We start from the raw sequence: 115,482 nt of genomic DNA on the forward strand, positions 1-115,482 counted from the left end.
AGAGAGAGGCAGGGCCACGCAATACGTGCTTTCTACTGGCGGAACAGGCTCCTGTCCAGGGTGGAGTCAGGCCTTGGGATCAGCTTCCCGATTCATTGCAGGATTCTCCCACCAACCTGATGGCAACACTAAGTTAGAGCACTGTCCCTTGCAGGAAAACAGGATGTACCCAAGTTCTACACCTTGACGGCTGAGTGGCAGCTTGAGCAGACAGGACCTTAAGTGCATAGAGAGCAACTCCTGCTCCAACTTGGTTAGGTAGCAGGAAAGAAGTCAAAGTCTCATACTCTTCCCTCCATACTCCCTTCCTTACCACTGCGCTCACTTGATCCCTCTGTCCTGACAAACCAGCAAACGAGACAATTTGCCCAAGGTAGAAGGTACAAATTAAATACAAGCTTTCCATGCTTATCTTCTAAAGTTCCAATAGCAGACGCGTAAGCAACATTTGCTCCCGACAATGCCTGAAGCTGAGACACTGCAGCCCATTGTAAAGGGACATGGGATTTTCCCCACCCAAACTGAACAAAAAAATACCCATAGGGAATTTACCAAATCCCTGTGTTAATGCAAGGTAAAATGAGCAAGGAAGAAGTTTAAAATACTGTATTTTTAAATTAATAACATCCCTCTAAAACAAGGATAGGGAAAATAGGATTTTTCCATTCACAGGCACATGCTGTCCCAGGTGTCCTGGGATTTAACAGTTAATCAGGAACAGGAGCAGTGTGTACAATGGGTGGATACTGTGGCTAATCCCCATTTCCAGGAACTGGAGCTAAGCCACAGTAATTTTATATATAAAGGTGATGCATCACTTTTACCAAGCACTGTGTCGGTATGTTCCTGGGGCAACAAGGGTGAGGATGGTGAAGATCATACAAGCCAAAAGCAAAGCAGCAAAGACAGTAACCCTATTTACCAGTACGCTACCACATGATGTGTAAGGCCATGACATTTTGCTCCTTCAACTCAAAAATTTAGCAGCTTCTCGCAGGGCAAACACTTCCCTGGTTACTTCAAGATAGTTAGGACAAGGTACGTGCATCTAAGAAGCCAACTCTTCTTGCTGAAACCAATCCCACGGAACACCATCCAGACCTCCCTGGTGAAGAACCTTACAACCACAATGCCTTTGTGACTGGATCACCTACCTCAGATGAACGTGGCTTCCTGCAAAATGAGAGTGCTGTTAACAGCAACCAGGATGTTCTGACCTGCTGTAGATAATGGCGGGGGCAGAGGTATATGTACTTTTGGATTTTCTTTTCCCTGTTACCAGAACTTAAAATAATCTTCAAAACCTAGGTTCAGGAATAAGCTATGGTGTCCTCTAGCACTGCTGTCAATGTAACCAGCTTTCCCTCGCAGCAACAGGCAACTGTGGTGGGTTGAGAAGACTTTTTAAATGCTATTTACTCCCAGCCACAAGGAAGGAGCCCTTCTTTGTGGGCCTGCTAAAGCCCATTAGGATACAACAGCAGACTCTTGCTGTATGAAGCTAGGAAGACAACCTCTGAGATGGCAGCTAACCAGGATTCAAGTACCAACGTACCTAGTGTGCCTGGAAAGGTAACCTGGGATTGCCCCACTGGCACTAGGCATTTACTACCTGTGGCATTTTTTTCTCTTGACATTTTCAGATACCTGAACCACTTCCAGATTAGATCTCAAAGTAGAGATATGACCTAAGGAACTTAAGCTTTAGCGCAGAACCACCTTAACTGAAAAAGCTTTGAGACACACAGCTTATTCAGAAGAGCAGGGCCACAAATTTGGTACCAGTTCTGATGTCTCAAGTAAATGGGGCTAACTCATAGTTAACACAGGGCTGGTTAACTGAAAGTCCCTTCCTTCAAGCTTTCTGGGCTCTGCTAACCACTGCCCACTCTCCAAGGCTCTTCTACAACCTAACACCAGGAGCTGTTCTGGCACCAGAACAAAGCTGAAAGGGTTGTTTTGGTGGTGGTGCAGTCCCAGCTTCTAGAAACATGGCATGATCAAGTGGGCTGCACAGGTAGAGAAGGAAGAAGGAGACACAAGTGATCTTCAGGAATGGACTCCTGTGGAGACGGTTCTGAAACGGGGGCAGAGGGCATTCCTACACGTTGGACTTCTCAGCCTTCAGTGCTCTATCAATTCCCAATGAACTGTTATTGCACAGCTAAGTTGTCACACAGGCCATCTCATTTGAGGCGCTCCTGGACATCACAAGCTGCCCCTTAACTGGGATCCCTCCCAAGCCCAGCTTCAGTCCCAGTGAGGCGTTCTGTCCTGCCCTATCACAAAGAGGATGCTGGAAGAAGAGCCTATGTAACATATATATGTATATATAAATCGTCTGCACCCAGTGAGCAAGCGGCTTTAGCTACTGCTCTCTGGGCAGCGGAGGGGCTAGAGAGGCTAATAAGCTGCAACAAGCCAGTGTGAGGAGGAGAAAGGCACAAGAAAAGAGCAGCTCTTCAGAGACTGCTGTCAAACATCTGGCTGGGGAAGAGGAGAGGAGAGCTCAAATCCACTCTGTTCCTTGAGCCCCTGATGCTGATGGAATGGGGAAGCCAGCACTGCACCAACTCCACTGGTGCATCCAGGAGGCAACCTGGCGACATCCTTTGGATCTTCAGCTGAGGGGCGTCTCTGCGTGGAGGTATCCAGGGCACAGCTCACAAGGACGGGGAAGGCTGCACAGAGTGCTTCTGTCCTGAAGGCAGGGGGAAGGGAAGAGGAAGAAATCCAAGAGGAGAAGGCTAGACAAACACAGCAGGCCTCATGCTTCCTTCAATAAGGGAATATCTGAATGGTGGGGAGAGAAAAAAGAAAAAGTAGTCAAACTTCTGCTGTTCAATGTCAACAGAAAAACTACTGTTGCAAGCAAGACAAGCTCGTGGTAACGCAGTCTTCCTATCATCATACCACAGCAGAAGGGACCTCTGGAGGACTGCCTCAACCTGCCCCTGCCAGCTCCGGCCTTGAAATATCTCAAAGGACAGCAAACTCCATCATGTCTCTGGGTGCCCATCTGAGTCCTGCACTACTCTCCTAGCACAAAATGTTTTCCTAAAGCCCAACTGAATCTGTCAAACTACAGCTTGTGGCCACTGTCCCATGTTACATCAACTGGTGGAGAAGAGTTTGGCTCCAGAGTCTTTTCACCCCCCTGAAAAGTAACTGTTGGCTTGGCCCTTAGCTGCTTCTTCACCAGAGCAAAGGAGCCCACCTCCTTCAGTCACTCCTCACAAGCCCCTATCTATCTTGGCAGGCCTCCAACAGAGCCTGCCTAGTTTCTCCACATCTCTCTTGAACTGGGGGTCCCACAGCAATATGCAGTATTCCCAGTAGAGCCTCACCAGTGTTGTTTAGAGGAAGGTAATAATTTCCCTTGGGAATGACAGTTTCTTTCTTTCCCATAACCTCAAAAATCTTTTCAGTTCCTAAAAATGTCCAAGGCATGTTTCTTACTGTGACAGCGATGGCTGGAAATACAAAAATCACACTTGCCTTTATCTACCTTGAAAAAAATACAACCTAATCCAGTAGATGCATCTTCTTCATCCTTGAGCCATAAGCACAAGCCTTACAGTCTCCTGCTGCAAGGGGCAATCTGCTGCTCTACAACAAGCCTTAGATGCAATACATGTTTTCAGGCAGTGATAAAAATGACAGTGCAGAGGCAACATCCTCTAATTTCTACACTATGGACTTGTTTTGTTAAGCTTCATTCCTGGATTTCTGCTGTTTAAGCACTTGAGGTTTAATGCCTGGCTCAGGACATGTTGCTATTCAACCTTTAGCAGAAATCCCCTTTAACTGTTTTTACTGCAAGGGTTCTGCATGGCATTACTATGGCTGTAGGGCTTGACACTATGGAAAGGAGAAGCTCTGCCCTGAGCTACCTACAAGCTAGTTAGACTTCTTGCCAAGACAAGCAATCTCTGTAGAAGCAACCTTAAGCTGCAGCTTCACGTCAGCTCTGGCACTGTAAAGCCACTCCTTCAGGGCAGAACAGAAGTGGAGAATGCGAGATGCACTGGCTGTTTAACAGACTTGCCCCTCTGCCCTTACAGCACATTCAAGCACATCCCTTTTGGATCTTCTCACATGCCATGGCTGCAGTGCTGTATGCACCATGGCAGTAAGCCGTTTACTTAAACAGTCTAAAAATGAAGAAGCCCAAACATCACAAAGGGTGTGTATTCCAAGCATAACCTCCCACTCCCACCAACTTGTTTTGCACAAACACAGCTATTTTACTGCATTTGCACTGTGATGTTGGCATTTCTCCACAAATTCTTTGCTAAGGCAACGGGAGTGAATAAAAGAACCCCAACAGTCTTTCCATGCTGCCCTGGGCTTCCAGTCTGAGTACCACATACTTCAAAAGAAGGTATCAAAACACTGCTTGCACATATAAGTTGTGAAACATGCCATGGAGACTGGGACATCTCTTTTCAAAAGCTCCTCCTTTGCCTGACATACATAAGGGCATTCCTTGCCATTTTCATTCTGGGTAGTCAACTGCAGGACCTACTCTTACAAGGGTCTCATTCGGTGCTCGCTGCCCAAGTTACATACCATCTGTGTATTCCTCAGAGGAAGTGAGTGATAAAAGACTCTGTATGTCACTGCTTTCTGAATCTTGGACTTCTTTGCGTACAGGTCTACTGCTAGCCATGCCAGCTACCCAGGAAGAGGTAGCAGCCTGATGCACAAGAACAGTTTCAGAGCGCTGAGAGCCACTGGCTTCACACAGTCCAGAATGTCCAGGGGCTTCATCTTCTCTTTCAAAGCTATTGCGAGCCCCTTGGTCCTGCTGTTGCGTTTCTCTGGTTCCATTCTGACCAGCTCCCTCCGAGAGCACAATCTGCACTCGGGAGTCCGAGGGTGGAATGCAGTTCCCTGTGCTGCCATACACAGCTTCTTCATAGGATGGCAAGGCCACTTGGACACCATCCACCATGATGGAGACCTGATCTCCAGACACACCTTGGTCTCGCCTTAAAAAAAGAAACAAAAGGGGGGAGGAGGAAGAGGAGAAATCAAGTGGAGTATTTATATTTTAATATGTTACCATGAACTCCAGGAACCTCCCACAGCAGAACTCTAATGCTCACCACTGACTTATTTACGGGAGGACAAAAACATGAATGGTGGTTTAACAAAGTCAAGCAAGCATAGCCTTGCAGCCCTACTATGAATTGCCATAAAGATGAACAGGGGCTGTAATTCAGAGTGCCTGATGGATTTAGCAGCGAGAGCTGAAACAGGTTACAGCGCTTCCCACCTCACCTGCGTCCAGCTAAATTTGACACAGATCATGATTCAGAGCCCTCTGCTGTCAGCAGATAAAAAACAAGCTCTGACCACTGCTGATTTCAGCTTGTTACACTGATATACTCTGCAACACCCAGCACTGCCTTTTCTGCCACCTCTGCTGCTGGTGACACAACCTCTGGTGGGGCAGCTCTTAAACTGGCACAGTGTGAACAACCTCAGCTCACAAATAACCTAGGCCAGAGTCCTAAGACTGAATATTTCTTTTCCAGTGGTTTGAACTTCCTCAGAAAAGCACAGGCTCCACGTCTCAACCTCCCCACTGCTGGACAGCCATATCTGCTCTTCTTTAAGGCGCACTAGTAGCTGGTTCAGAAGAGAGAGTCCACAGTGGCTTTGCTGACCTCAGCCAGTAGCAGTGTTATGGCTGGGACCCTCCTCCCATCCACAAACCCAGGGCAGGAGGTTTCTTTTCCCACAGTGGGGAACAATGGCAGATTTGCATGCTAATCAGCAGTACTGCCTGCACTCATGTCCATAGGATCTCACGAAGAGACTGGGGGAGATGCACATATATACCCAGACACATACTGTGGTAGCTATCCAAGCCTACAAGGCACAGGAGATTACCTATAGCCAGGTATGGCATCATCAGATGCATGTCTGAATGGGGCCTGCAGCTGGGTATCACAGATCACCATTTCAGACTACTGCTGGGCCATGGGACAGAGGTGCCACTGAGAGTAGGTAAGTTGCTCCAAAATGGATGTCGAAACCAAGTAAGTACCTTAATGCGTTTCTGTGGCAAAGAAACAGGATGCCTCTGAGTACCTCCAAACCCCAGCTACACTTACCTGCTATGATGGAATGACTTCAGCTTTGGCTGCAGCAAAACAAACAGCACAACCAAGAGCAGAATCAGGGCGACAGAGCTTGCTGTGGAGGCTACTATGGACAGCGTGGGTACTCCAATTGTTGGGGGAGAGTCCTTTTCTACAAAACCAAGAGGAACAGAAGGTAAAATGATCCACTCCTTTAAATCACTGTGACAAAAAAGACAAAACATCCACATTGCCTGGTCTCAGGAATTACACTTGGGCACATATATGAGGAACCCAAGTTCCCACACGGTCAGGGCATACCAGCTCTCTCATACAGGACAGTTCAGAGCCCAAGCTGACATCTCTACAACAGCTATACAGGGAATCTAAAATAGAACATGCACATAGAAGCGTCCTTTGGAAAAAAACACAAGACAAACAGAAAAGCAGTGCAAGCAGGCCATGGGCACTGATAGATGGTGGTAAGGGTCATGTAACATACAGATCTGGCTGAGCAAAAGCTAAAAAATGCCCTATGTCACCAGCAAGGCCAATAATTGTCTATCACAATAAGCAGGGTATTTTAGGCCAAACAATAGAAAAAGTTCCAAATAATGGGTTTTCTTGGCTGAAGGAACAGCGTCCCAAAGGAAGGGGTGGAAGTCACCTGGGTGGGTACATATAGGACACAGCAAGTATTCAGTTCCTCTCTCACACAAACATTCCAGGAACAGAGAGAGAAGACAGCTGTTGCTTCAGGATGCAGAGTTTTCAGTGTTAGACACATGTGCCCTGTTCACATCACTCCTAACTTTCCTTAGCTGAGCCCTGTGACTGTATGGGAACCAATCTGGCTTTTAAAGGGCCATTGCAAGACAGGAATACATTGGGTGTGGAGAGAGAAAGGCCTGCAGCTGGTATTGCTGAACACTGCATATTATGCCTAGAATGCAACACTAGTTCTTTCACCTCCCTAGAGCAAATAGCTGCCTGTATATGAGTTGCCTCTGTTGCTAATTTACATCTTTGGTAGAGATCTGAAAAACCTCACCTCTCCATTGGCAAATACTATTGTGTATTTCACTTTAGAGATATTCCCATATATGCAATTCCTTTTTGCTATATTCAACACATTCTTCGGGAGCATAGGTCTCAAACTGCAGGACAGGGGATGCAGGACACATATGCAGGTAGGGATGAGGGAAAGAGCAGCATGCAAGCAGAACAAAAAAGCTGGAAGACCATTGGTTTTAAGCCTCCAGCCTGAAATCTTTGCCCAAAACAGGCATGCAAGCTGGAGGTCAAACCTACGGTTATTTTGAACTTGTTTTCCTGAAATTTTTCAGAAGTAGCTTGACCTCTTAGCAGGTTAAAAATCCAAACCAAACCAATCACAACAAAAACACAAACAAAATCACACAAAACAAAACAAGCAAACAAAGCCAACACAAAACCAAAAAAAACCACAATATCTGGTACATTTTTCTCTATGGCAAATAAGTTTGAGTAAGGATCTCCATTTTCAGCATTACTAAGGGCTCTCTGAATATGCTGACAGGAAAGAGGGTGGGAAAAAAAGAGTGCTCCATTTTCAGCACCAGTACATGATGCTGTAAAACTGCTCGCTATCCAGGGTACACTCCAGCACATTCACCATCTCATGTTCCAACAGGATGCTAACTCGTACAATAAACTGTCAAAAGGCCATGGGGCTGACAGGCTCAGAGCTACACAAAACATCTGGTAACTGCTAGGAATTTCATTTACTCTACAAAGAGCAGGTGGGACCTTACCCATTACCAACCATGTCTTTCTCATTACTGTCTCCTAATCTCATCCTCCTTCTAGCCCTGTGAAAGACACCAGCTAGTTAAACATCGGCTGACCAGCTGTTCAGAGCCTGTGCTGTGAAAGCAATGGCTTTTTCCCTGGGTCAGACTTCTGAGGCTCTGTATGTTTGATAAGGCCACTGACTCTTCAGAATGCTAAAGAAATCTGAGAGATTTCTGCTCATCACAACACAGACCCTTCAGCTTTGATGTAGGCCAAGTGCCACCAGGCAGAAATGCCACCCAGAGAACACTACCTGCAATAACAGAGCTTTGCTCTCCAGCCTGGGTATAGCAAGAGGGAAGGAACCACCGTGGAAAGCAAGCTTATGCCGATTTGAAAAACCTCTTCAGGATCTGGTCGCTGCCAGGTAAACTCCCAATTCCCTTCCTTATACATCATAGGAAGGAGCTATAGGAGTGGCTGTGACAGAGACACCGAGAAGACAGTGTCTTTGGGACAGGACAGGATGTTCCACAGATCGTAGGTACGCCGTGAGCTCCATAAAGAGCTTTAAGACGGTACTTTCCTGTTTCCTTCTGATTAAGCTAACACATTTTGCTTTATGGATTACTGGACTTCATCCTGGAGTGTACACTTTGCTGGTTCAGGATGACTGAGCAGTAAGACTCCACCAACAAGCCAGACTTGAAGAGGGAAGGCAGATCTCTCTTTATGCAGTACGCGTACTTTTAAAACCAGAAAAGCTGTAGACAAACTAAGAGCTGTATGATGAACATTTTCCTGCAAACATTTTTACTTTCCTGCTTTGATGGAGGAACTCCTGTTCAGCTGGGAGACACACACAAAACAAAGCTGTCCACTTCCATTTGGAGAGAAGTAGAAACCATGTCAGCAGTGTTCTTTCCTGACAGTACAGTGAAAAGCAGCACCATCGAGCTCTTTACCAAAGGAGGGCAACAGTTACTTAACCTGTCTGGATGGAAAACTGGCTCTACATAATCACACATGCACTTGCACACGTGGACATACAGGTACGCCACGGAGGGAAATGCGCTGTCATCAGAAGCAAAACCAGACAGCAGGGACAATGCTTCAGTCTGGACCCCTACCACTTCTGGGATGTCAAAATAAGAGGCTCCACCTAAGTAACAAGTTGCCTCCTTTACACTCCTTTCCATGGGTTATCTCCTTGTGTTAGGGACTCTGCACCTGCACCTCATGGGCTCTTACAGAAGAGACGTTTTTAATGAAGAGCTGTGATTATGAGCCCCATGTATACAATTGCTGGAGTAATGAGAGGCAGCTGTATGGACTTCCTCAGCATCACACTGTCACAGTGTTTAAGGGTAATCTGAAAAGCCAATGCAAGGGCAGTTCTAACTGTTTCACTGGAGTCAGGGAGCACTCACCTGGACTGAGCCTGCAGCTGACTTCCATGGCTGGGTTCCACTCTCCATTCTTGCAGGTCAAGTATTTATAATCTCCTTTCAGCATGTAGCCTTTGACGCAAAGATACTCAATGACACTGCCTGATGTCAGAGGGTTGTTGCAGGGGCTAGGGTGGCACTTATAGCCTCCATTCTCAGGCTGTGGTGGCTGGGGACAATCTAGAGAAAAGAGAAAGCATCATGGAGGATATCTCAGAGAAAGACATCTGATGTACAATAGATAAGGCACATAGGCAGACTTCCACCTATGAACACCCACTAAATCAAGAAGCTACCAAAACCAAGAGGAAAGACTGTTACACGATGGCACAGAACACTGCTGAGTTTCACCTCTGATGTCTTCTGTGATTGCTAAATACTGCTTGTTACCCCAGTAGTACAATCTAGTTGGCAGTCATCAAACTGGCGATATTGTTGAACAGAGACACAACAGAGATTCCACATGAAAGAGGTGCAGAAAATCTTTGGCAGTATCTTTTCCCCACAGGGAAACACAATCAGGCTTTCCTATTAGCCTGACAAGGTAAAAAGTGTGAGATTTCTTACTGAAACAACTGAAGAAAGCAAACATTCCACTATACTACGGGTACAACATCAAGGTACAGACATTGCCATAAGGCACCCTGGAAGCCACACTGATTTCAGCTATTTTACATAGCTATACCACCAACAGTATGGGAAACAAAGCTCTGCTGCAGTAGGAATAAATATTCTAGTCTATTTTAACAAGGACCTAGTTATACGACAAAGGCATTTCTAAAAGCCCCTCTGTTTACCTATGTGAAGTTTGGAATGCTGAAGGCACTTTACAATTCTCCTTGCATCTCCCCTATGCTGACTAATGGTATAGACACAGCACATGCCAGAAATTTTCCTGTAGAATTTTTGATAGCCATTCAAATAAAAACAACAAACCACAACTGACGAAACTGCACTAAACCCAAGATAGTCATATTGCGTAGAAGTTCCCCTCCTCTGGCAGGTCACAGTGACCTGGCAGAACAGCCCCAACACTGTATCTGCTGGGGCTGAATGAGGGAGAAATCCGTATTTTTTTCCCTTTAAATCCACATCAGCTTCTCAAACTTCACAAAAGAAAATACTGCAAAGATTTCTCATGAACGATCTTGCAGCACAGAAAACCAGCTAACCTACCCACACCCTATTCCATCAGAGCGTGGTGATCCAGGCCTGCCCGTAAACCCTAGAGCACGCATTCCCACCTTCTGCCTCTAAGTGTCCCACTTACTGTGGGACAAACAGCAAGAAACAGCTGGGCGAAGTTCAAGTAACTGGATTTTGGGAAAGGTCTAAGCTTCATTCCACTGTGGAAAATTTTGCTACACTGCTGCAGTGGAGGTGACCCTTGAACCTAATCACATGTGCGAATGCATCATAGGTACTGCCTTGTAAATGCCAGTAAATCCCAAGATGAAATGCTGAGCAAAGCCAAAAACCCTCTGGTATGAGGACTGCCAGCTTTATAACAGCAATTCAATTTACTTCTTGAGAGAAGAGGTTAACAGGGGTCTAAGCGCCAGCTCTTCAAGATGACTTTGTTCTTGAGGAGATTTATTCTTCAATAAGCTTCAGAGAAGCCACTGTTCCATGCCTCCCGAGTATTAACTGTTGCCTCTTCTGTTTCTTTATTTTTCCTTTCTGCAATAATTTCCCATTTTGTAACCAGTATTTTAACCCTTTGCCTTGTGAAGCTAAAACTTGCTTTCACTTTAAGCCTGTCCAACACTTAGGGTCGGCTGGGATCAGCTGAAGAGACAGATTCAAGGCACATTTCACTTTCAGGCACATAGACATATACCCTGCTTCATCTGCAGCCCAGGAGAAGGGTTTCTTGCTAAATAGCAAGAGCACCAGAAATCTTCTCAGCAACTTAACGTGTACCTGTCTAGGCAATGGTGGACAGCCTTGGGGGAAAGCTATTTCTGCCACAGCAGCGGACAAAACTTCAGGTGCAGAGAGGACAACCTTCTTACACCTTTTTATGCCAAACGAGATGCCTGGAATTGCTTGTGAGCCACACACAGCATCTTTCTAACTGACTGCAGCAAACAGAGTTTGTTCCTGCGTTCCCCCTTCTCCTGACCATGACCACTGTGCCAGGAGCTCTTTTGGACCAGGCAGCAGCTCACAGTTTGGTTCCTCTTCTGTTGCAAAGTGCCATCTACACTGATGAGTTATAAATACCACATCAGTCACTTACAGAACCCTGGCTTGGCCTCCTCACTCAAGGGCTTGCAGCTACCCAACTGCAGACTGGCTTTTTCCTCAGCTGCACTTGGCACACAAAAGGAGAGAAGCAGCTGGTAAGTGTGTTCAGTCAGTTGTCCCTGATTCATCCTCTTCACAGGGAAGAGATTGCAGAATTAGTCACCTCCCCCTTTCCCCTCCCCTCTCCCCCCCCCCCCCCCTTAGCTCATTTGTCTTCACAGCATCCAAGAGACTCACAAGTATTTTAAAACATCACCTTCACTGTGATGGAAGAACACCGTTCATGTGATGAGGGAAAGATCTGGATCAGGCAGCCAGAACACCAATGCCCTCCACTCTCAACCTGACTGAATACCTCTGGGCAACCCCAGCTTCCTTGGAAGACTATGTGAACTGTCCTTTGCAAGGCACTCTGAGGGGAACAGAGCATCTCAGAGCCTGCAGCTTTGGAGAGGGCTATTAGACACTGCTGATGGCTTTAAAGACTGTTGGAGATGGCCCAGGCAAGGGCAATTAGGTAGGTAAAAGATGAACTGGTGGTGCCTGAAAACCTGAGGAAGTCAAATACCTCTGCTTGCTGCTGGACCAAGCTCCCCTTCCCTGGTATCTCTGACAGAGCTCAGCACCTCTGCAAACCAAGTCCCATCTCACTGTAACACAGGCACCCAGGAAGCTCAGAACAGACAATGCAGCATTTCACAGCAGTGACCGGTTCCTAAGTTTTCAGCACCTTCAGCTTTCACATACTCCATAATGAGTTTCTTCAATTGCCTCCATACACGTCATCTAAAATGGGGCTAACAGAAGAAAAGGTAGTCTGATTCTGCACTACCATTTATCTCATAAAACACCAGCAAAGCTTATGCCCCAAGTCTGCAGCTTGGGGCATTAAGTTTTGCTGATGTTTCATGAGATTGTAACAATCAACCCCCTTCCCAATAGCCTCAGCCCAGACTCACAATGGCACTGGGTTATATCTGAAATACAAAGAAACATGCAGGAATTTCATCAACTCCCTCCCTGAAACACATGCTCTTGGAAGCATCCCAGCGCTTATGAGACATCTTGAAACAAACATTCATGCCAGGTAGGGAAGAGAAAGAGAGCCAAGTTATGGAAGTTATCAACTTCCTAGGGGGTTGCCAACATCCTACACTTGCATTTTGAACCATCACGCTTTGAGGACGCACCAAAACAGTGGTTTTGAATACTGCAGCACTGTGCACAACAGGAGAAAAACTCTACTCCCAAAGGCCCCATTTCTAACGTACTGATGTTCATGACTGCTCCTGCGAGAGCTGGTTCTCTGCCAGCATACACTGCTGGAAAACAGGAAGGAGATAACAATTGATGAGAAGTCCAAACATTTTGAACTCTGTTCAGAGGTAAGGAAACTGTCATTTCCAGATTGACAGGCAGAAATAAAGCTATGCACTGGGGTTTCTGCAAGTGTCATTCCAAAATACTAGGTATTTAATACATAGACTGTTTTTATACACAAATGAGAAACTTTTAAGTCAGTATATACCTACAGGTAGTTTCCTATCATAGCATTCTGTGTCTATGTCACATAAGAAAATACTGTCCACTTGCTTTCTCTTCTACCAGATTCACAGACAGCTGTGAGGGGTTGGAACATGGCTTCTTTTAGAAATGAAAAGAGATGTCAGTTGGCCAAACTGATTAACCTAATCACCAAAGGATGAAATGGACCTTCCACGTGCTTGCTGAGCTGAAGCTGAGCTGTGGTCCTGAACACTGACCTGAGGAAGAGCTACAAAACATTTCTGTCATAATGTAAAAATGACACAAACCCAAGCCATGGTTACAGATAATACCACAGATGGAAGCATGTGGTATATTGTCTGCTGACATAAAAGCGAGGGGTTTATATACTCAGAACACAAAACACAGGAGCACAGCTGAACCTTGATCTCCGAGAGCGAAATTCCCATACAAGCAGATGACTTCCAAAGCCCAAGCAGGTTGTACCTGTTGTGGCAAGAACCAAGTACAACACACTTCACTTACACATACAATGTAAGATTAAAACAGTCTGACTGGATAATGGCTACAGAACTACAAAAACTCCCTAGTAGTGACCTATGCATGAGCGCAACACCCTACAAGAGGTGACCGACATGCACCTCTCCACAGTCTTGTTTTGCTTGGTAGTGTGTTTCTTTTTTTCAACTAGTAAGACTCCCAGATCCTAGCAGGAGCCTCACACCCCTTTTTCCTGCACCAAGCACCTGACCTGTGTTTCACTCACCTCTTTTGCTGGTTAGTCTGACCACACAGAAATGAAAACCAAATCCTCCTTAACTGAATGCATTCTTATAATGAAAAGAAAAAACCCAAAAGGCAACAAAAAAACACCCAGAACAAGACAACAAGAACAGACAAGATCATTGTTGCTAGAGTGAGTAATTTGTAACTGGGGAGCACAAACCATTGCATTGCTCACCTCTAGTGGGCAGACAGATGGGTACAATATTGCTTAACAAAGGGATGTTTTGCACTTATCGTCCAGAACCATTTATTCTACTTCTCCACAGCAAGGTGCAAAGGTCACTATAGCTAGAATGAGAACAGTTCTGACAAATCAGAGTTGCTGTTTATATGAGTCAGGCCCAAATCCCAGCAACTACAAGAGGAAGCTGGACTGAGCCTCAGGTAAATTCCTCACTGACTATACGAGTGCTCTAGCATGTTTGACCATCCTCAGAGCAGCGCCAGAGGAATCCTACATGTCAGTGCTGAAACATTCTGAAGGCAGTCCTGGTAAACAATGTCTGTTCTACTGGATCCCCCAAACATGTGCCCTGTTTGGATATGTTAACATCTCCTGACTTTTTAGACAACTGCAACTTTTGTGGGATGTGAAGACTGGAAATGGAAGATCCTCAGCTCTTTCCTCATCTACAAGACATAGTGCATGTAACTGATGTTATCCAGGCTCACAGAGGAAAAACATCCTACAAACAAAACCCACCCTCCTGATCTAACAAGGCAAACATTCCCCTGGCCAGTCTAGTTAAACCTGTCATGATTGTCTCATGCCAGCCTGAGACATGCTTACCATGTCCGGCCTGGTAAGCAAACATCTTTGTGAACACAAAGCAACTGGTTAAATTGTCCTAGGACTAGAGGCCATACTATTTCCTTCATGGAAAATAGTAAGCAACTGAATGAATTTTGCTAGCAAGAGCTCTGGCCACCTTTGCTAAGAGAAAAAGAGACATGGTTTTTTCTCTTTGCAGTTTCAGCTCTTGCCAGCAGGGCACTACCCAACCTCTCCACTAACCTGGTCATTTAATAAACCAATAAGGAAGCAATTTACCCCTCCCTTGGCCCAGTTCTTGGATCCCTTCTATTTACTGTATATACTCCCAACCTCTGTCACCAGTAGGCAGGGAAGCATGAATGTGACCCAATCAGATAATGGTGCCACTACCATCCTTAGCCACAGCATCAGGGTAACCAGCCAAAGTTGCCAAGCTGACTTAGCAGCTTCTTGAGCAACAACAAAGACAACACACTAGGCTCCCAGTGCTGCAGATAGATGGCAGTGCCGCAGCTTACACCTAGCAGAATACAATGTCCAAATTTCTGTCCAAGTAATTTATTGGGGGGGGGAGGAGAGGGGCAGTTTTAAACATAGCTTTTCCTCCTAGAGAAACAGTCATCTCAAACCCCATCACATTTGTTAGGGAAGGACAGATCCCTACCTAGCATATGATGAACTTCAAACCCCACTATATACCTACTGCAAGAAAAAAAACAGAAAAGCAGCACTGAAACTAAAAGCATGCATACAACTGGCATACACACCATTTCCAAGAGCAAGAACTTGTTTTATAGACCCCTCCCAACTAACAGACAGGAAATACACTGTCCAAGTTAGCCTCTTTTCTGCAGTGACATCCTGACTGCAGAACAAAAACAATACCTTTGGGTTTTGCAAACCTTTGTTTGCAAAAACAAGCTCCTTTTTGGGTCAGGATTTTTTTCCTCTTAAACCAGGGTCTTGAGTCACACATAACACTTCCTTCTGCCTGAGGCAGAACTGGCATTTGGCTCCAGGCATCTGCTGCAAAGCAGGAGATGACTTGGGGGGAGAAGACTAGGTAGCTTCCCTTCCAGTGCGAAATCTAGACAGGCAACATCCTTGTTTCTCCTCTCTTCCCTGTGCCCACAAGCTAGCCTATATCCAGCAAAAGCCCCTTTTGGAAGCCCCTCCTCCCTCAGCAGCAGTTTGGTTTTAGTAAGAAGCAAGTCTGTTACCATTTCATGCCCTTTTTAGACTAGCTACATCAGCTAAACACCATCTTCTTCCAAAGCAAAAATCACTTCCCAGACAGCTGGTCTGCACACAAAAAGAACTAGATAGGCTCTGATCAACAGAACTGCCTCTTCCTCACCCACACCTTCCTTCCTCCCTGTTGACAAAGCAATGACAAGGGGGATGCACTGTAGTGACAGAAGCACAAGTGGTAAATGCAAAAGCAGTCACCTCCATCTGCATGCCCCAACTAGTAAGAATGCCAGCTTCATTTCTGAGTGCTAAATACCTTCAGGTTTCCAACCAGTGATGTTTGCCTGGGTGAGCTCAACAGCTTTCAGCACAGCAGCTTCCCACTATGCACCCTCTGCTTCTGTATTGTTCTCCCCAGCCGAGCATTTGGATTAATTCCAGTGTCAGGCTAGGAAATGGCTCATCAAGTATTCCACAGATAAATGTCACTGCGTGTAGCAGCAGGTCTGTGCTGAGCCACGTGCTTTAGACTGGGGTTTCTCTTGGCAGGCTGGCTCTGAAAAGCACAGTAATGGCCTGCTCTGGGAATTCTATTTGAGATTCTACCCTTTCCCAGTACCCTTAGGGACATCCGGGGGGACATTTTTTAGCTCACATAACTAAATTCCAATGTCTCCCACAGACATTATAAAGCCTTCTCTCTAGAGGGAAGGTAGATCTTTCCCAGTGGAGGTGAAGCATGCTCTGCTTCCTTTCCAGATAGGTCGAGGTGTTAGTGGGTTTTTGCCTATTGCCCACAAGTGTGCTAACCCATGTGTTTTAACTATGCAAATAAGAGTAGCTGCAGATACAACATCTGAAAAGGGACCCAGACTGAAACTACCCTCTGCCAGCTGGAAGGAGTTGAGAATTCAGTATGTTTCTAGCCGGAGATAGCATTCACACCATAGAAGACAGATTACCAGATGCCCAGGTTTTCCACTGGTCTATAATTTCTGGGGTGGAGATGGGGACTGGAACCAGGGAAGAGATTTTGAACCTTCTCCTTTACAGCACTCTGGCTTTCTCTAGCCCATGAGCAGATGGGTGATTTCCCACAGGGACAAACCCAAGACGGCAGCTGCTGCCGGGGCCCAGGCACAACAGCTGAGGCTAAAGGACCTCTTTGTATTTTACTCAGAGGAGGCAGAAGTCAACAAAAGGCCTCCATTGTGAGCACACACATTTCTCGTGGACCCTGCCCCTAAAATATTTTAAGCCTTCCTGGAAAACACACTGCAAAACATAACCCTCTTTTGGGTTCTGTGTATTAACCAGGGGCCAAAGTCCCCCGAAAAATAAGCTCTCTGTCTTTTCTGGCTCCAGATGCTGCTTACTCTGAAGTCACTGACAGAAGAACAAATTGAGCAGGACTGGAGCCTTTATGACGAAATTACGGTTTCCCTAGCAAGGACATACCCTGAAGAGGAGGCTTATTTTTCTTTATGCCATAATGTGGGTAAATGAGAAGAAACCAAAGCAGAGAGATTTGTATATATATAATCATATAGCAGTGCATTTATATAATTAGACACAAGCACACTGTGTACAGTAACAGGCACCCCTCACACAGCCATCCCCTACACACCAAAGCTGCCTCATTTTATTTTTTTTTTCCTTAAGGGCAGGAGGAAGAAAAAGCAAGAAAGAAAAGACTCTAATTGCAGCCTTCCACCAATGCAGTCGCCATCTGGTAACTCAAGAGACACATGGAGCCGAATTATCTTAATTAACATGTTACAACAGTATTTAAAAAAACTCTATGCTTATTAACACTCAGCTGTGATTAGCCAACCATGGAGGAAGCCTGCTAGTGCAACATTAATTATGGGTCTTGTCTATCTTTCTATTAGAAATAAGCTTTTTTTCCCCCCTAGTGGCTTATCTCCTAAAAAGAAAACCATTAGCATCAAAGCCTGCTCTAAAATGCAAATTTTATTTACATTCTACAACAGTCAAAATGTTTAGGCTATATGAAGCTGCCAGGGGTGCTTCTAGAGTGCTACAGATTATCTCAATATCAAATGTACTTCCCTCAATTTGCCCCTTGGAAAGCTTTGCTTCAGTTGGACAACTCCCTTTCCCACTGAAATTGCAGGAAAAAAACCCACAACATTTCGTGCCTTCAAGTTCCTTTTTGACTCCAAAACAGGAGCACAGACTACTGCATGCTAGGGAGGGACAACCAAGACACGGGGCTAACAAAAACCCACATTGGCGACAGGAAGATTTCCGTAATGGAAAGCAGCAACCAAAACACGACTGCACTCCAGCAGCAGATTTGCCTCCCTAGAAGAGTGCTACTCACTATGACAACTGTATTATTTTCCCTGCTATAGGCCTACCTGTAATGCGCTCCCCTCAGATACATTCCCAAATGATTCAGCCTGACAAACTCCAAGGCTGAAAACTCCAAGACTGCCAAATTCCTCAGACTTGGCTCTGCATTATGTTTGCACAGGGCTGACTGCAGCAGAGCTCTCATCCGCACCGGGCATTCTGGACATCAGGATAACACCAGATCATAAGACAACAACCTGGTGCTTTTAAACAAAGCCAGGATGGCTAAATTAATTCCGGAAACATTTACGAGGAGGTGGAAACAAACCACGAACAACTGCAGAACTGTTTTTAAGATCTCCTGATAAAGCAATCTTATTGTTGCACACACACACACACACACACACAAACACAAATCAATAATTGCTGTTGGTGATGTGTGTGGAAGCTCATGCAGCTTGCTCAGGTCCAGTAAGGACAAAAACCAGCTGACCAGTTTAATACAGAAACCTGCTCTCCCGTGGGCATAGCACAGCTTTCCAAGTGGCACATGTTTCATTTGCTTTTGTTTCCAAAGGCTGCTTCTGGCCTCTCCGTGCCTTCTTCCAACCACCCCATAATTACTTCCATGTGTTTGGAAAAGGAAATTAAGCAAGTGTGTAACAACACTTTGTATAATTGGCAGAGTCCTGGATTCTGGTTTTGAAACCCAGAACCCACAGTCATAAGTCGCACCCAGACAGTTCTGTGGGTTCCCCCCCCCCCCCCGGAAAAATATTAAGAGGGTTCCCCTAAGGAAGTTGCATATGGGTTTTAGTTTGAAATTCTGATTAAGAAATTTAAAGAGTCCAAATCTTCCTTTATATTGCAACAAGGAGATTAGTTAAAAATGTAACAAGAACTTGTCAAAATAATTTGATATTCTTACCAAAAAAAAAAAAAAAAAGAGGCATCTGCACAGAAACTTACAGCACCTACTGTGTAGAGGCAGGTTAGTAAAAAAGTTATTAACGTGGCATTTGAATTCAGATTTAACATCCACTGTCCTCAATTACTGCTGCTAATTTTAAACTTCACTCTTCACACAGCTTTGACTGCTCATCTTGTCCCTACTCACCTCTTTCCAGAAACCTACAAAACTAAAAACTGGTCTCAATTCAGAGGTAACCTGCGCATTCACCCTGCTGTTTCCACCCTAGGTGGGTTTTCAATTTGGAGATGGTAATGCCCAAACCGGTCATTTAGGGTAAAAGCCTGACACACACTCTGGGTTCTGGTCTCAGGAAAAGCATTTGACTCTTCAACAAAAACAGTAAGACACAATAGGAAAAAGCATAACTATCAGATGCTCATGCTGATTTTGGACACGAGGTTTTGATAGGGCAGGGATGACTGATTTGTGCTGACTGGTCTGTTAAGTCCTGACTGAAATAAAAGTGTCCCTCTGCTGACACTAGGTGAGGTCACAAGGGAAATACACCTTCAGAATATGGCAGAGCAAAACTCATCTCTACCAGCAAGTGACAAGAAGCCTACAGTTTAGCAGTGCCTCAGATTTACAGATGACTACAAAACATTTCTACTCCCTAAACTTCATCTTAGTAGAGTAATCAAGGTCCTTTTCTGGTAAGGCCTTAAAAGTTTTTCTTATGGCAGTTTCCCAAAATACATCTCCGTTGCAGGCTCCAGCACAGCCACTCAAGCTCTGGTAACACTAGCAGCAGTAGGAGTCCATTGCTCTCCTTCTACTGTGAGGTGGAACTCCGGCAGACACCACAAACCCGCACAAACAACTGGCTCCTCCTTACCTAAGAGGCCAGCTTGTGCCTACCCTCTAACCCCAGTTCTGCCATGGTTTATTCCGAGACTTAATGCAAATTATTGCAGAGTCATGTATCTACTCAAGAGGCAGGGAGTAGGGATGGGACATGGGAATCTCCAGAGTAAGAATTTTAGAGTTTAGAAAGGAGCCCTGTCTTCTTACTGTGCATGGTGACTGAAGTGACTAGACAAGTCACTTTAAAGCTCTGCCCTGGTTGGCCTCCTTCATTCACTAATGAGCCTCTCGCAGCTGATTAATTTTTCATCCTTCCAGCAGCAGCAGCTGTTGCCTTTGACTCAGCCTATCCAAACAGTACTAATTTGGAAGTTTGGCCAAGGCTGATCTAGTAATGGTATGCACACAGGAGATGGCTTTGTGCTAAACATTGTTCCACTTTCATCTACGTGGAAACTGAGAGGGGAAGCTCATAGCCCTAGGTTACTGAAGTTTCCCTCTGCGGTACGTCTACAGACAGTTTTGCTAAGGAAAGGTGGGTAAGGACAGCAATCCTGAAACCTTAATCTGCTACATCAACATGCACTGGAAAACACTTTTACATCATGTAATGACATTTTTCTTCTGACCTTTGGCTCTGTTTAGGACCACTGAATATATCTAATATCTGGGCAGATTTGTTTATCCTTTAAGAATGACTCATCTCTGTCATGGGACCTGTCAGAACAAGCACTCAAATAATTTACCACTGGCTGGGCAGAACTGCAAAGAATTATTAGTCCTGTCTCGCTGGAAAGCCTCTCAAGCACACTTCATATTTTCACTCCAGATGTAGTTAGGTTAGCCATAAATATTAAATCGTCTTTCCTACTGGCTTTACAGTATCTCAGCATCACAAACAACTTCTCTGCAAAGTCCGGCAGGAAAACAAAAATAACCCCACTTGAACACTCCTCAAGCCATCCTATTCAAAGCGGGAGGCTCCTTACACTACAGAGTGACAGAAGTACTCCACATGGCAAACCTAGCTCTCCCAGAGATCACAAAGTCTTAGAGACTCCTAGTTATGCTGCAAGTGCAGCTATTCTCAACTACATTTTCTTGAACTGATTAGTTGATACAGACTCAATCCAGACTCCAATAATTTAAAAGCTCCAAGATACACAGAATGAAGCTGAAGAACTAAGCTTCAAAACGAAGTAAGAAGTTTCTTGTACTGAGAAGAACTAGCTAGCTATGATACACTTTTCTAACACGCCTAACACTTCAACAGCGTTAGGCAATTTAAAAGCTGGTGAGGCAATAGTAGGAAAGGTGGCGTCTAAGGTGGACCCTGCAAAACCTTAACTCAGTATGTGGTCTTCTTACTTACTGGCAGTGCCACTGGGAGTGTTTTTTAGAAAGAAGGGAGGTAAGCCAGTGAAACTATCAGTAAGCTTGCCTCGTGACTAGCAAGACGCACAAAGTCCTGGTGGGATGTTGCTGCAACCTTGATTTACCAGTCACAGAAGACAACATCAGTTCTGGCAGAACAGGCTGAGTCCCACACATTCCACCCACTCAGACTCTGCAACAGATCAAACGGCACACGGGAAGGAAATGGCAACTTAGTATAATCTTTACAAATACAGTGTATAAAAGAATTCAGATTTTCAGCCACCTTCGAGGAGATTGTCTTGCTACACAGATGTAATAGCTTCAAAGTATTTGTTTTATACTTCCACTTTCCCAGTACCTACCAACAGCTCTAAGCAACTCAATGGCTATGAAGTAGCAATTGTCAAAAGCATACCTAGCAACAAACATGAAAATTTCCTTTCTTTCTAGCTGCTCATCCCAAACACCCACAAGGAAAACAAAGCTGAACTGTAACAGGCGAGGATTGGGAAAAACTGTTCAAAAACGAGCTCCCTCCACAGCTGGCAAGAAACTGTTCAGAAAAGATGTGTAGAAGGAGTTCTTGCCCTTTGAAATACTACTTGCCCTTTGATGATTTCACTATAGTCACTGGAATGAAAGCACATGCGAGTCAAAATATCCAGCTGAAAAAGCACATATTACAAAAAAGTTAGAGGTAGCAACTGCCAAGACAAGACCCATTTGTAGCCCTAGATGCATGACAAAAACTTAAGAGGAGATGAAATACCATTCCTTCCATTCGACATAAAAAGAGATTATAAAATATATAACCCATAATCCCACAGTGCAACTACTTCAAACCAAAACTCTTCAGGAAAGAAACCGTATCTCCTCTAGGACTGTGAATCTTCAGTCCTTCTTATCTGCACTTTGCTGCTTTTTAGCAACAAGAAATACAAGACTGTACACATTCTTTGCTTCTTATTTATATTCCCTGGTAACCTAGACACATTCTTTGCTCTGTAATGATTAATACGCCAAGTTAAGGCTTAAGAAAAACCAAAGAAAGCAAATGTTCTCATAACACTTTATTATGGAGTTGCTTTTGCTCCTTTCCTGGTGTTTTTGGAGCACAGCTGGCCTGACATGCTCAAGAGCCTTGCAGACACGCAACTCCAGCTCCCGCGTACTGTCACAGAGCCAATCCAAAAAGTATCCTATCACCAACTCGGAGGTTATGGATCCTTACAATAGAGGCTGAAATTGTGAAGTGGGAGACACTGCAGCTTAGTGGCTGGAATTAAGGCCTAGGCACAAGGACCCAAGGCCTAAAGACGTGCTTCACTGCTAAACAGCTAACCTGAGGTTTTGCCTCCCTGCCTCAGCTTCCATCTTTAGGGAGCTTTCCTGCTTGCCTTTGGGCTCTCCAAACCTGAAACTATATATTCACAATGATTAAATATGATGATTTAACAGTTCTTGTCACCAGTGTAATTAATTTCAGTGACAAAGATTTACAGATTAATTTCTCTGCTTTAATATTTGTGGCTCCTTTTTCTAGACAAAGCAAGCCAACTCAGATGCAAGATTTCACAGCTCTGTAGATCCTCTGTGCAGCTATCTCTGGCCTGGAATTTACTTCAACCTTTATTGCCATAAACAGGACAACGACACAGCTAGGGACACACATGCAATATTACCAGCTTGCAGGGCTACTGTCTGATTTTAACTCAACAAGCCTCCTTTTGTGCTAGCTGTTTTTTTTTTATATTATTTATAACATTTCCTTGAGTTTCATTTCTTGTTTTGAGGCACTTACTTGCTCAGCTACCTCAAGTGGTAGCTTCCTTCAGCTACATCTTACCTACACAGTATCATCAGTCATGCCAGAGCAGTTCTTACTAAACCAGCAAGGGTATTTCTCAGGGCAACATACACTTAATAGGGTAACAACAGTGTGAAAATGCTTCACTGAGTTTTGGTTGCATAAAGTACCCAGAATCACACCTTGATGACAGCATTTTACCTGGATCACTCTTGACTTCGACAGGCCAAGCCTGAATAATAATAATATAGTTTCCTGTCAACCAGAACTTGGGGTCCAGGATACCACCTTATTGAGAATAAGAGACTGTTGCAGGCCAGGTTCTTCCTTTCAACTCTGCTGATTTACAGATGCTGTTACAAAACCTTGTTTTGATTCTTATGGTATTCAAGGAAACAACATGAAACCATTTTCATTGCTTCTTGTTCTGTGCATTTCCCAGCCAGCATTTACAGCATTAGGTTGGAGATATTTCAAGTCACTCTTCAGCTTCTTACACTTCTGCCTCCTTCTTCCTAAAGTCCTGCTGGTCCTCCTCACAGCTACCTTCCATCAAACATGCATGAGAAAACTGCTCAGCTCCAGTATTCCTTCACATCAGACAACAATCTTCTACTACCTAGCTCCATAAAAGAGATGGTGTGGTTAGCTGGGGTTTTGTTGTTGTTTTTGTCTTTTGGTGGGTTTATTTGTTCGGGTTTACCTGCAAGGACAGTTTTCACACATTTCAGTGATACTTAAGTAAAACCAGCAGTGGATAACAACAGTAGCCACTACATCAGCACTTGCTCCTTCTTGTCTCAATTGTTGTCCATCAAGACAACCTTTTAAATTTTATCTCAACTGCTGCGGAACCTTGTCTTCACTGGGAGACAGAAGACCACATAAGAATGAAATGCTAACTTTACATTATAAAACACGGTTATAATAGCTCAGTTCTATGAAATACTGACAAACAGGATGAGGTGGGAGGGTCAGATTATTCCAAAAGACAAGTAACTGTTTAAAGGATTGACGGATTTATGTATAGTTCACAATTCCCTAGAACATTAAAATCCTTTCCACTACTCTGGTCAACACAGAATACATATGTGTAGACACTGATTTCACAACCACCTTCTTCTGACTCAGACTTTGGAAGGGAAACATTAAGCAAGAGTAACCAAGACAGTAGGAGAAGTTATAGCACATCAGCTAAAAAAACACAATGTAATCTTTCCCAAACCATGCAAGAACAAAGCAGTTTCAAGAAGTTCCTTACATGGAGAACGAGCATTTCAGAAGCTCCTGAGGGAAGAATGCAGCAAAGGAAGCTGTAGCAGCATGCCTGAATGCCACATGAAGTGCTCCACTGAGCACAAATGGAGGAAAATTCATGAGCATTCCCATCTTCTGCAGAGCTGAAGCCAGACTTCAGAGGAATGCTGAGAAGACCCTGGGGAGCCCTCACGCTAGCACAGCTGGACCCAGACCTGCCTCCCACATCATCACATGGATTCATGTCGTAGGAAGCAAGTATCCAAATCCCAGGCTCTTCCCCAGTATCAGTGCTCCTATCTAATACTGCCCTAACCTAGCAGAAAAAACAACCACCCCCACCCCCACCCCCCCAAAGAAAAAAACAAAAAAAACCATCAAAACAAACAAACAAGCAAACCCCTTGAAAAAGCATCTGGGTTTTTTTCCCCAGTAAGAGTGCTTACATTATCAAAAGCCTAAACTAAAGGAGGGCAGAGGTTATGCTGCTCTTTTCCTCTGTGTTCTCTCAGCAGAGGCCTCCGTGTTACTACTGCTGCTGGGGCAAAGTTTCTGCAGCTGGATCTCCCTTCCTGTACAGATCCAACTGCTGCCTTACACACACCTTTGCAGGCCCCACTAAGCTTCTGCCAAAGTAGCCTGGCTTCGGGTAGTCATCTACAGGGCCTGGACACTGATTCAGCCAGCCCTGTTTCTGTGAAGAGGCAGCTCACAAACAGGTCATCTGGGCCTTTCAAGAAAAAAGATTCCCCAACACGCAGGACACCCCATATCCTAAAAACTGACCCATGCATGTTCCCAAGTCACTTTTTCACAGAGCTGAAGAAACACCTCTTACATTGGGCTCTCCAGACAAAGGGGTCAATCAGGGCTCAGTTAGTTCTGAGGCACTAGACATCCACACAAAGCTGGCAGGTATGGCACAAAGCCTTCAGGTGCCCTGTGCCCTTCCAGAAAGGCAGCTAAAGGTCAAGCCAGATGTGCAAGCCACTGACTCCAGCCCACTCTCAGTCACTGTGTCTACCTCTGAACACTTCCTATGCTAATTCAACATCCCACTGCATCCCCACCCTTGCCCCCATGTCCCCGGTAGAATTCAGGGTCTCTCTATGCTCCATGAATTCCCTGAACTGCAAAGTCTCCCTCCTCATTTAAACAGATGATTCAGAAGTTAATGCATTTTTCTCTCTCTGTAGCAGATGTTCATATTTCTCCCACTGCACCCTCTGGGTTGTAGTTCAAGTAGAGAGGCAATAAACCACCAAGTGTTACGGCTAGATGGCATTTACCAGTTAACACAAATGAAGACCCCAGACACAGTGAAAATGAACAGTACACAGATAGTCTGCCTTCACCAACCATTTCCAAGATGTAGTAACTCTATACTAGGCTAAATCATGGTGTCTTTTCAGCTACTCAGGGGAGCCCAGCCTACCAGACGCCTTGGTAAAAATGCCCAATAGCACTTACTGGTTTCCTGGTAGCAGAGTGAAAGCTTCCCATGTATCTTTGAGATCCATTTACTGTATGGTTCAACCTCTTGCCAGTTAGTGAAGTTTCTCACACAAAGGACATGGAAAACCCAAAGAAATCATGCTAAAAATAGCAGAAATGCTGCCCTCCAGGGAGACACACTTGGGAACTCTCTCAGCTGTGTATGCAGACTCCTTAAATAACAGATATGGATGTCTTACTTCTGAGAACTAGTAGGGGAAAACAGCATGGAAGGAAATTAGTTTGGTGCTGATAAATTAGTGTCCAAACTGTAAAACAGAGTCCCAGAAGAAAACTGTTTACTAAAACTATCAGTTACTGTTCTGTAACCAATCTCTTCTTCACACCAATATGGAGAATTTCACATAACAGCAACACACATTTAATCAGGAAGAAGAAGCATTACAGGGGTAACAACATAAACAGAAGCTGAAGAGCTCCAGACCAAGACTTGATCACTTGAGTCAAGTTTGCAAGGAACACATGGTATCTTGAACATACACTGTTTAGGAAGCCTATGGACCTACAGCAGGTATTACAAAGCCATTCTCGTACTAAACACAGAAACATATCCTTTACTCAGAGCTTTCCTGGTTTTGTTTGCATGTTTCCCCATCTCCTCTATATGACTGGGGAAAATGGGATTTGAAGTCTTTTAAGGAAAGGGAATAACAGAAAAAACACTATCTTAGTGGTAAGGCAACAGACACTGCAGAGCTACATTTAGCAGGCAGCAAATTGCTACCAGGGCAAGAGGCAGTATAACAATACCTCAAATCCTTCTTTGAAACTTTTGGAAGTTTTCCATTCTTTCAATCTTTTCCACCTCCATACAGTTTGCTCAGCATACAGCAGTTACTCCCTCTCACCAGATACATCCCATCAAGCACAGACACCATCAGAACTTTCTTCCCATTCCCAGCACAATTATAGTCAAAGGCTGTTCAAAGGTGGTTGCTGCATTCATTTTCAGAGTGTTGATGGTGTCAGCCTGCAGTGCCATCCTTTATTCTGCCCCTTATCTACCCGTCTTTTCTATTCCCTTTTTAGAAAAAACTACTTTAACCACACTAAGTATCTAGGATACTACTCATAATAGCTACATCTAGTAGTTCATATGGAGAACAGAGGATAACAGTCTTGGGAAACAGCTCAGCCTCAGTGGAAAGTAACTCAAGTTTGGGAAAGAATGAAGTATCTACTTCCCAGCTGAACTTCCTCGTAGTAATTTGTATCTTTCATCAGGGTATTAATGAAATACTGAACAACAGCACAATCTAAACTAATCACTCCTCTGTGTCCCCTCCTCCCAAATCTCTTCTCACTGGTCAGAGCACTCAGCTGGAGTCTGACCACACATCCTTCAGCTAACACCACATTCCCTCTGTGCATGCAAGCAAGAGCCTTTTAAAACCTCACAAGAGGATTTTATGTGTGGATCAAAGTATAAAAAGTGCTTTCCTGAAATCTCTGGATCTTTTCACCAAGTACCCAGGGATTTCAAAGTCACTCTTTCAAAAATTCATGTTCAAGACCTAGCACTGCCAGGAAATAGATTTTCATTCTCCCAAAGGGTTACCCAGCAACAAACCTTAAAATAGGTTCTCAGTTCTTAAACTGATGCTACAATTTTGCAAAAGGCCATTTTGTGCCTAAACACCATTATACTGTGTCAACTCCCATCAAACATAAAGGTGACTCCCCAAGAAGCAGAAACAGAATTTAGTGTTTAGAAAACTAGGATGTTCATAAAAAAAAACAGAACAGACCCACTGCTCATTTCTGTTCTTTTTTTCTTTGTACCTTGCCTGAGGACAAAGAGGGCAAAGGCCTCCCAAGCACTGGGAAAAGTCACCTGGATTATGAAAGTGGACTTTTTCCTCCCCATTTTCTTCCCAGTTGGTATAGCTTCATTAGTAAGGTGCATGGAGGTGCCTGTCGTATTAAATGCCATGATCTACTTTCATAGCCCTACCCCCACAAGCATCAGAACCTAAAGCCATGAAGGCAAATCATAGCAACGTAGTTACTGCACATCAAAGCTGTCGCTGTCACTCTTATTCTCAGGGTGGAAGAGACAATCAGACAGTTGACATTTACTCTTTAGCTCACAGGGTAAACAGAAACCAAGTCACAATACCTCTTCTGCTGCTCTGGAAGGATGCTGAACCCACACTATCCTGCAACAACCACAGTGCCAGGCCTAGTGTCCCTTCTGCAGTACCCTTCTGCAGGGAAGAACGAGCTACACAACTGCACCTGCGTTTTCTTCTCAATAGCTGCACTTTCTGAAGTTATCCCTTCCCGCTCCTCTTCAGCTCCACAATGGCAAGGAATATCACCCCAGTGCGTAGAACACACTCCAACAAGAGCATTCCTCCATAACAGAAGCTGTTTGTGTCATATAACTTCTTATTCAGAGGCACAGACCTTTGACAATTACGGGAACTGCTTGCACTGGAAAGCAAAACCACATTTAAAGCAGGTTGAAAGTAAGAAGCTGTCATCATGTTGCAGGCAGAACTACATGTACTATTACTACACGTTCTGAAGACTACTCCTTTGAAACTTCTAATCCCACCCTAACACATTTACTGGCAACAGATTTCCAGTCTAGACTCTGCAAAAAGCTCCCAGAAAAGTAGTTTTTCTGTAATGCTCCATTCTGAGAGGAGGTCAGGCAAATATAGGTACAAAATTAGGGACCTGGCACCCCTCAGAAAAAATGGTTAAAACATTTAAAAACAAGGTTCACACCAACAGGAACATGGAAAGCCTACTGAGCAATCACAGCCTACTAGACTGAAGTAAGCTGTCTGGAAGCACAAAAAACCTGTACAGACAGAACTATGTTGCAGTCAAGATCTCCGGGGCTGCAGGACTCCACATAACAGGAAGGATGGTTTTGCAAGAGCTGCTTCAAGGACAAGAATAAACAGCTACTTCTGTCCTATACCATCTGTACTGGCTCCAGTCAGGGGACATGCTTGTTCCATATTTGAGCACCTGAGAAGACTGACCAAAATACATGCATGTAGCTTTCAAACACTCTGCTTGATGACTTGACAAAAAATATCTCCAAGAAAACCACAAACTGTCTCACCATTGCTGCATAAAATTACTTTATTCAGCATACTGGCTTCTAATAAATTACGGCCTGGGGAGTCCTCACAGTAGGGCTCATACCAATGCTGAAGATAACAGAAAAGCCTGTTGATAATGGGCAAACCGGGAACACAGAAGCATCTTTTCAGGTAGAATTGCATCTGGAGAATTAAGCTTCCCTCCATCAGTATTCAGGGCCCAGACAACTCTGACAATGTGTCTGTCCTCATCACAGAACTGGACGAGCTGGAAATAGGAAGCTCTGTTGTACTGGTGGTAGACTTTTTATTACAGATAATTACTATTGTCTGGGGGTACATAGCCACCAAGAGGAAATGAAAAAGCATATGGCTCTACCCTGCCTTCCTGAAGCAACTCTGTTCATCAATTTCCAGATGTTATTCAGTTGCTCTGTCACTCAGAGTAGTCTTGGATTACTCAAGTCACCACTGGAATTTTGCAGCTCTCCTTCAGCACTGCACTGCCTGCAAATTTAAGCAGCAGGATACTAAATCCCTCTTTCAGATTGTTAAACACACTGGGCAGTGCTCACATGACTTGAGACATTCTCTCCCAACCAGTGATTACCAGTAGGACGCAAGCACTTTGGAAAATTTCATTTAATGGTAAATATATCTGACACCAAAGCCATCCCACCAGATATCTTCCCTGATTTAAAGAAGATGCAATGCAATTTTTCTTTGCTATTTACTTACTTAGCCACCGTATCACTTTATAAAGACCAGTTTAAGCTGACAAAAGAGCAAACAATTAAATGGAAACTAAACTATACCATTAAGAAGGGAGGGATTTCTGATACAAGCTTCTTTTATACAAAATTCCTTTTTTGGCATTCTGCCCCATCTCCTTTCTCTTGCCTCCTGCACTCTTGCTGCTTGTTACACAGAATCCCATTACTCTGCTCAGCCATTTCCTTGCCATATTTGTCTCTATTTCATGCTGACAGGAACAAAAGAACGAACAACTTTATTACAAGGATCTATTTGAAAGTTGGTAACTCACTTGCTTCCCTGCATTTAGAATTGTGTCTTCTTGCCCTGGTTTCTTCCCTCCCAGTACATCAGAGGCATATTAATTTAGTTCTCTTAACATCTACTGACAGAAAGCACTTGCAATGGGGGATACAGCAGTTAAGTTCTTATGTGTTCAATTATTTTTACTGAATTGCCTCTTCTTTTAAAATTTGCTGTCTTGTTAAAAGCACATTTGGAAAAGCCCACAAGTTTGCTACTAGCTATTTCCAAGTAATTAAATTCATTAAACCAAATAGGGAGCAAGGGAAATAAAACTACTTTCTCCTTCATGCTTTTTTCCCCTCCTCTTGCTCCATAATTATAAATGCTCTTATACCACTAAACACTATGACCAGCACTTACTAATTCTGATTTTTGCAGCCCTTATCTTTCTCTTGCAAGCCTTAAAACAATAATTGCCACGAGACTGGAAAGAATGACAGAGGGTGTCCCCTTGCCAAGTAAACCCAAATTTTGATCAGCCCCTCAGAATCAAGGCTGTTTGTTGTTTTGTGCATTCTTTAGTTCTCAGGTTTTCCATTCACAGCGTTCAGATTTACAGTTTTCTCTCCAGCCTGCTTCCACCATAATTCTGAATATTTAATTCCTAACATCACTACCAGAAAAGGTGCTTTGAAAAGAGGATGCAGGAACTCACACATTCCAAAACCAGCCACACAAAGATGCACAGCAGCTTAGTTTAAATGCAAATTCAAAAGCCTGTGCTACTAGAATTGGTGGCACAGCGACTCAGTGACTAACTTCCCAAGGAGACAGCCAGCAGATTTGCATAGCTGTGCCTGCTGGTGCATCTGCAGAACCAGAAAAAGGGACAGGACAAGACAGTGACCATAGAGACTTGCATCTCTGCTGCTTTGTGCTTCCTGTCCAGCTCATCTGAGGCACAGGGCACCCAAAAGCCCCACCATCCTTGCTGACATCTTACTGTGTAGACACAGACTCCATCCTTGTTGAAGCTTATGGACAGATGTGTGCTCTACAGAAATAAACAGCTTAGAACAGGCCTGGAGACTGGCAGAGTTAGAAATACACTGAATCAACACACACATCAGCAGCCACCACACTCCTGGAAGGCCTTCCACAGTTCCTGTTTTCACATGGAAAAGTTAAATGCCTCCCTTCCTCAGCACACCAAGTACCTGGTACTGTGTTTACAGAGAAAACTGTACTTCTCCTCCTCCCTGATGCTCTGAGGGACAGCTTATCTATGGCCCAGGCCTGCCACCTCTCTCAAAACCTATGCAGCTCTTCCAGCTGATGTCTGGCTGTTTGTCTCTGCACAGGAGCCAGGACTCACTTCGGGAGTCCCAGCCCAAGGCTGCTCCCAGCAACACCCAGAGCAAGGGAAGGCCCCGACTCAAACCAGCACTGCTTTGCAAAACCACTTAGTAAGCTATGCCCTACATGAACATGCAAGTCCTTAATGGGCACATGCAAAGATTAAGGCATATGAAGACTTTAACCTAAGCATCTAATAACATCTCTTCAAAACACTCCTTTCCCTTCTTATTCAGCACTTCAGTACACACAGCACAAGCAATACTACTCAGGTCAAGGCTCCAGGCAACCACCACCATTTTCTGCTACATGCCCTCCAACCATGGGCACACAGTCAAGCCAAGGATCTCCTAATTTGGATACTATGGGTCAGCTACTAATTTTAGGACCCACATATGGTTGAAAAGGTTGCACAAAGTATTCTTGCCTATCTCTGGTAGGCAAACAAGACAATTGCCTTTGTTCCCTTCCCCCAGGGACTAGATGCCCAACCTGCCTGGCCTGACCCACCATTTCTACAGCTAATGGAACTGGAGAGGAGATAGCAGCTATGGGGATTTTCCACTAGGGCCCAGTGTACACAGGGACTTAATGCAAATTTCCAGCACAAGCAACATCAGAAAGAAAAAGTGAACTCACTGAAAAATGAAGATCAGCTGGACATTGATCTGAGGTGACAGTAATGCACCAGAGTTGCAAGCATCAGGAGTTTAGTTTCACTAAAGGAATTTTTGTTTGTAAAGGCCACCTTATAAAAACACCATCTTTTTCCCAAGGAACCACCATAAAACCATATGCATGAGCAGAGAAAGCGCTTTTTTGGTATCACGAGAGGTGTGGAAGGCAGGCAATGAATAAGACGTGTGCTGCCCATTTCCTTTGGCTGAAATATACGAGACAAACTACCTTAACTTCTTCCTATAAGCATGACTTCAGGATACTTCATCATACACTTGTGACCCCAACATACAGCGTTTAATTTAACTTTTCCATTAGGAAATTCTCAAGACAGTTTCTTCAAATCAGCAAGAAAGTGCTGTCAACTGTGACAGCAAGAATGTGACAACTTCACATCTACCAGCCACATTTAGGCCAACAAACAGCAGCAAGAATCCAGGATTAACATGGTGTAACCACCTTCGCCAACCCTTCAGGAACCACATGCAAGAAAAATAAAAGGAGAGATGGCCAGAAAGCAGCTTGTCAAGTAACAGCCAAAATATCCTCCCCTCAGAACCAGAGGGCTGTGGTAATCCCCTTTTTGAAATGCTAATGTCATTACAACCATAGCACCAGAAGACAAGTGGTGAGGTGAGGCCTGCATGACAGAGCCTCTGCTGTGCCCTTACATAGACAATTTAAGCTGGGTCTTTTGTAACTCTCCTCCCTAAAGCTCCCTGCCCGGCATCATGCTTGACAGGAGCCGCAGCTGCCATCCGACCCTCCCGAGGAGCCGGGGTGGAAAGATCAAGCTGATGAATTGATGCGTGGGGCAGGGGCCCGGGGCACAGCAGCCGTACACCATGGCCTTGTGCTCTCCAAACACACCAGAACAAAGACAGGCTCGGGGAAGACTTGAAAAAAGGCAAAGCAGAAGGTCCCCAACTGCGCTCTTGCTACTGCTGAACAACTGTACAGCAGTAAGAATTGCTACAGCTGGTCATTAAACTGGGCACAACAGATACTGGGACAGGGGAGCTCAAAGAAACTGATCAACACACATACATCTATCCTCACAACCCCATGAACCAGCTTAGCCCTGGGGAGGAATCTCTCCCATGGAGAAAGTTACTCCATAGGGACGGAGAGCCATCAACTTCCCTGCAAAAGCAACTCAAACTAGTTGCTGTGGGGAGGTCAGAGATAGGATCAGGCACCACAGGTTTCATCCTGCCACCACACAATATATAACAACTGACAGGGAGACCATCACCACAATGTTCGAGAAGTAAATAAGCTAAGTTTTACATTCAGTGAAATACAGCTTAACTGGAAAATCAAGCTTAAGACTGAAACAACATTTGCGTTCCACTAACACTGCTGCGTTTACAGTGATTCCCACTTTACTATGTGGATGAAGCTACTTTAACACTACAGAAATAATACATGAGAGCCCAAACCCTTCTGCTAGAAAAGAAACAGGAACTTCTTTTCTTGTCACCTTGGAAGTTCAGTCATCCCACTGCTGCTTAGGTGTTTGAACTTCTACCTATAGAGAAGTATCTGCATTTAATGAAGAGGTCAACCTCTATTCTCACAGAAAGAAGAAAGGTGACAGACTGCTCTGGGAAGGGAGATGCATTTGGTGTCTTCTGTGCAGGGTGCACACAGGTAAGCAGCTTTGAAATGCTGCCACCAAATCCAAATAATTTTTAAATTAAAGCTACAAAAGCTTCAGTTCTGCAGGCACTCTCCCTTGGTGCTAGTAACCAACCAATGTGAGGAGAAAAATGTTCTCCACTTCAAGAAACTAATTAAGAGTTCAACGAATGGAAGCAGACATAGCAATAGATGCTTCCCTGCTGGGATAGGATGCAGAACAGACATTCATTTTCATCCTCTTAAGTCTCTCCACAGCACCTGACACAGCCAAGCGCGAAATACTCCCGACCTGCCTCAAACAAGTGGGAAGTGGCCAGAGGTATGCAGTAAAATAGTCAAACCTTTGCTCACCTGACTGCAGTCAAGAGAATGAATCTCCTCACAACACCCCTAATTAGCAGCTTCTACCAGTCTGTCTTCGTTTTACTGACAGCAAGAATCAAGGATGCCAAGAGCAGCCCTACCTGCACACCAGATGGCAGGTTGCAACATCCCCTTTCCCTCATGCCACTCCCCCCCAGTACCCATTCAAACTCAACTCTTACATGGAATCAGCTCATGACTGCAAAGAGCTGGTTAAAGTGGGACCAAACATGACCAAGGAAACACTGACAGCTCACCTCTCCCAGCACTGTACATCTCTCCCAACTATTCCAAAAGTGGAGTCTAGCTTACTAAATGCCATGGAGGAAACAGCCACTACCAAAGTGAAAACCATCAACTTAAAGCTAACATTCAAGTATTTGAGAAGTAAATACAAATAAAGAAATTCAAACCAGAAAGGCCCGAAGGTTAAAATTACAGTAGCTCAAGGACATCATACTTCTACATTGCAGCAAGACTAACTTCTCCTTTGGGCTGCTGACCACAACATTTGCAACAAAACTAGCTTGTTGGGAAAGACAAAGAAATGGTGGACTGAAAGTATACAACTGGAAAAACAAACTTGCCATTTTAATGAATTTCACTATGAGTTGCACTCAAAGGCAAACTCATTGCAGCTTGTGACTATGTTCAGGCTTTTCAGCTTACACAGAAAACAATGAATAATATCCTCATTTGAGATAAAGTCACAGTCAAACCTAATTACTCAAATGACAAAACCTTTATCTTTTCTTAGTATCATACAACCTAAGTTAATTATGCCAAAAAAAGTGTTTACAATGAAACCTGAAGGCTGATCTCCAGGAGGATTCAGAAGTTACTTTTTCTAGGGAAAGAAAACCACCAACAGAATGGAAGAAGTGCTAGCTTTAGGATAATACAGAGCATTACAGTTATGATCCTTTGCCCGTGCTAAAGAGAAGTAAAAATGTGCTGCAGCATAACACATGGCTCAGCTCAACTCTGACAGTACTGGCTCTTCCCAAAAAGCATGTCAGCAGGTCTAAACCTTCAGCTACTGGAGACTGGTTACTCAGGTACATCCCCAGGACTCTGAGTTTCAAAGTGAGCTGATCTGAAGATAGGGGTGGAATGGGCCAGAGGAAACAATGTTAAAAAAAAAACACTTCTCTTCCAGCAAGGATAAACCAACAGCTGTGAGCTTTGTGTGACACAAAGGAAGCATGCTCCTAAAGGTGTCCACAGCATCAGGTAAGTCTCCTGGATATCAATTTCCAGGATGCTGGAGGTCCAGAAAAGAAGCATCACCAGAAGTCCCTAACCTACCCTGATATAACTTCATTTCATGCATAGGGTGACACACAGGACCCACCAGGAAAACATCACATGAGCAGCGACCAATAAATACCTTGGTGCTGACAAGGATCCAGGGTCTAGCAGCTTTAACAGGTTTATCTTGTTTACAAGGAAGGGTTCCTCTACAGCGGGTATAGCAGCCAAATAAATGCAGGATGATGGGGGAGAGCAAAGCAGCTTTTAACTCTTTAATTTGAACACAAACTAAGAAAAGCAGAACTTTCTGAGAAAGTAACAGATATTTCTCTAAACATAGCAGCAACCTCCACTTGAAATTCCTCCCCATGTCTTGTTTCATATATGGTTGCTATATGGTCTTTTGCAGTTTCTCTCCCTACCAGATCCCCAGCCATGATGTGAAAGCACTTGTATGCAGACACAGCCAGTGCTTCAGTAACTGTCATCTTTGCTCTCCTCTGCTTCTGCCTTGAGGAGATTCATGCCTTGAAGCTTCAGTCCCTGGAGGGCACACACGCTTCATAACCCTCAAATTCTTAAACTCTCTGTCAGTGTCCCTTTAGCGAGTCCTGCTGCATATGGAAAAGCCTTGAAAGCCTGATATTGCGAAGACATATCCTGCATCCTGATGTATTAAGAAAAAAAAAAAAACAACAAAAACCCAAAAATAAAAAAAAAAAAAAACAACAAAAACAAACACACCCATATATACTTCTACTAGAGTTTTTCCTCCCAAGGCCATACTCTTCTCAACCATTCTGAATTGCTTGCATAGTAAAAATACTACCTTCTTTCAGGGCTGACACTGCACTTACCCATCAAACAACTAATTGTTTTTTTTAAATCACCAAGATCTTTTTCACAACTCCACCTGTGGAAGCCTTCACCTCCCTGCTTTGCTGTACCGCTCTGTTCCCCTCTTCTTCTTCCTAGGATCTTATTCTCCCCTGACCCTTACTCACCTTCAATCTATTCTACCACCTTCCTAAAAATCTCCACTCACTTCTAGTCCTTTTCTGTGCCTTAAGAGTCTCCAGGTACCTCCACTGTCTTCAAGATGTTCTAGTTCTACCTAAACCAGAACAACTTCACCTGTTGTCTCAGCAGCTGATACCTCTGCTGAAAAAGAAGCAAAAGAGAATGCAAAGTTGGCTTAACAACAAAATTGATAGGATCACAAAACAGTTTTATTTTCTGATGGACAATTTTATGGACACCTAAGGGTATGTCTGACACAAAACTCATTACACACCATGTTGAGCTTTTCCTCAGGACATAGAAAATGTTCCTTCAAGCCAGAAAAGCAGCAGCAGCCTCTGCCTGGCTCTGCATGCATCAGGCCTACCATGCCTGTTCCCTACCTGAGAGCTGAAAATTCAAGATGTTCATCCACCAGAAATGCTTATCTCTACAGTATTTTTCAAATCAGACATGCTTCTCCCTTTACTGACAAAGTGAAAGATATATCTCAAAAGCATTATTCATGTTTCTTTCTGATCTCAAACAAGAAAAATTTTACCCATAGAATTAAGATGACTGGCTAGATCTAAAATGCTGAGCCTGTAAGATATAAAGATGCTCTTTTGGTACCCTACAGTTCAGTTCTTTGGCTTCTGCTTCCCCTGAAATGCTTCCTTTAACACCAAGTAGATAAATGCACTTATCCTTGCATTCACAACATTGGCCCTACAGAGAAGGGACACAGGAGGCACCTCCAGCAAGCACCAGCCAGGCCAAGGTACACAGCAGTGTGAGAGCATCCCATCACCTCTTGAGATCTGGCAGTCTTCTCAGCACAGGAACTCCAGTTGTTCTCTTCCCCATTCTATAATAAAAGGATCACTGTACTAGGTTGAGCCAAAAAGCTCATTTTATTCTTCAACAAGCCCAATCCACCTAGCACATCCTGTAACTCACCTAAGCAGCCCCATACCTAAGGAGTTACTTCAAATCCCTTCCACTGCATCTGGAACCAAGCAATTCAGCAGTCCTCCAACTCCAGTACAATGCTCTGAAAAGCAGAGCCCCAGGGGAATTTCTGCTTGCAGAGGAAGATGAACACTCCCCAGAAGTTTCAGTTCATTAGAAAGAAAATGAATTTTAGATGCAGATCAGTGCACACAGATAAGCAGGTACAACTTCTTGAGACAATGCCATGCTCCTGTCACTGAGTTTCAACTACTCTCACAAAGGTACAAGCACTTTTGAGCTTGCTACTCAAGTGCCTTCAGCTCCCTACAATCACTCCTGACTACAGCTTGTTACAAGCTGTGTCTGTCTCATTCTAGCTCAAGCTGCAGCTTATTTTCCTGCTAACAGATACAGAAGCCAAATACGCTTCCCAATTCCTCCCACATTTATATTGATAACATGCCCACTGGAAAGACTTCAGACTTTTTCCAAGCACAGGAAATGGAAAGCAGGAAGCAGGAGTGTCCAATGGAATATATCCAGAGTCATGCTCTGTGATAAGATGTTCATCTTTCTTGATTAAAGGGAACAAAGAGGGTTTTGCCTCAGCTTGCCCTCTCTCTCCTCTCAATCCTCTCTGGCAGCCTCTCAAAATTCTCACAAGCAGCATCTCTTTGTGTGCTTTAATCAAATATTTATTCTATTTGTGTTTTCTTGAGTAATTTGAAGTTAAATGCTCTAGAAGGCACAGGAATCCCTTCAAGCAGAGTGAAACATACAAACTTGACCTTCCTCTCTCAAACTGAGGGCAGTCATCTTTCCCAAATACAATGGCCAACAATGAAAACAGAGAGAGATCTTAGCCTATCCAACACAACAGAAGTGTGATGGGAATCCTAGCTCATAGCCAGTTACATTAACCAATAAAACATCACACTCATTTCTCATATTACAGCACTGAATGTAAGTCTACTCACATGCAGGTCCTTTGGATTTGCTGAGCCAACCTACGACAGACAAAGTGAAAATTCAGGATTACTATTATGCTGCTGTGGTTTAATCCAGCAGGTAGGTAAACACCACACAGCTTTAATTCATACTTCAACCATTAGAACTGGTTAAAAATAAACAAGTTGTGTGGCTTCTTGAAACACCTATTAATCGCTTCAAAACAGTTGCTTAAATATCACTGCCTGGATCAGTGTAGTAACAATAAGAGTATTACAATCTGAATATTGTAGTTCTGGGCCTGTCTGCAACCACTTCCCAGACACCTTTGCAGCCTGGCCATTATTCCACAGTTCTTCACCATGCTCTTCTGTACCTCTCCACCCTTACTGAAGTCTCCAAAGGGACTGAGAGGAGGAATTGCACCTGAAAGTGCTTCCCCTTCTCTCCATAGAATAGTTAAGGTTGGAAAGGACCTTAAGATCATCTAGTTCCAACCCCCCTGCCATGGGCAGGGACACCTCACACTAAACCATGTCACCCAAGGCCTCGTCCAACCTGGCCTTGAACACTGCCAGGGATGGAGCATTCACAACTTCCCTGGGCAACTCATTCCAGTGCCTGCCCACCCTTACAGTAAAGAACTTCTTCCTTATATCCAATCTAAACTTCCCCTGTTTAAGTTTTAACCCATTACCCCTTGTCTTATCACTACAGTCCCTAATGAAGAGTCCCTCCCCAGCATCCCTATAGGCCCCCTTCAGATACTGGAAGGCTGCTATGAGGTCTCCACGCAACCTTCTCTTCTCCAGGCTCAACAGCCCCAACTTTCTCAGCCTATCTTCACACAGGAGATGCTCCAGTCCCCTGATCATCCTTGTGGCCCTCCTCTGGACTTGTTCCAACAGTTCCATGTCCTTTTCATGTTGAGGACACCAGAACTGCACACAATAGTCCAGGTGAAGTCTCACAAGAGCAGAGTAAAGGGGCAGGATCACCTCCTTCGACCTGCTGGTCACGCTCCTTTTGAGGCAGCCCAGGATACGGTTGGCTTTCTGGGCTGCGAGCGCACACTGAAGCCAGCTCATGTTCATTTTCTCATCGACCAGCACCCCCAAGTCCTTCTCCGCAAGGCTGCTCTAAATCTCTTCTCTGCTCATGTAGTTCTTCCATGCAGAACTACACCCTCTTTTGAGCTGACCCTGTAATTTCTCCAAATCAACAATCAAATGAAGCTTGGAAGTTAGAATCAAGATCTGATCCTCTGTTCATGCATGACACCTCCCCACATTTCTGTCTGGCCATCCGATGTTACAGTGTCCTTGTTTGCATGACCACTGAATTCATCCATAGCTGCACAAACGCCTTCCTTACAGCTGCACAATCAGAGACAAAGGAAACCTCTGCTTTGCACAGATTCCCAAAGAGCAGGAACAAGTCTGAACATGCTCAGTGACTGGAGTGTGCTCTAACAAGCTGTTCTATGCAATGCAAACAAATACCAGTGGTATCGAAGAGCTGTGCAGAATAACCTTGGCACTGAAAAGACCTTAGAACAGCAAGTGGCAGATTGGCTGCATTTGCGTCAGAGACAACACACAGGAATGAAGTTGTTTCAGTTTATTCAAGCTTAATTTTCACTTTAATGGCAATCCCAAAAATTAAAGAGCTAGCTTTATAGCATTTCACATGTGATCAGCCAACAAATTAGGCTGCAGCTAAAATCTAAGTGGACTTAGATTCACTCAGCCTGCATTAATAATAATTTTTAAAGGTTAATATTTAAACTCTTTCCTTTATGGGTATCAATATTTGCTTAATTTGGGATGTTTAATACTTCTATCAACACCCTTACTTGCATTTCCAAGGACCAGGTGACACTATTATCAATAATGAAAGGCCCAACCTATTTTTTGATATGCTTCTGACAGCTGGTTATGAATCCAACACAGATTACATCATTTGGAACACAAATGATAGGAAGCTTTCAGAGTACTTTAGAGACTACATGTTAAAATTTAATGAGCAACTTATTCTGATCCATTGTTATCCTTCCAAAAATAGCCTGGCCAGATAGGAGAACTATTGTGAATGAGATATAAACACAAGGCCTCCGAGAGCTTGGGAATAACCTTAAGGGCTAGAGAACGGAGGAAGACAGTAAGAAAGAAATAACGGAGAAGCATTATCTGTAGAAAAGTAATATGGGTGTTATTGCTCCTCTCCAACATGTCAAAAATTCCCCATCTCTATCCACTACGCATCCCGGCTCTTTCATGAGGATACATCCCAAATGAACCCTCAAAAGAAAACAGAAGACACAATGAAGAGCTAAGCATCAGTATTTTAGGTCCCTGCTTTCCAAGCCTCTTTGCCTCCATATTCCTTCATTACTTCCCCCAACTAATCCTGGAGAACTTCCCAGACAGGGGAAGAAAAGGCAAAACAGCAATAAAGGCTCGAAATACATTTCTGAACAGCACTGAAGTTTTCATATATCCTCCTCTTCTGACACAGCCTTATTGCTTGCCCATCACCAAATGCTGCACTTGTTTTGTGTTAAAATATGTGCAGCAGTTATTTTTGGATTCATGAATATCTTCCTGTGAATAAGGAGCAGTTTCTCCAAATTCTACAGTGTTTAGTGACTAAGCAACTTATCATACTCATCTCATGGCACTCCAGGATATCTGGATAGATTGCTTGAGACAACACACTGAAGATTTTTCTTTAAATCCATGCATAAATAAAAATCAATTTATTACCAGAGGACAGACCAGATGCTTGCTGACTGGAAATGAGTCTGCCCTCTGCATTAAACACGTGGCAAAGAGAACACATTCCTGTGCGCAAAATGAATATATCTAAGCCTCCTGGAACTCAAGCAATACAATTTCTAAACAGCAAAATTATTGCAATACAATATACATCATATGGCTTTAAACATATGAATCACAAGCTCTGCTTTCTCACTGAAAGCTGAGCCAGCCATTGTCTCCATGCTTGTCTGTCTTTTTATGAGAACATTCTTCAGCTTTTGTAGCAATCATGAGCGTGTCACGCTGGCCCCTTATTCACGATAAGCATTACCACCAAGAGATTTAATACAATCTGTTGCTTCATGTTAACGTTGCTTTGCTCTGCCTCCTCTGAAAGATTTTGCTGTGTAAAGTAATGAAGCGAAGATGGTGGGGGACAAAGATGAGGGAAAGATGATTTTCCAAGTGCCTCGCTAGTGTTCTTTGTTTCTCCATCTGGCTCTCTCCTCCGTGGCTGACTTGCTCATTAGTGTTACTCATGGCTGGCGTGCTGCTGCAGGTGCAGCTCTCTGGGCCCATGACACATTGCTGAGCACCCCCATCCCTCCCAGCAACTAGCAGCTGGGTTGATACCTCCCACTCTCACAAAACCTGTGCATAGAAGCTCTCCCCAGCAAGACATTCCCTAGGATGTTTCCCCCCTTCATGACTTGCCCTCTGCTATGATCTTGGGCTTCCCTTCACATGCACTCACTTTCTCAATTCCCCTTCAGGAAATGGTTCATGCCCAGCCACTATAATCCTATTTAGCTGATGATCTGCCTTGATCAGTTTTCCACAGCTGGTTTCAGGTCCTGAAGCAAAAGTAACACAGAAAGGGAAACAATGCAGAAAAGAGTCTTCTGACATGCTTAACGCTTAACTAGTGCTTTCGTTAATGTGACCTGATGACTCAAAAAATGATACTAAGAAGGCTTGCCAGTCTTGTGGCTGCCTTTCCCCACGCAGCAGCCCCATGCAGCACAAGGCATTTGCATACTGATTACAGACTCAATTGAATGTGCTGCAGAATGTAATAGGCGTTTCAGATAGGGATGGTGCACTCCAGCCCCAGGCTGGAAGGCATATCTGACAGACATATCTGAAATGAGGCAGTGACGTTATCACCAACAACAGCAAGACTGGAAAAAAACAAGGACAGACCAGATCCAAAAGGACCTTGTCCCACTCTGACTACGTGTTCTTGACAGTTAGAATCATAGAATAGTTAGGGTTGGAAAGGACCTTAAGATCATCTAGTTCCAACCCCCCTGCCATGAGCAGGGGCACCTCACGCTAAACCGTATCACCCAAGGCTACATCCAACTTGGTCTTGAACACTGCCAGGGATGGAGCATTCACAACTTCCCTGGGCAACTCATTCCAGTGCCTGCCCACCCTTACAGTAAAGAACTTCTTCCTCACATCCAATCTAAACTTCCCCTGTTTAAGTTTTAACCCGTTACCCCTTGTCTTGTCACTACAGTCCCTAATGAAGAGTCCCTCCCCAGCACCCTTATAGGCCCCCTTCAGATACTGGAAGGCTGCTATGAGGTCTCCACACAGCCTTCTCTTACCCAGAGTTTGCCACTCTCTTGTGTGTACTCCCCACCTCTCAGTACCTACAAAGCCAAAATCAGGCCAGAAAGATGTACAAGTCTGGGATATCAATTTCAGCAGCCTCTCCCTTCCAACTTGAAGAGCCAGAAATACTAAAAGGAGATCAGCTCTTCCTCCTGCTTTCAGGACCAGCAGACTTTTCCATGTAGGATAACCTTGGCTTTGAGTGCATGTGGCAACTAGCATTTATTCTGCTCTACCACGGAGAGGCCAATTCAAGCTTCACTGGTGCTGAGGAGTGGTGGTCATGGGACATTTTCAGGTGCCACGATACGTCAAATAAATAAGACTTTTTAGAGTATGTCAAGAACTCAAGTTTCCTTTCAAAGGCAAGCTAATGTTCTGCATTGCAACAGATGCTGAAGTCAAACACACATGCCTTTTCGGAACTAACCTCCTTCAAAGTTCTGTGCAAGAGCACACAAAGTTATTTCTTCCACCCCATGCCACTTATGATTAGGCACCTCTTTACAGACAAAAGCTACATCAAGGTTGGTCTGAGAGAAAACACATTTCAGGGCATACTGGGTAAACAAGCATGTACTTTACATCATGAGCCACCTTGTGAGCATCCAGTATACTTTTTTCTTCCTTTCATTTCTAAAAGGCAGATCCCCTCATCTCTGCTGACATTTACATATCATCCCATCATGCTGCTATTTACATTATTCACAACACTTGCCCATTAAATAAATATCAAAAAGTTAGAAAGGGGAGAGGGGAAAAGCTGAAGCTGCAAAAGAGGATCTAACAGAGGGGTGCAGTTAGCAGGTGCTGAGGTGTCAGAAGATAGCACACAAGAGAACACTGAACAGATTAATCAGCTCTGGAAAGAGCTGAAGACAGTCAGTGCTTTCAAAATTATTTCACATGAACAGTTGCTGCAGGGTATACAGGTAAGATTGTCTACATGAAAATCTCACTCAGCTAAAATGTGGTCCTTGCTCTTGAGATGGTCCAAGTGCTCCCAACTGCAGTGAAATGAGAAAAGTGGAGGGGACAAAAATTACAGAGTAAAGGAAAACCACTTATTTACTAATATATAAAACTTTCAGTTCAAACACTGCCATCTGCTTAACAAGCAGCAATGGAATTTTTCCTGCGAGTACCAAAAGATGGGTATAAATGCATTAACCATCACCAGCTTCCCCATAAAAATATAAGGCCACCTCCATACTTCTGTATCTCCTCCTCCCTGCAGTGTTTGCAAAGGTTTCACTTACCTGTGGCCTGTGCTTCCAAGATAAAGGTACCAAAGATAACTAGCAGAAGACATAACCCATGTCTAGTCAAGGCAAGAGACGATCCTGTGTTGCTCTTTGGTGCTACCATTCCATGGCACATCTTTTACCCACCAAAGTCTCTTTTCTGAAAATTCCTGAAAGATCTGGTTGATCAGGAGCACCTCAGTCTATAAAAACAAAGACAAGAAACAGTAAGTGTTGAGCCAAACACCTACAGCATCTGGGGAGGGGAAGGAAAAGGGAAATTCAGAAACAAAACAAGAGCAACCTTTTGCATATTCTGTCATTTAGGAGTCTACCAAGTATTCACAGTTCCCAAGCTAACAGGAGCAGAAAAGGCAACCTTCCACATACGAAATACTAAAACTTGTTGCATTCTAGAGAGATCATTACTTTTCACTCGCCCTCTAATATTTCAGGTGTGAAGACTGCCTAAGCTTACAATTAATTTCAGCTTTTCCTTTCAAGACAACCCCAGAGGATATAGCATCTGGAGAATTTACTTCAAAATAACTTCAAGAGTGCCAACCTTCCTACACCCCACCACCTTTCAGAAGGTCTCCAAGACGCAGCAGGCTGTACTAGACAGCTAGGATATATAAATCAAATGCTTCTTCAGCCACCTGGAGAGGCACAGCAATCCTGACAGCCAGGAAGCAGGCAGGCTTATGAGGAGGAATGTAAACCAGCTCCCAAACCTCAGGTATATAATGTTCTGATGGTACAGAGCATAGCAATTAAAACTGCAGGATGTGACACTGCTCATACCTGAGGACTGAGGGATACAGTCACAGCCTATCAGGCACTGTCACAACAAAACTAGACTTGTACACACACACAAAGCACAGCTGGGAAATCAAGAAAGCACAAAGTTGAACTCCAACCCTTAATGAAGGGAAAAGACTCAGCAGAACACATGTCCTAAAAGTTAGTACGGTTTTAGTCTGCAAGACCTCCAATGGTAATTTTGGACCTGGATCAGTAACTGCCATGTGTAACTCCAGTGCTCACAAATGAAAGTTGACATTAAAAATCTGTGTGTACTGGTTTTGCAAAGAAGGAAGGAGAAAAGTGAGATAAAAACAACTGGGTGAGTGATTGGAGTAAAAAATAAAAATAAAAATCCCCCCCTTACCCCCCAAAAAACAACCCTCCCACAAAAAAAAAAAAAAAACCCTCCCAAAACTAAAATTCAAAACAGACCCACCCCCAAAACCACATGGAGACACATTTCAACACTTCTATTACGCTATTCCTTACACAAAGATCTAAAGCTCTCAGGGGACAAAACCAAAACAAAACAAACCAGCAACGCAGAAAATAATGGATTTTTTACGCTTGACCAAGGGAATACTTTTAATTGAGGGAAATCCCGTTCAGATACAGCTTCTTCACTTAAATGTATATTCATATTGTAAATTTGGGGTTTGGGGTGGTTTTGTTTTCAGCCAGCTTTCCCACAGAAATTCAGAACTGCTGGATACCTCCAAACATATTTGAGCAGTGCAGAGGTGGATATTATACTCTTTCCTAACTGCGAGAACAGATTGGAGACCTGCACTAATACTCCTACTACTAGGTAAAGCTGTATGACTTACAGATCCTTAAGTACTTCTGAGATGAACTCAACACACCAGCAATGACGAGAGAAACACACAACTCAAAACAGCTACAACTCACGTTTCCAATTACTCAGGGGAAAGAAAGAAGCTGCATTATGGGAGCGAATATGCAATTTGTCATTAAACCTGGAAGTCATGCTAGTGACAAGAGGGTTTCCTTAGATCCGTGTCACTGCTGTGCACATATTCACTTCACAAAAGGGCTTTCAAGTCAATTAGTCTCTACCGAAGAAGGATTCTTTGTCTGCGTACACCCCTGCCTTGAAATATCATTTCAAGATGACATTTAAACTGCCATGTGGCAAGTCTGTAGCTGATGCTACAATAAACTCTGTCTGCTCCTTTTGTTTCTTGCTTCATTTGAAGGGGGAAGGGAAGAAATGAAGCTATCCCACTACGCCTGTAGCACATATTACAGATTTATCATACCTTCCACAGACAAGGAGCCAAGGCTTTGTTCACCAAACTCCTACCATGCAGAAAGGGGTGAGAATGCTGCCACTCACCTGCTAGAATTCCTTCAGCAATAATTAGACCAAAAAACAAAAGTCCTTTGTAAAGAAAGCCAAGTCTGTACATCTGCCCTCTCCTCTCAAAGTCGGATCTCCCACATGGATTTAAAGTTCATATTCAATGGAAAGAGGCCGGCATCTAACCTATACTCCAGGCCAACAAGCTGGCTGCTTTCTTCTTAAGAGCCTGCTGCTCTACACAGAATTACAGCTCTGACAAAGCAATACACCATCTTCAACAAATGGCCCTTCTGATTAGATCAAGACAGGTCTGTCTTCCCCATTTTAATTTAATTAAGCCTCATTAGTATAACAAACTTCCGCAAGTCTCACCAAGGTATCTTTTAAAGGTGGCCTTCCCTGCCCTTGCTGGGTGACACAGCACCAGGCAGGAAGGTATAGAAGAGGGCATGCAATCATCACAGAATTTGCTGAGCTGCCTGAGGTGTGATACCTTGCCCCAGAGCTGTTTTCCTCTCCCAAAGGTTGCACCTGGAAACCAACAGTCCAGTTCTGGTCTCTGGACAACAAGTTAGAGATACCTAAACCAATAATATCTTCGGAGGGGAGGGGATATCAACTATTGCTTGTCCTCAGTTCACTAATAGATTGCTCCAAAGCATAGCACTGTTTCTTGCCTGTCTTCTAAAGTCAGGCACAGTTTCTCATCTCTTTCCAGCTACCAAGTCACTCAAGTCCCATGTTATCATGTGTTTTTCAGAGGCACAGGGCTGCCCCATAAGGAATGCTGTAAATTGCTGTTGTTATGCCTACACTAACATCCCACTAAGCTGAGTTCAGTGTGGGATGTGAAGGAGATACAAAGACAGCAAAACCATTCAGGGAAAGATGGCATCGATAACCCTCTCAGAATTGTTAGGATACAATGGGCACAGGTATCACCTGCGAGGTGAGGATCCTCCCTCAGGCTTCAGCCAAGTTACAAAACTTGTTCCCAGCCCTGACTTTTCTGTAGCAAAATTAGAAGATAAAAGAGATTCTGGCTAGATAAGAAGGTATTCTTTCTTCCCAAAGGGGAGTTGGGAAGCTATTTAGACAGACATTCAGTTCTCTGAAAGCTGACTCTTGTTTTAGCACATTCCTTATACCTACAGCTCAGGGGGAAGCAGCTTTCATAACAACTCCTCAGGCCTCCACCTCCAAAAGTTAACTGGAGTGCATTGCAGAACACACATATTTGTCAGAGACATACTCTCAGGGAGACAGCTTAACAATTCACAGGTTCATGTGAATCAAAAGTGACTCCCCCTGTTTACACACAGCATTAAGGAATGAGCTGGCTTCTTTAATGGGTCCTAGAAACAAGGAGGCAGAAGCCAGCAGTAGCATGAGCATATGGAGTGAGGACATTTCAGATCCATTTTCACATGCCACAGCCTAGGCTGAAAGGTTATGGGAGGATTAAGTTTAAATAGAGATGTTTTCAAAGATAATATTTATTATAGCCAGTAGTTCCCACAAACATAGCAAGTGGGGGAGAGGATATTCTTCTCTGTTAACAGTACATATGTCAACAGGGGTTGGGTTTTTTTTGCTTTCTTTTTAATGTGCCCTTTGAAAAATACCTATAAATACTGATAAAAAAATAAACTGTCCTCTAAGGCCACAAAGTCAACAGCCACACACCCTCCTAGGGAATGCTATGAACAAAGCAAAGAGGACTTATTCCCCCAGGTTACAGCCATCCCCGACTCTCTTGAAGACTTCTCATCAAGGAGCGTTCCCAGCAATACATCAGCATGAGCTCCCCCACTGCACATGGCCAGCCCTGTTCGCACCATCACTTCTACATGAGCTTTCCAAAGCAGACATCAGCTTCCACTGAAACCATGCAGGCCATACTTCCTACTCACTCTTAAACCACAATCAGCTGTTTCCAAAGACGGTGCATTCACACATGGCAGGACTTTTTCCTAAGCTCTTTGGGGATCTCTGCCCGTTTATTTTCTAGACCTTCAGAAGCTGCCAACTTACATCACTTGATCCAAGTTCCCTTTGAAAGCATCATACATTTTCCAAGGATTATGATTCATTTTCTGATTTTCCCCTGCTTTGTGACAGCAGGACTCCTAGGTCCCCATGGAAAAGTCATCTTTGGAAGGTCATATGCTCAAGACATGAAAGAAAACCAGATTTGAGTAGTTCTGGTGCACCAAGGATGTGAGATATCGGGGGCAGACAGACAGTCTGAGGCTCTCCAGTTGCTCAAGATGCTTGGCACGGTTATGTCCTGTGTCACCCTTGCAGGAAACCAGGTCTGCAACGTAGATACTTCACAGTTTATTTAGGGAAGTGTTCAAGATGTTTGGAATGCTTCTGGCTTGCTTCTAAACACCACACTTGACACTTGCCAAAATGATATTCTGGCAATCCTCATGTATATCAGAAGTCTTTGTTTTATCCATATAGTTCCCTCTTCACAGAACAATACTCAGAAATTGTTTGCTCTCTCTTCAACGCACATAGCCAAGATCTTGGCAGCAGGATGAGTGATGGGTGTGCACAGCATTCTTTCTGAAGGTGAAGCACAAGTATTGTTCTTGCCTCATGGTCACACTGCAGGTGGGACCTAATGTGAGCACTGTGGTTCGCCTTCACCCTTCATTGCTGGTTTTGTTTATCCTTATTTTGTCTACTTTCAATAAGCAGTCAAGCTTTAAAACAAGTCATCCTCTTGGCCACTTGATAAGAAAAATTACCGAAAGACCAAGTCTAGGTGCCAGCAAAGGAAAGAAATCCTTAATTCTACTTACTTTGACTAGCTACACCAGTTGCATTGAAAGCTTTTAGAAACAGAATTATATTTTTAACATTTTGGGATAACTTCACAATTCAATTAAACTGCTCAGTTAAACTGGCCACAAAGCTAAAAAACAAAACAAACAAACAAACAAACAAACAAAAACAAAACAAAAACACCCCCCCCCCCCCCAAAAAAAAAAAAAAACAAAACAAAACAAAACAAAAACACATTCAAAGTTACCTGCAGGAAGTTTAGAAAAATCTTAATTCATCTGACTTTTTAGCACAGCCAACTCAATTGTCCAGGATAATTGGAAAAGGTGGAAAAGGAAGAGAGGAAATCAGAAAAGCCAAACAACCCATGTAACACTCTACCCTCTCCCCCAGTAACCAGATGATTTAGAACATCTGTGTTTGGTAGCTTCCTTTCACACTTTCATCTTTGAATTCCAAAGAGGTAGATTTCTGCACAGGCACAGCATAAAGCAGAGGGCTGAACTGCACATAGCCCCTGCTACAGGAAGGAATCACTAGGGCAGACCGAGCTGCTAATTCCAGAAACTGGAATCAGCACGTACCTTCCTGCAAACCAAGACTCAACTGCAACCAGTGGGACCTGAATTTTTGGGTTTCCTTTCTCATTCCTCAATTGTGAAATAGGGTTTGGCCTGTGACTTGAAAATTCAGCTGTTACTTTCACATAAATATCTCGGTTTAGCTTTCACCTCCTCTCTCCCATGAAGGTTTCTAACACCAATGCAATTGTTGGTGATGCAGGAATCCCATTTTCAAGAGGGAACATTAGAGTTTGCTCAGCTAGAAGCTTGGTGGGCAGGCTAAATTCTGAAACACATTTTAACCTCTGATACACAGTATGTGCTTAACTCTCTTCAGCCCTACTAAGACACACTAAAGCTTTAAGCCAGGAAACTGGATTTTTCACTACTGGATAACCAGTCCCTTACAACTGGGAAAGTCATACCAACATTCCTACCCCAAGTGAATAAACCTGCAAGATTCACCAATTTGCATAGCTTATTCCCCAGCCTCTTCCTCTCTATCCTTCCTATTAGTCTGAAATTCTGTTCGTATCTAGATCATGCTTTCTCATCACTCCCTTGCTTGCCTCCTTATCCTACTTGATGTTCCTCAAGAAGTCATCCTGAGGTTAGCTGAGCATATTCCGCTGTGGGCTAAAAGCAGGGAGTGCTTCCTTTCTCCGTCTGTTTCCCTTCCATGCTAGCAGTTGGGTGCAAGTCTTTGCATACAAGCTGCTTCCCTTCTGCAGCCCAAACAGAAATGCACAGCAGGCTCAAAAGGTATTCACATGACTCCAATGCATGGCAGATTTCCGTGCTATTACAAAAATACTTACAGCAGTGACATAACGTCACCAGTGAATGAAGAGAAACCAATTATTACAAAAATAAGTGCTGGATCTGCTTTAAGGGATTTTTGCTGTTTTTTTAATTGGTTTGTTTTGTTTTTTTTGAAGCATACCAGCATATATGCAATTTATGGGAGAAAACAGAGACTGGGGGATAGTGGAGAATACATCTCACAGTCTTTCCCAGTTCAGTTGTTGGTTTATTTTGGGGTGGGTTTTTGTTGATTTTGGTGCTCTTTTTCCTTTTCAGAAAGTATTGTTTCAGCATTTTCCCCTGCCACACTGCATCAGAAAGGCTAGGTTTCATACTTCCAGCTTTAATCAGTGTAACAGCACATTTACAGAGGACCATATGCACAAAATGTTCCAGAATGCTTTCCAAAAATAATAAGTCCTAAAAAAGGAAAACTCACAGTAAACTGAAATGGCTTCAGGGAAAGAGAATAAAGGAAAGCTGTGCAAAGGCAAAACCTCTTGAAACCACATACAAGCTGGAAATGTTACTTTCATTAAGAACAGGGTTGCTGAAGCAGCACTGGCTTGGTAAGGTCACTTGTATACCCAGGATGCTTTTCTCATTTATGCAGCTGTGTTAAGCTGTTTCAGGGAATCCATCACAAGGCCCATGTACAGTAACGGCTTATTTTATAATCCCCCACTACTAGAATGTGCTTCTCCTCATCCTTACCACTTGTGCTTTCATTTCAACTGATGTGGCTAAGAGCAGCAGTCTGCTATACACACAGCTGCAGTACCACCAGGCAGCACAAGTATTGAGGACACCCATATGGGAAATCTTTCTCCTGTCAAATCCCTCCCTCTATAAACTTCAGTGAACCAGTATAACATCTAAATAAGGAGCTACACTAAAAAATAGAGGCAGTCTTACATTTATTCCTAAAGCACAGCTGTGAGACACAACTAAAGTTTAGAATGACCAAGTTTCCCAGATATGAAAACATCCACTCACCTGCTTCCAAGGAATGATGACAATTGCTGTGCAGTACTTGCTACATGAATCACAGTTTATAGAGAAAGTTCTCCACAACAGACATGTTGAAATATCGGAACCTTCCAGGCTAACAAATCCTTGATGTTTGGATGACTGTCAGCACAAAGGTCTTTTCAAAGATAAACACACACAGACACACAAAACCTCTGAGAAACAGCACTGCCCCTTAAGTCCTCTGAAAACTTCCATCTTTCACCAGCCTAGCATCACTGACCAAACTGAGAAAGTAAAAAGCACAGTTGCTGTCTTTAAGACTGCTTTTGGGACTTCAACACAGCTGAGAATGACTTAAGGATGGGGGGGGAAAGCAGACCTTCAAAAGGCCTCAGAACCATGGCTCAGTTTTGTATCTGCTAGCTCACTATTTCCCTTTACTATTCTTTTTTAGTAGCAGCAAAGTCAGAAGTTTCTTGTTGCTTTTCCTATTTAGGATGCACTATGCTAACACACCAGATGCACATGTATTGCTGCAAACCTCACTGTGGCCGAGACCAATCACAGTGCCATAGGCATATTTCACTCCGCAGAGCCCAGCCATAGCGCTCTTGCCAGCTTACCACTGAAAAAGGACACATCAGATTTTGCATCACCATTCAAACCCCTTGCAACTAAAGCTGCAGGGCCAGCACACAGAGCCGCTCTCCTGTGAGGCCACAGTCAAGGGCAGCTGCAGAAGGTGGGCCAGGCAGGCTTCCCAGCTGGGCACCTTCACCAGCAGCAGGCACACCAGCATTCACCTCAATACTCAACCTGAGGCTTTAGGACTCTAGGCAAGGAGTCAACAATTAATCTCAAAAGTCAATACTCAAGGGCTGAGAGAAGGAAATCGGAGTCCTAACAGCTTCCTTCCTTTTAAATCGCTCTCACAAATACCAGCTCTCAGAGAGCACACATCATTATGCACAAGACCCTCACAGCCTTTTCTCTCTCACTGGCATCCCTCAACAGGCTGTACTTAATTTGATTGTCTAACAAGGGATCAGCTGTAATTATATTTCAATTTGAGCAGCACAAGCTAGCAGTATCAAGCTAGGGAGGCACTCCAAGGACTGCTGCTCATAACATGTCATGAGGGGACATACCCACACACCATGAGGATATGAAGTGCTCAAAGCAGAATGCTCAGGACAAGGTCCCTTTCTAATAGAGCGGCAAACTGACTTCCTGAGACCTACAACCATTTAAAGGTTGTGCAGTAAGGATTTCCACTATTAAGTATGGGTGAGAGAGAAGCATGCCAGAAAACAGAAAAGTTAAGAGCCCACAGAATAAAACCTGTCATATATAAAACCTGTGCTGTATCTCAATAGAAAGTCAGTTTGAAGCTTCAACTTCTCCCCCACTTAATCCAGTGACATTTAGACTTTACAAAGCTGTTAGTGAAAAAAATACTTTAAACAAACCTATATAGACACTGCTGGAACCAGAACAGCTCAGAGGTGGCCCCCTGGATGCTCTGACACCCACAGCCTCCTGCACCCATCCCACAGCACCCACCCTGCAAGTGTCACAGGGGTTACCATCCCTCACCTCCCTGAGGAAGGGGCTCTGCCTAGCCACTACCAAACAGAAAAACAAAGAAAACATCAAGCAAAGGGCCTTGAGGTAGCCAAGATCCACTGCCTGGTACTAACTGTTCATTCTGCAGCTCTCAACACCATGTTTATATAGCAGCAATGATTCCTCAGACTTTACTGCCCCATAGTCTATTGTGCCCTTTTACATCAGTGCTGCCCCTTCTCAAAGCCATCTGGGGTTGAGCGCCTCCACGACCCGAGCACCTGCAAGCCTGCACTGAAGGAGTTATCCTTCAGCCAAGGGTGACTCCTAGCTCCTGATGACTAGACACCTCCATGCTGCTACTCCTACACCTGCTGGCCAGCTAACCATTCCATCCACAATGCTGATGCAACCTTCAGGAGCTTGTGGAGGGAAACTGGGTCCTTACACCAGCACAGCTCTGAGGCCAGTTGAAGCAGCAGCTAAGGAGAGGCAAGAAACTCCCACCTCAGCTTTGCTGCAGAAGTCTATAGTGTGCGGAAGCAGTCTCTGACTCAAGTAAGCAGCCTGTACAACATGGTGGGCCAAGTAATTGCACAGGCTTCTTGCTCCTAAAACTAGTTCCATTTTCAAACCACATTAAAGTGTGGCAGAAATAATTTACTAAGCATAAAGATGCTCTAGATTTAAACCCTCCCCCTGAATCAGGGCTCCAAGTATCCTGGCTTCCATGCAGATTAAAAGCCAGAAAGCTGGGTGAGAACGCTCCACAATAGCCAAAGGCAACACAGGCCTGCCTAGTTAGAGGAAGTCAAATGAAACTGAAGCTGAATGAGGGGAAAAAGTTGTGCAATGCAGGACAGTAAGAGTCAGCAACTTGCTTTGGCAGCAAATCTTGTAGGTTTTTTTTGCAACAGTGAGAAAGACTATCAAGTGCTGCTGCTCACAGGCAAGAATCACACACATGCCAATGCTAGGTCAGAAGGAGATACACCCAGAAATCAGAGGATACAAGCTATTTAACCTTCTGCCTCACACCTTGACTTTTTCACTAGACCACCCAGGACAGCAAAAGTACAGCTAGGCTTTGTCCAGTCTGCCTCAAAACTCCAAGGAAAACCCTCCCAAAGATCAGATTCCATCCTGATACTTACATGTGCAAAGACAAATCCTGCAGACAATGCCTCTTTACCACTGGGACAAGAAGCTACTAGAGAAGAAGCATCCTGCCATGACCTGGGCCGTTGCCTCCCTGAAATCGGCACATACTGCCTGCTGTGCCTCAGCCAGGCACACTGCTCCCAGGTGCTGCCTTCCTTCTGGCACTAGTCACAGTCCTCCATTCCCTCAATGGGTCAGCTACCAAGCAAGCATCCATGAAACACAAGCAAGAAGAGAGTATAGAGTCTTCACTGGATTTTTGAATTTTGTTACTTCTCCAGCATGCTATATTCAAATGGCAACAGGCTGGACACATGAGAATACCACACAAGGATACCTCCCATACTGCTGCAGACCCCTCTTCCCCACACAGAGGTGAGAAGTGGAAGATCTTTCCCCATTCCCCTGAAAAAAAGGCATTTTAGAGCAGGCATATTTAACTCTTTTCTACCTGCAGGGTACGAAGCAACTCTGTCAAGCCACCAGCAGCTAAATGAATAGTACATCCACTCAGGAAACAGGCTGCTCTGCTTTGCTTGGGGTGTCAATACATCTCCAGGCATCTCCTGTGTGAGAACACTCAAGTCAAACTATTTGACAAGAAAAAAAACAAACATTCCCCAGCCTCATGGGAAAAGCACAGCAACTCCAGCTTCAACTGCCTTTAAAGGAAGACCAATATACACCACCCCACCACCCCCTCCGACATTTCTCAAATAAATATGAAGGTCCTGCCACAGCCACTAATCCTCAAGCAATTTCCTGTCTCTGGAAACAAGGCTCGCTTAGAGTGAATTGATTAAATAAAGGTTATTAGAATTAGTATAAATATCATCCGTTTCATGTTTTTACCTGTAACATAGTGCTCCAAGAAGCAGCACAAAGATCAGCTACAAGGGTTTAAAAGACAGAGAAATTATTATGCAAACCCACCAAACTGCAAGAGGAAGATTTAAAATTATTTTCAACAGCAGAGGACTTCCATGTTTCTACAATCTATTTTCAAGTGAGTTCCTCCAAGGGAACACAGCCAGTCCCTTTCTTACTGTACTCTTAAGATGAAATTTGTTTTCCCCATTTTGTCAATCTGACATGCAATTTAGTCTTTTGAGAGTCAGCAGTTTTCCTCACCAAAGCTGTTGTTTTACCTTTGCAGTCTAAGACTCTGCAGAAGAACAACAGGCTAAAGCCATTGGCTCCAACTTCAGCGTCACCAATTTCCTTTTCCTCTAAGGCCAATCATTTAAAATAAAAACCATACTGAGACAAGTGTTAGTTCCTACAAATGCTGCACGTGTGTGGAAGGAAACAGACAGCCTGACATCAGTATCCGAAACCTGATTAACAATTCCGTAACATCTCTTTGAACAGAAAATAGGAAGCAACAATAAAATAACAGCACTATAGCAACAGCTTAAAAGAAACAGAGCAACCACTTAAACTAAGGCATGCTTTACAAATAGGAAAACCTGCATCTTTCAGAAAGGTCTAAACAGCAATGGTCTGGCAACTGTCTTATGTGCTCAGGTTAACTAACCGAGCTTCTCATTCTTATCCATAAGAAAAGAATACAACGCGCACAGTTTCCAGAAAGGGCCACCAACACAGGAACAGAAACTTTTTTTAAGCTAACTGCACTTCTCTGCATGCAGAGAAACAACCGGTGGGGGGACGGGGACGGAGGAGACAGGACACCAGAAAAAAACAAACCCAACACAACAAAAAACACAGATGTCTGCTGTAGCGCCACCTATAAAGTTCAAGGAAAGATTTCATTGTTAATGCCCTGTACAGCAGCGGCATCCAGAGGACTGTGGTCTGTCATTTGCAATTGTCTCAGCTTCCATCACCCACTTATAAGCTTCCCTCAATGAAAAGGTTAGCCTTCATCTGCTTATACACACATTCTAGCTCACCTAAAACTGCTTTTCTGGGAGAACTGAACATGACATTTAACAGATGTAAGCAACAGCTGGCTCTGGATAGCAAACTGTCTTCTTTGTCACCCTTTGCTCTTCAAGATCTACTGTCCTCATGAAGCAGAGTCACTGTTTCAACTGCAAAGGGAAGCTGGGGGTGGACTGACTGAGGGACACAAAGAGAAGCCTGCATTGTGGAAAATAAAGAGCTCCATTAAGGCTCCACAGGATGCTGTAAGGCACATTTTGAGGAAACCACCCTCCTTACAGCATACTACAGAGCACAACAGCTATCAAATGCTCTTTCTCCAACAGCCACATCCCCTTTCCTGGCCTCTAGCAGCAGTCCAGCAGCCTCCCACTTCAGTCTCCTCACCAACACCAAATAACAATCCTCACAAGAGTATAGTGTTGGGAAGAACAGCAAAGGCCACTTCACACCACCCCGGAAATCGAAAGAAATCCCAGTGTAACACTATTACTGGCCCTTTCGAAAGGGGTTTGCCGATGAGGACAGAGTCCAACAACTTACTTCGGAGAGACCAAGATGCAGTTTCATCTTCTCTGCCAAGCATGGCCATGCTTTATTTACATCAAAGCCATCGATAGTCTGCACGAGTTCCTTGCAAACAAACCAAATCTGAAGCAGCTAATTACATTCAGGCTACATTTGCTATGAAACAAGTGTAATAGGGCAGAGTTTCAGTCCATCGAGGAAGCATGCCCATTCAGAAATCTTTATTTCTGACCAAAGTTGTTGTTTTTTTTCACAAGACAAACAGCAAGTTCAATCTCTGAACTCTGCATCACATGATATAAGAAATTCCTCTTCTTAAGAGGTGAAGGCCAGCTGGAGGGAGGCTGCTATAGAACTGTTGGGTATGCCCCCAACAGCACCATCATCAAGGGAACACTAAACTATTCCTTGCAAAAACTGCTCTTCTCCTTGCAGGTGCAAGCACCTGCAGAGCAGGTGATGGCCTGCAGTGTCAGCAGTTACGAAATGCCCAACCCCAAAGTTTTGCTTGCTTTCTTTCTTAGGGAGATATGCATGACCATTGGACTTCCTAAATGCAAAATCTCCTGATCTGATGAGAACGAAGAAATTCAGCAAAACGAAAGAACCAGCCTCAGGAGGGCTATGTCATTTCAGAGCATGGTAATGCTCAAAACAAACTGCACATTCTTGAGAGCAGGCCATAGAGCTCACCTACAAAGCAATTATCAACAGATCACAATGTTCACCCAGGCTTACGCACAAAACGCAAAAGGTTTGAGACTGGCAAATTAAGACCTATGCTAGTAACGTGAACGATACTGCAACAAAAGATGCATGATGTACAATGAGACCCTCAGACTTTGCAGAAGCTCCAAAAAAGCTGAGGAGGAGACTGGACTGGAGACATGCCTTAGTATTATCAATATTGGAAGGATCCAGCCTATGGAATTAGCCAATGTTAAGGACTGGAATTATTCTTTCGATATTAATATTAACCTAAGGTCTGCAAACACCTTCATTTCAAGAGGCAAAAAGGAATCCTCTGCTGCTTTAAGACAATAAATGCTTAAATCCCTACTCCCTAGATGGATTTTTTTTTTCCTCCAGTACTGTAGGCCAGGAAAACAGCATGAAGGAAAAGGGGTATCAGGGTAATGAACCATCTTGAAGAATTTCAGAGAAGTAATTAACATAATCAACACTTCTTTTTAAAACCACACCTGAACTTCAGGCTGCTTTGTATAGGTGACTTGATAAGAAATCATTTACCAGTCAAACCAAACTCTAGAAGCCTTCTGGAAGGGTTTTGGCTTACCATCAGCTGGGTAATAAAATTATGTTGACTTGAGAAATGTCAGCCCTATCCCCAGCAATGTTTGGCTCCTCACAAGTAGCCAGTAGACTATAAACAAGTCTGCTATTCCACTAGAATCACTTTGGAGAAGACTAGCTTTTAAATAGCATAAATGTGGGCAAGAGAGGCTGTAGTTACCACAAGTCTATCTGGTCTGTTTTCTTCTGTTTGAATGCTGAGACACATTTTCCAAAATAAATGACAGCCACATGCTTCCTTGCAGCAGGCTCTCCTTGCCTTACATGGAAAGTGTTTCTTGTAAGACACACAGGAAGAAAAGGTTAGATCAGTTTTTAGCTGTGGGATCTTTTAATGCTGTGCAGTAAGAAGGCTACTAATCTCATGCTGCTTCTTCCTCCACTGCTCACACTTCCCTCATCCCCTCACCCAGTGAAAGCCTCTTGGCTGAAACATGATTTCTTACTCTCTTTTCTTAAACACATGCTTTTTAACATCCTTTCTCACACCTAACAGCTAGCTGCTGTGACTCGCTAAGGAAAGCAAGGCAAGGGAAGAGATGAAGACAGGAAGCCTGGGGCACAATGCCAAAGGATAAACTTTTGCTTCAGACAGGTATGTAATTAGGCAAAAAAAAGCCCTTCACAAGCACTTCTTCCCGCATTAGCACCTGCAGGGCAAAAAGGGGGCAGAAACTGGAGCCTAGAAATCCAGCACACTGTGCTAGATGCTGTACAAACACAGAACAAAAGAGACTGCTGCTACAAAGATATCATAAACTACTATCACGCGGAGAGATACCACTTCTTTAATCTCATAAGAGAGTTCAGATTAAAGAACCGGTTCCCTGTGATCTTACTCTAGCAGCAGGTTCTTGCTATTTAACACCCAAAAGAAATCGAGAGCCATTTGGTCTACTGCAAACGTGCAACAAAATCTGCACCACGCCTGTTCTTAATGCTTTCTTTGTTCATTACAGTGGATTCAGAATACTGAAAAGGAAATTAAAAGGTCACTCAGATGCATGAGCTATTTCTGGTCCAGAAAATGCCAATAGTTTGGCTCAGAAGCAAGAGTTACAGAGCAAGACTGCTTGGAAATGGGCTTGCCTCAAATTCTTATCAGTAAATATTTAACTCCCTTTTTATTTTTTTATAGCTAGTCACTGCCATGAGCTTGATACTTCATAAATTTATAAAACCAGATTTATGAAAGGAACAAAGACTAAGACTTTCCTTGCCAATGGCTCCCCTCTCCAGTTCCCATCTCTTTCCCTCCTCTCCAAATCTTAACACAGCCCTGCCTCCGCTTTCGTTTCTCCCTTTTAAGATTACCACCACACCTCCTTACACTCTGCACACACTCCAGTTCAAGCTTCACACGCAAGGGCGAGCCCTCCCTCTCCCACGGTTGCTTGTGCTATTTCCTCAGCTGAACTCATTACCAATGTCTCCGGGACTTCCCACGCCTGCAGAAACCGCCCCTGGGCATACAGGAATGAGTTTGCAGGGTTTTGAGGGCAGTTACTTTGTGCATTTTGCAAAGGTCCGGTGCGGCTGCAGCATGAGCAGTCTAACAAGACTTGCACAGGCACACCACCCCCTCCACAAGGGCTGAGCTGTAGGAGCATGTTTTGGAGCTCAGTGCAGAGGTGAGCTGCACACTGGTAATGGAGGCTATGTTCCTTCATGCAAGGGAATATCACCACGCCACAGCTAACCTGCATCAAGCTTCCTAGAACACTGTAACTGGGAACACAGGGATCTGCTTCGGGGAAAAGGGAGCAAATGGCTCCTCTCCCATGCCAGATGTACTTGCAGAAAGTGTGTGGCTTTTGTGGCCATGGTTTGGGTTTGCTTTTTTGGGGGGTGTGGAATGGGGGGACCTTTGGGGGATATTTTTTTTTCTTTTTTCTGAAACAGCTCCCCAGTTTAGTCATAGAATTATAGAAAAGTTAGGGTTGGAAATGCTTCCTTGAGTGACAGAACCTATGCATCCCTCCTTGACTGAGATCAAGAGCTGCAGTAGGGCATACCTTCCAAAGCCTGATACTAGGCCAAAGCATGCCTGCCTGCAGCATGGACTACAGCAGCAGTAGGGAGGATACCAAGATCAGTAGGACAGAGAACACTGGTTCACTACATAACATCTCCAGTCATCTAGAACACTGACCTTGTCCATCAGAGCTTATGCTTCTTTTTTTTGCCCACCCCCTCATTTTTTGCTGTTTAAGGGATGTACGTTCTGGCAGCACCAGTAAGACTGTAGTAACTTCTGTAATACAAACAAGAGCCTTAAGAAGAGATCCCTGCCTCTTCTTGAAGTCTTAGCATTTATCTGGCCTTTCCTTGCATTTTACCACCCCCAGTGCAGCTGTTCACTCTTCTGATTAAGGACAAAGATGAAATTGCTGCCTCCTTGCATCCTTGTAACTGGCCCCAGTGGTATTCTCAGGACAGAACCCCTTCTCTAGAGGCTCACATTTTCCTGGAAGGGGAATTGAGCCATGCCCTGCTATAAGCCTTCCAGAGTAAAGCAAGAGGCAACACATCAACAGATTGCTCACAAGACCTGTGCTACTGCCTCCTCACAGTATCGCATTAACCAGTGAGCACAATCAGCCACACACACTTTGAACTGCTTCACAGACCTTTTGTATGCGCAGAAAGTTGGTACTTGCAGTCTCTCAAGAAGGAAGGACAAAGCTAATATTTGTTTTACCTTAATCAATCCCATCACTGTATACTCACTGAACTATGGGAAAATTTTTCTTGTTAAATCAAGGCAGTTTCCTTGATACTAACAACAAATCCTCCACTCCATTCCACAAACCATAAATTCTACCACCACATTCTTTGCTTGACACCCTCCTTAATAAATACATCAATACTGACACCCACTTATCTTTACACAGAACACCAGTACACAGGGTCGCTGGGCAGGGGAAAAAAAAAGAAACGTTGACCATAACAAGATTTACAGGCACAGAAGAAGCAGCTGCCTTCATCTACACCCAGACAAGAAGCCCTCAGAAGGGCTCAGTTCATAACCTCGCCTGTTCCAGCTGTATGTGCAATGAAGAACACACAAGTCAGCATAGAAGCGCAGGCTCGGCTGGCCTTTCATACTACGTTAGGACAGCAGACCTCCAGTGGCAGAGCAATGTGCCCCTTCCCACATGATGATTCCTTAGGAATACATGAAATTATATTTATGAAGAACTGAGTCATTTTCAACAGCAAGGACTGAAGTTTCTCTTAGTGTTGTGTCAAGTGCTTCATACCCCATGCAAAAATACAACAGGGAAAAACTGTGGGTGCAACCCTCCAATGCCTACATCCAGGCTGTGAGATGTCATGGTCTACCTGGCACTCAGGCATTTGCCTGCCTCAGTCCACCACTGCTAAACTGGAACACAACTCACAAGTACACAAGAGGTCAAACAACTACTCTGTCAGGGAGAATATAGAAAACAAATCACTTATGTGCAAAAAATATCCCCATTTTCTCTCACTAAAACAACACCGCTCTGGGACACAAACTGATGCAGATTTGCAAAGCAATTGCATTCGCTAGCAAAACCAAACCAAATTACCACAAAGAAGGTGGGGTGGAACATCCTGTTTTATGTTGAAGAACAAAGTGCAGAGAACATAACTAAGAGCGAAACAGATGGAGAAACTATTCAGCTGAGCATACTGATCCAGAACACAGGATTCAGTCACCACCTATGTACACACACACAGATCCACAACCCAAGCAACATTTCATGCAGACCCTGTGTTATTTGTAAATACACATTTAGAAATTCAGGGAAATAACCTGAAACACTGGAGCTGAAAAATTACAGTCCATTACAGACAGGATTAAAAACAAAAGAGAATTTGTGTAACAAAGCAAAACACAGCTAGAGAGGAACATCTGCTACTTTTACCAGGAATACCATATGGTTGGTAGCTGAAGTAGGGAGAATGAGTTCATTCATATTTAAAAGCAAAAGTAATAGGTCACTCCTTCCAAGATTAGAGGGGAAAATGCCTGTTCCCCTTCGCCTGTTCCAGCCCCATCACTCCCAGTCCAGATTTGGCTTTCTGAAGAGCCAGTGCTGCCAATATTCTGGCCCAGACAGTCAAGCTCAGATGACAGGATGTCAAGCTTTCATGATAGGATGCTAGAACAAGGAGGATGAGAACATTCCTGTAGAAGTTTTGCTTAGCCCTAACAAGAGACTGGTTTATCCACAGTCCAGTCAGAGCTTCAATACTGGAAGACCAGTTTTGTCACCACCAGATTACTGTAATGCTCTGGAGCTGTGAGGCATTTGGCAGCAGTAAGCATGGTTAGCACAGTAAACCTGAACTGCAATTGAGAAGCCATCCTCAGCTCCTGCAAACACTGCACAGAACTGCAACTAAGAAAGCTGGTTCAGATCAGAGCACCCAAGAACACATCCTTCTTCAGCAAATGTGAGGCAGGCACATGGCAGCAATGCCTTACAGTATTTCTCAGAACACAGGCACAGCAGCTGAGAAAGCTTCTAATTCAGCAGTCCTACCCCACATATGGGTCTGCCACACAGCAGTTATAAGGCAAGAAGGACAATCTGAACACATCCATGTTATCTCTTAAAAAAAAAAAAAACAGATCAATAAGGTCTTTTTCCATTTGAGCACCTGGTGCTCAAATGGTGAGTATCATTTAATTGTGAAAGTCTTGTGCAGGCAGATAAGACCCCTGGTACTAGCAAACTCACTCAACAGCTGTCAAAATATAGCACACAAGTTAATTCACTTATTGTAAGAGTTCCTCAGTCCCAACAAGGGACTGCCATATTTGCTGGTCTTTTTCATCCCAAATCTGAATCCACATTTGCTCTCTGAAATTCAAGCATTCACTTTATCGATTGAGTTTTCGTTGCAAGAGACTGATAGCAAAAAGGATTAGAAGGATTTTACAGCAATGCTGAGCAGCCTAAGCCACAAAGAGAATACTGTATAAAAGCCTACTCTGACAATCCAGTGCCAGAAATAAATGAAATGGAAAATGACAGGCCAGATTAACCAGTGCCAGCATTGTTTCCCAGATCCATCCTGGTCACAACATGTCCCTGTCTATCCCCTCCATCCTTTCAAAACACTCTGGTCCCAGCTTAGGTATGTTACTGCCCCCCGACCCACACATCTTGCTTTGCATTCACTTTCTACCCATGGAAGGGAATTCAGGCAAGAAACCCAGAGATGAGCACTCCTACACACAGAGCAATCCAGAAGTGTCTCCAGCAGAGCCAAGCATTTGCTTACAGGGAGACAAAAAGGCAGAGTCTCCTGGGTACCTGGTGTATAGTTCTTATGTGGAGTTCAAGTCCCCTGCTAAGACAGCAAGGCTTTTTCAGCTTCCTCACAAGCAATAAGAAGAAAAGGAGTGCACCACTGAAGAGATACAGACAACAACTGCCTCACAGGCAGAAAGTGCTAGAAGGAAAAAAAATGCAGTATCTGAATTTTACCTATTGCCAGGCTAAGTATTTACTGAAAGAGGAGCCTAGCAGTCTCATCTTAGGACCAGGAGCTTCATCTTTATGCTTATAAAGGCAGCTTTTGATGGTAAGTTTGTAGAATGGACATTTTCTCCCATGTTTTACCCTCCTTAGTTATTTCAGTTACTGATGATCCTCCTATGAATGATACATTTCACACCAGACAGCAGTAGAAACAGTGCACTCATGTGGTGTAGCAATCTTGTATGGAAGCTGAAAGCTGGATGCAGGCTTCTGTATTTAAAGCCTTCTGCAACTCAGGCTTCTGCACACATTCTTCTGCACACACCTCATGTTCTTATTTAAAATTCTCAATGCCACCAGAAGTTACTCCCAATCAATTTCTAGCAAGATCTATGGTCTACATTTCTTCCAAGTGAAAAGGAAGACCTATCGCCAGCAAAAGCATCACATAATTAAATGAATTTTCAGACATGGGGCAATCAATAGTCTTGGAAATCAGAAAGGTTGTAGCATAGCTTTAACCAAGCCAAAGGCTACTGGGAGAGATTAAATATGGACTTCCCTATGAACATTTCTAGGCTCCTTTTTTTGTCTAGTATCATTAATTCTGCTTGTGCCTAACAGAGATGAAACCACCTTCTTACTGTTTTCAGGAAAGGCAGATTTTTGTGGAGACAAAATCCATTTGTTTTTCAAGAGTGGAACTTGGGACTGCCTATCCATTTTAGGATGACCTGAACACAGAGCTGGAGATGGGTCCCCTTTGCTCTGTAGGGCACAAAGCAGTGGGAGCCTGAAAAGAAACCAGCAGTTGTGTGGGTGACCCCAAAGCAAGCACACAGGACTGCAGGGAGTGGCAGTGGCCAAAATGACTCTGCATGTCCTCTGCCAAGGGTAAAGAGGCCGCGGGCAAAAGGCTGGTATTTCACAGGGCTGACAAAAAGAAAATATAAGTCTTTTATGTTGTCTTTTCCCAAGTCTGCCTTCTCAGCTTTTTAGGCACAACATTAAACTTCATTAGCAAGGAGAGCTATGATTACTTCCAGCTTACATGCAGTTAAGCTTTGCCTCAAAAATCTCTCTTTGAATCTCATATTTGTCATCTATCCAGTAATTAAAGGATTTATTTTTTTTTATTCTGTAAATTAAAAGGAGCTTCAGGTATTAAGAGATGGCCCCAAGCTGCTCTGCCATGGTCTGAACTTTAGACTCATGATAGCTCGGTTGCTCATTACCTCACACAATACAGAGAAGAAAAACAGGGGCATAGCAAAGCCTTCAAACCTGAAAGGACCAGATTTATCCTGTGAGATATCAAAATGACCACACCTACATCAACACTATGATCTGAACAGAGAAAGTAACATTTCACCCTCCAATCTTACATGCACAGATGTAGAGAAATTTTTCAGACGAAGGCAGGATTTCCCAGTTGAGCGAGTCACTTTAAGTAATCATTGCTCATCAGACACTCACAAAACCCAGAACAACAGCATTTTTTTTGTGTTGTTTTCTAAGCACCAAGTATTTTCCTACACAACATCCTTGTGTCTAAACTGGAGAGACATCAATTTGATGGACGGACAACCCGATGGATAAAGAACTGGCTGGATGGCCACACTCAGAGTTGCAGTCAATGGTTCAATGTCCAACTGGAGACCCGCAATGAGTGGTGTCCCTCAGGGATCAGTGCTGGGACTGGTCTTGTTTAACATCTTTGTCAGTGACCTGGACAGTGCAATCAAGTGTGCCCTCAGCAAGTTTGCTGATGACACCAAGCTGTGTGGTTCAGTTGATACGCTGGAGGGAAGGAATGCCATCCAGAGGGACCTTGACACGCTTGTGAGGTGTGCAGTTCTGGTGTCCTCAACATAAAAAGGACATGGAACTGTTGGAACAAGCCCAGAGGAGAGCCACGACTGGAGCACCTCCCGTATGAAGACAGGCTGAGGAAGTTGGAGCTGTTCAGCCTGGAGAAGAGAAGGCTGCATGGAGACCTCATTGCAGCCTTCCAGTATGTGAAGAGGGCCTATAGGGATGCTGGGGAGGGACTCTTCATTAGGGACTGTAGTAACAAGACAAGGGGTAACGAGTTAAAACTTAAACAGGGGAAGTTTAGATTGGATATAAGGAAGAAATTCTTTACTGTTAGGGTGGTGAGGCACTGGAATGAGTTGCCCAGGGAAGTTGTGAATGCTCCATCCCTGGCAGTGTTCAAGGCCAGGCTGGACAGAGCCTTGGATAACATGGTTTAGTGTGAGGTGCCCCTGCCCATGGCAGGGGGATTGGAGCTTCATGATCTTAAGGTCCTTTCCAACCCAAACCATTCTATGATTCTATTTCAGTTCTCCTGTCCAATGAAGTACTTCCATTTGATGATGCAAAAGCAGGTAAGGCTCAGCTCAAGTGCTACTACTTAAGAGATGCTCAAATTCACCCTCCTGCAGAACAAAAACAAATACCTCAAACTTAGGTATTTGGTATCTCAAGACAAAAAACAAAACAAAACAACAAACAAACAAAAAAACCCAACAACAACAAAAAACACACACACAAAAAAAAAACCAAAAAACACACACAACACCCACAGGACAAAGTATCTTGAGTTGCTGTTCAAGAGATCTTCCTCTGTGGCATACCTATCGCTCCATGCCTGCATTCTAGATAAACTGTTTTATTCGATGCTTACTACAGCAAAATGTGCTCTTCCACAACCTGCAACACCATGAGGAGCAAGGCACCCCAGAAGCCACCACTGGTTCAGCAGCAGCAGAGACCCCTCTCTCTTCTTTCTACCTTGTTCCACCCATGAACAGCATTTCTGCATTAAGACTGTTTTTCTTTCCAGGCCATGTAGCAGCCCTGTATTCCCAAGTTTGGCAACTACCTGAGACTGAATGACTAAGCGAATAAAGACTCCTGTGTCCAGCTACAGGAATGCCAATGCCTGCACCCCACCCCATGCTGTACATAAACTCTGGTCCTCCCCACACATGTAGAAGGTCACCACCTCCTCATGTGCCAGGCATGCCTGGCACAACCCTGCACCACCAGCTGAAAGCTTGGCAACCTTACAGCCACACATTGGGAAAACCACAACATAATGAAGTCACACACCACAGTACCAAGGCATGTGGCAGCCATGCATTATGCCCTATTACACTGAAAACGGTCATTAAATGTGGAAGTAAATCCACATACCATTTTTACTCAATGAGTTTTTGCTTCTATACTTTAGCTCTTCTTGTTCCGTAAGACATCAAAGAAGCTCATCCTGTGTTACAGAGGGCTACCTATAAAATACAGCCAAGTGCAAGTCTCACCCCAGCAACATCATCTTCACAGAAATACCAAAGAAAAATAATGGGGTTGAAGCTTTTAATACCAAGGCAAACTTGACTGAATTTACTTAAAACTTCTTTTGCCAAATACAGCCTAAAGGCAAAAACCTATGGCCAAATAATAACACTCATATCCCCAGGGTGTACAATCAACAAACAGCATGAGAGACTGCAGTGGTGTTTGAAAACAATGTTTATACGGATGGAAATGTTTTATCTGTTCTCAGACATGGATGTCCTGAATACATGCTTTCATCAGAGGATGAAGGAGTGAGAACAAAGGGAGAGAAGGTGGCACATCCAGATATGCAAAGAGATGTTTCTACTTGATACAGGACAAGAACTCAAAGCAAGAGATCTTCCTTCTCCCTGTGTGAAACACAACAGCTTCTCTTGAGAGGACACCTACAACCTCTTACCATTTCTTCCTGGATCTATATTCTACAGAGATGGAAATAATAGCAAAGAGCCTCACAGCCCAGACCCCAGCAGGCAGCTGAATATCCCATAAACATGTGGATTTCACAGAAGTCTTCCTATTCCTCTTCTGAGTCTTCTGTTGTTCTCTGGCCAGTAGCAGTGATTTCACTCATTGAGAACCAAGCTCAGCATTTCTCTTGAGGGAAGATCTCATGAGGGACACTCAACGTACTACATATAGCCTAAATCATCATGAAAGACACCCAGACTCCCCACTTGTATCCGGATCTACACAACCTGAATATCTGCTCCAAGCAGGAAGTTGGGTCTCTAGTAGCTCCAGAGAACCAATTCTGTCTTTTTACAACCAAAACTATTCTTTCTCAGCAGGAAGCTAAGTGACATTGTCTCTTCCAAGAAGCAATTCCTGGACATGAGGAGACCAGTGGACTGTTGCAAGGTCTGTCTTCCCAAGTGTACTCAGATCATCATCAGAAACTAAGGGCAGCTTCACGTAAAAGAAACAGGCTAGTTCAGTTTTAATGAGTTAAATTTTTACATACATTTTATTTCCTACCTTTCTCCATTGCATGTTACTGGCCTTTAACCGTGATTTGTTAATCACGGTTAGAGAGCATTGGCTAGCACACTGTAGGTTACATTTTGATTACAGACAAACAGTGACCGAATTGATCTACCCTCAAAAATTGTAAGCATACTGGTATGCAAAAATTCACATGCAAAATAAGCTCATCTAGCTTGCTGCTCCATTTCCTGCAGATGCTAGAGGCTTTGATAGGCAGGAAGCAGGTAGAGAAGCCCAGGCAACAACTACACCCCGTTCATAGCACTATGCAAAGCTAGCATTAACACTGCCTGCGCTAATCACCTCTTAACCTCACTTGTTTTGCTTCTGAGAAGCTAGCAGAGCCTCAGCCACTGGAACTGTCAGTCTCTTCTCACTAGCAAGGTAACTTAAATACCTTTCTCAGCTTCCCATTCCTTGGTAGTGGGCACAATGTCATACTCACAAAGGGATTCCACATACCCTGTTTGCAATATTCTTATTTTCCTTCCCTTCCCAAAAAAGGGGAGAAGATCTCTGCAGCAGTCTTTCAAACACCAGGTTCAGAGGTTGTTGCAGCAATCACTGTCACAGTGCAAGTCTGAAATAACTCTGAATTCATGAGCTCATTCCACTGTAACTAATGAGTTAAGCCAGCTTCAAAGAGGCTGCTTAAAATACCTTACCTGCTCCTCCTTAACCTCCTGTATGTCCAAAAATTTGCTTCAACTTGAAAAACAGGCTGCCTTCTACACTTACAGCAAATTCTACCATCACCAGTACAGTATTTTTGGCTTCATTGACAAAAAAGCAGACAGAAGAACTCAAAGACAAGGAAGGCTAAGATAATCATGAGTTCTAGAAGAATAAAAAAACACAAATGTCTAGGTAGAAGACACTGATTTTACATCTAACATTGATCTTCACAGCCTGGAAGATTAAAAAAAATAAAATGCTCTGCACTCTTTACTATATCAGTCCTACAAAATCCACCACTTGTGGGAATTAATCAAATTGAGCATCCAGCACAAGGCACTGAAAGGGAAGAAAACATTGCCTCGAACTTCTCTGAGCACCTGGTGAGTGCCCACTATATCTTTACAGAACTTAGGATACGCACATGCCCTTGTTAAGACTTGCCTAAGCTGAATAATCTCTCTCATCAGTTCCAAGTACTACTTTAAGAAGAAAGAGGGTGCAAAATTCCCCTGAGTATTGGGAATCTGTTAAAAAGTTGGCATAAAGAAGAAAAGAAAAAACAAAACAAAACAAAACAATGTATGCTTGAAAACAGCCGGAGTCAGTTATGCAGCAATTAAATGCACAGTGCAGGAGGACTATAAAATTCCAGCTTGCTTTAGCAAATATGGTTGCATGCCACCAAGTACTTCAGGGGGAAAAAATAAAAACCTTATCACATATCTCAAACTCAGCAAGGCTTGTCTTGAACAAAGCTTGGAGAGGTTGCAGCATGTGCACCATTCCGAAAACAGCAGTATTTCTGACTCAAGTCCTCTTCAGTCAGCAACAACCAATGCACTAGTATACTCACCGCTGGAGGCAGTGGAAAAGACCAGTCACAGGTACACAGATCAACCAAGGCAACAGAGATCAACTTGCAAGGAGCAACCATAACTATTTTCACAACCATGCTTCCAGAGTTCAGAAGCATGTAAGTGCCAACTGTTAACATTCAGTGTCTCAAATACGTCAACTCCTTCCAACTTTAGTGCTCAGGCCCTTTCAAAAGCCTTGCAAGTACAATACACATCTCCTTTCCCACCTCCTTCTGCTGCCTCACACTTTCTGCAGCACAGCTTGGTTTTAGTTAATGAACAAATAAATACCACCAACAAAAACACACCTACATTCTTCTGAAGAAACTAGGTGTTTCTTGTGAATCACTTAAAACATAGAACAGAGGCACTGACAGAATTCAACCTATTCCGCAACAGGTCTATCTTCAGGTGACATACCTCTCAAACAGGAGATGTGCTGTAGCCAGCTTTTTACTTCACTGAGTATTTCATATTGATGAGTTCACCCCAGGCTTTTACTGCCATAAAACTGTCCCTCTACCAATATAGAGGCAAGTCCTTGCCCCAAAAGTAAGCTACATATCAATAGCTCTGATGCCTATTACAAATAGCTGTCCTTTTTGGGGATTCTTGGATTCTTGCAACAGATTTGCTGAACTGCTGGAGAAAACTGCTTTCTCTTAGGAACTGCAGAGCCCTTCCTGTTGGAAAGGTAAAAACAGTAATTCAGCAAGTGAGACAGTAGACCAGCTATACTGCCGATTTCCTGCAAGAGCCACACTAAGGACATTAGCAACACCCATTCCCCCATGCACACTTTCTTTTCACCTAAGAACCCATCCTCATACAGAAGTACCTCAATCGATACATTTCATGTGAGGACACTCTGCCTCACTGCAGCTCCCACTTAAGGAGCATAAGGTCAGAGCCTGATCCACTACTATAGTCAGAGGGGAAATCGCACCCAGAGGTAGTGCTGCATTCCAACCTGCCACTCCAAGGTTAGGCAAGATACCTGATCACCAGCTAGTTTGACACAAGCACTCCCCAAGGTGCTAAGCTCTACCTGTAAACACAACTGGCTTTTAAGGCAACAGAGCTGGAGAGGAATCAGCCAGGGAGCACAGGGTTATGCAAGGTAATCTTCCCATTCTCATATGCAGCAAGTTGTTTGTCACATCAAAAGTTAAAAAGCCTTTTTGTAATCTGTTCGTTGATGACTAAAATATGCTAATTTAAAAAATAGCTTCATATGGGATAAATACAGATGAAAAATCACAAAACATTGGGGGAAAGCGAGGAGAAGGTGGGAAGAAGCAACTGTCATAGGTCAAATGGAACAAAACACTGTCTCCATGATGTGGTGGCTCCTAAAACCAGTCTCCCTTTCTCCCAACCGGAGATTAAATCAGAGAATCACAAGGGTTAAGCTGTCCCTCAAGTTACCTTAAGATAAACACCAAAAACCCCACTAAAAATCTAGCATGCTCTTATCTAGAATCCAAACTCTCAATTCATACATGAACAGGCAGAAGAAGTCCCCTCTGGCTTCCTATCGGTAAAGCAGAAAGAAAAGACTTGGGTAGAGAAAAAACATACCGATTTTGAATATTCTGTACTGTTTCCTTAATTTTTAATACCAAGAAATTCCCGTATGCCCCTGGAGTTTCATGCTACATTACCACTTGGAAAGGAGAGAGTAATCTCAGGAAAAAAAGTCAAAATATATACAAAGAAGAAACCCTGACATGTATGAAAGAATGCAGGTGAGCACTAACAGACCCCAGAGTGGACACCACTCTTAAAAGCACTTGGACTTTAGGCTTTCCATGTTACAAACGGTTCAAGCAGACAAGGGGGAACAGACAAGAAAGTAGAGGTTAGACAGCTTTAAAGGCCTTACGGGAAGCTTTGCACAGGAGCTGTTCAGAAATGCTTCTGCCATCTTCCTCTGTTCCCACTTCACAGGATCAAAATAATGGGGGAGCAGAATCCTGTGTTCTGTACTGCAGCTTGGCTACGGTCTCCCTCTCACAAACACCATTTCACGGTAACTGTTTCATAAGCCGTAAGCAGGATACTTGAAAGTGATAGAATATGAGTAACTAAGTAAAGGGCAGTCATTTGCCGGGAATGCCCTGCATATGCCAACTGAGAGTAAAGATAAAATCAACAACACACACACACCTTCCGGTTTTTATGTTCAGGTCATAAAAGCAATCACCATCCTGAAAACGAGCATTTCCAGGGATTTAACAACTGTTGGGTTAATAGTGCTAGGCAAAAGCGGTTATGCCTAGCCCATAATTTTACTCACATAAAATGTGTCACAATGCATCTGTTAGTAATGTCTCTTCAGGATACTGTCAACAGAACCGACCTTAAAAAAACAACTGCTGTTTGGAAGCGCTGATAAACCCGTTCACACAGTTACTGCTTCCATGCAGGTCTGCATCAAGGAGCTGCTGGACTACATTTGTGCTGTGGTCTGCACAGTCACTAACAAAAAAGCATCTGAAATTACTCTCTTCAGATGGGCATCTTCTGCTGGACCTTTTCTCCCTCTGCCCCAATACCTTTTTGCAGACATTTTCAAGCTCACCTTATATAGACATTATGTCTACATAGCCAAAAATTGTGTCGTTTTCAAAAAGGTCAGATTTTTATATCATCACCCTAGGCCTTTTTCAATTTCACATAAGGAAAAAGCATTCTCCATCAAAATGAAACACTACAAGAGCATTGCTCTGATATGCAGATGCTAGCTGCATGGATGCACTCAGACAATCTCTGTCTTCCAGGGAAGATCTTTAACTTGTCTAAATCCCTTCTATCCCTCTATTCTGTACTGACACTAAACAGGGTCTCCAGCCACCCTGCCCAGAGAAACAGTGCCTAGTGAAAGACTGTAAACTCGCTTACAAATACACCAGAAGGCCAGCTCAGCCAGACTCAGGACAGATTATCCATGGAAGATTGCCACAATCTATCCTCAGAGAGCCCGCTCTCACAAACTAAATGCCTGTACTAGAAGACCTGATTTTAGAAGCACAAGGATGAGCTTCTCATCAGCTTTGTACTGCCAAGGAAAGGATAAAGAGGCTAACTCAGTACATTTCTCCTCTTCCTTTTCTGATCTGCAAGACATTATTAACAGCTTTTTCTGATGCAATCATTTCACGTCAGACATAACCTATATCTTCACCACCACCCCTTCTCCACAACCACAAGTTTACAGTTTTAATGGGCTTTTTTTGTGTGTGCGTATTATATTACACGCAAAGTCGTATTTCCCTATGTACCTAGGCTTCAAGCGCCTCTCTCTACTGCTGTGCAGTTCACTGTTAGACTGGGAGCAGATCATTGGCATAAAACAAAACAATATACAGGTTACATATACATTCATCCTAGAGAGCTTCCAGAGCTCTTTGGACTACTGATCAGAAGTTAGTCTCTTTTAAGAGTATTTAAAAGCATTGGAGAAGCCATATTTGTCTGCTTTAGCTAAGGAAGGAGGAAAGAAAAGACAGAAGGAAAAATTCCTCTTAAGTCGCAGCTACCTGCTGACTTGAATTCTTTCAAACGCATGTCCCAACATGTAACAAAAGATACCAGTATATTCAAGTCCAGTGTGTCTTGCAGCAACAAAAGTATTTTATTTAATACAAAAAAAAAAATACAGACACATTCACTGAAATAGTTAAGATACCTATTTAACTGAAGCATACAAGTATCACTCAGAAGCACTCAAAAAATCTCGAAAGATTTAAATGGGCACTCCTAACAAGACACTCTCAAAACTCAAACCTGTGTACTCTAAGTAGCAGTTGCAGGAAACAAGGACAACAGGCCAGCACAGCAAGAGTGGTAGCAAAGGAGCTTAATGCCTTATGGCTGCTAGAGGGATCTGAGGGGAAGAGGGCATAGTCAGAAGAATTATCCCTATCCTGATTAGCATCAGAACAAAAGCTCACATTAGTTCGTCAGCACTAGGACTCCCCTAGAGCACTGGATAATAACCTTGTTGAAAGCATTAGAGGGATTTCCTCCCCGCCCCCAATCTACGTCCCTTCTTTAAAGGGGGATAAAAGGACGAGGACCAAAAAACAGGTTTAGCTCTTTGGAAGACATATCCAGGTAGTTTCTTACCACTAAAGCAAAATATACAAGCAAGATAGGCTTTCAAAGGTAACATTTGGGAGCAGGTAGGGTGTTGGGAGAGGGAGAAATCAAAACAAAACCATCTTCTGTTCAAGAGTAAAGTTCAGACAGTGCAAATGGCTTATCCCACACACTCAACTCTGGAAGGCAAGAGCGCAAGTTTCTACAGCAAAATCAGGGAGTGGTAAGGGAGCAAAGACCACCAGGTAAAAAACAGCTTGCGGTATCTGAACCCCACAGAAAAACAGGTTAACAGAGGTGCCAGAAAAAAATGCTTAGGCATGGCTACAAAAGAGTCAGACCCTAACAACATTTTAGAACACCAGCTTTCAAAACAGGAAGCAATGATAACAGTAAGTGGCTGTCTCCCTGCAGAAGGAGAACATGGAAGGCAGCAACATATTCTGACTTTAGTCTACAGAAAAGTCACAGCATTTGAATGAAATGTGGGTTTAAAGCAAAGCATCAGGAGAAGTATTAGCTTTCATCTTACCCGTTTGAGACAAGCTGGCATACAATGGTTGTCAAGTTAGTATGATTAAAGTGATGATTCAGTGACGGTAAGTTGATTCACACACCTAGGAAAACACACAAAAAAAATCACATATTAGCTATGAATACACAGGGGATAAGAATGGCACTCTGTTACATGAAAGAGCTGAAAGGTAGAAGCAGCTCCACAATGTTTTTAGGACACAGCTATGCTTCAGATACAGACATTACCACAAAATTCAGATGTGGGTTTGAGATATACTGCACAAGTTCCTACAAAACAAAGAATATTCAAAACTACTCAAGTATAAGAACAGGTCACAGTTTCAAACACAGCAGAGTGTTATTGAAAACACTGAAAACTCAAACTTTGTAAATTCTTTTTTTCAATGGGATAGAAACTTCTCAGATGCGACCCAAGATAATGCAGTTCTAATCTGTGTAAGTCCAGCCATCAGATACACACATGCACTTCTACAAATAAAGATCTAGTGATCACAAAAAACAAATACTGCATACTTTCAAGCACAAGAGAATGGAAATTTACTTCCATAGTGACTTCTCTAGACATATCAAGGATGAGGGGGTCATTAAGAGCAGCCAACATGGCTTTACCAAGGGGAAGTCATGTTTGACCAACCTTATAGCCTTCTATGAGCAAGTAACTAGGTGGATGGATGATGGTAGAGCGGTAGATGTGGTTTTTCTTGATTTCAGTAAGGCATTTGATACTGTCTCCCACAGCATCCTCATAGATAAGCTAAGGAAGTGTGGGCTTGATGATCAGGTAGCAAGGTGGATCAAGAACTGGTTGGAAGGAAGAAGGCAGAGAGTTGGGGTCAATGGGGCAGAATCTAGCTGGAGGTCTGTGACTAGTGGAGTCCCTCAGGGGTCGGTGCTGGGACCAGCGCTGTTTAATATTTTCATCAACGACCTGGATGAGGGAACTGAGTGTACCCTCAGCAAGTTTGCTGATGATACTAAACTGGGAGGAGTGGCTGACACATCAGAAGGCTGTGTTGCCATTCAGTGAGACCTGGACAGGCTGGAGAGTTGGGAGGGGAGAAACTTGATGAAATTCAACAAGGGCAAGTGTAGAGTCTTGCATCTGGGGAAGAACAACGCCATGTACCAGTACAGGTTGGGGGCTGACCTGCTGGACAGTAGTGAAGGGGAAAGGGGCCATGGGGGTCCTGGTGGATAGGAGGATGACCATGAGCCAGCAATGTGCCCTTGTGGCCAAGAAGGCCAATGGCATCCTAGGGTGCATTAGAAAGGGTGTTGGTAGTAGGTCAAGAGAGGTTCTCCTCCCCCTCTACTCTGCCTTGGTGAGGCCGCATCTGGAATATTGTGTCCAGTTCTGGGCCCCACAGTTCAAGAAGGACAGGGAATTGCTTGAAAGAGCCCAGCGCAGAGCCACAGAGATGATTAAGGGAGTGGAACGTCTCCCTTATGAGGAGAGGCTGAGGGAGCTGGGACTCTTTATCTTGGAGAAGAGGAGACTGAGGGGTGACCTCATCAGTGTTTACAAATATGTGAAGGGTGAGTGTCAGGATGATGGAGCTAGGTTTTTTTCAGTGATGTCCAGTGGTAGGACAAGGGGCAATGGGTGTAAACTGGAGCACAGGAGGTTCCATGTGAACACCAGGAAAAATTTCTTTACTGTGAGAGTGACAGATCACTGGAACAGGTTGCCCAAGGGGGTTGTGGAGTCTCCTACGTTGGAGATATTCAAGGCCCACCTGGACAAGTTCCTGTGTGATGTACTCTAGGTTACCCTGCTCTTGCAGGAGGGTTGGACTAGATGATCTTTTGAGGTCCCTTCCAACCCTTAGGATTCTGTGATAGTGCCAAAAGAACCATGAGCATGTTTTATTGTATCTTATCGCCACACAGCCTTTTTATTCAGCATTAATATTAAAAATTCCAAGACTTAATAAGAAAATAATGTTATTAATAAGGTAATCTTCCCTACTTTGGAAAGCACAGAAACAGAGAACTGAGCAAACTGGTCATCCAAAAGTGAAAGTAAAAGCTGTGCAGCTGAAAAGAATTTTTGTCTAGCCTGCTTAAACATCTCCTTTGTTGTTAAACATTTCATTGTCACATTTAAATGACAGCTTTTTCAGTCTCAGAATTGTGCAAGCCCTGCAAGACAGCACACCAGAAACAGACCTGAGATGGACGTTCTCACAGCTAATTAAATTAGAAGTAAACCTAGCAACTCCTCTTTGTGTCTCTCATTCGACTTAAATAATCATAAAGTAAACTAAAGAGACAACCCCTGATCATACAACCCTGCTCCCCAGACCCATGAGGTGGGTTTTAATAGCAGGTTTGTGTTGTTTTAGATTCTGCTCACAAAGCCGGGGCAAAGCCTGCGATGAGTCTCCGGCATATTTTTGTTGCACACCACAGAACCAGTTTGCAGCATTTCAGGATCACATAGCTCTTTACATTAATGCTTTAGTTTTATAAAGACGTATTACTAGATTTTCTTATGGGGAAAACAGGAGCCTCCCTCTCCTGAAGCAAACAGCATGCCCAGCATGCCCTTTTTGGACTTTCAAAAGGAGTGAGGGGCCCTCAGAGAGGAGTTGGGTTTAAAGCCTTTCAGGATGAACCCACATGTGGCCACTGGGTTGCCTGTGGCATATGTGGTGGCAGATGGAGAAGTGAAGCTTTCATACCCTCTGAACAATGCTCTGCAATTTTGACACTTCTCTTGAAAAGCAGAGATGTCATCACCCTTCCAGGCTGGTGTTTTGGCACAGAACTGATCCTCCTCAGGCTGTGTACCAGTACCGAAGGATAATGTACACAGGCTATTCTGGAGGCAGTTGCTGCCTTAACTTTCAAATATAATGAATGCCCACAGAGCAGAGAATCGTGCATTACTGGTAAGTCTCCTTCACTGCACATCAACTTCCTTTTGCCTTTTGGCTCATAAAAGAGCAACACATACCCAGTATGCATCTTCACCTTCCTCCCACCCCTCATTTAAAGGGGTTTCAATTAACATTAGAGCACCTTACTAGGTCTAACAAATAAAATGCCTTGTGAGAGTAACTGGCACAACAGGGCTCCAATAAACAAAGCAGATCTGGCACATCCCACAATGTAATTGTATTAGTGTGGGCTGCTTCAGTCCTACTTCTTGAAGACTTTCCAGAAGTTATTTACCAAGAAGAAAAAAAATACCCAACAACCAAAAACAACCCAAACATGTTAAATAGGTCAGAGACAGTCAAGTATTTCAATCATCTGTGTATTTAAAACTACACATACAAACTAAAGCTCTTTTCAAAGCAAGGTGCCTTTAAGAACTAATGTTGAAAAAACAAGTTGCAAGTTTAGCTATTGAAAGATCCATATTTTTATGCAGCAGCAGAACATCACTCTCAAGCTCACTTACAGAAATTGGGGGGTGCATTTTTATTTGTTCTGGGTTTTTTTTACAGATTTTCTTTTCTTTTTTTAAGAATGATGTATCAAGAGGATTTCCCTCTTAAAATTTGTGCTCCCTTAAGAGTCCTGCAGAATGAGATCCAATACTCCAGCATAACTTTTGATCTATCTTTGTCTTCAAACAAGATGCAAACTTGGTTTTAATCAGACATTCTTTCAATTCCCACTCATTTTACTACAAAACCCTATTAAACCAATACAAGGAAAAACAAGGAAAGCAGCAAACCACAGCAACATTTAATTACAGGGCAGGAGGAAAAGGAGCTGAGGGAAAATGTGAACAGCTTTAAGGTTTTCAAAATGGTTCTGGAGCTTTTCAAGTGTAAGCTAAGGAAGCTATTAACAGACATGCATATTACTGATTCAATTCTGAGCATGAAGTTGAAATGGTACACATTTCAGCCTAGTAAAGTTAAGGGATCTACAAGGAAGTCATTCCTATGGCTCCTCCTCCTCCTAAGCAAGTTTATGCTGCTGGAATGGAAGGCATTCTAGTCTATAGTGAAATACAATGCAGGGTTTCATTCTCAACATAAAAGCGCCTCCAGAAGCTTCTACCCTGCTCTACCAGCTCCAAAAGCTGGACTCTACCTTGCCTACAAAGTTACTGCTGCAGAGGTGATGACCAACCCATTCCACTTAACACTCACCTATACCAGGATGCACATTTACTACTGGGTGGGGTAGCTGCCAGGATACCAGTTCCTCTCAGGGAATCACCAGAGCAACATGATACATCAGCCCTCTGCACAGTGGAGAAGAGTCTCAGAATACACTCCACTTTCACAGCCTGCCCACCACTCAGTGCACAGGTGAAGAAAGAGAAAGCTGGGGCAAAAAGACAACTGAAGCAGTGGGAAAGAGGCTGGGGTTTCGTGCCTCTAACTTCTGGTCCTGCAGCTCTTTGACAGTGTGAACTTCTTCAATACAGTGTCTTGAATTATCACAGTTTAAAATAAATTAATAAGTAAGCAAACAACAGGCCAGGCTTCCTCTAGTCTCTTATAGCATCACTAGGCTGAGTCTGAAAATACCCTGTTTACAGACTGCATCACAAAGTAAGCCATGGAAGAATACTAGGCTTTCTGTGAGAGCACTAACTGCCACTACCCAATAACAAAACTAAAGCATGTGAATGGTGGGTGAAAATATTTCTTGCTACATACAAAAGTTTGCTTCCTGAAATTTATAGAAGCATTTCCACTTCCTGCTGGCAAAGTCAAGGAAAATACTGTCTGCATAACTATGGAAGAGCAAAACCAGGTAAATTACACAGAACAACTTGCAAAGACATCAGTGTCATCTACCTGCCCCTAACTACTACCCTCTGTGCTAGGAGTTAAATTGTTACATCTGAAGTAATTCAATTTGTACCCAGGATAGCTTCTTTGGAGAGATTAAACATGTATGATGGCATTTCTAAAGACATCACGCTTGTCATGACAACTAGATAAATGTAATTACAGACTACTGTACTTCTGGCAAGAGGAATCTACTGTAACCAATACCACATTATGAGCAAGCATCTTTGCTACACATGGGTTAAGTTTTCCCTTTTCCTGTTTTAGGAAACGCCTTCATGTTTCTATTTACACACTCCTAAAGCAGAATTCAATCCCTGATGCATCCTCCCCACCCCTGGAGCCCAGCCCTGCCAGTGAAAGATTGCTTCTCACCCAGCTAAGCCTGATCAGCTGGGATCAGCTGGTTATAGCAGCCAACAAGTGGCTCAGAGGGTAGGGGAGCTGTGGGGAGTCCTTGTACCAAGCAGAGCACACAACAGGGTGCATACTGGGAAGTGCAGGACCAAGGCTTCCAAGCTACTGACCTTTCAAGCAGGTATCAGCAGGCAATGAGCTTCTCTGGGAGGATCTCAAGTTAGCAGGAAGAGATGCAACTTTTAAAGGAAGAGTAGAAAACAGCAGTAGCCTGACAGACTCTGGGTGCATCATCAAACCTTCCTGAACTGACAGCTGCCAGCAGCCTACATCTGTTTTCTTATGAATGCAAAATAAGCAAAAGACGTATTTAGGCGGTATTGCAGTAGATGGCTGTGGTGAGAGCAAGCAGTGCTGATAAAAAGCAGAAGTGATGCAACAGGAACAGCCACAGACACAGAAACCCAAGTCTCCAGCTAAAAGGCTGCACAGCTGAGGAGCTGAGATTAAGACCACTGAGACTGCTCTTCCTGAGAGCTGAAACAATTCTCCAGGCAGGAATAAAATAGCTGAAAACAACCACGATCACAGGACAGAACTAATACCATCAAAAATCACTATACCACAGGCAGGACACACATTTAATGACTTCAGTAACCACTACTTGCTGACTCCCCAGGCAGCCCATGAGCTCAAGCAGCCATTTCAGCGCACCTCCACATGTTGCACTAAATATAAACTCTGCTGACAACTGTCTGGAAACTGTTGTTTCAGTACACTGAACAACTCAAGGACATCAGGCCCTCCTCACAGACCACGTGTGGTCAATTTGCATGACAAGCGGAGAAAAGGTGACAGAACCAAAGTCTGTGCTACAGTAATATTGCGGCTGAGAAATTACAGCCTCCAGGTCAGTACTTCCCCATACACAGACCTCACTGAAGCATGTGCGTATAAAAAAAGACTTTCAAACAGGAACATGAGGGCATCTGCCTTTTTATGACTAGTTGTCTAAGAGCAGGTTATGGCATCATTGTCATGTGCTACTCTGCTCTACAATGAGATGCAACACCATAAAGTGATAACAGTTATCTTTCATTTTAAAAGCTTGATTAGGTTACAGGTCTTTCAGGCACACTTCCTTCATCCCAGTGGCCCCTTTAAGAAACATACTACTACATACTACTTTCAGACTGTACTCTCTTCTCCAGTGGTCCATAAAACAGTCATTTATGTAACAGGATAAGCAAATTTAAGTGAGCAGATGAAACTCCAAACAAGAAAAAAAAAGTTCCTTTCTTCTCCAAGTTTTGCTTACAGAATCACTACCAGAAACAACATTCCAGTTATAAAAAGACAGAAGTGACAGCTGTAGAACTGCCAGTGCCACAACTGACCACCAGATTACAATACTGGAAAGAATTATTCTCTCTGCATAGAAGTATGCCCCTAGAAATAGCGTGGCATGAAAAGAAGAAAAGGAGGCAGACTTACAAAGAGATTTAGAACAGACACCTGAAGGCAGTGGATGAAATAAACGACAAACTGCAGACACAAAAGCACTGATCCTTACTGCACTGGTATTTAATATGCAAATTCTCCCTCTGCTCAGGCATTTTGCCTCCCTTTGATGTATACAGACAAGTTCTAACTGGAGATGCAGGATGGGAGAGTCCCCTTTTCCCATTATCTCAAGTATTTTTATCTAAGCAACAGTTAAGTACTCTGAAAAGAACTACCTCACTTCTGCTTCTGTTTGGGGGGGGGGGGGGGGGGGGGGGGAACCCGCATAAAAAAGAAGTATAAAAATTGTTATTACAGGAAAGAGGCAATGTCTTCCCAACTCTGATGCAGGCAAGCTGGTGCCTGATACCTATAGGGCAGTCTAGGAGAAGAGAAAGACAAGCTGAACAGAGGACAGTAAAGATACTCTGGATCAGATCCAGATGTCATGAGCTTAGTCCTACTGAATGAAAAATTAAAGAGGTTAAAACCTCCTATTAAGAACTCTTCTTTCCATTATTCTGACGACTCTCCCGGACAAGCTGCACTGCTCCAGAAACCTCAGGAATTACGGTGACAATAGATTCCTGCCAAGAGGAGCACCATTACATAATAGCATTTATGGGAATACACACAAAAAGCCACTAGGAAGTGCAACCTGACAAGTGCAAAATCCTCTGTGCCCATCAGCTCAGTTTAGCTCTGGACCATTCCAAAGGCAGCTTCAGGATATTTTTAGTTCACATGTTTACTTCCTCTCACCTCCTTCCACCCAACAAAACCTGTTACGGTAACTACACCGAGATCCAAGTCCATTCCCAACGATGTAACCCCCTTGAGAATAAACCCACTTGAAACTACTGTATTTGCATTAATCTGCTTAAAAGAATGCTACAAAGATGAAACAAAAAAAAAACAAAACACCAAACCCAACGTGTCACTGCTTGCATTAAGTACATTTAGAAATAAGAACTACTTATTACGGTATTCTTTCATCTTTTACTCCTTTTCTTTTACTCAATTATAGGGGTACTTACAACAGTTACTGCTTTTCAGTTCTCAAAAGCCCGGCGCGGCTATTTTTGAGTTCCAGGTCCTCCGAGGGATTTAGGATAGATTCGTTACACACATACAAGCTCAGCCTAGGCACTGCACATGTGTGAAGGCAGCTGCTAGGGGAGGTCTGACCTCCATGCGCTGTCAGAGCACCATAAATAAGAAAGCAAAGATGAAGCCCTCACGAACACAAAGTTTCCCACGTCAGACCATCTGCAGCAGTGCCTTCACCCGTACCTTGCTCCCGGACACTTCGCGTCTCTCCAAGAACCCGTAAGCCGTCCTAAAGGTAACACAGAGCAGGGAACACTTCCCGGCTGTTACTCCCGGGGGTTTTAAACCCCAGCGGTTCTCCCCACACCAAGGGGGGATCCACACGCCTAACTACACGCCTTAAAGCCCGCAGCCCTCGGAGGAAGCCCAACGCTGCCGTGACGAGGGCGAGAAGCCGCTACCGCCGGTGACGTTACGCAACAGCCCCGGCGGGACAGCCCCGCCGCGGCCCCGAGGGAAGCGGGCGCCGTCCCCCGGCCACGCGGGCAGGGGCCGGCCGCCGGGCGGGTCTCTCCCTCTCCCGGAGGGGGCCGCTCCCCCCCGCGCCCGGGTTAAGCGTCGGAAACACCTTCCGCCTCACTCGGCGCCCGAGACGCGCTCCTCCGCTCCCACCCACGCCGGAGCCAGGACGCTTCCGCTGCCCGCTCCCCCGCCGGCTCCTCAGCGGCGCAGCCCGCGGTGCGAGCCCCACCACCCTCCCCTCGCGGCAGCTCACCGGGCAGCTCGGCGGCGGTTCGCGGGGCGAGGCGAGGCACGGCGCCGGGTGCAGGGGCGGCGGGGCAGCGCTGCCGCAGCGGTGGGGCTGAAGGTCGGCGGCCGCGCGCCCCGGCCGCCCCGGCGTCTCACCCGCCCAACGCCCCGGCCGCCGCCGCCCGCCAGGCCCCGCCCCGCGCACCGCCGGCCGGGCTCCCGGGACGGGGCGGGGCGGGCCTTAAAGGGGCCGCGTGGCGGCCGGTCGCGGTGCGGCCGGTGGGGGGCGCTGCGGGGCGCTGCCGTTCCGCCTGCTGCGAGCGGCGCGGGAGACGAGATCACAGAACCACCGAACGGTTAGGGCTGGAAAGGACCTTGAGATCATCCAGTGCCACCCCCCTGCCATGGGCAGGGACACCTCACACTGAGCCGTGTCACCCAAAGCTCTGTCCAACCACGAAGCATCTCTTTGCTTTCCTTTCTCTTCCTTGAATTAACACCTTCTAGAGATCTGCTATATTACTCACATTTCACTATGGAGAGTGACCTGTTCTCCTTCTTGGGGGAGGCAAACGTAGATCCTACTGGAAAGGTGGAGGGAAGTTTACTTTTCCTATTTTTCTGCAAAAGCACACTGGTCGTTCCGAGTAAAAGCCCATAATAGGCTATAGAATTGGCTTACCACCACTTGATCGGATGTAGGAGATGAATATGGTACATGACAAAAACATTTCCTATAAACACTCCTCTTGCAAAGCACTTCAAAAACAAAAAGCAGGAAAAACCTACATGGTCACCCGGAAAACATGCCTGGAGGCAGGAAGGGAGAGAGCGGGAGTCAGAGCTGCACACAGACTTACCAATTCACACAGCTGCTCTCTTTGTGAAACCTCGGACACGAGCCAGTATTTTCACTGTCCTTTGCATTTTGCTCTGGTTTGACCCATTGGTGCAGCTCTCCTGGACCTGGAGAGAAGTTCAGAAACCCACGTACCTCTGAAAGGAGGCTGCCACGCTGCTCCCTCTGCTCATGGCGTTAATGCGCGCAGAAAACTGCAACTCCTGGCAAATCCTCACTAAACTGGTCTCTCACGGGGGCTGGTTCACATTTTTGGGTTCAACTACTTAAAGTTTTTAAATATTTAGAGGTACTTTTTAATTTCTATGTTATATCTCATTTCCCTAATTCTTATTTATATATACCTCTCTTTATAACTGGATTAGGACACTTTGAGGCCTCAGATACACTAGTGTATCTGGCTTGCTTTTTTGTTTATCGTGGAATCATAAATATCAGAATTTACAGATTATATGTCCAAAGTATCATACAGACATAAAGTAATGCTTTTCACATTGGATTTGCTATACTGCACCAGACCACTGATCTGTCTAATCCAATATTCTGTTTCCGGCATTAGCCAACAGACGATGTTTCAGATGAAGTAAATGCAACTGACAGGTACTTCTCTCTTCACAGTCCAGAACCTGTGACCTACTGGTTCCACTCTTTTCAGGCTCCAGCTTCTGAACGGGGATGTGAAATATTTTCCTTTTATTACATGTCAATAAAGGAAGATCAGGAGGTGCCAGCACCAGCGTGCCTCTCCCTCAGGCAAAAAAGTTTATGGTCTCAATGCAGGTATTTTGGCACAATTTTCCTGATAGTCAAAGTCTTTCAGGTTGCTTGAACAGATATGGAAAGAAATAATGAACTGAAACTTTCAATTTTGGGTAGCATAAATTTTAAAGCATGAATGCTGCCAAACTTCATCGGAAGGTCAAAGCATGCTTATTTTGTGCAGCCCCATCTGATTAAACAATTAATTTCTTATTGTTTATGGATGTTGCTTTTATTCCACAGGAGGAGTATTACTATTGCATGACTCTTAGCCCATTAATATATTCCTTTCTGGCAGAGATGCCAATAGGCATTGTGTCAGTCTGCAGCTTGTGGCAGGGGGCTGGGGGAAGACAGCAGCTCATACATGGGATAGTGGGGTGCCCCACATCCATTTCACCCCAGCCCCCTTGGCAAACCCACAGCAGTAGGGTGGTAGGGGAGTCTGGGCTGGAGAAGCTCTGTTTTACAGCAATACAAAGCAACTCTTCTAGCGCAGCAAACATGGGCTGTTCTGCATGCCTTGATAGATCCCCATAGGGACAGTTGCTGTCATCCAGACCTGCCACTGGATTATTCAGATAAAAGCAACATCTTTTTAATCTCAGCCATGAAATTCTTATCTTCTCCTTCAAACTGCCAAAAGCCCTTCAAATACTTCTGAAAAAAAATGGTACCTTTCACCCTCACATACATACCAGCCCATCTCTTCCATCCCATGATGGACTCCACGGGTTATCGATGTTTGCACAGGTGCCACATACCTAACATGACCCTCATTTCCAGTTAATTTCACTTTTGAGAGAAGCCACAGATAAAATGTAATTCCTGATGGTAGTGCTCAGCTGGAAAAGGTCTCATGACAGTTGAAGCACTATCAGAGAAAAGAATAGCTTAAGAGATAATGTTACTTCAGGCTGTGACACAATCAATCTTTGCCCATAAGCCCTGGTAACGTCACCATCCGGTGCAATGTCCTCCTCCCCAGCATTCTGTGCTCCTGCAGACGAGGAGAGAACGCTGTACCTGTTCCATGCCACTTGCTCCCTCCTCTGCAGAGCTGCCCAGCTGGTATGCTGAAAGACTGAGACAGCTTCACTCCAGCAACAAGCTGCTACAGAGACCCTTCAGGACCCAGCTTGGTCACCAAAGATGTTTTGGCTTCAGAGGGCTCCCTCGCAATCCTTCATAGTGAGACAGCTCTGAAACTCTTACTACTAAGATGCAAGAGTGCTACTCACCTTGAGTTGCTTCCATCAACCCCCCATGTCCAGATTCCAGTGGAAAAGCGGATAGCTGGCATCACACCAGAGGCACCTTTTGTTCCTTGGAGCTGGCAGCATGCAAGGCATGATTCTGGCAAACAGCACCTCCCACTTGCGCATACATGACAGCTATGCACACTCTTGCTCCTTTGCCTTCTTGCTGATAACACCTATGTGACCTATTCATTGGCAACTTGTTTGAAGTGGGATTTGTGCAGCAGCAAATCAGTTTGCTCCTGAAATCCCCACAGCCCATAGTGTCCTGTACAGTTCACCTCTCCTGTTTTGCTTTGTTTTCTCCCACTTCCGTTTGCACACATCTCCTATTCTTGTCAGCCTTGGTTACACTTCCGGGACCATGCACTGGAATGTGCACACATTTTTCATGTTTAGCAGGGCATTACTCATTTATTAACATTCAGAGTAGATGTAAATAGAGAAGCTCACCTCCAAAGCACTACTGAAGCAACATGGGAAAGATAGAAATCTCGGCACACCATACATCCTCCTGCCTTGCTGGGGCACTTCAGAAGCAAAGGGGATGATGCTGAACCTCTTGTCTCTAAATCCCTTTAGCCCTCCGCACAGTTCATAACCTGCTGATGAAGGACAGGTGAGGCTAAATCAGACCATAAGCATCATCTCTCTCGTGGCATTTCCCTTCTTGGAGTACTGTCAGTATTCACTCTGCTAAGATAATTTTCCTTGCTGTGACTTCAAATGCAGTGTGCAGTTGTGGAGCAACCGCTGGGGCTGCAACACCGCCATAGGAGTCAGAAAGCCCAGCTCGCAGCCTGGAGCTTACAGGGATTAGGGACTGGAAGCTGTACAACATCTGCTCTGTACATGTAGGCCTGTACCAAGGAAGCTCAGGGAAAAAAAAAACATCTCCTGGAAACTACCCAGAGCTTTTCTCTCTGAGGGAAACAAACGAGGCCTTAATTAATTTTCTTTCAAATACAGCAAATTGACTTCTGCTCCAGTTGTGCTAGATTCAAGCCACACAGCACAATGGTATTAATTCCACTTCACTTAAGGGCTAAATGTTCAGAGCAAGGAAAAGGGAGTTTCCTGTAGGTCTTGCTCATGTTGAAGTCAACAACCAAACCACCATGGCTTTCACAGGGGCAGTTTCTTCAGAGCCTGCATTTCTGAGGTTGGTTCTGACATGCCCCCGGGTTAGCACAGCAAAATGTAGAACATACGGCTAAGCAAATTGCCTGGTTCCTTGTGTATTTTTAAAGGTCTGCAACATCCTGCCTCAAACTTCATTTTACAGTCTCAGAGATGGAAGCCCTTTCAGTGTCCTGTTCCTAAGGCTGGCGTACAGGTCTGCTGATCATCCTAACTAGCCCTGCTGTCTCAAACGTAATTAACACCAGAGTCCTGTCTGCAGGATTTCCTGACACTGGAATAACACACAGCATTCTGGTGGGGTCTCCTTGGTCCCTCGCAAACTGGTGTTGCACTCCCTTATCTCTACTTGAGACACTTTGCCCAACAGACCAGAAGATCGCATCAGCCTTCTTAGCTTTTGCTTCCTAGGGGTAGCTAGGTAGCCACCCTGAAATCAGCCTCTACACTTGTTCAAGTGAACTGCACCCAAATCCCAGCCGAACGACTCACCTGGGCACAGCACCACTCTGCAGACACCATCCTGCCCAGGTATCTCACCTATGTGGTGTTCTACAGTGCCATGGACCTGTATCAGCTTGTTCAGCACCATCTCATGAATCTCATCCTATGCTGTGCTAAAAAGCAAGGGAGTTGGAGGAAAAAAAAGGTGCAACAAAACCCAAATCACTGAGTCCAGTGAGACTTTGTGTGAGCAGAAAACTGCAGAATCTGACCTATATAGACACACATATGAAACACCAGTTCTACAAAACCATTAGGGGAAAATATCCATCCTGCCCCCTTTAGTACCTGCTCAACAATACACTAGCTGTATCATTGCCTACGTGCTACAATAAAGAGGTACAGGGGACCCCCTCTTGCCTGTTTGTGGGATTGTTTCAAAGAGGCTGAAGGACAAAATCACCTTCACTGTAAAATCCTGCTGTTAATTTAAATTACCTTCCAACCATCTTGAGATCCTGCTGCTGCCAAATTTATCTAATATATGTAATATACAGCTTCATTATCACATTGGCTATGCAGTGCTTAGGGAAGGTGCTATTATTCCACTTCACAGACAGAAGAGGGAGACCCAGATCCCAAAGATACTCAGAGCATTTATTTAGGTTAAAAAGTGTCAAAGCAAAGAACTGAACCTATTCCTGTCTAACACCCACTGTCCTCAACCCTTCTTTCTTTCCAACAAGTACTTCATGTTCCAGGATTTCCTGTGAAAAGCAGCTGATTGACTCTCAGCTTCTCCTTTCATTGTCAATTTTGAAAATTGAATTCAGAAAGTCATTTCTTGATTTATTCTTCAAAATTAAAGGTTGTAAAAGTCTTTCTACTACACAGTAGGTTTTTGCTACAGGACATTTGTTAACTTCTTGGATTCCCACCTATTCTTTCCACATGATTTTGCATTGTTTGGCTGCATACAGTGACTCTGTACAGCTCAAGGAAGCAGTAAACTTTCATTTTCTTTCCTTTCTATAAAACCTCAGCCCTTTTCAAGTTGCAAAGCTGCACATTAAAACTCCTGTCTGCTGACTTTCATATTTCCTGAGGCAACATCTGTCTTAAAAACTGATTGCAAATATGATCAGAGTTAGGAAGATTTCCTTCCAGCCATCTTCCAGCTGGCTTTATTCCCAGATAACAGCCCAACAGAAAAGAAAAATCTATTTGGCACCATCACCAGTTGTACTCTCCCACTCTTCAGGTAGAACAGTTTCCCTTCCCAGGGAGGTTTCGGTGACATGGGATTCAGATGTCTGGCTCTGAAATGCACTGGAACTGGTACAGCCTCTGGGGTTCAGGACAAATGCTCTCTCTCATCTAAGGAATTAGGAATCCCAGCTCATGCCATAGAAGAATAGTGGAGTTTATCCCCTCCAACGTCTAAACATATAGATACAGGTGGAATTTTGAGGAATTTAAATGTAATCCTATCATTATGAGTAGTAGGATTCAGCTGCAGACATTCATCTGTAATTAAGCAGAATTATTCATAAGGGGGTTTGGCTGTTGTCAAGACAGACTTGATAGCTCAGGTTATTGTTAAACAGTGTTAAAACAGCAGGGCCAACTCAGGCCTGGGTGACCACCTCACTCCACCTCACTAGGCCTAATGTGGGTGCAGGATGTGACTCTGCCCATGTGTGATCTTCTGCCTCCACACGCGTGACATTTGTCTTTCAGTTCTCCTGAATTTGGGAGGAAGGCATCATGGTCTTAATATGTCTTTGCCTTTCACCTCAGGCTGTAAAGTACATCAATGTAGACTGAGTGCAAAGCCCACATATACCTCTTTTATACTTCATAAGGATGGGTGTATGGCTAACAAAGCAAGGGAGGGTCCAGCTCCTGATTCCTGAACCCCTCTCTTGTGCTCCCTGCTGTGCTTCACTCCCTGATGAGAGCAGAAGCAATTAGCGAATCTTTCCCTTCTATCTACAAGCTCCTTGGCACCGCACCATCAGGCAAGATTAAGTACAGTCTAGGAATGGAAAAGCAGCTCACATTTAGTCTGGAACATTTAATACTATACCCTGGAAAACTGTGTTTTGGTTAGGCTTCTGACAGGGGAAGAAAGAGTGATGTGAGATTTTTGCATTTCTCCTAAAAATACCTAACCGATAAAATCCATGCCATGTTCAAGGTAGAGATAATACAAGAAGAGAAAGAACCTCTTACTATTCAGCTAATAAACACCTCAGATTAGTTAAAGCTAAAATAATTTAAGATATCCACTCAATCTAACAGTTTATTCTGTTTGATTACACTTTGCATTTTACTTCCCCTGAAGAGCATCACCAACAATGTCATATTCCCCACTGTTCTTCAATAGCTTCACATTGTGCTTTCCAGGCTGTGCTAGAAGAAATAGCACAGCTTGGAAACTGAAGCGGTATGCAAGGCTGATCATTTGCTCAAAACCAACAGTTTTCAAGTAAATGAATGGAACGTAATTGCATTTCAGTTTCAGCTTGAAAATGTAACCAGCATTAGCATGTACCTTCCTGTTGAGTTTACATTCTATAGCACTTGCTCATTAGAGATGATTCTGGGTCACTGCACTATTTGCATATGCATAATAGCTCATTGAGATGAGTTTGTAGTCCTGCACAGATCACTCCAACAGTGTACCCTGACCCCTCATATAACAAAGATGTCCCCATACTAATTTCCAAGTGATTCAGATATTTGTTTGCCTTATCGTTAAGTTTGCTCTATGACCCTGGGGCCAAATCTGTCCTTCAAGATTCACCATGTGCAAGGGCTCTGTAACACCCTCCTGATCCATAAGGTCTCCAGATGAAGCCAAGCCTGACCAGGAGAACTGAATGCATGGGGCTCAGCAGCTGTATCTCGAATTTGGGTCAAGTCAAAATATGCCAGTACTCAAATTTCTCCAGAAATAACCATTGACAACAGAGTATCACAGGATTATAGAATGCTTTGGGTTCAAAGAGACCTTAAAGATCATCTCATTCCAACCCTCCTGCCATGGACAGGGACACCTTCCACTATACCAGGTTGCCCAAAGCCCCATCCAGCCTAAAACCTGCTCTCACATCTACACTTGTTGCCATGGAAATATGCAGTGACAAGGTTTTTTCCCTCATTTTAAAAATTTTCTTTGCCACCTACCATATGTTTTTCAGACTGCCCTGGTAACTGCATAGGTTTACCCAAATACAAAGACCACTGTGGATGTGCCCAACTTGCACAGAGCCAAGTACAGAGCTGTTCACCATAACCCCAAGAAAGGACCCATGCAGCAATGCTGCTGCCAGTCCTTAATACAGAGACTGCCAACCCTCTTTGGATGCTTTCAGCTAGACACCAACAAAACCTTTTAGTTACTGAGGACAAGTGGTTTTGATGAGAGAGCAAACAGCGCACACCAGTGTTACCCATCAAGATGAATACCAATAACAACTCACTATCAGCACGATTCAAATGCTGCCCTTAGACTCTGGCTTTAAATTAGTGAAGGATGACGTATTTGTAGTGCAAGTGTGTCCCCAGTGGCCGCCAAACGTTTTGCTTCTGGCAGCAGCCCTCTGCGTTGCCCTTACCATATGTTGCCATCTCCAGCTACCTCTTCATGCCCATCTCCTCTGCTTCCCTGCTCTGCACATTTGCTCCAGCCAGAAGCTCCATTTCCCAAAAGCCTCCCGTGAAGTGGCTGAGGCCCAGCCACAGATGACAACGTTAAGCAGAGCCTCTAGGCTGTGAGTGGTGGGAAGGGTGCCTTGGCTGGAGGCAGTTACTGCACTGGAACAGCCTGGGAGGGGGCTACAGAACAATGCTTAAAGCCCGGGAGGAGGGAGGCTTTCCCTGCATCTCCCCAGAGGCAGACTGTGGCAGCAGATGGAGGAAGGCAAAAGCCCATCCTGCCACCCGTCTAGGAAGGTAAAGGCAGGCCATGCCACAGCTGTGGGCAGAACAGAGGCAGGGAGTAACAAATGCCAAAGGCAAAGCATAGGAAATGGATAAAAGCAGCCAACATTGAAATCTCCCGGAGGAGAACTTTGGCTTATGTCAGGTTGTTACACCAACTTTGTGGCACAATAGGTTTCAGCCTTTGGCTACCAGGCAAGCCCAGTGTGGAAAGTGTCATGGGACTTTATGTTCAACATCAGCTAAGAGTAGGCTGCAGAATCACTTAGGTGCATGGGCTGCAGGACTGTAAACAAAGAATTATGGCATGTGGCAAGGGGCTGTTCAGAAGGAAGGGACCAAGAGTGTCATGGGGGTGAGTATCTTGGGATCATCAAGACCTCAGACTGAGTGCCTCATTAAAGTTTTAAACCATCCAGCTGACAGAAAATTGTACTAAAGAGGCTCTGGTATGTCCTGGGAGAGGCGCAGGAGCTGCCTCTGGGCAGAGAAGGGACAGGCTCAGGAAGGTGTTGGGTGCCTGCGCTCTGCCAGCAGCTAGGAAGAGAAGGGAACTGTGCCTGGGAGATGCCAACAGCCTGTAACCTAAAAGCTGTGTCACACTCTTCTCTCCAAGGCTGTCACCTCCCCGTATTCCCAGGGCCCAGGAAAGTGCAGGAACATTCTGGTGCAAAATCAGGAGGGCTCTGAACAAAAGAGAGTAGGCTGAGAGCTGGAGAAGCTACACAATAGCTAGGTCAGGATCCTCCTGACAACCATGTAAACACAGCCTGAGAAGGAGAGAGTACAAACTGCAAACTAGCTGGAGGCAGGATTGAACCTGCAAAACAAAGGCTATTTAGCAAGGAGGAAATAATTCACCAGCTAATATTCCCCCTGGCAGAGGAGGGAACAGTTCTGAAAAGTCAAACTGTGTTGAACAAACCTTAGGACAGCTAGCAAATTAGAAGGGACATTAGGAAATGTTAGGAAGAAGTAAGGCAATACATCAGCACCAAGACTGTGCACACAACTACCCCGTGCCAGGCAGCACTGAGGCAAGTGCTGGGCAAAAGCCCACTCTGCTCAGTTCAGGGCAGCAGCTACTGGGAGAGCCTGATACACTGAGAGGAGGTCAGAAGAAAGGTGATAGCTCGTTGTGCAACTACAGGGGATTGATCTGTGATGACAGTATGTTTTCCTTGGCTCTGAGGGGATATGGAAACAGTTTACAAATACTTGTAAGGCATAAACCCAAGTAGGGCATAACACTTACTAGGGAAGATAAAACAAAAAGAGGAAAAAACAAAGCTGAAAGTAACTAGCAACATCTTACCAATGAGTAAAATCGTAGGCTGTGAAACAGTTCTTACAAGGAAAGCAGAGAAAAATGCAGGCAAAAGCAGTATTAAAGTTGCATGGGAAGAAAGTAATTAATACATCTACAGTGAATAGCATACAGAAGAATTTATTGAACTGATACAAATACTTTCACCTCCACAATCTGTGGTCAACACTTTCCACTGCCCTGCATCTATCTCTTGCTATGATTAACAGCAATGCAAAGAAGGAAAATGTATATTAAAGCAGGAAAATAATCTTATAGTACTGCTCTGCCCGAGTGCATAGATTTCTAGAGATTTCTAGCCAACAGAGAATTAGGTTTTATAATTGTGTGGGGGAAAATGACTCACTAGCAGTGATCCCCTTCAGGTCCTCTGGAGATCTCCTCCTGCTCCATCCCAAATCTTCTTTAGTCTTGATGAGGTAGGGATATGGGTCCATGTTTGGATAGTATGTATAAAAGTCATATCCAGCTGTTTCTGAAATCTCCCAGTAAATACCCTTCCAATTGCATTCATGAGACCATTCACAGGGCTCCTGAAGATCCACAAGGAAACCTGAAAGATTGAGGCCCAAATGCAAGCCCCATTGGAGGCTGAAACAGTAATGTGCTAAAGGCCCTCAGAAGCCCATACATTACCTGGCATATACACTTACCAGCTTAGTATATCCTGTGAGGAGGGAACACAGCCATAGTTTGACAGCTACGGTGCTGCAGCTAGTGTTAATGGTCAGATCCACCAGCCAGTGAGCTGGGCTCTTCAGACAGCAGACAGCTGTTGCCAGCCTGAGGATTTTTCACATAAGTAATTGCCAAGCTTTATAACGATCCCCTGCAGACTACAACACCGATGAATGAATGAGATCAAATTAGTCAATATCATAGAATCATAGGATAGTTAGGGATGGAAAGGACCTTAAGATCATCTAGTTCCACCCCCCCTGCCATGGGCAGGGACACCTCACACTAAACCATATCACCCAAGGCTCTGTCCAGCCTGGCCTTGAGCACCGCCAGGGATGGAGCATTCACAACTTCCCTGGGCAACTCATTCCAGTGCCTCACCACCCTAACAGGAAAGGACTTCTTCCTTATATCTGATCTAAACTTCCCCTGTTTAAGTTTGAACCCATTGCCCCTTTTCCTATCATTACAGTCCCTAATGAAGAGTCCCTCTCCAGCATCCTTATAGGCCCCCTTCAGATACTGGAAGGCTGCTATGAGGTCTTCACGCAGCCTTCTCTTCTCCAGGCTCAACAGCCCCAACTTTCTCAGCCTAACTTCACACAGGAGGTGCTCCAGTCCCCTGATCATCCTTGTGGCCCTCCTCTGGACTTGTTCCAACAGTTCCATGTCCTTTTTATGTTGAGGACACCAGAACTGCACACAATACTGCAGGTGAGGTCTCACACGAGCAGAGGGGCAGGATCACCTCCTTCGACCTGCTGGTCATGCTCCTTTTGATGCAGCCTAGGATACAGTTGGCTTTCTGGGCCGTGAGCAGACACTGCCGGCTCATGTTCAGTTTCTCATTGACCAATATGGCTTATTGGTGGAGTTTGCCCACTTGCTGTGGGTGCATTACTGTGTGCATTCATCAGCCTGGGGGTGAGCATGGTTCAAAGTCTTTGCCTGTACAATATGAAACCACAACTAACCTGTAGCTTTCCAGCTTTCTTCCAAGGACACCCTAAGCCTTTCTTGAGTCCTTCTTCTGTTGCTTTATATCCTTCTCCTGGGCCATCCTGGAAGTCCTTTAGTGAGTGCCAAGTCCTTCCTTAATACAGCAAAGCAGATTAAGCTGCTCCTGTAGAGGTTAAATGAGAAATTGCTGAAAAGCATTGAAGTCATAACACAGTAGCTAATGGTGCATTTGCTACCACTGTCCTCTGCCTGACAAAATCAGAGTTGCTCCACTATGTGGCACAGATGCTCTGCAACTCCACAACCAGACAAAATCCCCTTTTTGCTGAATGGTATTGTAGGAGCAGGAGCATTCCTTGACCCCACTGAGGCTGTTGAGCCCAGGATCCCTGTTAGAAACAGGGGAATATCAAAGTAACTGCAATCAGCATGCTCAAAGTTCCCCCTTTTGTCAGTCCTGACATAACCCAGCAGCAAGCAACAGCCTGAATAAGCACTTAAGGGAATAGTGTTTCAAGGCTGGAAATGGCTTTAAACTGAAATTTGAGAACTGTGCCTTGGCACCAATTCCCTAGATAGCCCAAGGCAGCCACCTTCATCTCCCTGTGGCTCAGTTTGCCATCTGTAAAACTGGGTTAGCATCCCCTCCTCCTTCTTACACCCCTTTTATCCTTGTTTGTATTAACTTTAAATACAGGTGGGCTTGTTTGTGTGCAGGCACAGCACAAGACAGAGGGCACAACCCTGGAAGTGCGCTCCCAGGGGGATGGTCTGCACGGAGGGGCAGGTGCACGGAGGGATGGAGAGATGCAGGGATGCACACACAGGGATGCAGGATGCCTGCCGGGAAGGACACACTCCCGGCGGCGTTGCCTACCGCCGGAGCCAGCCCCGGCGCCGCTCCCGCCGCAGCGGACGGGGGGCGGGACGCCCGCCCTGCATCATCGCTGCCCCCAGCCCGGCGCGGCCCCGCGGGACGCGTTCCCCCCGCCCCCAGCGCGGGGCGCTTCAGCCTGAGGGCGGCCGCCGTGCTCGCCGCCCCGGAGGTGGGGGCTCCGCGTGGGGCCCCGGCTGCCATGGAGGAGCCGCCGCCACCCCCCTGATCCCCGAGGCTGCCAGCACCGAGACAAAGCGCGGGGCTGCCCGCCGCGCCCGCCCGGTGAGTGAGTGAGTGAGTGCCGCGGGGGGCCGGGGGTGTCCGTCCTGCGCCATGGGTACCGGCCCCGGGGGGGAGGTCCCGGTCCCGCTCCCAGCCCTGCCTGACACCCCCGTGCACCTGCATCCGCGTTCACGCCCAGGCAGCCCTCTCCACCGCACCGCTAAGCCGGTGCACCGCAAGCATCCTCATTCATCTCCCCAGCACCCCCTGCACCGGAGTCCCCAGCCTCCGGCCCAGACACACGCTGTGCACCCCCATTCATCGCCAAACAAGCCTGGGTCCACTGCCGCAGGGACTCTGAACACCCCCCCCCCCCGTCACCCCAAACGCCCCTATCGCTCCAAACCGCCCCACGCACTCCCACCGACCACCCAAACACACCTCCCCGCCCCAGGTATCCCCCTCCACCCAACACCCCACGCAACCGGACTCCCTCCCTCCACGAACGTCCCCACGGCTGCCCTCCCCCGGCCCAGGCGGCCCCGACGCAGCTCCTGCCCTCCCGGCCCTGGCGCCTTCCCGGGGAGACAAAGGGGTCCGTTCCCCCCGCTCACCGCCCGCCGCTCTCTCCCCTTGCAGGCCGAGCCATGGTGGAGCCGCCGGCTGAGCCGCCCCCGCCGCCCTGCCCGGCGCCCGGGGGGGCAGCGGCAGCAGAGCCGGCCCGGCCAGGGGAGCAGTCGCCGTTGCTGCACCTGGACCTGTACAACTTCGACTGCGCGGCGGCGGAGGGCAGCCGGTACGTGCTGACCAGCCCGCGGTCGCTGGAGGCCTGCGCCCGCTGCGCCGTGCGGCCGGTGGAGCTGCTGCCGCGGGCGCTGGGGGACCTGCTGCGGGAGGCCCCCGGGCGCTCCATGCGGGTGGCCACCGGCCTCTACGAGGCCTACGAGCGGGAGCGCCGCCGCAAGCTGCAGCAGTGCCGCGAGGAGAGGGAGAGGATTATCCGGGAGGAGAAGAGGCGGATCCTCGCACCCCTCGGCAGCCTGCCGCTTTCGCCCGCCGCCCGCAGTGCGCCCCGGGCTGCTGGTGCTGCTGCCACCGCTGCCGGGCCTCGGCCCCATGGAGGGGGCAAGGCCGGGGCGTCCGGGGGTGCCAAGGCCAAGAGCCACTCGCTGGACTCGCTGCAGAAGCGCCGTGAGGGCAGCTGGGGCAAGACCTCGTCCGAGTCGGGGGCTTCGTCCTCCTACAGCGGGGAGAGCCTGCGGGAGCGCGGCGGCAAGGTGGGCGGCCGGGGCCGGGGAGCAGCAGCCGCCGCCACCAGCTCCCTGCTGGGGCGCAGCTTCAGCCTGGGCGACCTCAGCCACTCGCCGCAGACCGCCCAGAAGGTGGAGAGGATCGTCAGGGAGGTGAAAAGGAGGAAGGGCCTTTCGGAGGTGCCGGAGAGGGACAAGAAGATCGCGGCGCTGATGATCGCCAAGCACCAGGAGGCCAGCCTGCTGCGGGAGCAGCGGCAGGCGGCACACCTGCAGTGGGACAGCCAGCGGCGCCGGGCGGAGCAGCGGAAGGAGCAGGAGGAGAAAGAGAAGCGGAAGGCCCTCCTGCAGGGCCAGCGGTTGTGGGAGAGCCAGGTGCAGAAGCGTCGGGGGAGGCTGAGCCAGGAGCAGGAGGCGGCAGCTCTGCTGAAGCAGAGGCAGCGCATGGTGCACGAGGAGAGGTGGCGGGAGCAAGCAGAGAAGCAGGAGCGGCTGCGAAGGGAAAGGCTGCAGAGAGCCATCCAGGAGGACAAGCAAAAGAAGCTTCATCAAGAGCACAACCTGAAGGTGAAGGAGGAGGGCAAGAAGGAGCACCAGGAGCGAGAGGAGCAGCTCCTGCAAGAGAAGCTATCCATGGCCGTGCAGAAGAGGCTGAAGAAGGAGGTACAGCTGCAGAAGGAGAAGAAGCTGCTCAACCAAGCAGAGAAGCTGAAACACGAGGCCTTGCTCAAGGAGCTGACCAAGCAAAAGGCAGAAGAGAGGGAAATGCTGAAGGCCTCCCTGGAGATGAGTTTGACAAAGGCTCAGGAGAACTATGAGCAACTAGTGGAGAAGAGGAACCAGGAGCTGAGGGAGAAGGCCAGGAGGGAGGACATGCAGATCCAGAGAGCCAAACTGGCAGCAGAGAAGAGGGAAAGAGAGCAGAAGGAGCACTTGGAGGCCCTTGCTAGAGAGACAGAGAGAAAGCTCCAGCATGCTGCCCAGGTGGCTGAAGAGGCTGTCCAAGAAAAAGCCCGCAGGGTCGTCTTGAGCCGTCTGGAGAAGGAGAAAGTGCAGAAGATGAACAAGCAGAAGGTGGAACAGTACGAGGACTTACGGCGCAGGGAGACCCTCCTCTCTATAGAGAGGAAGCTGGAGAGGAGTGAGCAGATCTTCAAGGAGAAGAAGACTGTCTTAGAAAATGCCAGGTCTGTTGCTCGGGCATCCTTCCATGTCCGGGAAAAGGTGCGTGAGGAGACAAACACGCGCACCTTTGACAAGATGGCCTTGGAAGCGGAACTGCATGCCCACCTGAATAAGAAATGAAAGATCTTGTCATGGATGAGTGGGGAGACATCACCAGTTGTCCATCATAATGCATCAAGAAGCTCCTCCGCATTAACATTTAAAAAATAGCACAACCAACAACCACCCTAAATTCTTATTTTGGGGGGACAGGGTACCGCACAAAAACGTGGCAGCTATTTCACATACTGTTTAAAGTCTGCTGATAAAAACCAGTCTTCTTCACGTGTTGTTCATAGCACAGTGGGCCATATGTGCCCTTGTTGCTGCAAGGACATAGGAAAGAGATGCCCAATGGCCCAAATCCAGCCTGTACAAAACTTTCTTTACTTCCTGGCAGCACTACAGTTGGGCTGAAATGTGCAGTGACTCCAGCACAGCCAACATTCCATCTTGTCTGTGGCCTTAGGGCCTGCAGAGAAAGCCTGCCAGCACAGATGTGAGGGTTCTTGCTCCCTGCATCATTGCACTGTGGCTGAAGTTCACTGCCTGGTTCATTTAGCAGAGGGCAAATGGGAAGAGCTGGGAAACAGCAGAAAGAAGGCAAAATGTGGTGGGCAAATGAGCAGACATGGTCTTTATCTGGAACAGCATTTTTTTCCCCCAGAGGTCTACTGCAATCTACCTGAAGGCTTTGTCCAAACCTCCCTCGGAGGGGCATTTCCAGTGTAAAGTGAGAATGTTTCACAGCGCAGGAGCCATGTCTTGACCCCTGACTGTAATTACACCTGGAGTCCATCTCCTGCTGCTGACCGAGTTTGACACTGTGGGGTTAGAGCTGAACTAATCAAAACACACCTACATGGTGGTAATTGGATCGACAAACTACTGTTCCTGTACTGTGCAGCGTGCAGCTCAAGTTTTGAATGTGCAATCTAAGAAAAAATATTTTTTTTTCCAAAAGACATCAATATGTGTATGGATATTTTTTTTATTTCTGTAGTTTAAAGTCTGTGAAAGCCAACAGAGTTCATAAGTTGTTTAAAATTGCAGCATGGGAAATGAAGTCAGCAAGTTCGGTGGAGGCATTAGAGATATCTTTGGTCTGATTCTGCTTCTGTTTAATTGAGGAGTTCTGCTTCTGGATTTCTGTGGGAACAGAAATTAAACCCTTTTGGATGAGGCTTATTTGGTGGTTTTGATATTGAGCCACAGGTCAGGGAGAACTAAAAATCAAAGCGAGCAACATGTTGCCTCACAGCTCAGAAGTAAATCACAGCTTATTTAGAGCAAAAGAGCAGCTGATTAGAAAACACATTTTAGGCTATTGCTGTATTACATTCATGAGATTATAATCAGGACTTTGCTTCTTGGTCATTTGTGTGCATGCCACAGAATGACCACTAGACCTTGTAATACCTGCACTTTAACAGTAACAAAAGGACAATTACCTGGAAACTTCAATGACTGACAACACATCTTAGATTCAGCTAGCATCAAATTCCCGGGTTTCAATTCCTAAATGTTTGGAGTCTAGCTCCAGGTTTCATGTTGGATCCCATAGATCTAACAGGACAGCCCAAAATCTGGATCAAATGACACTGAACATTCACATATACAGCCAAACACTGACATGTGGATGCACCTCTAACCCCATTTGAGAACCACTGTACTGCCTACTATCGCCCATTGACTGAGACTACTGCTAGAAACTGACCTGCTAGAAACCACTCTGAATGTTTACAGGCTTTCTGAAGTTTAGATATTGAAATATTAGGGAGAAGAATTTCTAATACCATTTAAATGTTCTAAAAAGAATTACAGGACCAGGTCCTGGGATTCATTTTCAGGTAAAACTCCCATAATATACTAATGTTTTGCATAGAGACAACATGACCAAGGGCACAGTATCACAAGAGTCTGTCACACAGTTGGCTATCACAGAATAAGTCATTTCAGAGGCTCCAGAACAGTGTAGCCTGGTTTCCTTGAGCAAAGTGCCCTGTGATCCTCACTTCTGTGAAATCAAGGCTACAGGATGAATTCATCTTGTATCGGACATCAGGGAACTCACACATGGCGGGAAGCATTGACTAAGAAGATGAGCTCCAGATGAATCCTTCACACATTTTGAGTGTTCACAGACCAAGGTCATTGGAACTGAATGATCTTTAAGGTCCCTTCCAACTTAAACCATTCTGTGATTCTATGTGGATTGTCTAGTGTTTAACAGCATCTAGGCTAAAGCTGGAGTGTTGCATTTTGGGACAATGACATCTTGCCATTGCTACATGCAGACTCTTTGCATGAAATTCATCACTAAATCATGATCTCTGTCAAGGTTGAATTTGGCAGGCACATTCAAAAACTACTAGGAGGAGCAGCAGCACCACCACTGGTTAATATTTCACAAGGTATTTTTTAACCCAGTTTACCATAAATACTTTCACCACATGGATAAGAGGGATGTGTGTTAGATTTCTTCCCTTCATTACCTACTGTGTTTCTTTCATGATGCTTTCATGATGCTAGGGCTTCAGGCTCATTCTTTGCTAGAATTTCTCCTGATGCCAGGGAAATTCTGTTCACTAAACAAATGCTGAATAGGCAGCGCACACAGGTCTGAAAGGAGGCTTATTTTGGTATGCATGTCTTTACTAAGCCAAGCTTGGACAGGGAGATGTAGGAAACACAGAATTTGCAATACAAAGTCTATCAACCACTAGTTTTCCAGACATTCTGCTAAGAACAGCTTCAGAGCCACCTCTGCTAGCTATCATCAGGGACATGGCTTGTGTAATTTTCTGCTCCATTCCTGACCTCAGAGAGAGGGCCAGGCTGACCACATCTGATGTGAGGACAGCTCATCGCCCCCAGCTGTTACACCAGAACTTGCAGAGATCTGCTTTCAGCTGTGGATGTTCTTCCATGGGTAGTGAAGACAAAAATGTAATAGTCAGAATGCCATTTTGAAAGGAGGGGTTGCTGTACCTTTTTCTGTTTTTTCTTCAAGCAGATGCTGGGAGGTACAAGGATGAAACAAAAAACTAGTTAAATACAGGTGATGACTGTGGCTCTCTTTGCACGCAGTTCTGTTTTGCAGACCTAGGACTGTGCTATTCTTTAGTAGAGCAGCCACCAAGATCCAGGAGGGCTGAGGTGCTCTGGGATTTACCTGCCAGGCTCCCTTCAAAGTCTGCAAGTTTAAGCTCATTTAATGCTTTGCTGAGTCAAGGTCCTAGGGAATTAAGTTGCTTAGAATCTGACTTAGCTGTCATAGGCAAAGAAGAGGAAAACTGGCTTATTCTAGTCCCTCTGGAAATGAGACCTGTGACACTTACTTTGCAGCACAGTGCAGGCATGTTCTACTGTGAGCCTGCAGAGCCCTAATTCAACTCCTTGTGGAAGAGTGCAGCCCCAGAAGCCCTTGGCTAGCAAGTAGCATATGCTGTAAAGAGCCAGTGCTGAGGTACGGTAGGAAAATCATCTTGCTTTTAGGCAGGAGCCAGCTCTGCCCTTCTCTTTGATGAGATAAATCAGGTTTTGAAGAGAAAACACTGGGAAGAAATAAAAATGCAAAACTCCTCTGTACAGGATACCTAGAAGCACATTCTCCGTTTATGCAGAGCAAGTAGCACTCTGGGGAATGACAGTGTTCACAGCCTTTGTAATGGGATATGCCCCACATCCAACATGCCTCTTAATGCTAGGGCATAAAAAAATCAGTTATAGGTCTGACTTCTTTGTCCTTAGCCTATTCGTTGAGCATGGCTCTTTGCTGTGAAGCACAACCTTGTTATTACAAGATTCTAGTCTGAGAGGACCTAAGTAATTCTCTGTCAACTTCACACTCATCTCTTACATCCATGCTCTCCAGCAAGAAATCCCCCACATTACAAAAGCACTGTGGCAGTAAGAAATACCCTGTATTACAAAACCAAACTGCCAGTTCAGTTTTGTTTGTATGTGCTTTACAAAGTTCATCTCAGGATCTGGCTGTGAGGTAAACTAATTATCGCCCCCACCTTAAGTACAGGAAAAATGAAGCAGAAAGAACTGATGTGACTTGCCCCAGGCCATGCTGACCTCTGTGATGTAGCTGGAGCTTGCTCTCTGGTCCTCCCTGCTCCTAAGCAGCCCTCTAATTAACTGTTCCTGGTTGCAAGTGAAGGATATCACTGTACCCCTGCTGTGACAGCTCCTCTGGCTCTTGCTCTGAAGCTGGTGCTTTACTGAGGATGAAGGTTTTAAACTGCCAGCCTCCTGTTCTGGGCATTGCCCCCCACAGACTTTGAAGCACTTTCAGATGAGGGCCCTGAAGATGAGTATCACAGATAAGGCTGTGCTGAGAGTCTGGGACAGAGGCAAGGTGGGAGGAGGGTGCGTTAGCAGAGATGGGCAGGAGCTACAGATGGAAATGTTAAACCAAAGAGCAGGCATTCACTGAGAATCCTTATACCATCCTGGCTAGCTAGACTTGCTTATATCTCTATGTATGACAGCATACAATAACTCTTTTAGCACATTAAAGTTAGAGGATCCAGTTCACCTCATTAGTTTTCTCCCTAGAGCCAGCAGAATTACTTCAGGAATGAATACAGCCTGGATATATTAAACTTTTTATTATTTATGTAAATCACAGTGGGATAGGTTATGTTTCCGAGAGCTTGGTGGAAATTTCCCACTGCTTGCACTGTACCCAAGCAACAGGATGACAGGGTCACATATCAGTTGGTATTTTTAGGCTGGGCAACAAGTTTGTCAATACCCTGTGCTGCACACTGTGTTCCTGGGTGTCTGCAGAACAATGACTACTTAAACAACAGCTCAGCACAGATGAGAGGAAGAGCAGCTGGCACAGAGATACCTTGTCAGACAGCAAACTAAACAGCAGGGAGTAAGAGATTTGGCTCTGTGTCTGTACGGTGCTACTGGGAATGCTTTGTTTTGTAGGAGGATGATGGTATAATTTCTTCTCTTTTTTAGTCACCTCCAAAGTAAGCTGTGCTATTTTTAACAATTGTTTAATGATTTATACAAGATGGGATAATAATGGAGGAAGGAAGCTCAAAACACAGATGTGTAGGTAAAGCAGAAAGCCATTTTCCTTTCCCTCCTGAATAAAGCTCTGAGCATCATGCCAGCAGTTGAGAGTTTTGCTAAATGCCGAGTTGCATGCATTTTGTTAGACCCTAGGAGGGCGGCCGTTTTGTTCACAGGGTTTGCTACCTGTGCACCTCTTTCCAGTACATGGTGAATGAGACAGGCGTCACATTTACCACTGCTATTTCTTCAGACTTCAAGGGAAAAGTGAGATCCATGAACAGAAAGGCATTATTTTCACTGTAGAGGGACCACTACACAGCTGTCCTGTGTGGACTCAGCCTACATCTGACATGAAGCCTGACAGAGGAGTGATGCTTTGCTTTCATTAAGGGATTTCTGCAGCCCTCATGCAGACACTGTCTAGGAGCCTCTGCACCATTTTCAGCTCCCACCAGATTCAAGCTGCCCCTGTTTCCTAGCCAGTTTGGTCCTGAGGCTCCTGCTCCCATTGACTGCAGCTAGGTACCTGGGGAGCTGACCGAAGGGTGTAGCCAAGTCTCCACCTGCCTGTAGAGGCTTCAATCCAATTTGCTCTGCTCTTCCTTAAACTGAGGCATGCCTGTGCATGAGTAGCTATAGGAACTGTCTGAATCTAGGCTTTGGGCAGTGTACATTGAAAACCTATGGAAGAACTAGGATGTTGGGGCTTAGCAAAGGGATGCTACTGTTTGATTTTCAAATAGTAGCATTGCTGCTGATTTGCTTCCCTTGAGTTGCTTTTCCCAGGCAGTGTACCATGAATGGGGCAAGTACTAGCAGCCCCAGAAGAAGCAATTAGCTCTTTGCCCTCCATGATTAGACCAGTGTTTGGCATGGGAAGTGGTGTCCCTTCTTGCAAGAGAGGGAAGCTTTCCTTTCTGCAATCATCATCACCTGTGCTCTGGGGACAGGCTGGCATCCCATCTAAAATATGTCCGCCCTATCACCATTGACATGACTGCCAGTGAAGAGTGGCTATAACCAAGCCAAGGTTAAACAGACTAGTTCGGTCATCACTAGCAGTTTAACTCCAGTAGTGCAGAGCTTAGGATGGACTAACTGGTCCAGTATTCAGAGAAGGTCCACCTTCTCTCTGTGGGCTTTTCAACCCATTCACGGCTCTGCTGATAAATTCCTGATTAGCTTATTTAGTTCTGCATGACCTGTCTTCACTAAGGAATTTTGGACATATCTTAAGAGCTCTGAGTCATGACATTGCTTTTTCTGCTAGCAGTTTCACCTACTGAAGGCACAAGAGGAAGTAAAACCAGGGAGGATTGTTTCAGTAAACCAGAGCTGACCTGTCTGCTCTCAGAAAACGCTATCAGATAGGTAAACCAAGGGATTCTTCAGGGGTTTATGCAACACTAGAGCACCTGACATCTTAGGTTTGCTGTAGATAGTTTCTATATCACTTTGCATGGTAGCTGTCACTCCAACTCACATCTCTTGGGAGCTATCACAGTATCACAGTATGCTAGAGATTGGAAGGGACCTCAAAAGATCATCTAGTCCAATCCCCCTGCCGGAGCAGGAACACCTAGATAATGTTACACAGGAATGTGTCCAGGCGGGTTTTGAATGTCTCCAGGGAAGGAGACTCCACAACCTCCCTGGGCAGCCTGTTCCAGTGTTCCGTCACCCTCACTGAGAAGAAGTTCCTTCTCAAGTTTAAGTGGAACCTCTTGTGTTCCAGTTTGTACCCATTACCCCTTGTCCTATCATTGTTTGCCACTGAGTAGAGCCTGGCTCCATCCTCGTGACACTCCCCCTGAGTACTAATATCTTCCAGGCAGAAGGCACTCTGTCTTGTAACAGAAGTATTCTGTGATTCCCACAACATTTCAAAGAACCTGGACTTACCTCCTTGCAGTCAGGTATTTCAATGCATTTTACTTTTGGTTCCATCAAAACATTGTGGAAGTAGAGATTCCTGAAGGCAGCGATGTTCACTCCCAGAGCTATTGTCCTCTCTAAGTGTCTCTGATCAGACTACACTGTGCTGCTCTAGATTTCTTGCAGCTCCTGCAGTCTCTGGGAACCTGCAGATCCCTCCCCGCAAAGACACTGTACTATAGTGCAGATGTCACATGATTCAGTCACAGCCTGCAAGTCCCCAGATGCACAGAAAAATTACTGTAAGGTACCAGGGGAATTTCTGCAAAGTCTCCTGGAATCGGGGTCCTTTCCATCCATCCTGATGCCAGTGCTGTATAAACACGCATGCTCTCTGATACCTGCTGACCTAGCAATATGGTTCAAATCCTCTCCATGACAACACACCGTAATGTCCCCAGGTTCAGCCTGGAGAAGAGAAGGCTGTGTGGAGACCTCATAGCAACCTTCCAGTATCTGAAGGGGGCCTATAGGGATGCTGGAGAGGGACTCTTCATTAGGGACTGTAGTGACAGGACAAGGGGTAACGGGTTAAAACTTAAACAGGGGAAGTTTAGGTTGGATATAAGAAGGAAATTCTTTCCTGTTAGGGTGGTGAGGCACTGGAATGGGTTGCCCAGGGAGGCTGTGAATGCTCCATCCCTGGCAGTGTTCAAGACCAGGTTGGACGAGGCCTTGGGTGATATGGTTTAGTGTGAGGTGTCCCTGCCCATGGCAGGGGGGTTGGAACTAGATGATCTTAAGGTCCTTTCCAACCCTAACTGTTCTATGATTCTATGATCCTGCAAGCAGGCAAGGCTGTCCATGGACTCAGTGTATCAGATGCATCATTTTAGCGTAAGTATTTTCTATGGGGAAGTTGGAGGCACAAATGCAAAGGGACAAAATGCCTCCCCAGAGGAAAGAATTGCTGAACATGAGAGAAAAAAAAAGAAATGGCAAAATGGGAGATTTAAATAACCTTCAAATCATAGCAGTCATGGTTTCTAGGTCTCATGCAACAGATGTGCATGGCCAAAAGCTCCTTTCACACATTTTGGATACCCTCAGTGAATGAGGAATGGTGGGAGCACTCCAGGCTGGTTGCTTCCTCGACCCTAGGCTTTTGTGGGTGCTGCTCTGGGGGGCTGGCAGGCAGCATCTCATGTCTTTAGCAGGGAGCCTGAGCTAACCTACTACCCTTTGGGCTCTAGAGCAGTGGGCTGGGGTGCCCAGAGTGGTCTTGTGATTCAGAGGGTGATGAGGACCACTTCCGTTAGTGTTTCAGTATGAGCTGGTACTAAAAAGATTTTACTGTCTAGGATCAGGAGGACAAGCTGCAGAAGAGGTATCTAGCTCAAGAGCACAGGTTAAAGCAGCATATTTCTGCTGCAGTTTGGTTTAACTCTGCTTTTTCTTTTTCTCTTAAAGACTGAATTTAGTATCAAACTGCCAGGGGCTGGTAGAGACCCACAACAAGCCCATATCCCAGTTCTCATTAGGGAACTGAAGAGCTGTCTGGCAGTGTCACACAAAGGTCAGATCCATGCATGGCTTTATTTGTAAGCAATGATTTCGGTCACCAGACTGTGGGGCTGGGTTTATGCTTGGTAACATCAATACCCCAAAGGCAAACACATGGTGACAACTAGCACATTGCCGTGTCCAAGCAGAGATGACACCACAGCCAATGGAAACCTGGGCTCAGGCTCTTCCCAAGGAGGGCAGGGACCTTCTGAAAGGCAAACGCTAGATTAAAAGGGGAATTATAGTCCTCAACTATGCAGTGACAGCATGGGAAGAGAGGATTTGTCAAAAAAAAAAGGGTCCTCCTTCAAGCCAGGTAAGTGTCTCATCGCTGGCAGGCTGGATGTGGGCTCATGTTCCCACCTTCTCCATCACTGGAAGGGGCAGGAATCAGACTCTCAGCAGAAAGGTGTAGACAGAAGGCTGGTTGGGAGAATGAAACCTCTTAGGTTAGACTTGGTCAATCAAAGCTTTCACTCTGATTTCATTTGTGGACAGGACCCTAAATATCACCAGCGGGACAGGGCTTCAACCCTCAGTGACTTGTACAGCTGTGAAACCTGGTCATGCATCCACACCCTGATGCACTGTCTGCACTTGTTCGGACATTAAATCAGGCTTGTGTGTATTTCCAGCATGCTAGCCGGATGTTTCACAGCGATATCCAAGCCACAACTTTGAAGCAGCAGAACAGGTTGTATCTCATCCTTCCCCAGCTCAAGTCAGCAGGATTAGTTGGTTATTCAGGAGTCCCTTCCCCCATTGACAGAATGAAGGGAAAATAATTATAAACCTTCTTTTTTATGTGTGCCATCTAGCAGACAGGATCAACATGCAAAAGGACTCCCTGATTTCTGACATGCCTAAGCCACAATCAGACGATTGTGAGGTTTTGCACCATATGGCTCTGTCACTTGGTAAAATAGTGCCCTAGATATGCTGGTTGTTTTCCAGTCTGCCATCAAATTAACTTAGGAGGATGGGCATATACAGCCACCGTTTCTGAGGTCTCCAGACTTATCACAAGCCATGGTATTTTTGCAGCCGCTCCTGCCCCCCTCCCCAGGACCAGCTACCAAAGGGATTAAACATGCTGTGTTATATACTGCAGTGGCTTAATCACTAAGCAAAGCGCTTATCACCTGACCGCAAAGTCAGGGAATTATCTTCCTGACAGATAGTACAGCCAGGGCTTGGAACGAAATGCGGAGCTGAACTGTCATTGCAAGCCCATAAGCCACAGTTTTATTGCTGTTTCTGGGAGAGTAATGCCACTAAGATGCTACGGAAGTGTAGTGTGACTTTTCCCACCTGCCCTGAGAGGCCTCTTGGTGGAAGATAAACACAGGAAAAATGGCATTGAGCTTTGCGCACACACAAATTCCCCCTCCCATAAATACCCCCTATGCCAAACCTGTCCCTCTGAGAGCAGAAGGTTTTGGTGGTTGGATATATTTGGCACTGTGTACTAAAGAGAGAACATTACGCAGGAAGAGCTTTTAATAGACTGTGAAGAACTAACTGAGCACTAAGTCTGGGCCAGAAGAAAAACGACCTCGGGGGAAACACGTATATCTAGAAATATGGTTTCAGAAGGCATAGGTCCTATGCATTAGTTTCAGCTAGACCACTGGGGCAGAGCTGCAGGGCCTGCCAGCCCCTCAGCTCACCACATACAGGGGCAGCCCCATTGAGCTGTGAGAGGGCAGCTGAAGGCATCAGTGAAAAAACTCTTTAATTGAGATTTAAATATAAGAAATTGAGATCTGCTGCCACCATAAAAAAAGTAAGAAGAACTTCTGACACAGAAAGCTACAGAACCAGGTTCTTAATAGGGACTAACATCAGGCATCAGCTCATGCAGCCTTGCTGTGAGCACCTTGGGACCTCCTGTGCACATCCAGGCAGGATGAGCCACAGTTGCTTGCCTGGTGGCTGCCCGAGATCAGCACTGCTTCATCGATGGGGAAGGTGCAAGCTAAGAAGATGAGGCTCCCTACCTAGAGATGGGTGATACAAATAGCTCCCAGCTCCCCAGGTGACTCCTTGGAGATCACACACGTCAGTAACTGCAGAGGAGGAATGCTCATGTCTCAACTTCAGCCAAGAAGACAGGTCCCCAAGACTCTGTTGAAATTATTCACATGCTAAATCTTCCTTCTTGCACCTTTCAAAAGCAGCTGAGCAATCAAAAGACGTTTTCCCACCTCCCTCAGTACATCTCACCTTTTGCAGTCCAGCTGCTCCCTAAAGACCATAGTTATTATTGCTTGTCTATGAAATACCCACACCCTGCTGAGTATGCGTGCCTCACCTGTGAACAGCAAGGGACACCCTGCAGCCAGAAGCACTGCTCTCCTTTGTCTGTCCACCAAGAGATCATTCCTGCAGCGCTAGTGTGGGATGTGAGATAAGCAGTTCCCACTTTAAGGTACAAGATTAGGCCAGAGCCTTCTTAGCAGATTCTGCTGTTCTTCAGCTATAAATCAGAACAAAAATGTTTTTATTACTTTCAGATCCACAGCATGAAGGGTCAGACAAACACTGAGATCTCTGTGTCTCTATTAAGCTCAGTGGATAGAGGTCACAACTGTGGGGAGGTGGGAAAGACAGAACAACTCCTGACACTTCATTTTCTTAGGAAAGCAAGGTAGATGGACAGGTTAGTACTTCAAGATTTTGAAGAGCACATGTCCCCCAGAGAGGGGCTCTATGAGGTTATGTGTGTGCTGTTCATCCTCCTGGATAAACAAGCTACAGGCAGGATTGGCAGGTAGGGTAAATAACCTGCCTGCCCTGTAAGTGGCCTGGGTGAGTTAGCCACAAATAAAAGTCCTTTTTCCAGTTTCATCTCAGTTGAAGAAGACAAAACCCCGTGGTGCTCCATGTGGAAAATGAAGCGCTAATAAAGCTTTGGGTTTTGTACTTGGTGGCTGCTGCTCCTCAGCTCCCCTCCCTTTTATCTCTGCACTTTTGGGGAAGTTTGACATTACATTTATTTCTATATCGTTCTTAATCAGGATAAAAGTTCCATGTCTCCAGTAAGTGACTCTCAAGAGCAGAGATGGGGAAACATGCATTTGAGAGCTGCCTGCCTTGCAGCCTGCCAGAGGCCCTGTGTACCTCCCGCAGCTGCTGTCCCCACAGCCACCACAACCCAAACCTCAATGTCACCTTGTCCATAGCAGAAAGCTGGACCAGCCCTTTAAAACAGACCACACCTAGAGCACAGATGTGCAAGGAACCCCTTTAACCACGTCAAAGTCAAGCACTGCTTTACGTCTTCTTTTTGTGCTTCTCTCCACAGGGATGCTGCTGCAGGCTGTGCCTGGGTACATACGCCAGAGCTTGTTCTGGCCAAGTTACAAGGTGCTCCCCAGGAAGGGCAATGGCTACACAAGTTCACAGGTCAGCTGGGGGATGGCATGAGCTGCCTTCTACTTCCACAAAGTCCAGCCTGGCACCTCTGCTTAGACTGGTTTTCACATTTCATTGAGCTTCACCTCTTCCCTACAAGTAGGCTTTACCCATGACTTCCCTACATTGCCACCATGTTCCAGCTGGACAGCAAGGCCACCAAGGGCAGGGTTGTTTCTTCCAGTGGATTTCCCAGCCCCAAGCCTCCAAAGGCTACAATAACTAGCCTGAGTAACAATACACCTTTCCCAAAAAAAATGGTCTGTGTTTGTTCAGATACAAACAGCCCTTGGAAAATAAATGTAATGAAACACAGCCCCTCCAGCAGTGAGTGTGAACAGTTTGAGAGAGCTACTGCTTTCCTTTTCCCTATTAGAGGTGCTAGCTCCATGAAAAGTGGTGTGGCCTGAAGATCCATCCAGCTGCATGAGATGGGCTCGCTTGCACCAGCACCTTAGTTCCCCTTTGCTCCAATGCTGCCAGCTGGATTTGCAGGTTTCCCTTGGGCACCCCTCTGCCTTCCAGCTCTCTGTGCACTCCCCAGCCAGCTGATGCTCCTAAACACCTCCTGCAGGGTTCATGCTGGGGTCTGTTTAGGTATGTGTTGGTCCAAGCAGCATTAATGCAGGTGGAGAAGTCCCCGGTAAGTGCCAGAGATGATGTGCTGCAGATCCCATTCCCAAGCCTATCTTTCTCACCGTAGGTTAGAACAACACTAAAATTCACCCAGTGATAAACAGATGAAATGTACTTGTCTGCGGCATACAGAAGAAGAGATTAGAGGCTGTGGTGGTCTTTCCTAATGTTAAGCTTTTCATTAAATCTCTAAAGATTAAGAAGAGAGGAGATGCCATCAAATAAAATCTGATTTGCCTTTGGTGCAGCTGTCCATGCAAAGATGAGTACCCACATCCCTCTGCTGTATAATTCACATTTCTCCACACACAGCCTCCACAAAGTGAGCTGAAGTGACTCAGTAAATGATCTTACTACCGTAATTAGCATCTATAACATGTCAGGCTGTGGTATTGAGACTGTGGGGATCACAAACACTGACCCATTTCTCCTCAGAAAGGAGACAGGATTCATTTCACGTTACCTTGGGAACTCACACCTTACCACAGCAAACATCACCTGGACAGGCAAAGAAAAGGCAGAATATAGACCTGTCTGTCCTATTGTCTCCTGACCTCATACAACATGTCCTCCTTCCTCCATAATTGATGACTTCTGCTGCAGAAGCAGCCACAGCTTCTGCTTCTCTGGCTATCCCATTACAGCAGTAGTAAGTGCAAGCCAGTTATTCTGCAAAACAATTCAAATGTATTCACTGCCTTAAACCAGGAAAGCTTTCTTCATAACACCACCTCTTCTTCCTGCAGCTACAGGAACTCAGCAGCTCCCTCCCTCCCTTCATCTTTCCCACAAGCCCACCATCTGGGACACACACATGCCATCTCCTGCAAGGAAGCAGTTACTGTTCTCTTTTTCCACAACATTCAGAAATACTTAGAACATCCCAATGCGTGTAAGAGGGATGTGTTTCCAAGGCCCTTAGGATATAGTTGCATTTTGGTTAATTATGCAGATAGGAAAACGCTGAGGAAATTTCTGTCACGCCAGCTATCTGACCTGGCTTATTTACATGATGCTAGAGCTGGGAAATGCACTAATTTCATAGCTTTTGTGATTTCAGACCATTTATCCAGAGCACAAAGGCAGCAGCAAGGATGAGGCACATCAGGCTAACTACACGCTAACTTCAAAACCTGCCTTAGCCCCGAGCCTCATGCCCCAGCCTCTGCCCTCAGCTACATGTCTTGAGCAGGTTACTGAAAGACTGGGAAAACTGAGGCCATGGTTGGCATGGCTGCTGCAGGGTGGAGGAGCCAGAATGTCCCTATGGGCAGGATTAACAGGATGTTGTCCTTGCCAGGTCTGTTTGCCCATGTGCAGCTATCTCTGTGGATGCCAAGGGCAGCTACAGTAGAAGCACAGCCCCCAGGGTGACCTTCAGTTGCAGAGCGCAGCATGTTTCACCTGCAGGTAAAACTTTCCCATCTGTACTCCACCTATGAGGAGAGAAGATCAGAAATTACTTTCAGGCAAAACAAGAAAAAAAAAACCAAAACAACACCTTATTAGGAAATACTCCTTTTGATAGATGACATATATTTGAGGTATGTATTTAATACATGTTCTTTTTATGTATGTGTGTGTATACATATGCGCATGCATGTGTGCATATGTATGTATACGTGTGTAGGAGAGGCAAGTTGGATTCAGTGCTCATTAGCAGCTTGCAAGGGACACAGGACCCCAGTCACCTTCCTAAAGTACAGGCCCACTGCACCTCCCAGCAAAGGCTCAGACCAGATTGATGCAGGCACTGGTTCATCAGCCTGCCCCTTGCCCCTGGGCAACACACTCGGACAGGACCTGGCACACAGCCCCTGAAAGGGTGTGAGGCAAGGGAGGACCAGTCAGCTTCCTGCCCATCTCAGCACCTACAACTCAAGCCACATGTGAGGTGGGCCTGTGAAGCTGGGAAGGAAGGTGCCTGGTTAACAGCCTGGGGTGTTCACTGCCATCACTGTGCATTTTCTGCATGAAACACTCAAATCAGAAAGACTTTGTGAGCAGAATGAATAATGTTTTCTAGACAGGAAGCCAGCATTTGCAAAAGGCATGAGCAGCTATGGTCCTCTGCAGGCAATCTCTCACCTCCTTTGCCCTCTCCAAGGGGAGCATCTACCCAGCTCCACCATGGCAGCATAGGCTTCCTCTCTGCCTGGGACAGCACCATCCTCCCTGGGTGCTGAGGAGCCTGCAGGAGTGATGCTGAGTTCCACTTTGCAGAGATAGCCACAATTAGCCAAGAGAATGAACAGAAAGCAGAGGGAACAGGATGGAGGGCAATGCAGGGGAGAAGCCAGCTTGCCTTTCACAATCCTGCCCAGAGCTGGGAGGGAGCTGGGTGTGCAGGGGCAGGGAGGTATTCTCCCTTCAGGAAGTGAATGGGAGAAGAACTTTCATGCCTGCTCACAATGGCCTTTCCTAAGGCTGGCTCATTAAATCCCCTCTTCCTTTCACCCTGCTGCTGCAAGCTGGGTTTCAAAGGCCTGCCCTGGTGCTCTGGGATCCAGCAGGCAGTGGGGAGCCTGGAATGCAGGAGCAGCAGTTGGCACAGGGGTCTTTGGTCCTGTGTGGCAGCAGGGCTGCAGCTGAGCTCCTGCTCGCTTGCAAGGGGAATTCAAAGGCTCCCACGACATTGAGCCCCTCTGAGTTTAGCTGGGAAGGGTGTCATGCACATCCTTTGCTGAGGGTGCTCCTGGAGCCACACGGCTATCACTGCTTTGAACACAGCTGTTACTCAGCAGCACTTGGCCACAGCTAGAGGGATTTTCTATGTGGTGAGCAGCCACCAAACCTAATCTCATGCCAGAACTAGGAGCCAGCCACAACCTAAAAAGAGAACACGGACACATTCTCTTCAAGCTCCTTCAGCATGAGCCAAACCAAGGGGCTAAAGAATCTCCTCCAAGCAAACTCACTTTCTTTCTGCCTTCAGACTTTGAATATAGTGTGTCCTGCAACTCCTCCCCATCCAATCTCAGCACGTGTCATAAGCACACTTCTACCCACCTGTGGTAACTTTGACTGGTTGGAAATTTTCTAACCTCATTTTGAAGCCCACATTCTCCCTCTGTAGGGAGGAAAACAAGCTCTGCCTGCACGTTTCTTCTTGTAATCTAAAATAAGTTCCACATTAAGCCTCACCAGCTCTGTATTTGTGTGCAGGGAGAAACAGGAAGAGAAATTTAGGAACAGGAGCAGAAGCACAAAGAAAAAGAGAACGCCTTGCTTCATTGCTATTCCCTGCACCCCTTCATGGGTCAGAGTATCTGTCTGAAGTACTGCACGCTTGAACAGACAGGGATCTAGTGAGCTAGAGGAGTTTCTGAACACCCAATCCATTGAGAGCTGCATGAATTTCCAGACTCTGCCAGTCAATATTTAGATACCCAAAACTTTTCCAGCATCAAATGACTGACTTGTGATCCCTGCACAGCCACCGCTGCCTGCAGAGGAGATCAGCCATAAGCCATGTCCCCACATCACCCAGCTGGGTCACGCCAGTGCAAGCTCAGCTGTGTTTTCTCACCATGTCTTGCTTAGCAGAAGTAAGTCACAGGGAGGTAAAGAAGGGCTGAGCTGCAGACCTCTTTTCTTTGAGCACCTGGAACTCGACTCCGGTTGGGACCTGAGGTGGTTTTTGCTTACTGAGAAGGACAGCTGTCTTTTGGTTATTGAGATGCACTTCCCAGAACACATTTTTGTTTGTTTGCTTTTTAAACACATCAGCCTCCTATCATCGGTGCTCTAGTTTTCAGTAGCATCTGCTGCACTCCTGACTTTCAATCTCATTCCTGGCAGAGCCTCCTCACCTTCTCCTCACTTGCAGCAAACACAAGTGTTGTGCCTCCAGCAGAATAAGGAAAAGAAAGGAGAAATGAAAGCAATGGCTATTCCACTCTCTCTGGCAATCTTTGCGGTAAGTATCTTGCTATAAAAGACACAGCATTCCCACCTTCTTCCCCTGTTATTTAAATTCTTCTCACAGCCTTGAATGCCACTGAGATGAGTGCACCTGAGAGCACAGCCTACTTCTGTCACCCAAGGTCACTGTGTGCTTGTGAAGCATCTCAGACCAAGCTCTGCATACACACTGTGCTTTCAGCACTGACTCTAACACAAGCCTCCAGCCATACTCCATGAAGGCTGAGAAACCCAGCACTCTTTTTGAACAGGGCCTAATCCCCTTGCAGTAAATGAGTTTTCTCACACCCAGCATAAACATCTTGTTTTCAAGCCTCCTTATTGAAATGGAGATGCTAACTATATTTACCCCTACTTTGCAGATTTTAGAACAAAACAAAACCAACAAAACCCAGAACCTGTTTTCCTCATGCTGGAGGAACAGGGGCTGGCATCTCCTGCAGGCAGCTGCAGATGCATGGAGAAACAGTGGAGTTCTCACCTGCCCGCAGAATTAATGATGAAGAAACCAATGGGAGCAGCAGCTCTGGGAGAGGACCTTATCCACTCTCGGGTCATTTCCACAAAGAGGTTTGAGGCAGGGGTGCAGTCAAGAAGAACTCAAGGGTAAGCAGAGTTCGCTTAGCATTTTAAGCAATGCAAAGTTTGCATTTTTCATGATACATCAAAATAAGAACAAACGATCCTGCCAATTTATTTATTGCAACACCTCTGAGTTAGCAAAAGATGCCGTTGTTACCCCCACAAAACGACCTTCATCATTTTTCTCCTCTGAAGTGCTAGATGCAAAAAAAACAGATGTTGGTTCCAGCACTACAGTGTACGCTGTACTTAGTACTGGTGGCAGAAAGGAGCAGGAAGGGCTCACAGACCTGACTGAGTACTCAGTTGGATCTTTCTCCGTTTTGGCTTTGGAGTTTAGCCTGCAGGAAGAAATAAATGTTACTTGTATAGAAGATGGATGTTACCTCAGTGGGCAGAAAGGCACTGCAAGTTGTTCCACAAACCATATGTGGTTGCCAAGCTCATGGTCCCACCTGAGCCCACTCATCGTGACTGTCACCCTGACAGGCAACCAGGTGACTGACTATAGCCAATTCATCTGGCTTGCCCACGTCTCCCATTCATGGCCACACATCAAACTAGGTGGATTACAAATTGTCATGGACTAGGTGAAAAACTGCAGAACTGTCCTTGTGCCAAGCACATCAGGTGGAAGATGACAGAAATAACAGCACCCTTCACAGTCACACCAGCACAAAGGAGCGCTGAGTGTTGAGACAAGGAGGCACAAAAATACAAAATGTAATCAGTTCTAAGTAATGTTAAGTTTGTTGGCTTTGTAATGGAAAATAACTGCTGTGCTTGAAGGTAGTTGACATAGTTTCAGGCCCTCAGGACCCCAGTACAAAAGGTGTGAGAAAAGCAGAATAGAAGGACAGGACCTGGGGATGGGAAGTATCTGGGACTAGCAGGTGTCCAGGGTGGGCACAGATAAACTAACTGATAAGTAAAAGGACAGGATGATTGCTATGCTTGGAGTGTTAATAAACCCATTAAGCTGGTGTAAGCATCTAATAGGGAGTATCCCGGACTAGCAGATGTCCAGGATGGGAGCAGTTAAACTAACTGATAAGTAGAAGGCCAGGATGATTGCTATGTCTGTAATGTTAATTAAGCTTGTTGGGAAAAGTAAACGACCCTTAAAGACCACCACATTTTTGTATGCATGCCGGAAACTCTTTGGAAAATGATGTAATATGCTCAGTGACCGTATAAGGATGACCTGTACAGCAATTCGGGGACACAAGTTAGGAGGAGCTATCCCCCGTGTCTCCCGGCGCCGCAATAAAGAATACCTGCTTGTCAACTTGAAACTCTGCTGGCAAGTTTGTTCCTGGAGTTTTCTCCGAATCAGTGTCCAGGCAATGCCCAGGACCTGCCTGAAGCTAAGCCTTGGTCAAAACTGTCAGAGCATGGCCACCTTCCTGAGCTTACTTACTTACTAAGCAAACTTACTAGGCACAACATGAACCATCTTCTGTTCCTCTAGCAGCCACAAAAAGCAACTGTATTGAAAAAAACATTCAAACCAGACTATTTCTGTGAAAAACTATCATTTTATTTTCAAAGACATACACTA

The 115,482-nt window shown here is 45.1% G+C and overlaps 2 protein-coding genes across 4 annotated transcripts; one reads left to right on the top strand and one right to left on the bottom strand.

Moving 5' to 3' along the window:
- Positions 1-591: 591 nt before the first annotated feature.
- Positions 592-81,608, bottom strand: SUSD6 (sushi domain containing 6). 3 transcript variants are annotated; one of them, XM_062619189.1, is made up of 7 exons: positions 81,419-81,608; positions 43,772-43,959; positions 38,160-38,189; positions 9,296-9,493; positions 6,126-6,264; positions 4,573-4,994; positions 592-2,793 (listed from the first exon to the last, which is right to left on the bottom strand). In XM_062619189.1, exons 2-7 carry the CDS (start codon positions 43,890-43,892, stop codon positions 2,768-2,770), a joined length of 936 nt encoding a protein of 311 aa, XP_062475173.1. In that variant the 5' UTR covers positions 43,893-43,959; positions 81,419-81,608; the 3' UTR covers positions 592-2,767. The 3 variants fall into 3 exon arrangements, with proteins under 3 accessions (XP_062475173.1, XP_062475174.1, XP_062475175.1); XM_062619190.1 differs by having other exon boundaries at positions 81,574-81,593; XM_062619191.1 differs by lacking the exons at positions 38,160-38,189; positions 81,419-81,608.
- Positions 81,609-94,304: 12,696 nt separating this feature from the next.
- CCDC177 (coiled-coil domain containing 177) lies at positions 94,305-98,063 on the top strand. The gene is made up of 2 exons (XM_062619188.1): positions 94,305-94,461; positions 95,041-98,063. The coding sequence occupies exon 2, from the start codon at positions 95,049-95,051 to the stop codon at positions 96,954-96,956; it is 1,908 nt and encodes a 635-aa protein (XP_062475172.1). The 5' UTR covers positions 94,305-94,461; positions 95,041-95,048; the 3' UTR covers positions 96,957-98,063.
- The last annotated feature ends 17,419 nt before the right edge of the window (positions 98,064-115,482 follow it).

This window comes from Pezoporus occidentalis, unplaced genomic scaffold (assembly GCF_034315485.1).
Source record: "Pezoporus occidentalis ecotype Australia unplaced genomic scaffold, CSIRO_AGI_Poc_V1 ctg21, whole genome shotgun sequence".
Lineage (NCBI taxonomy): Eukaryota > Metazoa > Chordata > Aves > Psittaciformes > Psittacidae > Pezoporus > Pezoporus occidentalis.

Bases quoted from the DNA above. Each gene is read 5' to 3' on its own strand.
- SUSD6 (XM_062619189.1), bottom strand. From the start codon at position 43,892: ATGTGCCATGGAATGGTAGCACCAAAGAGCAACACAGGATCGTCTCTT. The intron at 9,494-38,159 runs GTGAGTAGACTT...TCTTTTCTCTAG, and splicing joins CAAATCCAAAGGACCTGCAT to ATTGTCCCCAGCCACCACAG. The intron at 4,995-6,125 runs GTAAGTGTAGCT...TCTTTTTTTAAG, and splicing joins AAGTCATTCCATCATAGCAG to GCGAGACCAAGGTGTGTCTG.
- CCDC177 (XM_062619188.1), top strand. From the start codon at position 95,049: ATGGTGGAGCCGCCGGCTGAGCCGCCCCCGCCGCCCTGCCCGGCGCCC.